This window comes from Psammomys obesus, unplaced genomic scaffold, assembly GCF_907164565.1.
Source record: "Psammomys obesus unplaced genomic scaffold, mPsaObe1.curated_primary_1811, whole genome shotgun sequence".
NCBI lineage: Eukaryota > Metazoa > Chordata > Mammalia > Rodentia > Muridae > Psammomys > Psammomys obesus.
In genome coordinates, this window is record NW_026592890.1 from 7848067 (window position 1) to 7955053 (window position 106987).

A 106987-nucleotide genomic window follows, 5' to 3' on the forward strand; every position below is an offset into this window, starting at 1 on the left:
GCTCAATTATCTTTGCTGAACACACCCACCTTTTCTTCTGACTTTTTCTTTCTTGGCAGAGGCCTATAGTTTATCCCAGGAAGTTCTGTATCCTTGCTTTACAAAGTATAGCAAGTCCTCCTGTATCATCTATGACACCCATGTCACCTAGGAGTGTACTAGCATCTGGTCCCACCCAAGCCTTAATTATTAAACTGGTCACCTGAAGTTTGCCAGGACCTCCAGGCAATCCAGGTTCAACTTCAGATTTTAAAGAACAGTGGTCTAAAAAACAAAGTCATTTTCTTTTTGAATGCTTACACTGCACATTGTTTAAATGGGAAAATGAACCACAAATCATTCCTTTCTCAAATACTCTCCAAGTGTTCTTCTAATTACCAGGATAAATTTAAGGAGAAAAGTTCTGAAGCGTATGCTCGGTGGCATATGACTGTAACCTTAGCGCAGAGGACACTAAGGCAAAATGCCTGCAAATTCAAAGCTATCCTGGGATACACAGTGAGTCCCTGACTTAAGTTAACGGCCTCAAATCCTGTTTGTTTAATTGGAACTACTTCAGTCAATTGAGGTATCAAGTTAATCATGTTAAGAAAAATCTTCTGACAGAATTATTCCTAGATGGTAGTAGTTCAAATCTGAAGGGCCCCTAGGAGGCTGGTGATGGGGCTCAGGGTGTCTTCTGGGTAGGGACCACTCAAATGTTATTTGGAAGAACAAGTGGCTTAAAGGGTGGAAGCTGAGGGCAGATGGCACTGACAAGGGCATGGACCTCCTTGTTGTTCAGTCATCTCTGTTATTCTCTGTACCCGGCTTCTATACACACATAGACACTGTTGATTGTAAGGGACCTGTGGGTAACTGAGGCACGGTAAGCTGCAGTCTCTCCGCCTCCAAAACCTATGACCTGAGTATCAGGGAGTGTGGGGGATTAAACATAAGAATCAGGAAAGACTCTAGTGTGTGGTTGCTATGTGTTGGAGATTCTTGGCTCACATGGGGTAGGCTCCCTGACAGCGTTCAGTTTTGAAAGCCATTCTCCGCCATGGCAGGATCTTGGAGCTGTGAATGGAGAACTATGGGCTTGCTGTCTTGACTTACACTGCCTGTTCTTTCAGAAGGGAGTGGAGGACTGTGGTCCGCTGCTCGCTGACTCCCCTCCTGCTGCGTTCTCACTCTAAATGGTGGAGGCCATTTCCCTTTTCTTCATTATGTTTTAACTTCACTAAATATGACCTCCTGGTCTAACTTTTAAGAAAATATTTATTTATTTGATAATTTGTGTGTATGTGTGTGTATCTGCATGAGTTTTTGTGTACCACATATACGTAGGACCCCAGGGAAGGCCGGAAGAGAGCTTTGGATCATGAAGAAGTGGAGATATAGGTTGCTGTAAGCTTTCCTGGGTGTGAGCCCAGGTCTACTATAAGAGTAGTAAGCATCCTTATACCCTTAATCACAGAGCCATTACTCTAGCCCCCTAACCTCTTTTTTTAAGTTTGCAACTTTTAATTCTATGTTTGATGATAATATAAACTCAGATTATACTTTGCACAGAGACTAATACCTGAAGCAAAGGATAGTTAGTGTTTTAGTGGACAAATAACAAAAACAAACAAATCTCCTCTCAGATAATCAATCAACAACAAACAAACACCCACAAATAACAAAAACATAAATCCAAACAAACAAAAACTGAAGAGGTTTTGTCCAACTTTCTACTATTCAGAAGTATGAGCCAGTGTTATAAAGACTGTTTAAAAAGTCAAGTAAATATATTCTACATGCACCTGAGTTTTGAGTGTTTTAGTAGCAGGTGGATACAAATGCCAACCAAGATAGAAACTGTGTGAGTATCAGTGTGTGTGCAAGGCTCAGCTTAAGTGTGAGGCTTCTCTGTCTCTCTCTGCCTCCCCTCCCCCCTTCTCTGAGTCTGGCTTTCTCTGTGAGCACAAAGTACAACTTGAATCAGCCTCCTCTACTTGGAGCAGAGAAGGTAGTCTGTACTCTTCTTGCCTTGGCAGAGCTGGGCAGAGCTGTAAGGAGCCACTGGGAATAGAGAGGACCATGGCTGCTAAGGTCTCTGAAAGGTCACACAGGAAGTTGGTTGGCAGAGCTCACAAATACCATCAGGAAGGGAGAAAGTTATTTTAAGTAAAATGCATCACCATGCTAACAAAGATGTTAAAACCTACAGCTTTGAAGTTTGCTCCTTTGAGACAGTAGGTTATTATATAGTTTGACACAAGCTTCTCTTTGAATCGCTTTGTGGCTACTATACTACTGTAGGTAGGATCCTAAGGTGCTACCATAATACCCCATGCCCCATTTCTCTCTTTGTGTGTGTGTAATATATACATCCAGACACAAAAGTCTTGACAGTTCATAAGCATGATGGCATGACATATGTCCACAAGTTTGTTAATTTTATCTGGAAAGCAGAAACATGCACACATGAATGGAACTGGTTTGTGTGTGCATCACGACTGGGCTTGAACTTACTGGAAAAAAAAAAAGATATGCACGTTATACACCTTAGCCTAAACCGGATCCTTAATAGAGTCTTAGCTTTTGCATTTAGATTTATTTTTAAGTTATGTGCATCTGTGGCTATGTACATGTGAGTGCAGGTGGTGCCTGCCAGGCTCTAGATTGGATTAACTGGAGCTCCTGTTCCAGGCATTTGCGAGCAGTCCAACAAAACTCAGGTCTTCTCCAAGAGCAGTCTGCACTCTCTACCTCCAGGCCGTCATCTCCCCAGCCCTGAATTTTAACTTTCAGAATTTAAAAAAAAGCAACAGAGGCTCTGTTTATTCAATCTGGAGACACACAGAGAAGATTTTCATAGATTTTGATGTCACTGTTTTTAAGAACAAGACTAAAGGCAGCACAATTAGTCACGTGCTGAATAGTGAAAATCTAAATGATAACAGTTATGAATGAGCAATAACATCCAACTCATTGACTGTAGCTTATCTCTTCTGTGGGCTCTTAAGGTGGATGGAGGAGTCTGGTGAATGCAAGAACTGATTTACACACACACACACACACACACACACACACACAAGCAATATTTATTAATTTTCTGGGATCGCCACAAAAGAGAAAAATTCAAAGAAATGACCACATTATGATACTCCTCTCTTAGACAAAGAATCCTAAATTTGTGAAGAAACAACAGGAGCAGTGGACGTCTGAGAGCATTGAATTCTAGGGTTGTTATTAACAAAGCAGGAGGTGGTGGTGGATGTGGCGATACAGTAAGATAAGACTCGAGTAAGTAAGATCCAGGAGGGCATCATCCAAGTACTGCTCTGTGAAACAGGTCCTTCCCCAAAGATGCTTTATGTCCTGCTGCAGGCAGGAATGTAGGCATATGGCTCCTTCTGAAGACATTTCAGAGTGCGATTAGCAAGGTAGCCGTTTGGCATGTTCTGGGGTGTCCTGTCTTCAACAACTTCATAACAGTATTTGCTAGGTTCCTGCTATGTGTCAGCACTGGGCTCCAGACACTTGGTGACTGGGTAGAACACAGGATTGAGAAAGGTGTCTGCTCTGAAGGAGCACACACTCTAGAAGTAAAGAAATGCCTCTGAGAGACTGGAGGGGTAGGGCTGGGGGGAGGAAGGATGTTGCAGGATCTGCCCTGGAACTCTGGAGGCACAGAACTATGCCTGATGGCTGCTGAGAGGGCCATCAGAGCATCTGTGAGCCTGCACATGCTGATGCAGAAAGCGCCTGCACATAAACCACGAACTTATTACCAAGTAATCTAGGTTTCTACGCACTGTGCATGGTATGATGAGTTGAATGGAAATTGTTTGGTTTCTTCTAGAATACATGGTACCTAGTAGAAAAATCAAGAATAAAAAGGCATGGCTATTCGTGAGATGGACTCAGTGTTTTATGACTGGGAGGTACAAGTGTGCCTACTTGCTCATTTCCAGGCAGTAATCAGAGACTTCATTATCAACTTTCTTCAATATATGTACACTATAAGGAGGGTTTGGATCAGCAATGTGTAGAGGAAAATGAAAGAATTGGAATTGCAGAGAAACAGGAAACACTCTGTTGAGCTCTCTTACGATGGAAATGGATGAGTCATTTTAAAATGATGTCGTTTGTATTAAGACAGATTCAGCTGGTTTCCCTTGAATGCTTGTTTTTGCTTTGTTTTCTCTCTCCCTCTTTTAGGCTACTAACTCCAGGCAGGAATGGCTCATTATTGCATCCTCAATGTCTCCTAAGTTCTAATATGTACGTTGAATACTTGTTGATGGCTTGTTGTTGAATAAATCAAAGTAATGTCAGCTCAAAAATCCAGCACTAGAAGGCCAGAGACATAATTTAGTCTATTGTAACAATGACAGCAGAATGTAGCAAGGCTTTAATTACAGAGACATTTCTGCAACATAGCTAACTTCACAGGATATCCTTTAGTCTGAGCTTGCTTAGCTCTTAAATCTTTCCTTAGAATTTTCTCTTTTGGTCAGTTTTTTCTTTTTAAAGAAAAACATTTGTTTAACATGAATATTTTTACATAGCAAAGCTAAAATAATGAATTAAAAAAATCAGAACATTCAAATGAATAGAAACATAAATATTTGTTTCTGAATGCTATTTTTGAACTGAATCTGGATTTCAGACGGCACATTAGCAACTCAAAGCTGTGAAGCTGCACAAGCTATGGATGAAGGATGCCCTGCTATTTCAAGTCTTAATAACTTTGTATCTTCAGAACCTCCTTATCCGTTCCTTTCTCTTACAGTGTAGGAACTATATAAGTTTCTGGAAAAGCGCTTTCTAACCTTGGGATCCTGGGTGAGGACGTGTCCTGTGCTCCTTGCTTGGTGTGTCACTCTGATGGTCTGAGTCTGCAGCAGGCCTGCACTTCCATGTCAGAGCTGTGGGCGTCTGGGTGACATCATCCTTATTCCGAAAGGCAGGATCCAGCTGTGCATGGACTTTGGCTGGACTTAAGTGTATGAAGCATCCCTGCTTGCCCAGACAACCCTGTCTCTCCTAGAGCCTCCTGCGCCCTTGGCCTCAGGACCTCCGGAGGCCACCCGAGGCTACCCAGTAACACCTTACGCACTAGAGGCCACTGCACTCCTCCCTCTCTCCTCGCCCCGCCCAGGCGGATTCACCCGCCCTCCGAGGCGTGTCCCTCGCTGCCCGCCGTAGCCCAGTGCTCGGCCGGCCGCCGTTCCCAAGATGGCCGCGGAGCGCACTGCTCCTGCGGCGGGCTAGAGGCGGAGGCGGAGTCGAGTCAGTCCCGCACCCCGCGGCTCCGGGTCTCCCGCACCAGGCTGCAGCTGACGACCCGCCGCGGTCATGCGGGGCTCGGTGCACGGATGAGAGACGCCATTGCCGAGCCGGTGCCCCCTCCCGCCCTCGCCGTCACCCCTGCAGCCGCCATGGAGGAGCCGCGGCCGCCGCCGGAACCCGAGCCCGAGCCCGAGTGCTGCCCGGCGGCGAGGTGGGTGCATGGCTGCAGAGGCAGCTCGGAGGGAGCTGGGTGGCTCGAAGGGGGCGTGGGGTCCTCGGCTGTTGCTCGCCGTGTGGGTGCGGAGCATCCGGACCTCCGGCGGCGGGAGGGGCGCGGTGCAGCGCGGACCCTGTGCCGTGCTTCCGCACGGTGGACCCCTTCCCCGGGCACGGAGGCCACGCTCCTGAGCGACCCCGGCCCTTGCACTAGTGCCCTCGGGGGCCCTGCTGCACACTTCCCTTGCTTGCCCTGGATATCCCCGCCGCAGCCGCTTGGACTCGGGTCTGTGATTTGACTGAAGAAAGGTGTTCCCTCTTTTTCCTCCCAGAAGAGAGGCGTAATGCCCCTCAGCTCCTTGCTCCTTCACACCCCGCCTCTCAGCCTTCTGTCCCCAGAAGAAGCTTCTCTTAACTGCAGACACGGTTCTTTACTGAGGTCCTTTTAGCAGCCTGATGCAGAGTGTTGCGCACGTATAAACTAAGGGTTAATGTGTGAAACTTTGCTACCGCAGGAAGCTCCAAGATGGAACTTCGGTGCCCGCAGTATCTGTTGCATTCTGTTCCATAGAAGCGCTGTTTAACTACTAATAAGAGTCTATAAGTTTTAGTTGGGAGAGTAAACTCACTGTCCCTGTTTTTGTGCTTAAATGCCAGTCCTTTGCATCCCAGTGTAAGAGCTTTGGCTGCCCCCTCTTCCCTATAGTGAAAACACTCCCACAGCTCCTCCTGGTTTAAGGTCTTGCTCTATAATCCCAGGAAGAAGGCTTTGCTTTTTCCTGCTTAAAGAAATAGCGAATTTATAGTTGTAGTGAGACCTGAACACAGGAGCCATTCACATCTTTCCTTGTCACCACTGGATTGCCTGAGAGGAATTTTATTTTTTCAAAGCTGTAAAAGCCACTGCTTTATGTTTCTTAATTTCATGATAGTTCTGTGACATCTTAAAGGGACATTTTCTTTAAAGAGCAGCACAGGGTGCAATGAGAATTCCTCCGACATTTTTAGAAGTTTTGTCGGAAAGTTCGTAGTTTTTTTTTTTTTTTTTTTTTTTTTAATGTATTGAGTTCTTGAGCAATTTTGACTCCTTTAAGCATTATTTTAGGAAATAATGAATGTGAGTCCTTAATGCTTAAAATGTTTTTCCACTTAACCATTACTTCTGTTAATACATTGATTGTTTACGACACTCTTGTGTGTTAATTCGGCTATTCATCTCCTTGAAGGAAGAGGAAACTGAGGCAAAAGGTAAATAGCATATATAAAGGTTAACAGCTTATAATAAACAAAGGCCTGGCTGCATAGTTTGTGCCTTAATTATCATGAGGAAGAGGCCCGACGTTGTAATTCTGTGTAACTGTCCTCTGGAGGGAAAATGGACTTGGATGTTATTAGGTAGAGGTGGAAAGGGCAGAGGGGTAAAAATCTGTTTTGAAAACGCTGCTTTTCTATTGGTAAAACAGCTTGCTTCCCAGCCAGGATTCTGTCTCTTTGTTATAATAAAAATAGGTCAGGATAATGGGCTTCATCCAACTTTAAGTGAACAGCAGTGTACAGAACAGGAAGATCTTTGAAGTATTTTTCTTAGCAACATTGCAGTTAATTTTACAATAGCAAATGTGTAAAGCAGATTCCTTGGTAAAGCTATCGCTCTGCCTGTTTGCTGCAGTAATCAACACTACCTGCTCTTCAACAGGCAGGGGTGACCTCTGGCACGATTGCTGTGGATCTGTGGGCAGTGCTATTGCAGGGGAGCTCCAGTCGTTCATATGCGGTCCGCATTCTTAACTGTTTACAAGAGGCTCACTTCCTACATTAGGAATATGCTCAGTGCCTCCTCCTAACACACTGGAGACCACTAATGTGTTACTCAGTGTCACCAGGTTAACTGGCTTTCTGGCAAACCAGAGTAAAGCTTCCGGCAGCGCTGTTCATCCGTGGTATGTGTGTGTCATTGATCAGGAAGGCTGTATGGGCGCACAGGTCTTTTGTAGGAGTCAGGCCTGTACATGTTGGACTCCAAAGCCGTATGGCAAGCGCACCACTGGCAGATGCTGTGGGTGCGCTTTGCTCCTGATGAGTGAGTTATGCAATGATGGAAGAACACAAAACAGGTTGCCGGCTGACAGTGCTCTGTCATAGTTTTAGTGTTTATTGTCCACTGATCCTTATTTTTGGTAGAGAATTCATGAAGATGGTTACAGTTGTTCTTAGTGATTAAGCTTTTGAATAAACATTCCTATTTCTTTTTCAAGCATCTGGGTTAGTTTTAAGAGGATCCTGATATTGCTTCAGAGAACTTAGAATTAATTTGAAGCAACTTAACCGTTGTGATTTTTTTTTTAAAAATTTGTACATTTAACAGATTGTATTTGATATTAAGTCTGATACAATGTTCCTGCCTATTGCAACCTCTGCTTTAAAATGTTAAATATGGCCTCATTGTTCTCATTCACTGACCTTTTAAGTACAATGTCAATAAAACTCATAACCTTTTCTAACCAGCAGCTTTATTACTTACTCTGTGTAATACGGTTCTTCTAAATTCATTTGTGAAAATGGGTTTCACTTCTTAGAAAGTATTTGAGTATCCTCACTCCTAGGCAGTCTGATCTCTCTATCATCTCGAATCCCCACCTTGAGCCTGAACCCCCACCTTGAGCTCATTTGCTTCTGTTTTGACCCAAGATGTCACCTATTACTAATAATGTAAAGCTCCAGACTGTTTCTGTATTCGATGTGTGTCTCACCTTAACCACTAGAACAGTGTGTGCCTTGCAGGGGCAGCTTTAGACAGAGGAGCAGCCAGTTGGCAGATACTACCAAGGGCTCCAGCAATGGCAGAAAGTATGTTCTGTCGTGGATATGACTTGAGTGTCCTGGGTACCTTTCATTGTCACTTCAATAGGGTGCTTTATTTCCTTCCTGTGTATCCTCTTGGTTCCTTGAAAATCGTGTTCTGAACCCTACCGAAAGATGGGGATACGAAGGTCTTGCCTACTTAATGGATAGAGTGCCTTAACAACTTCCTGCTAGTTAGTTCCTCATTCCTCGAGGATTATCTGTTCATAGCAGTCTCCTGTCTCCATCGTTCCATTAGGCCAGGTGTCATGGATTCTGCTTACGGACTTAATGTTGTTTACAAGTTGGCAGGCTATTGGAAATAGTTTTATTAAGGAGAAAATGGGAGCAATGTTGGGAATGGAGACTGGCTGACAGTTCTCCCTCTTTCTAGGGTAGTCTCTCATTCGCAACCAGTAAGTCCAAGTGGTCCATAGAAAACCCTACTATATAAAAAAAGCTTATCTCAAATTAACTCCAACAGACCTGAGAGATAGGCTTGCCCATCTGGGCACCGCCGTTGCTTTCAGTATCAGAGACTAGGGTCCTTCCTTTTTATTGACTTCACATGGCCTGCCTTCCTCACCCCTCGTCATAGATTTTCCTCAGTTCGGTTACATAGTTTGTTTTTAATCTTTAGTCTTACTTTAATTAGATTATGGCAGCCTTTGTTTTTTCTGCTTTCATTTGGGGTGTAGTATGTCCTTGCACATAATTGATAGGGAACCCTTGGTGGTAGTGTAGATATTTTTTCCTCTCTTCATAATTCCCTCATCTCGCACAAAGAGCCCTTTGGAATAGTTCTGACAAGGTGTGGTAAGGATGTCAGTACTTGGTGCCGCCGCCTTAGATGCTTTTTGAATATTGTATTCATAAAGGATCATGATGATATGTGGTTTTTCTGGATGAAGTCCACATTGTAGAAGTTAGTTAGAATTCTGTAGCCATTAAAAAGTGTGTTGTTAAAGAACATGACCTGGCAGGTTCACACAGTGCAAGTCTTCTTGGCGGGTCTTGACTGTTTTTAGAAAGTTCCCCAAATCCCTGTCCTGTCTGATGTGCCTCCTTTGAGCTCAGTGTAGGAAGTGGATTACCAATAGGATTTGTAAAGGACATGAGTCTGCCCTCCTCCCTCCCTCCCTCCCACTTGGAAGCTCCCCTGTCTCCTGCTGCAGGGACCCGTTGCACCCTTTTAGCAGAGTTCTGCCTGTAGGAATGGACCCTGTACCAAATCATGGCCTTAGGCTTATTTCTTAAGGCATGTCACATCAGATCTAGAGAAAGGAGAGTCTCATTTTGATAATTGAAATGCATCATGTGAAATCGAGCTGAGAGCTAACTCCCAAAAGCTGTGGCCAGCTCCAGAGACTTTGTTTGGTCCCAGATGGTGGTGAGAACCCCAGAGAAATGCAGAGGCTGAGAGAGGCTTTGCCGAGCTAGTTCCCTTTCTGCCCAGTTGAGCCTGCCTTTGCTCTTTGGTTTGACCTATGACTAATACATTCTCTTAGTCTCTCTCTCTCTTTCTCCTTTTTCCTTTTCTGTCCTTCCCTCCTTTTTTCCCACCCTTCCTTCCCCTTGTTTTGATATGGTGTATGTATTCATGTGTGCATCTGTGTGTCACATGTGGAGGCTGTATGGAGGTCAATGTTGAATATTTTTCATTGCTCTCTACTGTAGGTTTTTGGAACAAAGTCCCTCGCAAAACTCGAAATTCACCATTTCCCCTAGATTGGTTGGCTAATGAACTCCCTATATCTTCCTGTCTCCTCTAGCCCCACCCCAGCACTGGAGTTACTGATGTCTGTCATGCCTGATCTTTATGTGGATGCAAGGAACTGGAACTCAACTCCCTGTGAATGTATAGCAAGCACTTTACTCACTGGGCCGTCTCCTCGGCCCCTGTGTTTTCATTTCTAAAAACTGTGGGTTTGATCAGGAATCTGAAAATGCTGCTATGTAGCATAATCACATTTTAAACACCACACACACAGAAGAAACACTGAACATACTAATTTTTTCCAAAGATTTTCATAATGAGCATGTTGTAACTAGTTATTTTTAGATAACGTATAGTTATAGGACCTACATGTGTGTGCACATGTGTGTAGGTTCATGTGCCCATGCTTGCTCATGCAAGGGCTAGAGGAGAATATCAAATGCCATCACTACCTTACTTTTTCTTTCTTTTTTTTTGAGACAGAGTCTCAGCAGTTGAGCATTTTGTCCAGTGTTGCCATTTAGCAAGCCCCCAGGAACTGCCTGTTTCTGCCCCACACCCCAGATATTGTGGTTGCAGAGATGTGCAGCTGTTTAAGTCTTTTCTTAATCAGTTAAAAGAGAATCCCTTTACAAATCGGTGACCTTGTTCAGTTTTCGGGGTCAACAGCTTACAAGTCTAACCAGCAGAGCCCTATAAACCCATCAGCCTACATTTAAATATGTACCTGACTTTTACCTGGGTGCTGGTGTCTGAACTCACATTTCACAGCAAACACTGTTAATCATTGAGCCATCTCTCTAACCCCGGATTTTTAAAAAATTGTTATATTTATCTGTGCATTCGTGCATGCGTGTCTAATAGTGTCTGCTGCTTGTGTGCGGGTTCCTGTGGGGGCCAAGAGGCGGCGCTGGAGCTCCATGGTGATGGAGTTAGACTTAGTTTCCAGTTACCTGATGTGCAACCTTGAAATTTATAACTACTACAGCTATTTTAAGTCTCCTTATCTTGAATTGTTAACTAAAAATTGACATTTCTGAGTACTGTGTTCCATATGAAGAGAAATCACTACTGAATTTTAGATGAACTTAAATTTTATCTTACTAACTTTTGCTGTGTGTGAGTCACCCAAGTTGATTAAAGCAAGCTGATCTTCCTTAACCATTTAGTTCATCTTATAGTAGAGAGTCCTTCAGTGAAAACAAAAGAAAGATCTGGTGTCCTGGGGGTCTTTTGTGTGTATAGAGAGCTTTTCTAAAGCCCGTAACTACTTTTCCCAACACATGTGCCTTGCTAAATGCTTCTTCTGTTTTCAGCGGTATAGTTGAGATGGCCTCATTTGAGAGAGACAGCACTCTGCTGACAGTGGGTGTGGTCGTTCCTCAGATCTCTGCAGACCTCAGCCTCCTGTGGCAGAGCTTTTGCTTCTCAGTGTGTGTTCACTGACAGCCAAGTGGAGGCTGGCTTCTCACTTCAGGGGCATTCACTCGTCCTGTTTTGCAGACCTCAGTGGATGTGTTAATCTCCTTGATCTTACAGAAGGCACATGTCGATAAAGCTGCAGTGAGTGCTATTAAGAATATATTAGGCATTCTGTCAAAGTGTTTCATAAATGGATTTCATGTCAGTGCTATTTTAGAAAGACTAAGCCATCCGTAGAGAAATGTGAACCCTGAGCTGTGAAGCTGAACAGGTTGCCGCTTTAGGGAGCTCTTTGCTTGTGAGCTGTTTGAAGATGCTGTACTCAGATTTTTGGCAGAGGGCTGTTAGAGTACAGCCCTAGAGCTGGTTTAGAGAAATTAGGAGGCATTGTTAACTATCTTAGTCTTTTGGCAGAGGGAATTTTGAAAAGAAAAAGCCCTTTAATAATGCATTTATTTAAAATCTAAAGTCTGTTTTTTTTCTTAATGAAGTGCGTTCTCATGTAGCTCAGGATGGGTTCAAACTTCCTATGTAGCCTAGGATGGGCTTTGAAATTCTGTTCTTTTTGCCTCTTTCTGGGATTCTGGGATCGCAGGTGTATGCCACCACATGTGGTCTGTGCAGTCTGGGGACGGAACCTAGGGCTCTGCAGGCATTTCACAGTGACTGTTTGCCGTGTTCTTTGGAAATCTTCATCTCTCCCATTGCTTTCTCGTACTGCTTCTTCCTCCTGGTTCCTCCTCTTACCATGTAATTACCCTAATAAAAATATACATGATTTTCTCATGAGATTTTTGAAATAATTTGTTTACATATGTTTAGTTTTTTACTTAAATAAAGAATCACACATTGACTATGCAAGTTTTAGGGATGGTAGGCCTTTTGATGAGCATTTCACTCAACTTCCCAGTCCTGAAGAGTTTAGAGTAGGAGGAACTTGGAGAATATACGTACTGTTCCTTTCATTGTGGAGAGGAGGAAGAACCATCTGCAGAGACTGCAGTTGCACCAGGTTATAGCTTAGGACCGGGTCCGGAGACTCTTGCTTATCTCTCCCTTTATCACCTGGAGCCCAAGGTGCTCTTTAGCCATCTGACTCGCAGTGCTGGGCCTCAGCACAGCCACAGGAGCAATGCCTTAGCCCTTACTGCATGCTCTGGAATCAGTTAGGCTCTAGGATCAATTAGAGGAAAGCTTGTTTTTAGGAAAAAAAAAAAAATGCAAGGGGGAACACAAAGAGGCAGAAAAGCAAGAAATCTCTCAACGCAGTGCACACAACTTTTCCCCCACGAAAATGTTGGGCCCAGGATCTAGTCATGCTGGAGCTCAGCGTTGACATCAGTGGTTAGTCTTGTCTAGGCTGTGTTTAGAGCAAGCAAGTAGCTCAGCAGCTACAGCATGAGTGTGGCCTGCAGTAATGCATTTTGCAGAAGTTTGAAAGTGCTGCATAGTGGAAATAGATTTATGAAACGTTTAACCCTGTAACGTATAATCTATAGTAACTACTCTGTTGTACTAAACCTTGTTCATTATTACCTACTAAATTGATTTTAAGACAGTAGATTACGATTTTGGTTTTGAAGTGCATGTTGTACTAAAACTCAAAAGGATGCTGTTGTACTTTTTACATTGTCCCTTGAGACTGAGTCAGGAGAATAAATGACAGTATTCATCCATCAAGGGGCTGTAATGGTTTGCATGTGAAATGTCCTCAACTGGCATATATGTTTGAATACTTGGTCCTGATGCTGGTGGTATTGGGGAGGTGGTAGAACCTTTTGGCATTAGGCCTACCTTTGACCCCTTAAGGGCTGTGGGGTCAAGATTTGAACTAAGCTAACTGAAAGCTAGAGCTCTCTGCTTCATGGTCTGACAAGATGTAAACAAGCTGTGCCCTAAGCCCCTGCTCACCACAGATGTACTGAACCTGGATGGGCCATGTTCCCCAAACCGTGAATCAAAACCATATGTCTTCTCCCTTATATTGCTTGCCATGTATTTGTCACAGTGACAAAAAAAGCAATGGCAGAAATTGTACTCATAAGTAAGGCCATTGCTGTGACTGTGTGGTCTGTAAGGTCATCACTGTGACCATGGTGTGTAGGCTATTACTATGACTATGTGATTGGTAAGGCCGTTACTATGACCATGTGATCTGTAGGGCCATGCTAAGGCCATTTTTGTGACTGTGTGGTCTGTAAGGCCATTGCTATGACCATGCGATCTATAAGGCCATTATTGTGACTGTGTGGTCCATAAGGCCATTTCTGTAACTGTGGGATCTATAAGGCCATTGCTATGACCATGTGATTCATAAGGCCATTACTATGACTGTGTGATCTATAAGGCCGTTCCTATGACCATGTGGTTTCTAAGGCTGTTACTGTGACAGTGGTCTGTAGGCCTTTGGAACTGGTTTGTGGCAGGAGTGTAGAAAAGTTTGGAGCTGTAGGCAAGAATGCTCTAGAATGTTATAAGCAGAGCTTAATAGGATATTCTTCTTGGAGTATAGAAGACCAGAATGTAGACATAAGAGTAGGCTAGGAGTTGTCAGTGGAGGACAGGAGTCTGTTGGAAACTGGGCTAATGGCCATTCATGGAACATTCTGGAAAGAACTGGGCTGTTTTCTACACTGGAGACTCTAGTGTGTTAGAGATGTCAGGAATGTGGGGCTCCTGTGGAAGAAAACCAGAGAGACTGTAGGATAGTCATGGTCACAATGACAGTGGGTGGATTTATTTGGTGGGAAATTAGTTCAGTAGAGCATGGCATTGAGGGTTGTACACTGTTGTTGCTTGCTGCTTTTGGTAAGGTTTACAGGTTTACAGAGTAGAGCAGAAAGGTGTGAAGAGTGTTCACTCGGAGGGTAAAGGAGTGTGAGTTTAAAGTTTGGACAAAACTGCTGTTGATAGAGCAGTGATAACTGCTGAAGCAATTTCTGTAACTGAAAAGAAAGTGCACTCCAAACAGGGACCATAAACCAACCGAGTCTCCAGGGCAAAACCCCACCTTTGAAGGCTCCAGGGCGCTGTGCTTCCCGGGGTCATCTGTGACAATATTTTCAGCTTCAGCTGGTTAGGGACTTAGAGGCCACTGTAGCTGTGGTGAAGCTAACCTCAGTCTGTAGGCAGACCTTGGTGTTGTCTGCTTTTGTGCCTGTGGATCAACAAATGGAAGAGTTACAGGGTCGTGGAGGCTTACACCGAGGCCCCAGGCTGAGCTAGGTCATGTGTAGCAGGGTTGGACTCCCTGTGTGGAGTTCCTCAGTAGGCTGTCTGTGACACTGTGAAGTCTGAGTTGCCCTGGAGACTCCAGTGTGTGCAAGCTGCAGCCTGTGGGGCTCCTGTGGAAGAAAGCTGAAGGTATCAAGTGGAGATGAGTGGCTGCATGTGCTGCAGGCACCAAGGATGTAGGGGAGAGGCCCCACAACCCCCTTGGAGTGTGGGCACTGTCTCATGTTATGGACGTGGTGCTTCAGGCTTTCTGTTCGCCCTGTGTGCTCCAGTCTTGCTTTGGAGCCTTTACCTGCTGCCCTCCCATGCCTTTCCTTTGAATCAAGGGTTGAAAGTCTGTTCATCTGTGTTTTGATTACAGGGGTCAGGGTTACAAAATTGCCTCAACTCTCAGAAGACACTGGCCTTTTGAGCAGTGTAGGAACCGCAAGATTGAGGTCTTTTGAAGCATGGACTAGATTAGTTTGCATCATGGATGGTCATGTGTCTATGAGGTTATGGCAGAATGTTAGGACTTTAGTAGGAAATATCCTCACACATGTAAGCAGCTGATCCCCAGCTGGTAGCACTGTTTGGGGAGCTCATGAAAGCTTTGTAGCCTTGGGCCTAGTTGGCAGGGGTAGGCTATGGGTGCTGTGTTGGGCTTGAGGCTCTAGGCTGTCTTCAGTTGTATCTGGAGCTCTCTGAATCCTGTTGAGTAAGATGAATCCTGTTAAGTAAGATCGGAGCAAACCCCACCTCAAGCCCCTGGTGCTACATGGTGGGTGGGGGAGCACTCTGCCAAGATGTAGTATATTATTTGTATTGGGAGCCATACTAAAGTGTGTTAAATTGCTTCCTGTTGGGTGTTTGGTCACTTTGTTGAGAAAAGTTACTAGAACGTGGATGGATACATTGAGGAAAATAGGCAAGTTCCTTCTCTCATCCTTTAGTGGCATGCAGCGTTGTCATGCAAGCCAGACTGTATCTGTCCTCTGGAAGTCTATCCAGTGGAACAGGTGGTTCTCATGTTGCTGTCCCTAAAACAGAAGGACTCCAAGACTGGTTTAAAATTGAGGATTTATTTTAGAGAGTTACATTGGGTCGAGTATATGAATGTCTTAGGTGATTAATTCACTCTTTTCTAAAACACTGACCTTTGTTTTAAAGTTTTCAAATAGTGTAATCCTTAAAGATGAAAATTGGAACTTATTTTGGTGTGTGTATGTGTATATGAGAGAGAGACAGAGAGCAACAGAGAGGGAGAGAGAGGAAGAGATGGAAAAGGGAGGGAGGGAGGGAGGGAGGGAAGAGGAGACCAGGGGAGCAGGGGAATGAACACATGTGCGAGAGTTAGGATCCAGCACTGCTGCCTTCTTCCTCTCTCAAGCATTGCTTACTTCAGGGTCACCCTTGACATCTCTCGCTGCCTTGGATTGGGGTCCCTGTGTTTATGTCTTTTGAACGCTCTAGTCTTCTGTGATAGTGTTACCATTTCCACTTGTGTGCTGTACTCTCACTTGTTTATTGTTGTTTGCTGTAAAGGAACTTGAAACTCCTGGTGTGCCAGGACAGGAAGTTTCGTTGCTTCCATATCTCGTTTACTGACAGGGTGCAGACACACTACCACTGATTATTTTCTTTGAAAAGCCATAGAAATGAAAGGTGGATTTTTGAGACCCAGCTTTTCCGCATCTCCTCTTTGGCCCCAGTTGGTCACTTCTTGTGTGTACCTCCCCTGCCCTGCTTGAGGTTGTGGACAGTGCTTGGCAGGCCCTAAGTCACATTGCCAAACGCTCTGGTGTGACTACGGAGGAAATGTCTCGTTGCAGTGAGGAGGGACAGCCAGCTTTTTCTTTGGAAGTTCTTAGTTGTTCATTTTACTGGATATTTTTGTGTAGGTTAGCTTAATAGGCTTTTTGTTTTTTAAATGTTACACTCTATTTAGGAGTAATTTTTTCTTCATACTGATGTAGTTCCTTTCCAGGAAGTACATGAGGTTTGCTCACCAAACTAAAGTAATTTAACTAGTTAGAAAGGCAATGCAGGTCCATTGCAGAAAAATAGGAGAAGAAGTTTCTGCAGCCACTGCTGAGGACACCTAAGCACTTGTCCTTGGCATTGTGAAAATGATGAGTAATAATCGTGTGTGTCACTTTCTGATGTTGGGTTTAGCCTGTAAGTCTATTTGCTCCCTAGTCAGTACAGATTATAACTCATCATATCATTCTCTATGACATAACAATGGCAGGTATGTCCCTCTTATTTCTATAATATAATCATTTGATTTATAGTATAGTTATATTTTCAGTTAACATGATTACACCGTAATGAGTCAATATAAATGTTAATGTACTTTTTTTTTTTTAGTTCCTAAAATAGAACTTTGAAGCTCTTGGAACATGTTGCTGTATTTTTTCAAACAGAAAAAATGCTTTTCTTCACTGTGGTGTGAAGGACTGTGCACTAGACAGCTGAAGTTCAGGATCAGTCCCTCCTAAGTTTTTAGGAGTTGTGTAGATCGTGTACTGGTCTGTTTTTCTGGCTGTAAGTGAAATACCTGAGGGAGACCAATCTGAGGGAGACCAGACTTCTGTAAGCCAAAAGTTCAAATGCAGTGGCACAGGCTCCAGGCACAGTCCCTGCTGGCTTCATCACCTTATAGCAGATAGTAATGTCTGGGACCTGGAACAAGTGTGAGCAAGAGGTCGTGTTGCCAAACAGGAAGCCAGAGTGAAACTGGAGTCCTGAGAGAACTGCCTTAATCCCTTTGAGGGCACACCTACAGAGAGTTGACTTAGGGACTTCCCACTAGGCCTTACTGATGAGAGGTCGCAGCATGCTGCAAGAACTACTACTCTGGGGACAAGCTCCCAACACATGAACCTGTGGGGACAGACCATATCTATGGCATGGTGGAAGGGTTGAGGGAAGGTCGTTATTCAGCAGTGGTTGAAATAACCCACAGCCATCCATGCCTCTCACCCCTCATGCACCCAGGTCTTCAGTAGATCTTGCTCTACTTGATTGCAGTCAGTAGTTTTGTGGACCCATCTGGGAGTTTCAGAAATCCCGACTAAGCCCACTGGCATTTTCTCAGAGTTGTTCAAACATGCATCCAGAAACCTGTACCCAAAAGTACCTGGCATAGTCTTTATACAGGCCCCGAGACAGCCCTGGCTAGCCTTATGGAAGGCAAGTATTCTGGCCTGTGGCTGGCTACAGGGACTGTTGGGAAGCAGCAGGAAAACAGAAGTGAATCTGTGGCTACAGGAGCTTAGAGTGGCTTATAGCTTGCTGATAGTGTAAAGTGTAGAAGACCCAGTGGGGATTGCTTGTCAGAATAAGGTAGCTATGATAGATGTTTGTTTGCTCCTATCACACGCCAGCAGGATAAAGGGCACTCCAGAAAGCTCTGGACACAATATTTATGAGCATGACGATGAACTCAGTGTTCAAGAAAGCATGGCTATTGCATCTCGTTTCCCAAAGTGGACATTTGGATATTCGCAGAGGAAATATGTTTAACTGCAGTGTAAGGCAGTCTAAGCATATGTTAGATTACACTAAGACTTTGTCTAACTCACCAATACGGAGTATGTCCCAACCACTGTGAATATTGGTACAAATCCAGAGATAAGTTATGTGAGTCCTTAAAAACAGCTGGCCTAGAGGATGCTGCAGTCAAGAAAAAAAAAAAAAAAAAAAAGAGGCTGAGGCCAAGTGAGCATTTAAAAGCATATTTGAAATTATGACTAAATACCAAGCTGAGTAGTACCAGGACACTGTGTGTTACAGTCAGTGATTGGGTTGACAGTTCATTCACTGCAGACTTCTACAGCAAGCTGTTTTTGAAATATTTACATTTTACTTGAACAGATTTAAACTAACGGGGGCAGGTGTGTGTGTGTGTGTGTGTGTGTGTGTGTGTGTGTGTTGTCTCTCCTGATCGGATAATTCATGAAAAGTAGCATCAAACTTTCCCAATTATTTTAAAGTAAGGCAGCAGACCAAATCTCTGGTTTTCCAGGGGCCTTCTGGGAAATCTCAAGGACGGTTTTAGGTGCAGAAGGCTTATTTGTAATTGATTTGGAGAAGCAGATTCTGCAAGTTGCCACGTTTGAATACAGTGGGAACAAGGTTGATAAGAACTGTTGTTGGTTGTACACTTAAGCAAAGTACAGCAGAATTCTAAAACGTAAACATAAGCAAGTGACATGTAAAGGAACTGAAGAGACTTGTTTTCTCATGTAGTCAAGGACATGAGTCAGTGTGTAAGCCACAGGTGGCACACAGGACCTTTCTGTGCAGATAGGTGGTACAGAAGGTAGGGTGAACCCCACCAATCTCCATTAAGAGCAGGCCAGGAATCCATGAAACCCTTCACATGGCAGCACAACTAGATTTTAGTTTTTCATGGATGGAATTTGATTCTAAAACAACAACAAAGAAAAATTAGGAAAATCTGCTTTGATTATGAGAAGTACAATCCCTTTTCATGGACTTTCACTAACTTTGTACATTCACATATGTATACCTTTTTGTGGCATACATAAAACACAGGGGCTTATAAACCTAAATTATGTTAAATAATTAATGCATTCATAGTTTCCCTTAGGCATGGTCTAGTATATCCAGTGGGTAGCCATAAATTAAGTGTTTAGTACCAGCGAGAGATGGCTCAGTGGTTAAGAGCACTGGCTGCTCTCACATAGAGCTGGGGGCCAGGGTGCAGTTCCCAGTACATACACAGCAGCTTACAGCCGTCTGCATCTCCAGTATCAGGGGCCCCAACACCCTCTTCTGGCCTTTATAGGCACGTCATGCACATGTGCACATACACACATGAAGCAAAACACTCACATGTAAAACTGAAAAAGCTTTCGGTTATCTCAAGAGCTAACCAATGCAGTGTTATAATAGAGCTTACCAGATCGTGATCCAGCTTGAGTAAGTGTGAGTTTATAGTCTTTTTGTTGTTCCTGTTGTTTTAGACAGGGTTTCTGTGTGACATGGTGGGTTTTTTTTGAGTGGTATTTAGTTCAGTCTTTATCTTCCAGGAGAACTTGTGTGGCAGCCAAACAGCATCATCACTGTGCTTTCTCCTTTCTCTTCCAGGAAGCCGTTTGTGACGTTTTAATTGACTGGTTACTTAGTCTGAGGCAGGGCTCTTGCCGTGTGCTTAGGCAGGCCTGGGACTCATCATATTCCTGCCTCACCCTCCCAGTACAGTTTGTATCTTCTTAAGTCTTGGTGGGCTTTTCAGCTGTTTCCAGTTCTTTTGCTATTATAAACATTGTTAAGTGCATCTTTTCCAGCTCAGTCTTCATGCTCAAGTTGATTTAATAGAGTGAAGTCCTGGTGTGTGATCTGTCTTAATAAGTACAGGATTTTTCTATTGGATTGTGTGTAGTAGGGTCCTACTTTTTAAGATATTTAATTTATATGTTGCCAAATGCTCAGAATATTTGTGCTAGTTTCTACTGCAAATATCCAGAGTTTATTCTTGTGTTGTAGCCATGTTTTCAGGTACTCTTAGGCTCTGGAGATGGCTCAAGGCACTGGCTACATAAGCCTCATAACCTGAGTGTGGTTCTCAGAACCCACATAAAGGTAGGAGGAGAGAACTGGCTCTACAAAGTTGTTCTGTTCAAATGTGTGTTATGGCATCCGTGTACTGCTCTACCTACACACACACACACACCCCCACCCACGGGCTGGAGAGATGCATCCATGATGAGGAGCACAAGCTGCTTTGGCAGAGGATCTGGGTTCCTAACAGCCATGTTGGGTTGCCCACAAGTGCCTGTAACTCCAGCTCCCAGGGATATGTCAGCCTCCCTTGCCCTCTCTGGGCACTGCATTCACGCCGTATAGGCCCACAGCCAGGCCATACACATTATTCAAAATTAAAATAAAATATAAAAATAATAAAATAAGTCAACACATCCTTTATCACAATGTTTTGTGTTGATCCACTGTTTACATTTCTTTCTGTTATGTTTTGAAATGATTTGCCTGTCATGTCAGGTGCTCTCTTCCTCCTTGCAGAGCCTGTAATTGCTTCTGCTGCATGAAATTCTCAGGATATTTATAAATGAATGAGTGGACTTGTTGGTGGATGTTTTGGATGCTCATAAGAGATTCCTGCAATATTTCAGTTTATTATGACCTGTCTAAAATATTAAAAAAAATTAAGTAGAAGAGAGACTGTGAGAGGGAAGAAAGGGGTCTGAAGAGAGGAAGATGATGAAGAAAGACAAAAAATTGTGTGTTTGCTCTCATTGGTGGACTACACACACACACACACACACACACACACACGCACACTTAAAAAACCTTTTTATTGGTTCTTTGTGAATCTCACATCATGCACCCCAGTTCCATTCATCTGCCCCTTTCCTAATACCTGCCTTCTACCCTTGCACCCCCCCCCCCAAAAAAAAAAGAGAAAAAAAATCTCTCTGTGGAAGCTGTAGTGTGACAGTGTATTCCACAGTATACCCTTTTGACCACACTTCTTTGCTGCAAATGTTCATTGCAATGACTCATTGGTTTGGTACGAGGCCTCTGGCTTCTGCTACTCTATCAAAACTGGAACCTCACTGGAACTCCTCTTGGATATCCTGTTGTTGCCCTGTGTCATGGAGATCCTGTAGTTTTGGATCTGTAGGAAGGACCAGCTCCTTCATGCACTTAGCAGCTCATCAATGGGATAGATGTTGGAGTGGGCCAACTCAAAACCTTGGGTCTGGGCCTGAGAGGTATCTGAGCTGGTCAGCCTGGCTGGCTCTCCCACTCTCATCCCCTTGGGCCCAACTCACCAGCAGCCCCCACAACCAGGGCCTGCTCTCTTGAGTGCTGCAGTAGGAGGCATGGTCAATTCTCCCACTCTAATGACCTTGGGGCCAGCTCTCCTGCCACTGGAGGAGGGGAGGGGATTTCTCCCTTGTCCTCATCACCTACACAGCAGAAAAGAGCCAGAGCTGGCTCTCCCACACTCATGCCTGGGGGGCCAGCTCACCTGAAACCCCCACATCTAGGGCCAGAATCACTGTGCTGCCCAGGTAAGGTGCAGGGCCTGCGTTCTTCTCATAACCTCAGTTCTTCCTGCTTGCCGTGTTTGGCAAGGGTGAGGGTGGGGAGAACGTCTCTGCCTTGCCCATGCTATTGCATGTAGACAAGCTGTGGGGGCCAGCTCTCCAACACTCATGCTCTCAGGGCCAGTTCATCTGCACCCTCCTCCCTCCCTACCCCCAACCCGGGCTAGCTCTACTGTGCTGCTCAGGTGAGATGCAGGTCCCACTCTCCCGAGTGCTGAAGCTGGTGAGGGGCAGGTAAAGCTCTCCTGCTCTCATGACTCCAGAGCCAGGTCTCCTGCCTGCTGTAGTTGGTGAGGGGCAAAAGGGAGGAGGTGTCTCTCTTTCTTGTCCATGCTACCACGAGGGAGATGACTAATAGGGCCAACTCTCCCATGCTCATTTCCACATCGTTGGTGTCATTCTGCATCTCCCAGAAGGCCTGGACACAGAGTGAGAAGATGTTCGGTTTAGCTGAGAGTGTGGGAGAAAAGGTTTCCCCACAGAAAGTACTGTAGCTATCTTACAACAGTCTTGCTAGCAGCAGCAGGTTACAGCTCTTTTAGCTGAGCTACTGTCCCCAGGTCAGGCAGGAGTAGGGAGCTTGGAACCTCAACGCAGCCAAGCCGAGAGGTTTCAGGAGCCTTACTAGGCAAATCTAGTGGCTGTGTTAGGAACAGCCAACAACCGCAAGATTCAAGCCTACCCCCGGCAGTGGCAGGAGCTGTGCCCCAAGTAAGCCTGGCTAGGTCGGCGAATTCGAAGGTTCAGTGATGAAGCAGCAAGCCTCAGACGGTCAGGGTGGAGGAGTGGGTGAGAGTGAGCACTTAGTTGTAAATCAGGGACATTATAAACCTTGGGCACTGGGAGGGATGTTGGGGTGAATGTGTTTGATTTGATGGGGCTGGGAGTGGGATACTTCATTTACATGCAGGAACACAGTCCTATCATAAGAAAGGGAATTAATTATCGTATGGGCAGTGGGAGTTGGAGAGAGAACTCTAGGTATCGTTAGAAGAGTGGAAAAAGGTCATTGGTTGAAAGCTAAGGTACCAAGATGTCTCATTAGCATGGTGGGCATTTCTAGGAAACCCCAGGTTTCCTGTAAGCTCCCTGAGGGCAATGTGACAGTCCTTAGAGGATCTGGGGTTTCCCCAGATGAGGTGGAAAGGAAGGAACGCAGCTGAGGAAGGGAGTCTTCACTTGTCACCAAAGGGGCTTCTGGTAATGCCAGTCTTTGACCTTACCAGCAGGGTACAACACTTGGGCTGGCTTACCTGCGACTCCCGCAATGTCTGGGGCTGCTCTCCCAAGTACTGTAGTTGTCTAGGGGCCGGGGCAGCTCTCCTGCTCTCCTGCTCCCAGGGCCAGCTCTTCCATGATGCCCAAGTAGGGCCATTTCTGCACAGCTCTCAGACATTATGTCCTTAGGTGCAGCCCAGACCAAGGATGTCTGCCTGGCCTTTGGTGGTAACAGACTTCTGCTGCTGTAGGACCACGGACCAAGATCTGGGCCCCAGGGGCAGCACAGGGCTGACCCCCACCATGGTTCCAGGTGGCATCACTGGCTATTCCCATCAGGCTGTTTCTCACTACCTTCCAGTTCTGCCTCTCTTCATTGTGCCCACATCCTTTTCTTTCTACTTCTCCACCACTTACTTGCTCCTCCTAGTAGTGCCCAGGGCTCTCTGAGTGTCTGGGGTTGTCTCAGGATTGGTCTCAGGAGAGCTATATGCCAGTCATACATATATGAGCCTGGCAGGGGTCATCTCGGGCATGGTCTGCTCCCCCACCCAGGCCTGCACAGTACCACACTGGTGGTCATCTCAGGCTAACTCCCTGTCTGGGCCCCATGCCACTGGTCTGATGGTCATCTCGGGCTCATCTCCAACCCACCTTAGTGGTCCTGTGTGATAGTTGTTTGTCTGGGGCTCACTCCTGTCTGTCCAAGGTGGGGTTCTTCTAGTCTCTGGCTTGCTTCCCATCCTGGGAGCCCATCCATCTGGGCCTTTGCAGTGCTGGGCTGGCGGTCATCTCAGGCTAGCTTTCTGTCCAGGTCCCCTGGTACCAGACTGACCGTCATCTGTTAGGTTACTAATCATTCAGATGTTCATAGGTTAGAACATTGAGTGTGAACATAGCCTTTCTCCTCCCTGCCATTTACTGACACATATGTGTCACAGCAGCCACGCCTGTAGTGCCTCCAGGGGCACCACTCATGTATATTTGTATAGGACATGAAACAGGAGGAATTTTGTTTAGAGTTGGAAAGTGGTGTGGGGGCAAATGCAAGCAAAAGACAATGATAGATGAAAGAAAATGTCGTAATGACCACTTAAAAACAAGAGTAATTATAAAAATATTTTGAAAAGAATCGTATGGTATAATAGATAGGTGGACATAGTATTTGGGAGAAAGTATCTTACTTTAGTCTGGTGTGTCTCAATTATATAATCTTTATCTCACTGCAAGGCTGCCCCTAACATGAAGACTTGGGGCTTTTGCGTTGACACTTCACTAGTGAGAGGTTCTAGATTTGCTTGTAGTGAGAGAGCCACAGAAGCCAGAGTGAGGGCTTGTCTTAGGATTTGTGGTGCTGTGACAAAACAAACACTAAGGCCCAAATCGTCTTGGGGAAGAAAGGTAGAGAAGAAAGAAGGTGGATGGGCGTGGTGGGAGAGCGCTCGCTTGCTCTCGTGGAGCCTCTCTGATGTGCGTTGCTCTTGTTTTGTGCTCTGTCACCTAGTCTCATAGCAGTGGGGCACACAGTTCTCTTAGTGGGACAATAGAGTTCTGCTGAGTTATCATGGCTTGACCTCTTGTGTGGCCTCACTGATTCTTGGCACACTGCCGTCGGCTTTCTCAACATGCTCATGTTTTCTGAGAATGAAATGTAAACGAACAGGTAGAAGTAAAGAAAGACGGAGTGAGGCACACTTAGCTTTTAGGCTCCTCATGCAAGGCTTCTGTTTCTGTTTGCACAGTTCAGTTACTCACTTAGATACTTGCTTAGAGTCTCCCGCACGTGACACTTCAATGAGAGTTACTGCAGAGCCTGTCAGAAGGTCCCTGTTTCCTCTTGTCTTAATATAAATAGAATTGCCTTCTTTTCAAAAACAGCCCCCTTAAGTTAGTTTTTCAGAATTGGGATAGTGGATGATTAAAATGGGCTAGGATGGCTGGCAAAGACCCTCCCTATTCCCTGTGATTTACCAAACTGTTTTGTTTTCTCAGACGAACGGGGGGGTGCTCTTCCTATGTTGGAGTGCCAACAACTTGTGGCTCTTCTGAAGTTTGTGCTCGAGCCTCCACCACTAGAAGCCTTCCGTCCCCGGGACATCACCCCTCCAGACTGAAAAGGAGGTTAACAAGAGAACTAGAGGGCTGGAGATCTGGCCTCCATCTTTCGCTAAAAGCAGCTCTGTTGTATTGTGTACTTGGTAAGCACAGAGCTGCACAGCCATCGCTAGCTAAAGAAGTCTGTACCTTTCAGCTGCAGATCCACCTGCTTTGTCTCCATCCCGCCCAGTCCTGAGTTAGCACCCATCTGCCTCTCTCAGCATGTGTTGACTGGTTCGGGCATTTTACATGCTTCAGTCATACATGATCAGCGCTGGCTGCTTCCACTAGCACCACGTTCTCAAGTTTCAGACATGACACAGTGTGAGCTGTTCTCCACTCTTTCGTGTGGCTGAGAAATGTTCCACCTAATCACGTACTGTAGTTTATCCCTTCAGCAGTGGGCTGTTGGGAGTAATGCGGCTATGGCCATTTGTGCACTAGTTTTGTATGGGTCTGTTTTGATTTTTCTAGTGTATATTCACCTAGGAGTGGAATTGGTAATCACTTGTTCTGTGTGGCCACACTGTTGAGGGTTCTCATCAGCAGTGTGGAGGGTTCTGATTTCTCTGCATCCTTGTCAACACTTATCCAACCTTTTGGACTGTCCTCCTGGATGTTTTTGATCAACATTTCTTGTGCATCATATCGTTGTGCCTTTTGGACAGGTCTCATCAATTCTACGACTTGCAAACGTTTCTGTTTCCTGCCTTATATTTGCTTTGTTACCTTCTCATTTGTAATTTCACAGAAGCTTTTGCATTTTGAAGATGATAGTTTATCAGTTTCTTGGTCTTTGTTTCTATGGCAAGGGATTTTGTACTAGTAATATTCCATTGCTGCATCTAAGGTCTTACAGAGGCAGTCCCATTTCCTGTTAAATGTCTTAGCTCTTACACTTCATTGGTCTATTTCAAGTTCATTGCCTCTGCTCCAGTTCGTTCCTGTTCCTATGGCTGCTGTCCGTGCACTGTCTGCTGAGTACTTTCCTCTGAATGATGGCAATCATTGAAACTGAACCTAGTTGGCTGTTGGAATGGAGGTTTATCTCCATATTTCCATTCTGTTTCATTGATCATACATCTGGATTCACTGTCTAGCCATTTCTTTGTGAGTTAATACCACGCTGGTTAATCACAAAGCTTTGTGGGAAGCTGTGAAAGTAGGGAAGGAAATCCTTAGGTTTTTTGGTGGCTTTCCACGATTGCTTTGGTCTCCCTTATCCACGTGAACATGGAACATATGGCAGTCTCGTCACAGTATGTCTCAGGGCATATCTGCCTCAGTGAAGGTCCTGTGTGCACCAAGAGAGAGGACAAGATGACAGAGTGTAGAGATTAACTACCTTGGTATTAAGCTGCAAAGAGATGGTGAGATTTAGTGCATGTGTAATTACCTTCTAAGGGGTATTTATTACTATAACGGAAAGTAAAATTTCAGATAGGCGTTAGAATTACATAGTGGTTTTTGTGACAAGCACATGAACTGTTAAAGGATTATTTTTCTTTGGGAGCCATCTGTATTTGAGAAATATGACCCTTTTATAGTTGGGTATTTTAAATGATGTCAGTTTTTCCTGTTAAATTCTAAGTTTAGATATTTTGTAATCTTCCTTAAAAACTAAATCTTCAAAGAATCTCTGTGCTATCATGCATAACTGGGGCCAGGGCCAGAATGAGGTTAATCGATAACAACAAATTCGCTGAATTTGACTGTCTGTAAATATTTTCACTTCTAAAACTGGGAGATTCCCCCCCTTTTGTATCAACTTATTTATTTATTTATTTTTAATAAAATTGCCCATCTGTTTTGTTCCCTAAAGGAATCCCTATATGGTCCCTGTTATCAATGAAATATTTAGATTTGTTGTAGTTTGACTCTTTGTTCAGTATTGCTTTTTATTAAGTATAGTTAAGTAGTAAATTAAGTAGTGTTATTTTATTTTAACACATGAAAATGCATAGAACAACTTTCTGGATTATAAAGATATGGATGTACTGCTGTTTAGTGATATATAGTAAGCAGATCTAAGATAGAATAAATGTAAGCATAGAGTGCCTGCTTATGTCACTGAGAGCCAGGCAATGTAAGTCCTGAGACAGGAAGCAGACAGGGAACCTCTTTCTTCCTGGGTGCCTGTATCAGGCTGAGGTGCAGGGAAGGCAACCCCAGCCCAGGAGGGTGGAGGAGGCGCATTGCATTTTGGGGCTGGCAGTGGAGTTTGAGGGGGAAGGACTTGAGAGGAAGGGAGAATGCAGACAATGGCTCCTGGTGTCTGCAGGCCTCTGGACTCTGCAATAACAGACACACTTGTTGAGGGTAGGGACTGCTCAAGATGAGGCAGAGTCAGTCACTGAGGTGCTGGGAGTGGAATGTCCCTAGAGCCACATGAAAGAGCTGCTGCTGCATGCTGCTACATGGTGATGATGATGGAGAGTCTTTTATAATATAGACTTGGAGCCCCTGGCTTAGCAGTAGGGCCTACAACAGACTCCTACTAGAAAAAGTTTTCTCTACCACCAGCCTTAAGCAAACTTGAAAGGAAGCACGAGGAACAAAGGAAGTTAGAAATAACTTAGAACAGCCACCCTTCACCCCAAACTCTAAAGCACAGCAACAAAATCCAGATAACATTAACTTGATGACATCGCTGTCTAGTGAAGATGGCCAGTCACAGTGAGTGTGGCAGCGCATGCTGTAATCCCAGCATTAGGGAGGCTGAGGTCGGCAGCTCATCTTGGGCTATGTAGTAAGACCCAATCTTAACACAAAACCAAACAGAAACGTAAAACTAGTCTTTCCAGTAAGCAAGAAAATATGACTCACAGCCAGGGGAGAAGCTGCACTCAGTGGTGACAATCCCAGAAATGTAAAAAGTTATGGCAGTAGCTGGAAGTGCTGTCAGAATAGAGAATCATCTTTAAATAGCTAAAGAAAAGCATGAATTTTGAAACTTTAAAAAATAAAAAAGAAGGTTTTTGTAGAGCGGGCTGAGATGAAAGGGTTGTGACAGTGACAGCGACAGCCAGAGTAGGGTGGTCAGTGCATTCAGTAGACACAGCTCTGTGGCCTTGGAGCTGTAGAAACTGCGGATGTGGCACAGAGAGCGACCGGGAGGCACTGAACATGAGGCCCCGGAGGCATGTGCAGCTGAGTTCCAGAAACGGATAGCAAGGACAAACTGGGGCAGAAAAGACTAATGGCCGCCAGAAGTGTTTTCAACAAGGGCGTCACAAAGCCTAGGAGCCCCGCAAGCACAAGCCAGTTCCCATGAAGTTCCTGCATGGCCTGTGTTTTCAGTGTTTGTCAGTCTGAGGGAGGTTAGTGGCTTTCTCATTCATATCCTCATTCATGTGGCTTTCTTCCTGTATTCATGCCCCCGAGCTCCTTCACCAAATCAGCTTTTCTTCTGTTTCCTTAAAATCCTTCCTTCCGAAGACTTGTCTTTGTTATATTTAGCATGGCCTTAAAAGGATTGTAATTATCCTTAAATCAGTGGTTACTTAGGTCCCTGCTGACTTCCTTAATTTGCACCTTGAATGTGAGGAGGGCTACCCCATCTCAGACAGGGTTATAAAATATTGAAAATTATCTTATTTAGGGAAAGTCTTAACTTTCATGAGATTTTTTTTTCAAGTATAGAGTGTGTGCATGCCAGCAACTGTTGCATGAGCATCACGTTTGTGTTTGTTTTCTATCTGGCATCTATATCATCTTGTATGTTTCTAGGATGAGACCCTTTGAGAAGAGAATCTGCTCAATATTACCCACGTCAGTGCTTCTGAACTTTTTGCGCACCACAGACTGTTTCAGGATGTGATGAGAACTGTGAAGTAGAGTCAGAAAAATGACACAGGTACTGGTGAAGTGTGCATTCTGATTTAGGAGCTTCACAGACACTTCACTGATGAGCTAGGAAGCCATGCTTTATGTACCACCTTCATCTTGTTTGTGTTGATTGCACGTTGAACATCCTCTCAGAAGCCGCTTGTGGCTTTTCCGTCTGTTACACACAGGCCCTCAAGATCTGCATGGTCAGTACATTCCATGATGGCTTTGGAGGTTCAGTTGCTCATAGGGGTTGTGTTCTCTTATGTGGGGAAATCAACACAATGAAAAAGAACTGTATGTTTTTATCTGTCTTGAATTTCAGTTTAAACTTTACTGAGTTTACATAGCTTTTATTTGTAAAAAGCTGTTTCCGTGAGTGAGACCTTACACATATATCTCCATTTCTTTTGTGTTGGGTGAGTTTTATGCCTTTCGTGCCAGATTGCCTGTCTCTAAGTCTTTCACAGTTCCTTAGGGTGTCATTCTCTCAAGTTGTCAGCTCTCTCTCCTCTGCTATACCAGCAGGTAAACTGGTGCTCCTGTTGGAGCAGTGTGGACAAAGTGGCTGTTTGGACTGGCTTTAAGTGCTGCCATTCATACATAGTGATTCACTGAACCATCACGGTCCAGTGAGAGTGAAATGGAGCTACAAACCTCCAATTGCATAGTGTCATCTTCACTGCCATGTTGCTCTCGTGTTTGTGATGCATTGTTATACTGTCAATTGTTTAAAGTGTAGCACGTAGAGTTATGCATGGCATATTATACTTGAAAATAATAGTAAGCATGTTTATGGTTGGTGTGTTTACTGTGCCTTTACTGTGTGTGTGTGTGTCTGTGTGTGTGTGTTAGAACTGTGCAGCCTATGTGCTGAGATTACTGATTACATCAGGCCATGATAAGTGGCTGATGTACATGCTCTGTAACATTTGCACAGTGATAAAATAACCTAGTGATGGGCCTCCTAGAATGTACCCTCATGTTGAGGAAACCTGTAACTAGAGACGGGAGGCTCATGGGGGAGGAAGGATTGATGCAGCGGGCAACTGTGTATGTGTTTGCCTGTCTGCTACATCAGACTGATAGGCCGAGGCCTTTGGAGAAGGCCCAGGCTTCTCTCTCCTGTGCATGTCCTCATTTTGTATTGGGATAAAACACAAAATATGTGCCCCTGCGACCGCCTTAAGTGCCCTGCTTCTCTCTGCCCATCTTGCTAGAGTGTATCCTGGTCCCCTCTCAGCTTCTCAAAGGAGAAGTTGTGTTCTTTTCAGCCTCAGGTCCTTTGCACATGCTGTTCTTTGTCTCAGCACTCCCCAGCCACTCAGCCCCTTCCGGTCAGAGCTTTGAAGTCTTCATTGAAATATTCTTTGGTGGACCTTTGTTTTCTGCCCAGTTCTCCCAATCAACTCTGGCAGCAGCTTTGTCCTGGCAGTCTATTTCCTATGATCTGCCTTGGTTGCATAAGCCTCAACTACATTCTAAACTCTCTTGGGTGTGTAGTTACATGCTGAGTGGGTGGATTTTGTTGTTGTTTTTGTTTTGGAGCCAGGGTCTCACTGTGTTGCCTTGGCTGGCCTGGGACTCTCTCTAGACCAGGCTGGCCTTGAACTAACAGACATCTACCTGCGTCTTCATACATGTCTCTCTACTACCTTTGTCTTGAAGTTCAAGAAGACAGGATCAACAACTCTTCTGTTACTATCCCAGCTCAGTTCTGTCCAGCCACGTCAGTGTTGAACTCGCTGAGTCCAGTGTTGCCCCAAGGAGCTAACCTGTAATTGGACACCATGCACATAGTAGGTGTGCAAGAGTCAGTGTGTACTTTCAACTGCAGAGAAATTAGAATAAAGCCCAAGTAACAAAAACAGAAGAAAGTAACAGAAAATAACATCTCAAAAAAGGGTCTATCTTTTTTAAAATTTATTTTTATTTTTTTAATTACAGTTTATTCACTTTGTATCTTCCTTGTAGCTCCCTCCCCACTCCCCTCCTAATCCCACCCTTCCCTTTTCCCCATCTGTGCCCGTTTCCCAGTCCACTGATAGGGGTGGTCTTCCTCCTCTTCCCTCTGATCTTAGTCTGTTAGGTCTCATCAGGAGTGGCTGCATTGTCTTCCTTTGTGTCCTGGTAAGGCTGCTTCTGCCTCAGGGGGAGGTGATCAAAGAGCAGGCCAATCATTTCCTGTCAGAGACAGTCCCCGTCCCCATTACTATGGAGGCCACTTGGACACTGAATTGTCATGGGTTACTTCTGTGCAGGGGTTCCAGGCCATCTCCATGAATGGTCCTTGGCTGGAATATTGGTTTCAGAAAAGACCCCTGTGCCCAAACTTTTTGGATCTGTTCTTCTCCTTGTGGAGCTCCTGTCCTCTCCAGGTCTTACTATCTCCTACTTCTTTCATAAGATTCCCTTCACTCTGCCCAAAGTTTGGCTATGAGTCTCAACATCTGCCTAGATACCCTGCAGGGTAGAGCCTTTCAGAGGCCCTCTGTGGTAGGATCCTGTCTGTTTCCTCTTTTCTCCCTCCTCCAGTGTCCATTCTCTTTGCCTTTCTGAATGGGGATTGGGCATCTTAGTCAGGGTCCTCCTTCTTAATTAACTTCCTTAGGTGTACAGATTTTAGTATGTTTATCCTATATTATATGTCTAATATCCATTTATGAGTGAGTATGTACCCTGTGTATATACTTTCTGCTTCTGGGATACCTCACTCTGGATGATTTTTTTCCAGTTCCTACCATTTACCTGCAAATTTCATGATTTCCTTGTTTTTTATTGCTGATATCTTATCTGGTACAAAATTCTAACTTCAACAGAGAAACTATTAATGTTAATTCAGATTTTGGAGGGCTTGTTTTCCCATCCCTCTCAGGGCTAGTTGTTTTCCTCTTAGGTGTAACACAAACTTGCATGGACTGAGCTGTAACACTGTGTGTGCATTTGTGTGGGAAAGGTGAGCTCGCTTAGGGAGAGAGGCTAGAGTTAGGCCTTTGATTTGGCTTGTAGAAATAAGTCGTCAGGGAGAACCTCAGTTTTCCTCTCACTTAAGTTGTAGTCAGGTCTAAGTTTTGTCAACCTGGATTTAAGCCACTGCCTTATCCCTGTTGATGTGGGAGTTAGAACGGGGAGAAGCTTTGCCAGTGGTGTGAGCCCTAATGCTGCTCAGGCAGTTAGCTCTGTGAGCTGTGGGCAGTCCATCCTTCTCTCCCATCCTTGTGGTGTTCTTCTAGGGAGGGGCCCTCAAACCACAGTCTCTAGTGGAAGTGACCTTGCATGTCTGCCCTGGGGAGAACAGAAGCATCCTAGTGAGTTAGGCGAAGGGCAGCCATGGGAGAGGCCTTGACATTTGGCTTGGACCAGGACTCCAGTCCAGCTGAGACACTTAAAGCTAAGCAGCTAGACTATGTCAGCAGCCCATCTCTTTGGCCTGAGAATCCTTCGGAAACTGCCAGGGTCCTTGGAACAACCCAGTGGGAGTGCTTCAAGTAGGGGCTGGCAGGTTGCCTGTCAGGAAACAGTTCTGAAGTGAGCACATCAGATAATCACTGTGAACTGGCTGTCTGGGCAAAGGGTCTTTCCTTAAAGTGGCCCTGAAGCTTCTGGTAAAGATTAAACTGGAGTTATGTATGGCATTTGGCAGAGCGCCTGGCAGATGGCCAGTTCTCACTGTTTAATGACAGTAATTACACTGTCCTAATAAAAATCATTCTTTATGTGTAACCAACTACAGAGCTGATTAAAAACACAGACATAAAGTCTGTTTATTGGTTTTAACCCTGACTTAATTTTGGGCTGCCTAGATCTGCCTCTTCTACGCGTGTGAGTGGACCATGTTTCTCAGCCTCCATCCTGTGAGGACCACCCATACAGCTTTTGCTGTATCCTTATTCAGTACTATTTATTCTTTAAACATGATTTTCCTAAGGGAATTACATTTGTTTATAAGGGGAATTGAAGCTTACTGTGATAGTAAGTAGGAAGCTGTAATAGTAAGGAGCCCAGACACATTGTAGTATGCTCCCTGATGTCCTTTGCATCGTGACGGGCTGTACTCTGGTCCGTAAGACTGCCTCAGAGCTGCTGAGGATTCCAAGTTGCCTCTGCACTCAGCTTCTAGAGGAGGAGGGGTAATCCTGGGAGGATGGGGAAAAAGAGTGTGGTGTTTGGATGGGAATTCAGCACAGCCTCTGTGACAGCTGCCCAAACTCTGTGTAGAGCACTGGCCGATGGACCAGAAGCTCTGGTAAATGCTGTAATACACATTTTCAGTCATTACCCATACTTCCTAATTATAATTTTTATTGGGACACAACAGCATCAGTATTTTAACCTTAAAGTTGGGATTCTGATGCATACCTCACTTCACTTTCCTTGCCTATTTAGACATTTCTGTACAACCATAATTATCAGTTAGTTTCACTTAAATGAATTTCTTAATTTTGTAAGTAATTTTTTTCTTAGACTCTGTAGAGTTATTAGCCTTGAACTTGGAGTATGACTGATACAGGTAGAGGAGGGTGATTTTACCTTTCCCAGCAAGTATCAATTGTAAATGGTTTTATGGTTAGGGCTGGTACTGGTAGAAAGTGGTGCCCACTTCCCCTTTTCCATTCTGGGATTGTGTCTGGTTTGAACCTGTGCAGGTTCAAAGGGTTGAATGTTGCTTCAGACCCTTTAAGCTCTTATATGCACCGGTTGTGTCTGAAAGACAGTTTCCTGGGAGTCATCTACCACCTTTGCCTCCTAACACTCTTTTCAATATTATTATAATCATATATATTTCAGAAAGCTTCTACAGTAGTAGCTTTCTGTAATGGTGTTCCCTCCTCTATCCTGACCTCCCATCCCCTCTCCAAACTGTTATTTACAAACAGATGAAAAGTTCTTTAAGAAAGAAAGACAAGAGAAAAAGGACCACACCCTCCAGTTTTCTTCCATAAAAGGGATCTGTTTTGCTACTAAATCGTACATGATAGGCAAATGGCAGGTAGGGGAGAGAACTTCACACAGGTGAGCCCCTGTGGTTGCTAGTGAAGCAGTTTTAGTTTTGAAGGATTTGCTGCAGGGCTCTGAGTGAAGATAAAATTCATGGGTCTTGCAGAGCCCCAGCTGTTTTGAACTCACCCAGCTCTACTTCACTGAGGCACCACTGCGGTTTACCTCGTGTCACAGCAGAACTACTTAATCCCAAGGCCTTTGAAGCTGTGTCTTGTTTTCTTCTACACAGTTTTCACTTAAAGACTACAAATCCCTTGGACTGAGTTCAAGACATACTTTTCTTTACTAGATTCTAGTGTAAAGTGAATAGCATTTCACAGGGTTTTGTGTTAGAGAGGAGCGTTGATTTCTGTGGCTGTCGGAAGTTAGTACCAGAAAGACACCTCACATCTGTAGGTTTTAAGCACAAATAAGGCATATATTTCAGGATGACTCCTGTGGGCCTTGTACCACTCTCCAGTCCCAAATGCTTGGAATCCATGTAAACATTTGCACCAGTCAGCCAGCCGCATTAGCTCATCTCACGTGCACTTTGCAGAGCGAGGCTTGGGAGGCTTGTGGTTGCTTAACTGAAGTGATGCAAGCTCGTTTGAACTTAACACTAGTATTTATTTTCCTAGATTTTGTGTACACGTTTAAAAACAAAAACAAAAACAAGAGGTTTGCTTGATACCTTCGTCTGTTAAGTATCACTTCTAAGCAAAGGCTCCTAAAATGAGTAGTTTTTCTTAGATTGCTTTAAATTCAGTCCTGGCTTCCTGCTATTTGTTTATGATACGTATCATAAATTACATCTAATAAAATAGTTTTCTTCATAATTCTCCCTGAGGGCAGTTCTTGAAGTTTGTTGGATCTGTTTGAACATTCCAGCTCTCATTTCTTTGCAGATTTTCCTGTGCTCTGGACTCTGGCAACACGAATGACCAGACTGATGTAGACTGCTGCACCTCCTGCCATTCTCCCCTTCACTCTCATTCCGCTTGGATGGTTTTTGTTGCTGTATATAAAGTCTGCTCACCCTTTCTTTTGCCCTGTCTAGGCTGCCCTGTCTAGGCTGCTCTGTCTAGCCTACCCTGTCTAGGCTGCTCTGTCTAATCTATTATTTCCGAAGTGTTTTGGGCTCAGGTTTATTTTTCATCTTTACTTTGTGTCACTCAGTCCTGGTCTGCTCCCCTTGGCTTTCCCTTTGTGTCACTGTTTGTTTTATGAACTTTGATAGGATAGCAGAAATCATGGATTTTCTTTATTGGGTGCTAGACTTTCTTTTACTCCTTTAACTAATGTTAGACATTGTTCTGACCTGTAGTTAAGTTGCTGAGTTACTTGGGTAGAGTATAAACTGCTAGCATTTCCCACTAGGGTGAGCACTGTCTTGACCGAGATAAGTAACCTGGAAGGAGTACAGTGGTGCAGCTTCACCGTGCTGGAGTTCGGCCTCTGAACTTCGTGTTAATTATGCCTTCTGAGCAGTGGCTGGCAGCCTCACGGGATGGCTTTCCTAATACCTTTCCTGTGCTGTATAACGAGGAGAAAGGGTGTTTCATGTTACTAAGATACGCTGTTCACAACTGTTTGCCCACGCTTCAGTGTGGTTCTTCAGCGTTTGCTGTTAGACTAATTAAATACATTAAGTTCTGGGATTTTAGCAGTTGTTCATTGTGACCATGTGAAAGGGCACCAGCTAAAACCAATGGCTTTTGTTTTTAATTGATGGTAGAATAGAAAATGAGAGTATCAACTTCTATAGAATTATTTCAAGAGTTCATTGTTTATTTGGTGAATGCAAGTGAATTTTTCCATGTGTAGAGAACACTCCAGAACTAATTTGTTTTCTCAAGTTAAAGTATCCAAGAAGTTCTTCTTTTTATCGGTTTGTAGCACAAGGCTCATAGCCACGATGTATTGATTGAATGAGGGCATTTGTTTTTTTGTACAAATGGCCTCTTTTTGTCTTTTCTATCAAGACTACTGGAAGATGGAGCTTAACACGAGATTTGATATCACTTATCCCCTTCCGAAAACCGTCTTCAGCTTTCAAGTCACATACCCGAGTTTTTTGACCCCCACAGTGCTGCTGTGGAGAAATGCAGCTGTTTGTATTCGACAGAACCCTTCATTACATCAGCCTGTTTGATTATTATTACATCTTTTGTAAGCCATAGTTCAGTTTTCTGGAAGGTTTCAGAGTGAAGACCTCACACATTATAAATTATTTCCTTCCTGCTTCAGAAAGATGATCGCTGCTTCACCTGCGATCAGGTGGGGGAGGTGGGGGTGGCATTGTGATCTCATCGTGCTCTCCATCCTCCCACCACAGAGGGCATGTTCTGAAGAGGTTTTATTATTTCGATGCACTTCTCTGTTCATCCTGTTATTCCTGCCGTCTGGATTTGATAATTATTAATTGATCAAATGCCCATGCTATGACTTTCTTGTGATTTCCACCCCAGTGTGTGGAAGAAAGCATTGTGGGAAAGCCCTGGCTGTAAGCAGTGTACTCGGTAGCACTGTCGATGTGACAGTAAGTAAAATGCAGTCTTTTCTGAGTGCTCAATGAAAGCATGTCGGCAGGGAACTCAGTAGAAACAACCCTGTAATGCTGTCATGCATGTGGAAGAATTTAACAGATGTCAAAATGGCTTCTGGCCCTATACCCTGCTGTGGGATTCTCTTCTAGTGTGTGAATGTGCACCTAGAACTCACTGTCTCTGCAGTTGGTGAATGAGCACAGCAAAGCCTGAGGCCTGGAGTCATCGTAAAAGTGACCGACACCTTGGCTTGAGTCCTCAGAGGGACAGAGTCTGCAGGTTATCTTTATCTTATAAAGATACAAGGGCAAGGTTTTAAATAGTCCGTGTAAGTCCCGCATAGCTATGTAGCAGCACAGCCAGCATTTGAGCGTAAGTCCATCCACAGGTCTACAAATCCCACACTAATAGTGATTCTAGAACTAATTACAATATTTTTATTACTTCAAGAGAACATATTCATCCTTCCCCCCACTGTCTCCTCCTACATTTACCTCCCCATTTCATACCCACTCAAACTTTGTGTGCACATTTCTTAAAAGCCTACCAAGCACAGTTAGTGCAGCCTGTGTCTTTTGAGGTGTGGGACCGCCTACTGGAGTCTGGGAGACCCACCAGGGTCACACCGTTACAGAAAACTGTGGCTTCCTCTTTCAGCAGGTTTCAGTTATCAATAGCTCCTCAGCTGGAACTTGATGCCCACCTCCCCTCCTCATGCTGGGATCTCTGGTTTGAGCTTGTACAGGTCTTGTGTATGTCTCTGTCACAACTTCTGTGAGTTCATATGTGCGACTGCCCTGCTAGTCTGGAAAACACTGTTTCTTGTAGTCACCCACCACCTCTGGCTCTTTCTTTCTTTCTGTTCTCTCTTCCAATAAGATACTGAGACTTGAAAGGAGGAAGGTTGTGATATAGATGTCTCATTTAGGGCTGAGCATTCCACAGTCACTTTGTACCTTGGCTAGTTGTGGGGTCACTGTTAATCACAATCTACTGGAAAGGGTCTTCTCTGTGAGATCATTAACGATGGGTATTGATGCACCAATAGATGGGTGTAGTGAGAAATCATTACGAGTTGGCTTAATACCGTGTCCTGTTAGCAAAATAATTATAATGGATTCTTCGCTTGGGGTTATGATAGCGTCTATCCACAGGTTATTGACCTCCATAACTGTGCCAGGTGTGTGTTCCATCTTGTGGAGTAGGCCTTAAATCCAACCAGAAAGTGGTTGGTTGCTCCAGTGGCATTTGTACCACTATTGCACCAGCAGGCATATCTTGCCAGTCTTGTCGTTATTGATGGTTACTTTTCTCCAGTAACACACACACACACAGCACTAGGAATGAAGCTTCTAGGTCAATTCCAGCTTGATAATCTTTGTTCTATGACTCAAGGATATGGTGACTACAGCAGTAGGGTCTTACCATCAAGTTTTGAAAGGTAACCAAGAGTAGTGGCAATATGGGACCTCTCTGGCCAACAACTCTGATAGAAATAATCCATCCCTGACATTGGGTTTTTTATTTGCTACCTGGTAGGGGCATTGTTGCCTTATACAGGGTGTCTCCATTTAAGTTCTTTTTGTGTTGTAAATGTTTACATTTTAGGATGCTTCTGCAGTAGTAGTTTTTCATACGACTTCTCTTTAGTGGTAATTATTCCTCCTAGTACTCCCTCTTCTATCCTGCCCTCCCACTCCCCTTCCCCACTTAGCCCTCCCTGTTACATTATTCTCTTTCCTCCTTTATGTCACTGTGCTCTTTCTCCCCTTCTTAGATTCCGTCCTCTCCTTGATTGCTTACTAATTCCTGACCTCTATGGGTATTCCAGTTGATCTACACATATTTAAATATTCAAAGCTAACATCCATTGATGGGAGAAACGTGTTTTCTTTATGGGTCTGGCTTATTTCACTCAGTGATGTTTTTGTAGTTGAGATTGAACCCAGAACCTCGTGCATATTAGGCAATCTCTGTACCATTGAGCTGTGGTGCTCTCCCAGAACCACTGCTATTGACCACTGAGGTGTGGATTAAAAATTACTTTGGCATATGTAGCCATGACCTCTACCCACCCAAATCAGCTATTTTACAGTGAATACAGAAGTGGAAATAAAAGTTTTCAAGTTAATACGTAAGTTATACTACTTATTGTATTACTCTGTGAGACTTAAATGATAAATATAGTTAGCCTAATGACCAGGTAGGTGCCTTAGAAACTTATTTCTAAATTAGACTATAGCTCAGGGCATAACTGTGTGTACACATTGGGGAGTGTGTAGGTATCTTCATGAAAGACCTAGAGTGGTCTGGTAAAAGTACAGTGGCTTAAAAAAATCAGTTTTAAAGCTGAGTGGTGGTGCCCCATGCCTTTAATCTCAGCACTTGGGAGGCAGAGGCAGGTGGATCTCTGTGAGTTCAAGGCCAACCTACTCTATAGAGAGAGTTCCAGAACAGCTAGGGCTCCACAGAAAAAACCCTGACTCAAAACATAAAACAACAACAAAAGAAAAAAAAAACAGTTTTAATTTGCTGATGAAATAAATTGATTTAATTTTATCTTTTAAAAAGTTTTTAATTAATTCATACACAACGTGTTTTTGACATTTTCATGCACATATGTACTGTATTTGGATCACATTCACATTCATTCCCCAAACTCCTCCCACTCCTATTAGTTTCCCTGTTCACACAGCCCCTCTTTGGCTTTTGTGTCTTTATGTGTGTGTGTCCCAGTGAGTTTCATTAGGATTACTTATGGATTACTTCTGGGAGCATGGACACCTTACCAGCTGTTACACCACGGAAGAAAATGTCTTGTTTGGCCCCATCAACCATCCGTTGTTCAAAGCCTCGGGGAATGAAGGACCCCCATGAGCCCTACCCCTTCTATGATAGTGTGCGAGTGTCTTAAAGTGTGTGTGTACAAATGTAGGTGTTACAGGGTCAGTCACTTGACGTGGTCTCAAAAGTCAAGTAAGAGACTTAATAAGAGACTTGAGGCTCCTTCTCACTCTGTAGTCCTGGCTCACCTTCTGCCTCAGCTCCCAACACGTTAGTACTACAGGTGTTCACCTCTGCATCCGTGGCAACAGCTGGTTCCACTGAGCACTTCCTGTGTGCTGAGCACCTTGTTTGTTTCATTAGGCCCTCTGTTTGGGTGTTTATGGTTTATCTTATCCCCAGTTAGATATACAAATGGCACGAAGCATTGATTTGTTTGTTTAGTTGAACAAAAACCATTCAAAGAACACAGACAATGAGAAACAGAATAATCTTTACTAGTGAAAGCCTCGCTGTGCCTGTCCATATCACAAACACCGTGTTCCTCTCGTCACAGGCTCTCTGCTCTTGCAGGGACATGTCTTGGAATGTTGTCTGTTACAAATGATGCGACGTCTGCTACATGTCTGTAGTACATGTGCCCAGGGATGAAGGTACTGATCTATAGTAGCCTTTCTATGTCTGTAGTTTCCATAGGCAATGACAAACCAGCCTCAGGTCATACTGTGTAGGTCTGACTTGTAGAAGTCATTTACTGGGATTCTTGTTCCTTATCTTCATACATCATAATATATTTTGATTTTCATCAGTTTGGTGTTCATTATTTTTGTTGTTAGTAATAAAGTTGGGTACCACTTCTTCAGCCTTAGACATTTTTATATAGTGTGGGAGCCTTATGTGTGACTATGAGGCAAGTACTCCATCCTGAGCTATATCCTTTAGTCCACTGTTTTCTCTAACATGCTTGTACAAGTGATTCGCCAGCTTTTAAATGGGTTGTTTTGTTCTGATGTCTGGGTTTGGTCTGTAGCTTCTGTATTTTGGACTCTGTGATTTATGTGTGATAATTTTTGCTCTAGCTCAGTTTTTCACTCTCTTGTCTTAGTTGAAATTCTAGGTTTTAAAGTTGTGATGTCATCTTTAGTTGATTAATGCTTTTCTTAAGAAACTTTGTTCTACTGTGAAAGAAAGAGGATTTTCTTTGAGGTTCTGTTTTCATATTTAACATGTAGATCTTTATACCACTTGGATTAATTTCCATAGGATAGTCAGTCTCATTGTTTTTTTTTTCTTCCTTGAGGGTACCCATTTGTTCCAGTAACCTATACTTAATTCATTTCTTTCTTACCATAGATGTGTTTACTGTTTTCTCTCTTGCTTCTTCAGTTTTCTCTCTTAGATTGATCAGTGGTTACTTCCTTTAGAATCCTCAGTGAATTTAAGGGAATATGCATTAGCAATGTCTTTTCTTTCAGCTCTGTAAATTCTTTGGGTAGAAGAATGTTGTGAATATTTGGATCACATCTCAGTTGTGCTGCATTTGATGCCAACCAGAAAAGGCTTTTCCAAAACAGTGTGGTTTGTGAATCTGGAGCAGGCTACTGCTCCAGGGGCCTTGATGAGCCCTGGGTGAGGTGCACTGTGTTGGTGAGTGCTTCCTGCCAATGCAGGAGCATGGTGAACCTTTCCTGTTGCAACCGTGCTGGCAGGCAGAGGCAGATGGATAACGCCCTCACCCCTGGCCCCAAGGGCCCCGGAGGAGAGGACCTTTCCATCATCCGCGTGCCCTACTCCATGAAGGTAGTGAAAGAAAAATAAGGCATGTCACAAATGACTTCAGTACAGCATTGGAGTAGGTCTTTATGTGAAACCCAAGCTGGCCTTAAACCTAGAGATCTGCCTGGCTCTGCCTCCCAGAGCAGGGATTCAAGATGTTAACCAGCAGGGGCTGGAGAGATGGCTCAGTGGTTAGGAGCACTGTCTGCTCTTCCAAAGGATCCAGGTTCAATTCCCAGCACCCACATGGGAGCTTACAACTGTCTGTTACCCTGATTCTAAGGGATCTGACACCTTCACACTAATGTACATAAAATAATGCACACCTGGCTAATCAGTGTAATTCTGTAGTCTCTCTTCTGTCTCTCTCTCTGTGTGCTCCTGCTAGCATGTGAAGGTGTGCGTGTGCGCATGGACACCTGCTAGCATGTGAGGTTGTGTGTTCATGTGTGTATATGTGTACTTCAGCATTCGAGGGTATGTGTGCCTGTATGTCTGTGTGTACCTGCTAGCATGTGAGGGTGTTCATGTGTGTGTGTGTGTGTGTACTTCTGTTAGCATGTGAGAGTGTGTGTGCATGTTTGTGCATGTACACCTGCAAGCATGTGAGGGTGTATGTGCAGGTATGTGTCTGTGCACCTGCTAGTATGTGAAGGGGTGTGTGTGTGTTCGTGCACCTGCTAGCATGTGAACATATTTGTAGAGACAGAGTTGACACGGTATCTTCCTTGGTTGCTTTTCACTGTATTTTCTAAACTGGAGCTCGCTGAACCTGGAGCTCACTATTTCTGTAGACCACCTGGCCAGTGAGCACCCCGTGTCTCACCTGCCTCTTCCGTGCTGGGCCTGCCGGCGTATGCCACCATGCCAGGCTTTTCCCATGGTGCTGGGGCTCTGAACCTGGGTCCCCATGCTTGTGTAACACCTTATCTGCTGAGCAGCTCCTCAATCCTAAAGTCCTGGTTCTCAGACATGTCTGTTTGCACTTCGCTAGTTTAAGAATGATGATTTCACATATCTTGAGTGCCCTCTTCCTTGTGACTTTGGATTAGCGTTGATTTTATATTGTGACATAGTTACCAGGAAGAGACCATACCGGAAACAGTTTTAGGTCATGTAAAGTGTATTTTGTAAATGGTGTTCATAATGAGATGGGCTGTGGTGAGCTACATATGGGAAAGCCTTAGTTATTGTTTCTCCCATTTTTTGGTTTTAGAATTAATTTGCTCTCACCTTATGTAACTGAATTTTATTGTGCCAATTTTGCAGAAAAGGGACTTTATAAAAATAGTGATATTGTTTGAGAATTGCCTGGCTAGAAAATGATAATAGGTATCGTTTTCAGAAAGCAAGTCACAGAAGCATTGCATCTTTTAGGGAAGAGATTTGTAGTTTATCCCTTCACCCCCATCTTATTTGAGGCTTAAAGCTTTTTAAAAAACAAAAACAAAAACAACTGTATCTTTATTCTTTGAGAATTTCATTCAGCATTTTTGATGTATTGAAACATGTATAGAAAGACATACTGTCATAACCCTTTTTCGGTGGCTCAGTGGTAGGTGAATATATGGCGTTTTCTGGATGCTGCACTGTGCCAGCCCGCTGCCTTGCGTGGGTCATGGGAAACGCTGCCTGCTGCTGTTCAGCCTGTGCCCATCAGGGAGAGTTGGGCGAGGCCCTGGAATCCAGGGCGGGACTGTGCTTGCCCCCATCAGCATGCTTGCCAGAGCTGGTTGGAAGGTCTGTTTTTAGCTCTGTCTGATTTGTAGCATCTAGTCTTTTGCTGTTTTCTCTTTAATTTGTAGCTTTAGTTTGGAAGAGCTCTGAAGGCAGCAGAAACAGCTGGTTATGCTCCCATTGCACTGACAGTGTCCAGTTAGTGTGGCCACCGCCTGTGTCATTGCTCTCTTGAAGTGGAAGGTACTTGTGACCTTCCACAGGTAGAAACCGAAGGATTACGATGCTGAAGGAGGCACAGGCGAAGTTTGCAGTGTTCCCATGGAAAGCTTTGAATGTAGTTCCTGTGTCACTAACCGGCTCTTTCTTTGTGACCTTCCACAGGCAGGAGTGCATGTTGGGAGAGTCAGCTTGCAAGAGTCTGGAATCTGATCCAGAGGACTTTTCTGATGAAACAAATACAGAAAATCTCTACGGCACCTCACCTCCGAGCACACCTCGACAGATGAAACGCCTGTCAACCAAGCACCAGAGGAATAGTGTAGGGAGGCCGACCAGCCGAGCAAATTTGAAAGGTGAGCCGTGACTTGAAAGATGTACATGAAAGGGCAGGCAGGTGTGGTCCATCACCTTTGTGTGACTGTAGTAGTGACTGACAAGGCTTTGACAGTGTTAGTGACTTTTTTTGTTTAAAATTTTATCTCAGAAGGATTGAATTAGTGCCACTAGCTTTTTTAGTAGCAGAAGGGCAGGTGATTCTCCAGTGCAGGAAGCTTTGTCCTGAGCTGTGGTTGAAGTCAGTGATAGGAGCCTTTGAGGCTGTGAAAGAGGCTACAACCCTGAGGTGGCTGGGTATCATACCCATGGCCCCAGTCACTCTTTTTATTTCTTGCCTAGCATTTCTAAGTTCTTCTCTTCAGCAGTGGTATATTGGGGATTTGCGAGTAGATAGCCAAGCCACGGTTTCCTGAATTCTGGACCCAGCAGAGGCCTCTATCTTCTGCCAGTGACTTGGTGTGTAGGGAGGGCTCTTGCTTGCTAAGCCGCTGCTAGATGGTGCCCTGTATCTGAGAGCCACGAGGGCACATCTTGTTTCCCTTCCTCTTTGTGTAGGCTCTCAGAGCCCAGCTATGTCCTGTCCCTGGAAGCTGACAACACGGCTCTTTGTGCGTCTTACCACCCCAGTCAGTGAAGCCTCCGGGTTTTAGAGTTTTCTGGTAAAGCCAGCAAACCACTTCTTTTGAGTTGGACCCCACAGCTTCTTGAAACCTATCTTGTTACCTAAGATCTGAGTCCATTTTCACCTTGGCAAAGGGTTTCACCCATTGAGCTCTTGCTCATACTTCTCTCCCTTTTCTTAGCCAGCTCTTTCTTTTCCTTGGCCAGTTCTCATCTGTGCACATTTCTTCACTGCACTTTCTCTTGTGATTGTAGTTTGGCTCACTCACTCAACATTCTCGCTGCAGGGGGTTGGGGATTTAGCTCAGGGGTAGAGCGCTTGCTGAGCCCTGGGTTTGTTCCTCAGCTCTGGAAAAAAAAAAAAAAAAGACAAAACATTCTCACTGGAGTCCTTCTAAACAGGGGTGGGGTGGGGCACAAGCAAATGAGTTTTACTGCTCTCTTTGAGTGATTTTGTAATTTTTTTTTTTTTGTTTGTATGTGTATTCGTGTTTTGCTTGCATGTTTGTGTATCACGTATGTGCAGTGCCCAGGCCAAAAGAGGGTTCTGATCCCTTGGAACTAGAGTTATAGACAGGTGAGTGCTGGAATTAAATGTGGGACGCACCCCCCTTCCTAGCGCAATGATTTTTTTTTTTTTACAAATAATTTATTTAAAACTATCTTTTAAAATGTGTATTTATAGTAGAAATATTTGTTGTAGCTACAGTTTAGAAATTAAAACTTTGCATTAAAGTTTGTGACCTTGAATGTCAGTCTGTCCATTTTCTCAAAGAAGTCTCTCAAATGCCCACTGGAGTTTCTTACCTACTCAGAGGTGTCAGAAGTGGCATGAGCTGAGTCTGGTGGTCAGTCTTCTTTGCTTGGTGGTGTAAAGCGGCCCAGCATCTGGACTATGTCCTCCTTTCATTGCCTGTTGGACCCTGCTTTTCGGCACAGGAGGTTAGAGCGTCAGCGCCCCGTTTTCCCTCGTTGGGAAACTGAGGCTTGAGGATTTAGAGCAGAAGGCCAGATTTTGCCTCTGCTGCTCATGGACTGAGATTGGGCTTCATCTCCAGATGTGTGACAGAGGGCAGCCAAAGGCACCAGTTGGGTTTACAGTCTGTCCTCTCCCCCCTCTTGTCTTTCTGCTATATAGAGAGAGGATGGAAAAGGAAAACTGTCTCTTTTCCTTCTCAACACTTTATTTTATTTCGTAAACTTGTGAGGTTTTAGGATGGAAGGGATCTTAGTCATTTACATGTCTGCTGTTTTCAAATGAAGCAGCTAATCCTCTTGGGCCTTTAGTTATTTCACAGCTGAACATGGGACCCCTTAGACTTTCCCTTTTTACTGCATGGGATTACATGTTGGTTGTGAAGCTTAGAAACAGAAAAATCACTGACACCACTTAAACAATGATCTCTGTGTGCATGAGCCTGCTGTGCCCGCTCGTGTGATCTTACAGTGTGTTCATTGTTAAGAGGTGTCTTCTGTCTTAGTGTTTTATGAGCTGCTTGTGTCTCAGCGTGGCCTCTGTGTTTGCAGTGTCTTCTCTAGTTTGTCTCGGGTACTGAGTCTCTGGGTTTCTATTTCACCTATTCTTGTGTGTGTGTTAGAAAGTAGCTCCACACATGCCATCCTGTGAACTATTTGTTGTCAAAATTTTTGTTCATAAATGCCGAGAACAGATGTTCTGGGTCACCCATCTGGGCCAAATGGGCCCTCTTAAGACTGTGGTGTTTGTACTGTGACAGTAGTGTCCCCTCAGAGCTTAGCTGTATGGTGTGCTGCACAAGAGTCCAGACACAGGTACCAGATTGCACGGGTTTCAATCTGGCTCGTGGACCAGCTTCGTTAGCAGCCACTGGGTGTCATTCTATATCTGTAAAGTTTATGTTTTGCAGTGTGCTGAGGCTGTGTGATAACTGTCATTATTACTACTTCTTATTAATTGACAGTCCCAGTTTCAGGACACCAAAACTTACACTGGCTGTTTGTGGTCCCATGGCTACTTGTCCTGCATCTTTCTTCCTCGCCGTGTGTCCTCGCTGTTGATTCTGTAGTTGTTGCTATGCAGTCTTCCTTTCTCCTCCCTTCATCTTACCTTTCTCCTTTTTTCCTCCTGTTCTGTCCTTGTTTCTGCTTCACTGGTTCACTGAATCAGAATCTGAATAACTCCACAGGCACTCCCTGTTTTAGATGATGAGTAAGACACAGTCCCATCTCCTGCAGGAAGTGTACAACTCAGAGGCAGCACGTGAATGCAGGCTAGTGTGGTCGGTGCCTGGAGGCCACCAAGAGTGCACACGGGAGGGGCATTGAGAAGCCCTGGTGGGAGACTTGTGAAACAAGTGATATTTGTGCTGTGACCTAACAGCTGAGTCAGGGGACCACGATTTCAGACTAGTGTCTGATTCCTAATAATGTTTTGGTCCCTCAGTATTTTGAAGAGCTTCTTATAGTTCATCAGATTGGTCAGATTTATTTTCAGAGCTTTCCAAGGAACTGGTGCATCACTCCTGCCTTACAGTGGCTCTGTGAGTCACACTGTTAGCTTTAGAACCGCAGTCAAAGCTGGACTCACCTTTCGGACAAATAAGTCACTGATGAGGTTTCCATTATTCCGGTGTGTCTGTTGCCCTTTATAAACCGCCTCGAAACTCTGGATGACAGCATATCTCCTCATTGCTCATAATCTGTCATTCAGGTATTTAGACAAAGTAGAAGGTCATCTGCCCTTGGTATCTGAAGCCTTAGCTGGAGCAGTTCCATAGGCTTGAAATATGGCATGGCTTGGCTAGGGCCCTGACTCTGAGTCCTTAGCCCTCTCCTTGTGCTACCTGCCATGTCTCAGATGTTCTAGGTGGCTCCTTTGCTTTTATGCCTGGATTTGAGCTGAGATGGCAAGACTGCTGAGGGCCGACAGATACTGTCTTCTTTCTATGGGGTCATTTGCACGGCTAGCTTGGACATGTGTAGGGTGTCCTGGTCCCTGAGGAGCTGAACCTCTCACATGGTACCTGGTTTCTCTCAAAACAAGGGTTTCATGAGTCTTGGGTGTAGGTTCTGAGGCTTCTTGAGATTCCACTGTAGACGTCCGGCAGTGTCCTTTCCGCAGCCATATGCTTTGTGAGAGACACTGCCCAGGGCCCCAGTACCCAAAGGTTTGGTTCACTCGCTGCCTGAGGATACTAGCCCCACATGCTTCCCTGTCATGGTTTGAGGGAATTGGCATGCTGTCCTGCTGTCCTTCTGTCTTTTGTTTCCTCTGGCATCTTTTCTTCATAAATGCCAAAAATGTGGAGTGTCTGTGAAGCCCTGTGAGGTCACCTCAACCCGAGTTCACACAGGACATGTCTCCATCTTTTTGGTGGAAGCCATTGTTATGGCTGTGATGTTTGAAGTGTTATCTTGCGCTCAGAGTGAGGCAGCTCATGCTATAGGTTTGGTTTTAGGGATTCCAAGTTCACAACCTGAAGAAGATCTATAGTACTCTGGTATGTATGTGGAGTTAGAAGGTTGGCTCTCTTTGAAATTGTTTGGTGGGAGTGCGGAGTTCCTGTGCATTCAGGAGGCATCGGAGGTGAAACACTGATACTGAGACTAGTGATGTCTGCTTTGTAAAGCTGCGTTTTGACACGACCTTTGAACCTGAACCTGTGGTATGGGTGAAAACTGCTGCTGCTACTGCATACTAGGCAAGTCTGCCACTTTGTGTCAGCACATTTACACTCCCGCTTTCTTAGGATAACTGCCACCATTTTCCTAATGGGCTTTCACCCGTATTTTCAAATAAGCACTCCTGCTGTGAGAAACATCTGTCTCTGCACACTTGTTACTGTCTACAGGTAGCATGGAGGTATTTCTGGAAACTAGGTACTCAGTGGATGTGCTGTACTGGATAGCATATGTATTTACAGTTGGTAGGTGCTGCTCATGCACCTGTCTACCCTAACCCTGCTGTGTTAGGAAGGAGACAGGAATCTAAGGATGAATGTTGACAGTCACAAAAGTTTGGCTGTCTATTTCTTAAACCAGCCCTAAAGAAACAGGTACTTTCTGCAGTCCTGGTTCATATCTTACTAAAATTTTAACGGCTAACGTTTGGTCAATGTTTACTGTGGGATTCTGCTAGATAAGGTTGAAGTCTGACATTTCTGGAGAGCCTCTGCTCAGCCTAAAATGATGCGCTCCCTTTTCTCAGCAAGATTCTCTCTTTACTTGATTTGGTAATCCCAGATCTCCTAAGGAAAGTCACATAACCCTCAACAAAGATTTCAGGCTAGACCCTTTCCTGATAAGAAAATGAACCCACTCAGCAGGCACCTGAGGATTCTGGAAATACCCTACCCTATGCTAAGGAGATCTTAGTTTTTAGTAGTGACCTTCAAGTGTACTTGGAGATTTTCTCCCACCCACAGGATAATTAAGTATTGTGTTCTCCTTCTTTGGTAGGACTGTGCTACTACATGTAAATGAGGTTATGTACCACTATATGCAAATCCAGTATCCCTTGCTCCAACAAATCAAACACATTCACCCTGAAAACCTGCTCAAGGTTTGTAAACCCTTGATTTCACAGGAAATAAAGGTGCTGTCTGCTACTATCAGCTTCCCACCATGCCTGACTGAGATTCATTATTACTTCCAGGGGAAGGAGGACTCCCCTCCCCTCTGAGAGATTCACCACTGAACTCCCAGGGCTTGGCTGCCAAGCAGGCAGGCTGGAGTCTACCCTATGGCCGTGAGTTTCTTAACTGCTGGTTGGTCAGCCACGTGCTGCTGACCACAGTGAGCCGCTGCTGTTTGCCATCATGCAGAACTATCTCAGCAGCTGTTGACCTGCATCCCGCTGGGCTTGAGGCTCGCTGGACCTGCCTTGTGGTTGGTTTCAGGCGTCCACCCGCATCCTCTGCTGTGCTGAGCACAGCAGCTAACCTGGGAGCTGTAATGCTTCAGTGTCATCATAGGCTTCTGGAACTCCCAGATTTCCACTGCCTGTGATACTGGTGGAAAACTCACTCCCACCTCCCCAGGTGAGACCGGGAGCCTTGCCTTAGAGCTGTCTAGCCTGGCCTTTCCTGAGAGAACTTGAACCTCATTCCCGTCTGGAAACCTTGTCTTGTGTTTTGGGGAAAATTGTCATATCTTGCCCCTTTCCCTATTTGCTTTCTGTTACACTCTGTAGATCCAAGTGTTAAACCACTGCCCGCATAAATGCACATTTCAAACAGTTGGATAAAACACAAACTGTACTAAATAGTAAGCTCAACTGGATTTGTGTGTGTATGCAGTGTGACCTACAAACACTAGTTTTTCACGTCTGCTAAAATGAGGTTCTGTCTACAGAAAAGTAGGATCACACCCCCAAGCCCACGGGACTTTTCACTGTTGAAGTACTTGTCCACATGAAATAGGGTCAGCTTATGTTTTCCTGTTTTGCTTCTTGGTAGATACGACATAGGTCACGATGTAATGTTCACACTAGAGAAGAACATGAACAAATAAAACTACACCTTTCACTGTTTTATTATTTTTCAAATTATAAATGACAAACATTCTGTGACTATTACCAATAATACATGACACATTAGTTTTATAAAGTGTGTGTGAGAGAGAGAGGGAGAGAGAGGAGAAAGAGAAAGAGGGTCTCTTGCCGAGCCTGCCATGCACAGATTTAGCTGGGCAAGTGCTGAGGGAGCCTGGGAGATCTTCCTGTCTCTCACTCAGAGTTGGGGTTGCAGGTGCCAGCCGCTGCACCTCTCAGAATCTTACACAGACGCTGGGATCTAAACTCAGCTCCTCATGCTTGCACAGCACATGTTTTACAAGCTGAAACATATCCCCAGCTCAAGTTTTGTTTTTTTTTGTTTTTTTTTTTTTAACCTCATAAACCCTACTAACAAAATTGTTTCTGTTTCATAATTTTTATTTTCTGTAACCTAAAACTTTTTATCTGGATGCACATATGAGCTAAGGCTCATCTGGGTCCCTGGTTCCTCTTCCCTGTGCTATTCTTAGGTGCTGTAATTGACAGCCTGTTAGTAGTACTTCTGTATTCTGGGCTCTCTGGGCTCCTCTCCTCAGCCCATCAACCTCACTTTATTTATTTTTCTATAGCCGCACATAGTTGTGTTAGTTGCAGTAACAAAGTAGAGGATGAATCGATATCTTAAAAAATAAAATTTTGTGAAGAAAATCTTGGAAATACGTGTCCTTTCTGCTCTTGAAGCACCACTGAGAAACTAAACAGAAATGAATGAGGTGTGTGTTCTCTCTTAATGAAGAACACAGGAAAAAGCCAGGAAGTAAAGGTGACTTAAAAGTTGATCATATCTTGTGTTTGAATGAGGGTTGGAAAGCAGTGATAGCTAGAAAGAGTAAGGTCGAGAAGACGTTTATTTGGATGAGTTGTGTAACAAATTTTAATGTAGCTATAAGTAACATTTTCATCAATCTTAAACTGTTGCTAATTTAAGAAATAATAGAGGCTGGAGAGATGGCTCAGCAGTGAGGAGTGCTGGCTGCTCTTCCAGAGGAAGGACCCATCGTCCTTCCCAGCAAACATGCTGTGGCTCATAATCATTCCTTTGCTGGGGAATCCAAAGCTTTCTGGCCTCACTGGGCACCAGGCACAAACGTGGTGCACAGATAGACACGCAGGCAAAACACCCACACACATACTAAGCCACACATAAAACTTATTTATGTTTATTTATACTAATCGTGGTAAACCTTTGTAGACAGATTGCTAACAAGATAGCCCAACTCTACCACCCGATAGCCTGAAGACAGACCCCGAGTGACTCTCTGTGGGTCTCAGACTCACTTGAAAAGTTAAAGCAGTTAACCGTAAGTCCTCCGAGGTGGTGACACAGTTCAGAACAGGAGGCACTTTGAGTAGTATCTGTTGTAGTAACCGTAAGTCCTCCGAGGTGGTGACACAGTTCAGAACGGGAGGCCCTTTGAGTAGTGTCTGGTGTGGACCCGAGCTGCATGGGACCCACATGGAAGGAGGGAGCCTGCTCCCACTTTGCCTCCAACATCACTGCACACGCTGTAGCACATGCAAATGCACACACGTGTATGTGCTCACAGGACAAATAAACAATTCCAGAAAATAATTTGATGGATTGTAGAGTCGTGTAGGATAAATAAGGTATAAATATACTGGAAATTTGTGTAATTCTTATTTTAAAATACTTTTATTAGAAAGCAAATTGGTTTTGTTTACATTTTTCTTGGTGCACTGATTTTTAGATATATTGTTCTGTAACTCATGTGAACATACCCTGTTCCACCAAATCTTAAAACAACTATGATCAGATGCTTGCACTTGACACATGTTCCTCTACTTCGAACTTTTTACCCATGCAGAGAGCTCTGATGCTTTGCATATTTATAGATTATAAAGAAAAAAATCATTTCTTTCCCTTATGTGTGTGTAAGGAAACCTATAAATGGAGTCTATTAGTGTGCATAAACCCTCCGTGCCACTATTGATTATCTAACATTCTGATGTCAGAAATGGTCAAGCAGGGATTCTGTGTCCTAGACTCTGACGGGACGTGTGCGATGGGGTTGGTGTTACAGGTCATTGCTGAACTTGGGTGGGGTGGGAAGAAGGGAAGACAGCCCAGGAGAGACTCAGTCTCCAGATCAGAACTTTGGAGACATTAACATTCCTACAGTGAGGCAAGCGATAAAGGAGTACTTTCAGGGAGTGGCCTCAGAGGCTGCTGTGTCCAGGAGGCCCTGGGGTAAGGAGCTGAGGCACAGCTGGCTAGTGCTGTTAAAATGCAAATAAAAGGCAGATTTGTATGTGGTCAAAAGTTTGATATCAAGTCAGTAGAGTCTTCACATTGTCTTGAAGGAACGATGCAGACTTTTTGCATTGACTTTGAGTGACTTCCTATGCTACTATGGTAGACTAGGTGAATTATAATGAATCAGTCTGTGTGTCTTCAGGTGTGTTCATGTTCAGTTTCAAATGTTAATGCTCATTCATTTGTGACAGAAGAAACCAACAGATGAAATCAGCAGTTTTGCTTATCAGCTGTTTTTCTGCTTTTTATGAAAATAATCTTGAGGTATCTTTAGCATTGCTGGATTTTTGCATATGTGTGGGCACATTCGTATGTTTAGATGTGTGTTCATGTGTGTGTCAGTGCATGTGGAGGGCAGAGGTCAACACTGGATTCTTGATTGTTGTGTAGCTTCTTTTCTGTAGCTGGGTCTTTTGGTAAACCTGGAGCTCATGGATTCAGTGCACTAACTCATCTCAGAGGCCCCCTTGCCACCACCCGGCAGCACCAAGCTAACAGGTGGCCATCATACCCACCTGACTTTGCCGTGGTATTAGGAATCCACTCTGCCTGGGTGGATCTCCTCAGCCCAGTGCCTCAGCATTCTGATGTCAGGTCACCATACTTTAAGACAAAGGCAGGCATTGGCTGTTCTCTTGAGCGCAGTCTCTGTCACACTTCCCAGTGCCATTTCCCTTTCTTAAAGTTGAAGGGGGTCACATCAGATTAAGGTGTTCAGTACATTTTTGTAGTGTCAAATTTGATAGTTTGTTCAGCGGTTTTGTGTATAAAAAGAACACAAGTATACAAAAAAAAAAATGAATGCAATCATTAAGAAAATCACAAAGTGTTGTCCTTTGATTATTTTCAAGCTTCATCTTCCGGAACTTCTCTTCTTCACAGTGATAGTCCGAGTGTGAATGCATGTGAGTATCAGTTTGGTTTACAACAATGACCAGCTTTATATTTTAGAGTTTTAAACTGTTCTGTTGCTTTCTTTTTAATAGAAAAAATGAACACACTAAGTCAGTCTTCACATAAAGATTCGGGGAAGGGAGCGGAGACCGTCGAAGAATACAGCTACAAGCAGGAGAAGAAGATCCGAGCGACTCTGAGAACAACCGAGCGAGACCATAAGAAAAGTGCACAGTGCTCCTTTGTGTTGGACTCAGTGGCTGGGTCTCTGCCAAAAAAATCGATTCCAGATGTGGATCTCAATAAGCCTTACCTCAGCCTCGGCTGCAGCAACGCCAAGCTGCCGGTCTCTATGCCCATGCCTATAGCTCGAACCGCACGGCAGACTTCCCGGACTGACTGCCCAGCGGATCGGTTAAAGTTCTTTGAAACACTGCGCCTTTTGCTAAAGCTTACCTCAGTCTCAAAGAAGAAGGACAGGGAGCAGAGGGGACAGGAAAACACAGCTGCTTTCTGGTTCAACCGATCGAACGAACTGATCTGGTTAGAGCTCCAGGCCTGGCACGCAGGTCGCTCCATCAATGACCAGGACCTCTTTTTATACACGGCCCGCCAAGCCATCCCAGATATTATCAATGAAATCCTCACATTCAAAGTTAATTATGGGAGCATTGCCTTCGCTAGAAATGGAGCCGGTTTCAATGGTACTTCACTACAGGGGCAGTGCAGAACCCCTCGTGGGGCAAATGACATGGGCTGTTCAACATACCACGAGCACCTCCAGCGCCAGAGGGTCTCATTTGAGCAGGTGAAGAGGATCATGGAGCTGCTGGAGTACATGGAAGCACTTTACCCATCGTTGCAGGCCCTGCAGAAGGACTATGAGAGATACGCTGCCAAGGACTTTGAGGACAGAGTGCGGGCGCTCTGTCTGTGGCTAAACATCACAAAAGACTTAAATCAGAAGTTGAGGATCATGGGCACTGTTCTGGGCATCAAGAACTTATCAGACATTGGCTGGCCAGTGTTTGAAATCCCTTCCCCTCGGCCATCCAAAGGCTACGAGCCAGAAGATGAGGGCGAGGACACGGAGGGAGAGCTGAGAGAGCTAGAGAGCGGAACAGAGGAGAGTGATGAAGAACGAACCCCAAGTCCGAGGGTGCCTGAGATCAGCCCGTCCACACACAACATTTTGGACACCCACTCACGGGACTGCTCATCCAGGAAACTTGAGAGGCTTGAGTCCGAGGAGGATTCTGCAGGCTGGGGAGCAGTGGACTGTGGTGCCGAAGCCGGCATCAGTAGGCATTGTTTGACTTCTATTTATAGACCATTTGTGGACAAGGCCCTGAAGCAGATGGGGCTAAGGAAGTTAATCTTACGACTTCATAAGCTAATGCACGGCTCCTTGCAAAGGGCTCGTGTAGCGCTGGCGAAGAGCGACCGTCCAGTGGAGGTAGGTTTCAGCGGGTGCTGCACCATAATATCCCAGTTATATCTCCAATCTCACCTGCTGTGTGTAGGACTCACATATGGACTTGAATATTGTTAGCATTTCAAGGCATAAATGGCAGATGTAAGTTGCATATGTAATTATTGCCATAAGGTATTATGGTGGGGGGGGTGTCTATGATTAGTTCATCAACCTTAATGAATGAAGAGCAAGGTGGCATGTGGAAGGAACACACAGTCATATAACTCCCAGCTGGAGAAGGATGAAGCGGGTGTAAGGTGGGGAGATGGTCCTGGGTGACCACATGCTGCAGATGAGTCAGTAATAAGTCAGTGTCACACACAGGTATTTCAAAGTAGACATGGCGTTCAGAGTCACAGATAAGCCACTCGCTCCCTCACTCACTCACTGACCTGGTCCTGAGGCCTTCCACATGCTCGGCATGTGCTCCACTGCTAGCCACATCTCTGGCTCTGTGGATTCTTTGAAGAGGCTCGTTCTGGGCTGGGCTGCGGCTGAGTGCTCAGGTGCTTGGCTCGCATGTCAAGCCCCTGGGGTCACTTTTCACCTCTAGCATGGCAAGACAACAAAACCAAAACAGTAAAGAGCCTCAAACCAGATGTGGAAACAGCTGAGCACCCTGCTGAGTAGCAAGCCCAGCTTTGGTTACCGGATTTTAAAAAGGTGCAAGCTGTAAAAAACAAAACATTTCCAGAGGAGAATAGCATGGACTGTAGTCCCGGCTGCCATGTTTGGTGCAGACAGAAATTGGTTGTTCGTGAATGAACCTTCCACTTTAGGAGAGGTTCTGAGAGGAAGCAGGTTGTAATTTGATTTTGACAGTGTGGCGCTTTAAAAGTTCCTTACTGTTCAGGGTAGTAAAATGAGGAAGGGGCATATTGTGGGCACCGATGTAGAGAGTCCAAAACAGTGAGTAGGTTTTCTCTTTTGAGTTTTTTCTTTCATATGATTGACAGCAAATTTCTTAATCCTGTGAGATCCCAAATTCCTGGGTTAGTTGGTGATTCCAATGTTATTAGTCATGTATGTGTATATTTACCATCTTAATTCTTTTAAGCTTCAGGCTATTGTATAATGTGGCTTGGTTTTAGAGTCAGAAATGGTAGAAGCTATTCCATAGGCAGAAGATAAGTGAACCAGGTTTTGCAAGCTGCATGCCTGCATTCTCAAGGTCAGATCACGAGCCTTGGAGGATGCCAAGTACCCAGTAAACAACAAATGAAGTAGTTTTCTTTTTCACACAGGAATCACTATACTAAGATCTCATTATGCAGGTTTCGCAAATCAAAAGTGTAGATGTGGAATAAGGACTTGTTGCAGATTTCACATGGCGAATTCTGTACTTTAGGAATTTATCCAGACGATGATTTTCATCAGGACACGTGAGGCAAGACACGTGTCTTTGTCTTCGTCGTCGTCGTCTTATTATTTCATTTTTATTGTGGAGCTTTAGTTTTGAGGTGATATGATTGGCAAAGGCTGTTAATGAGAATTACCTTCAGACTGCTTTCCTTTCCAAGAGCAGAATTAGAAAAGTTTTTTTGTTGGGGTCATACTGAGTGAGAGGGCGGGTCATAGTTCAAACGGGAGCCCTGCTGCAAAGACCAGCCACACTGGCAGGTGAGGGGCCGTGAACTTACAGTTAACTTGGTGTGAAAGTAAGAGTTTGTTTTTATTCCCACTCAAGCACAAGGTCTGTAAGTGAAGGGGTGCATGCATGTGTGCTGTGTATGTGTATGCATGTGCGCAGGCTTATTTTGTCCCAGTCGTGTTACTAAGTACTTCAGGAAGAGAGCCACAGTTGTTTTTAAGGCTCAAGGGCAGTTTTATTAGAGTTTCAAAGAACAGCTTCAGGGCTGGCCAGCTGTGAGGCTCAGCAGCTGGAGAAGGAAGACGGGACAAAGAAAAGAGATGTCTACACCACGGGAGTCAAGCCGGCCTGGAGGACAGCTGCATGGTGGGGAGAGGGACCTTTAGAGAAAGAGTAAGGCTCAGAGTGTGAGGAAAGCAGGCTGGGAAGAGGGAGCAAGAGGAAAAGAAAGGTTGCGCTCTGCTGAGCAACCGGAAGTCGATGGCCTGTGGGGCTGAAGCTGTGTGAGCAGCTGCTCAGAGCCCAGTTGTAAGGTCCAGTAGCCAGGCCCCAGTGTCTAGAGTGACTGTCCTCACCATTGACTCAGCCTCTTTGATCCTCAGGCTTCTTTCTGGGAAATGCATGTAATAATGCATTTTGTTTTGATTATTATTATTTGATTATTGTTACATTATTTTTTCCATCAAAGCTAAGTGTAAATCAGTGTGTTTTTCTTTATTTTTAAAATGTTGTTTTCTCTTTAATTGCTTGCAGATAATGGTTTATTTGGAAGCATTTGAGCCTTGGGGACCAAATGGTCTTGTGGTAGTGAGGGCCGAGCCCCAGTCCCTGAGCAGTGTGCCTGCCTGTGTGCTCCTGCTTCACCGTTGAAGCCTCTGGATGGGCTCCTGCGGCAGACAGGCACAGTGCATGGCTCTGCATTCTGCCTTTGTGGTTCCTGGGCGATATCGCTTAAGGCATTTTATAGAAAAGAAATAGCATTTATTTGTAATATTTGGTTTTTTCTTATGTATGACTTTATATCTTTATTCTTTATGATTAAATTACTTGTAACTAGTGTTTGTAAGTGGCAATTAATAACCCTTTGGAAGCATGCTTTACAAACTACTTTCTTCCTAAAGCCTTATTGTATTTATTGTTTAAAAGACAATTGCAAGCTAGAAATAGAGTCTGCTTGCATTTGTTTTAGTAATTTGAGCAGCATCTGTGTTAATGGCCTGTTTGAATTCTGTGACTGTTGTGCTCTAGGGCTGCAGACTAGCCTCCCCAGGACACACGCAGACCCATAGGCATGCTCCAGTTAGAGGAGCGGACTTGTCAGACAGAGTTTACTGAAGGCACCTGTTTGTGATCTGAAAGAGTATTCTATGAGGGCCTCTCAGGTCATCACATGAAACATTGAAGCCTGTGTGATAGACTCATAATGCCAGCGGAATTTTCCCTGAAGCCAACGTAAGAGGGAAAAAAACTGAATGAAGCTCCAGAAGGTCCAGTCTCCCACCCAGTGCACCCAGAGCTGCCCCGCTTCCTGGTTTATCTGCTGGTTCTCTGCAGCTTTGTGGGCCTTACTTAGATCTCAGGGGCCCTCTGACTTCTTTCGCGTTGCTGTGATCTGAATTCCCACAGTCTGAGTGTCTGATAACGGTCTTAAACAGCAGGCCAGGCTCCCCGAATGTGCACAGCGCTGCCAGTCTCCAGAGCCTGCCCTTCTGTAGATACTGCCTGTGAGTACAGTGATCCCTGGCCCTTCCCATCAGGGACTGAGCATGGCTGCTGCGGTATCCCTGCTTCTGGGCTGTCTCCGGGATGTCTTCTGTGTATGCATGTGCCTGAAATTACCGTCCATCTACCTGTAGCAGGAGCGATGTCCTTGCTGTGTTGCTAGTGGGATACCACCTCTTGGCCCCCATTATTTTAGCTTTTTTTTCCCCTTCCCTGGTGAGAGCCTGTCTAGTGTTCCTATGCGCTTTTACCCTATGATGACTAAACCTGGAGCATGTAGAGTTCATGCATTTCCCTTTGCTATTGTCCTTGCCAAGTTAGTGCACTTTCCCAGCATTCCTCCATGAGGTTACATTTATTTTCATGTAGTATAGAAATCACTAACACTATGTGGCTGCTTTTGCCATCTTAACACAGATACTGAGAAAGTGCTGGGTTACTGCCTTACTTTTGTAGATTAGAAATTATCACATAACTTTATGCTTAGTGCCCAGTAAAATACTGCTTGCCTTGACAGTTAGGCACTATGCAGTCATCCCTGTAACGCAGGAGACCCTCAGGAGGCTGTTTCCCATGGACACAGCCTCCGAGACAAGGCTGCTGCTTAGTCTCACCAGGTGGCAGACAGTGTCATTGCTCCAGTTTACCCCTGAGGAAACTGGCTCAGAGAGGAGGTAACCCTCAAGTCACAGTGTTGTGTATTGTTCGGGGGAGTCCAAGCTATTAGACTTAAAAATAGGCCAGTGGTTTCCAGGCTTGCCTACATATCAGCATTACCCGAGGAGCCTTAAAAAAATGCACATATCTGTGCTGGGGTAGCAAGGTAGAATCTTCTGATGTGGAATGCAGGACTGACATGAAAACAGAATCTGTGGTCTTTGCAAGTGCCCAGGCTAGTGCAATGTAGGTCTGAGTCAGCCACACGAAGCACCAAGGAGGCTGTGTAAGCCTGCTGCCGCCGTGCAGTGCGCCAACATGTTACCGTGAAGCTGCCATGGGTAGCTGCCGGGGGTAACTCATCTATCTGTTCCAGTCATTGCTTTTCTGATTTCATAAGTAAAGTTACAAGAACTGTGATTGAGTGACAGCCTTGGAAGCACAGCCTTGCTCGTTTGCCTAGAGGTTTTCTGTTTTAAAACAGATTTACGCGAGGGAAGCTATGCCACATGGTTTTGACAGCTGTGAGCCAGCTGGATCAGACCTGACAGTAAGATCGGAATTGGACAGAAGTCCCAGGGAGAGCTGGATCCCATGGTGACAGCATAGCAACAGCACTGTCGGGGACAGAGCCAGTAGCAGCCACCGACTGACCGGTGGCCAATGCCTGAGGAGGGTCAAGTGACTTGGTCAGGGAGCACACACTGTAAGCAGCAGCACCAGGACATGAACCCACAAGTCTGGCTAAGCTCTGCCTGCGCTTGGCAATGCTCTGCTGCTTCTTAGAGTTAGCATTTTCTCTCACGTGTACACACAAAATACACTTTTAACTTAGTGGCTAATATTTTGATCAGGAGGAGTTGATCTAAGAGTCTGTATTGGGGGTTTCTCTTAGAACACCAGGGCTCATTCTCACCCAGGAACTGCTGGCTGAAGCTGACCAGCCACCTCAGAGCTAGTTCACCTCAGCTCTTCCCGCGTTCACCCACTTGGTGTGTCTGCTGCCCACTTGGCTCCATGGAATTTTCAGTTTATGATGGCATCCGTAAGTAGCACAGGAACAAGTGTGAGAACCAGGGAGTTAGTCTAGGTCATAGAAGGTTGGGGGTCAGACATTTCATGGTGCTGCTGTTGGGGCAGCTGGAGAAGAATCCATGGGGGCTCGTTGGGAGTGTTCACCATTAACTTCCTGGTCAAAAATTGGCTCAGCATCCCTGTAAGAAGGTAGATGCTGACCTGAATATTGTCTGATCCTAATTAACTGGAGATAGAGAGTCCTTTTCTCAGAACTGGTGCTGCCAGGGATCTCAGTGTGCGCGGTGGATGTGACTGCGTCTAAGCACAGACCAGAAAGGCATGTACATTGTGAGAAACATGCTCCCTGAGGCAGCCACAGAATCCCAGAGGTTGGCATTAATGCCTCCTCTTGAGGAAAGTGAGTCATTTGTCAGGGATTGACCGATGCAGAATCACAGAGCGTGATTGTAAGATCTTACACTGATGCCCAGGTTGATGTGGTCAAAGTCTATGTGGATACCAGACTTTGGGGCTAAGAGGGCATGGTCTCTCCAGGTCCTCTTGCTCTGAGTCCTCTGAGTGTCGGCTGGAAGGGTAAGACAAGCATGAGAACAAAGCCCCATGGGGCTGACGTGACGTCAGCGGGTAAGATGTTAGGGTCAGGAAAACTTGAAAACCAGTGTGTTTGACAGTGGCTAGGATGCATAGACGGGAGACATGCTCAGGAAGAAGAGCCCACAGAACTCAGGTATGGCAAGGTGTCTGTGGACAGGCACTGTTTGAGAGCCACCCTATGCACAAGAAACACGGGGACAGGGAGCCATCTTGAAGAGGGTAATTGACATGAATCATCCATCCAGGCAGCAGCAGTCTTTGTTCTTTGTTGTTTTTGAGCTCTTGAAGGTTGTAGCTGTGAACCTTCAACACAGATCTGCCTTAAGCTGCCTTTGCCTGCATTTGCTCCAAAGCAATGGGATGGGAGACATAGCAAATGGTTATAAGTAACTTTTCCGCAGTTTGCTCTGCTCAACCTGTGTAAGATGGACAGTGAGTGGGAGGGAGGGAAGGAAAAAGAATAGGTATCCATGTGTTTGAGTATGTGTGGGTTTACGTGTGTGTGTGTGTGTAGGGCTTCACATGGGAAAATACTTTATACTAAGCTCAAATCCTAAATCCCAGTCTGTTCTTAAAATAAGAAACAGCCTGAGGACTACTTGATGTTTCCAGAACCATATAGCTAATTAGATGACCCAAAGCCATGTTTTCTGACTTCTGAGCCTTCATTTTCCCCCCTCATTGAACTGTGATATTTCTAAGATGACAATCAAAATGAACTCAGTGGATAGTGTGCGTAGCATTCTGTAGGGTGAAAGAAATCCTTAGAAAGTCTTGGAAATTAGGCTGAGTTAGTAAAGTTCTTAGGGGAGCAAGCAGCCTGGGCCAAGGTCAGCATGATGTTCATATGTAGGAGGCCCCAAGAAATCTTGTATGGGAGCACTGGGGAGATGAGGCCCCTGGGAGGGTGGGAGCACTAAAGAGAGGTGAGGCCCGAGGAGGGTAGGAGCTAGGCCAGGGCTTTAGTTGGTAACTGGGGATGTGACCGGGTCAGGGGAGTTTGTGCCTGTAGCAAACCTTGATTTCCCCAGATGTTGGCTAAGGCTACAGTTGAGCTGTCATCATGTGAGTCCTCTGAGTGTGTGAAGATGTGAGTGAAGAACAGTAAAGAGTTCCCTAAGTGACAAGGTGGACAGGTACCAGTGATGCCACAGATACAGAACAAGCTACAGTTGGTGATGCAAAAAGTTGAGACTTTCAAACATTGATGACCTCACTTAATAAAAAGAGGCCAAGGTTTTTTAATGTTAGTAGTGGTGATGTTGTTGGTAGTGATGGTGGAGGAAGAGGTGGTGGTGATGATGGTGGTAATGGTGATGGTAATGTAGGGTTGGAGGTGGGGATGTTGTCAGAGGCTTAAGAATGATGGGAGAGAGCTGGTGATGGGGTGATGGTGGCACATGCCTGTGATCCCAGCACTAGGGGAGGCAGGGACAGGTGGATCTCTGTGAGTTCCAGATCAGCCTGGTCTACAAAGTGAGTCCACGACAGGCAAGGCTACACAGAGAAACCCTGTCTTGGAAAACCAAGCGTGCATGCATGCGGGAATGGGGGGGGGGGGGGGGGGGGGGGGGGAGAATGGTGGGAGAAAGTTCCAGGTCCCCTGCTTGTTGGAAAAGAGATGAAGAATTTGAACAGGACAGCTGAAGGAGTGGGTAGGACACTGGCACTCCCAGGCAGTGTCAGGTGACAGGTGAGAGAAGACAGTGTCCTGTGCAGCAGCAGGAAGCATGACTCCGAATGAATGCAAGGGTGGCCAAACTCTCTGGATCTTATTTTCACATAAACAGCTATTTAGGAGTTTTGTAGTCTTTTTTTTTTTTCTTGTCGTTTCAGCAATTCCTTGGTTTCTCAGTCTAGACATAGTTGTAGATGGCACTGTGTGTAGTGTATCCCACTGTTTTGTTTTTAAAAGAAACTTCATTGTTCTGCCCTTGATGAAAGTGTAACAGTTTGGTTTTCTAACCCACCGAGACTTGAGGGCTGTGTGTAAATGGTGACTTGTTGGGGATCCTTTCATTTTAGAATGAGAATTTTGTAGATAAGTCAACAGGTTGTAGCAAAACCTATAGCCACAGCTTCAGGCAGTGTTCTGCGCACAGTTTTAATCTGTCTTGAACTTTTGCTGCAGTTCTCTGACTTTCCAGGTCCCATGTGGGGCTCGGATTATGTGCAGTTGTCTGGGACACCTCCTTCCTCAGAGCAGAGTAGCAGCGCCGTGTCTTGGGAAGAGCTGAAGGCCATGGACTTGCCCTCCTTTGAGCCCGCCTTCCTCGTGCTCTGCCGGGTCCTGCTCAACGTGATCCACGAGTGTTTGAAGCTGCGGCTGGAGCAGAGGCCTGCTGGAGAGCCCTCCCTCCTGAGTATCAAACAGGTGTGTTTCCAGCACTGTGTAACGGGAAGCCATTCAGCCCTCACGTCCACCTGCTAGAGGTTGAAGGGCCACGTGGCTGTGACTCACAGGGCAGCACAGTTGAAGAAAGGCAGGCGAGTCTGCTCACACAGCAGGTCCAGAGAGGACATGTATTTGCTTGTTTGGTCAAGTGTAGACCATAGACTATAATGACTAATGAGGTCATTGGAGAATAGGCTCCTTGTCACTTGACACTTGAATAGAGTGTCCAGTTGACACTCTACACCAGAGCTTTTCCACATCCGACCCACTGCCTTCGCACTATCTCATTTTTCATTATTGTCTTGTCCACGTGGCCATAGTTCTATCTTGTTCTCTGTATTACAGCAGGCAGCTGAGCCATGCCAGTCAAATACCTATCTCCGTCTCTCATGAGATGCTTCAGATAAAACCCTGTGGGACAGAGAGGGTGGAGTCTGTGTCACTAATGGGGCTCTTGTAATGTTAAATAGCAGTTTATGATAAAGCACTTCCAACAGTGTCAGTACTAGGGTTGGTGTAGTATTTCAGAGAAAAACAAAGAGAGAATAGAAATTTTCTGTTATAAAAATTCAGGGATCATACAGCATCTAATATAGAAAAGTAGGCACAGATGCTTTTAGGAGATTTAGTTTGTACAGACTATTTGAGAAACATTTAAGGGCTTTTATCTATAAAAGCAGCCTTACTTCTTGCTTTAGACAAATTGAAAAGCATAGAAAATAACAGAAATTAAAAATAGTCCCCTGTTTTGGCACTCAAGAGATGACCACAGAACATGTGTTTCCGTCCAGTTGTCTTCCCTGCACACATACATTTCCTAGACATAGAGTCAGAGTGAGAGGGTATGTCTTTGTAATGTGTGTGTTCATGCACATACATAATTCTTCCCACTTGTCTCTAAATACGCTGTCAAACCAAGACTTTAAATGGCTGAAGTGTTTCCCAGATGCCAGTGTATGTACACACGTGTGTGGGTGAGTCCAGGTGCATCTCTGATTAATTCTTAGTTCAAATGTAGCAGCAAATAGTGGATTGCCCCCTTTCTAGAGTCTGGAAAGCCACAGCCTTTGTTTCCTAGCCACTGCCCTGGAACTCCTGGTGGCTGCTGCTCTGAAACTCAGTGTGACCGTGTGAGTCTGCCTCACCGAGGCCCTGGACTGTAGCTGGAGGGCATCGTATCCCAGCTCTGATCATGCAGGGCTTCTAGGTTGCCTCATCTCTCTATTCTCTCTCTGCACATCACCTGGTACACTGGTATGTTGCTGTCTCGAAGTCCTTTTCTCGTTTCCTTGAGTTCTGTCTAATTTCATCAGGGTAAGTTTAGAGTTGGCGTGGTTTGAAGATTTTTGGTAGCAGGTAAGCACACACTGCAGTAGGTAAACTATGCTGTGGTACTCAGAAGCCACCATTTTCTGTGGTATGTTATTTAAATCTTGGCTCTGTTTAAAATTCCTATTTCATGAGATTATTTTTCTTCTGGATCATAACTTATGGTATACATTGATAAAAGTGGCCTGATTAAGGGAGATTTGTTTTCAGTATGAATTCATTTATAAGATGGACTCAGCTGAGCACTGGCCACTGTGTGGTGTCTTACTTTGTTGTGGATGGCTCAGCTGTCACACACGACAAGCTGCTCAGGAGCCAGAAGCCATTTCAGGGTCCTCAGAGGCAAGGTCTCCTTGGGGCATTTGTGGGGGAATTTGTGAGGACCAGCAGCCTTTGTGGCAGGGTATGTGGGTGACAGCTGTGTCTTGTGTGTGCTCTTTTGCAGCTAGTGCGGGAGTGTAAAGAGGTCCTGAAGGGGGGGCTGCTGATGAAGCTGTATTACCAGTTCATGCTGCAAGAGGTTCTGGATGGCTTGGAGAAGACCGACTGCGACATGGATGCTTTTGAGGAGGACCTGCAGAAGATGCTGATGGTAAGGGAGGGATGTTTCTTGGTTCGTATGCTAGATGAATGTGGCAGTCTGACCAGCCTCTTTCTGTGTGGCAGTGGATGACTCCCTCCCCCCCCCCCAAAAAAAAAAAACATTTAAAAAATTCTCAATGTTTTTTTTAAGTTGACATTTTGGTCTAGCCTTAATGCAGTCTATTGTTGATTGTAGGGGAGTTCATCTTATATTAGAAAAAGTATTAAAATTGGTTCTTGTCATTCTGCATCTGGCAGGAGCCTGGGCTTTGTCAGGTGTTCTCCCAGGAAGCTGGAGCTGGGCTGTGGAGCATGCTCTGAGCAGAAAAGGGTGAAGCACCGGGGCCAAAGACAGAACCCCTTTTGGTTGTTCCATAACAGCCTGTAATGGAGGCAAGCTCAAAATCAAGAAAGACAGAGGTGGGAGCCTGGTTTTGTCCAGGTGGACAAAAATGGCTGCTTTGGGAATGGTTGGCCACTTGCTCTCACAGAGTGGCACTGCGGTGGGCAGAGTGTGCGAGAAAGATGGCAGCAGCAATTTGCTCTGACATGCTGGCAAACGGCAGAAGCTTGCTGCAGCCAGCATCATGTGGCAGACTGACCATCAGCCAAGTCCCAGGGGTCCAACGATGAATTCTTTGGGGAGAAGGGGAGCCTGTCCTATCCCCAGAATAAATGACAAGTCTCAGCCAGTTGTGGTAAAATAGATGATGCTGACCCCCTTTATTTTGCATGAAACAGGGATTTATAAACTTTGGGCAGTGGAAGGGGTTTTAAGGGTGAATGATTTTGAGTCAGTGGGGCTAGGGGTGCTAGGAATACGTGATTTGTATGTAAAACACAGCCCTGTCATAAGAGGGGAAAGTAGTACTTAATTATCCTATGGGTGGGGGAAGAACTGTGGGTAAAGATCATTGTTTAAAAGCCAAGACACCAAGACATCTCAGCATAGGGTAGGTGTTTCTAGGAATCCATAGGTGCTTGCTGAATGGGTTTCTTATCAGGAAAGGGTTGGGCTTATAATCTCCCTGGGGGCTATGTGATGAGCCCTCAGATCAGGCTGAGAGTGAACCCAGCTGAGGAAGGGAGTCAGTGATATTATACTAGCTCAGGGCCTATCTGGAAATGCCAGACTTGAACTTTAGTATCAGGATCCCATAGGTTCTTACTTCGGCCAATCCCCAAACAGTAGCCCCTTTTACAATTTCTGAGATGGGTGCTGGGGTCTTTGCATAGCTCTGGAAACAGTGGAGAAAAAGAGAACACTTCCGGTGGGGACTGGCTATGATAGCTGCTTCCATTCCTGCATGTCCAGGGCTGTGTTTTACCTCCTCCTTTACCCACTTAGGACCTACTTTCTGGATGTGTTTTTCTCCAGTTACAGAGAGAGTCCTTTGAGCTCTCTCAGCAGTTACAGTTAGACTTGTGCTATAGCACAACATGTAAACATGTAAACAGGCAGAAGCATCGGGAGGTGGGGGCTGGCACTTGAAAGTCTTTCGTGTCCCATGTTGTGTGTTGGAGTTCGTGCATAGGAAGAGCATCTGAGATCCTCAGGGATCCATAGGTCGGTGTCCTGCCCTGGGCAGAGTGCAGCACCCCAGGGAGCAGAAGGGAAGCACCTTGCCAGCCACGTGCAGGTCCATTCTGCCCACACTGAGCAGACTGTCCTAGATTTGAGAAGTTGTGTGAAGCAGCACTAAAGTAGTTCTCACCACTTTGCCAATTAAGCCAGTTGAAAAGATCTTCTTTGGTCTCAAACCCTCTTTGATGGGCTTCAGAGGCACTTTTAGTGCCTTTTGCCATGTAATGGTGGGGATACAGGCTGGTAAGCCATACCCCCTTTCCTGCCCTCAGGGTACCTGTGTCCCATGCTGAGGTGAGAACTTTGCAACAGTTGTAGGAAAGTGTAGAGTTCCATTTGGCTTTGCTGCCTGTGGCTTCTGTGAGTCAGACTGTAGCATCTTATAGACACCAGTGTCCTATTGTGTTCTGGAAGGCTGGGGCGAGGGTCATGCTTTGAGGACTGAGGGGGCCAGTGTCTGTCTTTCTGTTGGAGTGAAAGGATAGATTGGCTCTCGGCAGGTGCTCAGGTCATGTTTGCCCGCACACATTCTCTTGAAACTCACTACAGACAGGAAACCAGCCTGAGTATCCATCTTCTACAACAAAGCAGCCATTAATTAGACCTCCTGTGCAGACTGCATTGTAGACTCTGAAGATCCTCCCAATCCAGAGCTGCAGCCATGGACTGTCTCCCAGTCAGCCTGCCCCCTGGAGCTGGGCTGCAGTGGAGGAGCGGGAATCAGCAGGTCACAGTGTGGAAAAATTACACTTGGGCCTTATTGGGTGCCACATCATCTATGCGTAAAGAAACAGCCCATGCTCACCTCCAGCTCCAAGGATGTGACTCGGTGAGGGTTGGAGCAGCTCCTGTGCTGTTGCCACAGGACAACTTGCCAGAGTTGATTCTCTCTTTCCATCTGACAACTTGCCAGAGTTGATTCTGCAGGTACCGAGCCATCTTTCTCTTACACCTCTCTGTTTAAAGTTTCTCTAACTCACATGTGCGAGCGAGCGCGCGCGCGCGCGCGCACGTGCACACACACACACACACACACACACACACACACACACACACAGTGGATGTCATCATAGCATCTCCACCCAGACTGTGTGTTTATTGTTTTTTTATAACCCAGACCGGACTTGCTAGTTCTGGGATAATCTTGGCCTTCTGATCGTCCTGCCTCTACCTCCTGAGTGCAGGATTAAGTGCATTTGAGAGCATGTCTAGTTTTGTGTGGTTCTAGGGAGCAAGTCCAGGACCCTGAGCATAGGAGGGTATAGCTTCACCATCTTTGCTTTTATTAGGTCTCATACCTCACTCCCCGCCACTGTGCACCTGCTGCTGCCCTGTGTGAAGAACTCTCTTACACTGACCCGAAGCAGACAAGGTCTGGATTCAGTAGATGACAGGATAAAGGGCCTCATGGTGGAGGTGGTAATGTAAATCTTAAAGGGTGAGCTGAAGCCCTGCTGTGCTCTCTAAACTTAATCTCTGTTTTGTGAGTAAGAGTAGGAAAGAGTGGTTGTTTTAAAGAACAGTGGGACAGAAGGGTCCCAGCTCTTTCTTCCCTTGAGCACACTTTAGGCAGGTGCTCCCTGAACTCACCAAGGATGAAGCCACCTTACAGGGAAGCCAAGAGGAGGGGACTGAGAGAGGTGAAAGGGCCGCCTGGGGCTTGCCCTGTTACAGATTGGTAAGAAAGTTCAAGATCCATAGAGACTGGGGTCTTTCTTGTGTACAGCTCCAGCCAGAGTGAACCTGAACCTGCAGGATCCTTGGCTGCAGGCTAGCGAGTACAGGACCAGAGCATTCAAAGATACAGAAAACTGCCTGGAAATAAGTAATAGTCTCTCAGTCTGCTGGCTGAATGGTGTTCCTGAATCTCAGGAAAAAGCGCAGTGAAACTCAAGGATAAAGAATGATAAAAACGCCAGAGTACAGAGGAATTCATTCTGCTGTGGTGCGACACTTAGTGCACGGTAGCTCAGTCAGCCCTGGTGTGAACACTGGAGTGAACAGTAGTTCAGACGGCTTTGCTGTGTACACTTAGAGTGTACACAGCTCAGTGAGCTGTGGTGTGTATATTTGGAGTCATGGCAGTTAGAGGCTGAGGCAGGAGGACCACGAATTGAAGTCTAGCCTGGGCTACATAGCAGAACTGGCTCAAGAAAAGAAAGAAGTGGAGGAAACAGGGAGGAGAGGGAAGGGAGAAGGTCACCTTGGGGTGTGATGGTGTGGGGAGTGCTTGGGAGCTGGGCAGCGAGGCTAGCATCACCTTTTTCCTGGCAGTGTCACCCTGAGTGTGAGAAGGTGGGGTTGTGTCTTTACATTCCAATGCAGAGAATGCATGGCTCAGATATTTTCTGCTTGTCCAGCTCATCCATTAGATCAGAAAACGCACCAATGGCATGCGTTGTAGCAGCCTTCTTTCCAGAGCCTGGTCAGAGGAAAGTGCTTCTTTTCTTTTCTTGTCATGGCTTCTTTTCTTGTTGCTGGAATAAAATATTAGCAAAGCAGTTTAAGAGAGAAAGGGCTTTCTGTGGCTCACAGGCCAAAATACAGTCCATGACGGCTGGGATGCCAAGGTGGCAGGAGCCTGCAGATACTGGTTACAGAGTCACAATGAGAGAGTGGTTGAATGCAGCTGCTCAGCTCTCTTTCTTCGTTACATAGCTGGGTCCCAGCCAGGGAATGGTGCCTCCCACAGTGGACGGTCATCCTAGGTCAGTGACCACAAACAAGAGAATCTTCCACTTTAGGTGATGTAGTCAGGAACCCCCACAAGCATGCCAGGGGCCCATCTCACAGATGTTCCTAGATTCTGTCAAGTTGATGATCAATGCTAACCGTCACACACTCTAACTGATGGAGAAATCAAAGTGAGGATTTGGGAGTAGTAAAGCTGTGTTGGCACTTGTAGTAGATATAGTCTCAACCTTAGCTCACCGGGATATTCTTTCTCTGTAACATAATTTGTATGCAAATAAGCCTTGGAAAATTCATGTCACAAATTTGGTTGTCAGGAAGGGTTGGTGGGACATGTGCTAATAATTTACTCTCTTCAGCTAAAATAAGTAACCAAACAAACAAACAAACAAAAAACCCAGTAACTTCTCAGAGGGACCATGTCCATGTTCATGACGAATGTTTTTATGTGCTATTTTTTTTTTTTTTTTACGTTATTGCACTTTTCTGTATTTTGTTATTATTTCAGTTACTTTGCAGGACTCTGAAAGGCTGTAAATGTGTTGCAGAAGGTTCCAGAGGACTCATGAGTTGAAGAGGAGCCCTTATTTAGACATCAGCTGGCTGTGGTGTGGTCTTGTTCCCCAGCATGCCATGCCTTCCATGGTTCCTCCTCTGTCTCACTCTTCTGGTTTATATACAGGTCAAGTTCTAAGTTGCTGGATTCTCTGAAACGTGTTGTTTTATTTTGTGCTAAGGTATACTTTGATTACATGAGAAGCTGGATCCAGATGCTACAGCAGTTACCTCAGGCTTCCCATAGCTTAAAAAATCTGTTAGAAGAAGAGTGGAATTTCACCAAAGAAATAACTCATTACATCCGGGGAGGAGAGGCGCAGGCTGGAAAGCTTTTCTGGTAGGAATGTTGTGCTTGAATTCCTTCCTTTCTTGCCCCTCCCACATCCCACAACTCTCTTGTATGTATTCAAGTGTCAGTTACATGAAATCTCCCAGCCCTGCATTGTGTGTGTGTGAGAGAGAGAGAGAGAGAGAGAGAGAGAGAGAGAGCGCACTCTGCTTCTCACCTGGATGGTTCTGCTCTCCAAGGGGCCTTCACAGTGTGTGGAGACATGCTTTATCATCTTGTTGGGGAGAGTGCTGCTAGCATTGGGTAGTAGAGGGCAGAGTGTTCGGGCTCCATTGCAGGCACAGGTCAGTAACAAAATGTGGGTCTTGAGCCTGTGATACTTTATGAGTCAGCCTCTTGCTTTTGTGTTGTTGTTCATAAAAGGGAGGAGACTTGGGTCCTGTAAGGGTAGAATACACTGGTGTGTGTGAACTTAGTGGGGACACCAGACTCTTAAGTTTTTCGTTTTCATTGAGAGTAGTTTGGGAATGTCTGTATAAACTCCTTACATACATTGAAGGAATAGGAGTGGAACTTGGAAAACGTGAGGAAGGAACAGCCCCAGACTGCTTATTCTGGGGAGCTGAGCATCTCTTTGGATCAGGCCTGTTGTAGATGCTGGCAGGTTCACTGAGTTCTGACACTGACACAGGATGAGACCGTGTACTTTGTAGACCCACTCACAGCCTGCCGCTGCAGAGTTCCTCTATTTCTTCCTCCTTTTACTACTTTCGCCTCTTTCTGTGCGGTGTTTGCACTGCTCAGCCGCGTGACTCTCCCTTCAAGGCATGTGCACCGGCTCGGCTGTGTGTTACTCCCTGGGAGGCGTGTGTCTGGCTCAGCTGTGCACCCTCCCTGTTGAGGTCTTTATCTGCTGTGTGCACCGATGCTTCTGTGTAACAGGAGCCCAGTAACTTTTAAATAAGTGTATCCTGATGCGTTATATAATGTTCCTAAAATCCTTTTTTGATCAAGTCTCCTTCCCACGCAGACATTTTAAAGCCTGCCTGCTTTGATGGCCAGGTGATTAGAATAGCTGGCATGGTAGCCCTGCCCTCCAGAGCACAGCCTGACCTCTGCTTCTGGGTCTTTGCCAGCTACTGCAGCATGGGCACCTCTGCTTCCTTCAAATGGGATGGTTGCCTTTTCTGGACATGCTTTGTGCTTGACACACCTTCAAACCTTGATCAAGACTCCTGGCCCCTCCTCAGTTTTCTTCCCAAAGATCCATCAGTTCCCCTTTGGATAATCCTGCCAACATTCAGCCATTGCTTGTAGTGGGGCCTTTCTGTCCAGGAGAGGCTTCACTGCCAGCTTAATCTGGTCTTCTCATGTGATACCAGCCCTGCCCTGTTCCTTTTGCCCATCTGATGATGGTTGCATACTTACACTCTCTCTCTCACTAGCTCATCACTGCCTTTCAGCAAACACTGACAAGGTCAACAGTGATAATGGAGGCTTACCACAGCGATTTACCCTGTTCTGTGTGCTTGGGCATTCATTAATGCTAGTGTTGAAATTGTTCATTGAGACAGTTCAGCTGTAGAGTATTTGTGTTCATCAGCTGTAGGAGATAACCTCGAGAAAGTTTAAAAACATGTATTTCAGTGCTCTTTGCTTTTCCGTCCTATCATTGGTTTGTTTGAGGCATTTCATGCCATTTTGAACATTTAAGCAATAACCACGTGACTACTACATACACTTTATTGCCTGGGTTTATACTGAGTGCTGTGTCATAGAACAAAGATGGGCTGTGCTGTCTAGATTGCTGTTTTCTCATCAGTCATGTTGTGCTAAGAGAAAACTCACACTAGTTTGTAACTGTTGCGGTAACAGCTGATTTTCCTTCTGCTTTGCTGTTTGTCCCTAGTGACATCGCTGGGATGCTGCTGAAATCCACAGGGAGCTTTTTGGAATCTGGCCTGCAGGAGAGCTGTGCTGAGCTCTGGACCAGCGCTGATGACAACAGTGCTGCCGATGAGCTAAGGTTGGCGTCATGCTGGCTTTCTGGCCATTTCTTCCCTCAGGAGTTTTATTTCCCCAGTGGGAATCCGGAGAGCTTTGTTCAGACTGGAGAGTGATGGATGGGATTGTCAGTGGTCTTCTGGTTATGGCTTTCTGTGAAAACTTCTTCACAGGCAAACAGACTTTAATATGATGCAAACAGTGGCTATTAACTGAAAATGGCTGCAACAAACTCTGCTTCCATGTTTTCTGGAGTATCTTTAAATGTTAACACTTCTGTTCTTTAAACCCTGTAGCAGCCCATGCTATCTTTTAATGCCACATGCCACATCATTTCTGTTGTTTCTGCGTGGCTTATGCCTTCTGTTGCTCATTGCTCATTAGGGTAAATACATGAGCCATGGCTAATCTGTTGATTTTCCTCCAGTGTCCTGCAGTTGCTATTGAACCATTGAAACTGTCCTCCTCCCTCCCTCTCTTCCTCTTTCTCCCTTTCTCTTTCTCTCTCATTTTCTTTCTGTCTTCCTCTCTCTTTGTCTTTTTGCCTCTTTCTCTGTGAGGACCAGTGTGTGTGCCTTGTAGTTTAAGTTGTAAGTGCAAAGTCCACATGAGAATTGAAGACTGGAAGCAGTGAACTGGGCAGCAGCTGTTTGGATACTCCATTTGTGTGCCAGAGGTGGATCTCGAAGGGCCCTCTGTGCAAGAGCATTGGTGCTCCACTAGACCTGCTCTGTGGTGTCTTGCCCCTGTGGTCAGCTATGGTGGTAGCACTAGGCTACACAATTCGGCATTAGGGGCTAGTTGTCTCCACCACACTGGGTGTATATTTCTTTTCAGTTATTATGAGCTTGAAGAGCTTGTGATAATGACTAGAAAATTAAACACACTGCTTGTTACTTGAGGGGTAGTTGACGTCCCTATGCACATTGAAAGTTCTCCAGTTCTTACCACAAAGCCCTGAACATAAGGCTTCTGAGTATTTTGCCCACATTCTCAGTAACTGCTTGTTCCCACTGATGAAATCATGGGCGCTGTTTGTTGCTATGCTTTGACATTTGCTGCCTGTTTGTTACTAGCTGCTCTTGTACTCCAGTGTGAACTAACAAACTTCACTCCTGCAGGAGGTCTGTCATAGAGATCAGCCGAGCGCTCAAGGAGCTCTTCCATGAAGCCAGGGAAAGGGCCTCCAAAGCACTGGGCTTTGCTAAAATGCTGAGGAAGGTGAGTCCACCACCTGATCGCTGCTGCCCTTTCCCATGCTTTCTCAGAAAGCTGACCCTAAAGAAGTTTCTGTTCTGTGACCCTAGGACCTGGAAATAGCAGCAGAGTTTGTGCTGTCCGCCTCTGTCCGAGAGCTCCTGGATGTTCTGAAAGCAAAGCAGTATGTTAAGGTGAATCCCCAAGATGTTCTTGGAGTCCTCAGTCTCCAAGGCATTCTAAAGAAGCTACTTGTTTGTAATGTTCAGAGCTCTGGGCTTTGGAGGCTGCATATTGACCCTACAGGTTTACAGAAGAACACACTTCCTTATACATACTTTCTTAAAATGCAAAAAATCAACCACAATGTATAGTACTTGTTAACTTAGTTGTGTGTTGTAGGTTATGAATATTTACTATTGATTTATATTTTAGTTAAGCAGTGCTTATACCTAAACCAGTTGTATACTCAAATCATCCCATAGAGACTAAGATTTATTTAACCTAGAGCACAATGCTGGACAATAGTTACTCCATCCCAAACCTCCAAGCCCTCAGAGCCTCCTACCATTCAGATTTCACCCGTTATACTTGCTTTTAGTCATATCTTAGGTCCAGTTCATCTTTCCTCCTGCTTCCAAGTCCTTTCCTGCTGATCTCTGTTCTCCTTCTCCTCCCCTCCAGAATGGGATGTCCCACCCTATTCTCTCCATTGCACAGCACTGGCTGGTTGTTTAATTTACAATTACAGAGAACAAATGGTGGCATGTTTACACAAACTTGAGATAGGTGATGCTTAGGATACGAGAATCACAATAGATTGAGACCAGATAGTGGGGTAGAGAAATCAGCATTTGAATGAACGAGGGTACATTGTATACATTCCACAAGACATTACACCAACAATTGTGCATATTTCATTGTAAATACATATTTAAAATAGTGTCTATAATACTGAATATAAGCAATATTGCCAACTTTGGTAGTGGTCTTAGTGTTTGTCCCGAGGTCTTCCGCAGTCCGAGGTCTCTGTGTGAATCTTTGACAATGGTTATCCTGGTCATCATCATAAGTTATTTCTTGGGCATGACTTTACTCCTTTTTAAGTTGTTTGAGATTTGTCACTTTGGGACCTGCGTATGACGTGTCATTGGCAACTGCATGACAAGCCTGGGGTATCTTAACTAGGGTTTCTATTATTGTGATAAAACACCATGACCAAAGCAACTTGGGGAGGAAAGGGTTTAATTTGTTTATACTTCTGTATTGTTGTTCATCTGAAGGAAGTCAGGACAGGAACTCAAACAGGTCAGGAACTTGGAGGCAGGAGCTGACACAGAGGCCATGGAGGGGTGCTGCTTGCTCGCTTGCTCCTCAGGACATGATCAGCCTGCTTTCTTACAGAACCCAGAACCACCAGCCCAGGGATGACATCACCCACAATAGACTGAGCCCTCCCCCATCAATCCCTAATTAAGAAAATGCCCTATAGGCTTGCCTACAGCCTGATTCATGGAGGCATTTTCTCAGTTGAAGCTCCCTCTTCTTCACCCTGTCATGACATTACATCCCATATTAAGGTGACCCTGCCTCCTAGAACAGCTGACAGTAGCATTCACAGGTTGTTCCAGGCACGATGCTGGACATGGGACACCAGCGGTGCCCGGTGACCTGTATCTGGAGAAACTTTAGTACTGTCTCCAGTCTCCTCCCGGCCCTTCTCCCTTCTTCCTTCAGCCTCACTTAGCTGAGGCACTTGTAGTTCAGCTTGCTGTTGGCACTCATGGCTCTCCCAAACCCCATCCTCTTCCTTGAGCCTGTTTGTCTGTCCACTCCCATTCTGAAGCCCCTATATTCACTATATAGCCTTGAATTCACTGTATAGCCCAGGTTGGCCTCAGATTGATGCCTTCTGAGTGCTAGGAATACAGGCATGCACCTGTGCCCTGGCTGCTTTTGACTTCATGTTTCTTAGTTTAAGAATGGGTTATTTCCTTTCCAGGTACACATTCCTGGGCTAGAGAATTTGCACGTGTTTGTTCCCGACAGCCTTGCTGAGGAGAAGAAAATCATTTTGCAGCTGCTCAACGCTGCCACAGGAAAGGACTGCTCAAAGGATCCGGATGACGTCTTCATTGACGCCTTTCTGCTCCTGACGAAGCACGGGGACCGAACCCGGGACTCAGAAGACAGCTGGGGCACATGGGAAGCACAGGCTGTCAAAATTGTGCCTCAGGTGGAGACTGTCGACACCCTGAGAAGCATGCAGGTGGGTGGGCCTCGCCTACCATCAGCAAGGTTGGAGTGCCGAAGGGAAACAGGCTGCTTACAAACACCATCCCTTAATGACCTGAAGTCTACGCTCCCTAGAAACGAGCCTGTATGGGTCACTTCATGAATTGTTAACATGATTGTACTGAAGTATCCCGGCAAGTTTGTTACGTGTGTCAAATTGTACTGGCGTGTGTGAAAGACCTGCATATTTGATTTATACCTTTTTGTTGTGTTCAGTCAGGTAGCTTTACAAGTTATCATTTCATTGATGAATCATCCTTCCAGACCACCCAGTCCCGGAGTGCCCCTGAAGAGCAGTGCTGCCCCGAGTGCTGCTTAAGTCTCACTCGAGCAGTGACAGACACCTCGTCGGTCCTGGGCAGGTTTTGAGATTCAGTGATTGCCGCTGCCAGGAGGCCCCTCACCAGCTTAGGGACAGTGAGAGCAGGGCAGGTGTTCACACTCATCTGGAGCTCTGCTGGACCACTGCCGTGCCCCCCCCGCCCCCCACATGCCCAGCTGTTCTTTCTCTTGCACTCTCAGTCAAGCATGCCCACTCTTCAAGTCAGAATTGTGACAGTGAATTTAAGTGTGCCTCCCACTTGTAGCCAACCACCAGCTGGGCAGCCAGGCTTGTGTTCAGCAGATGCTCTGTCTGCTGTTCTCAGGACCACTGGCACAGTCAGGCATCATTGCCTTTCCTGAACAGTCAGCATCCTCTCCTCCCCCCCCCCCCCCCCCCCCAGTCTTCAGTTAGGTTTGTGGTCGGTTTCAGAGTGATGATGGCAACACACAGATCCCCTAAACAATGCAGTAACTCTCAGTCTCTGAAAGATTAACATATGCAGTCCTGACCTCTGAGGGATCAGCTTCAGGGCTCCATCTTAGCCTCGTCTTTCCCATCTTCATGGGCTGACCCAATGCACACAATCCGTGTGTGTCCCACCCTTTCCTGGTGGAGGGTTGGGTTCTTCTTCCATTTGCTGCAGAGCTGGGTCACCATTGCTTGCTGCCCTGGCCTGTGGGCTGGGCCTGCAGATGGTCCTGGCCAGAGGGCTAAGATGGTGAATGGTCATCTTGACGGTGGCACTGTTGGGGCTGGGGTTGCAATATAGTGGGAAGCACTTGCTGGTCTGTTTTTATTCCTGTGTTTGGTTTTCCTTCCAGGTGGACAATCTTCTGCTGGTTGTCATGGAGTCTGCTCATCTCATCCTTCAGAGAAAAGCCTTTCAGCAGTCCATCGAGGGGCTGATGACTCTACGCCATGAACAGACATCCAGTCAGCCAGTCATCGCCAAAGCTTTGCAGCAGCTCAAGGTACTGAGCACGCCATTCTTGCTGTGGGTGGGATGCTGTGGAAGTGTTAGGTGGTATGAGGTGGTGTCATTTGGGGGGTGTGAGTACCCCCATTCTTCCTAGTGCACACTTGGGCACATGTGTAAATGAAACGTTTCCTAGGAGTTTCCCAAAACTGTAGACCTGGGAAGGATTTCATGATCTTGTATATGCCTCAGGACTAGTTGTTTAGCAAAGTTGAGATCAAGATCTAGGTTTCTTCCTTCTGTTAAGTGTCTTTCAGCTTCAGCAGTTTTCAGTATTTGCTACAGGTCTTCTTTATGCATGGTTGAAAAGCTGCTTATCATTTTGTTTAATACAAGTTAACTATAACAGAATGGGTGTGGGCAGACATGACGAGTCCGAGTCTGGCAGCCATAGCTTTGCACCTTCTTATTCTTTTCTGTTTTACCCACTGACTGCTGTGTTTGGTGCTGCATACATGGGTCCTGCTTTCATCTGCTCTTCCCAGAAGCTGTCAGTTAAGTCTTCATAGTTGCAGAGCTGTGGCTCCTTAGAAACTCCTAGGAAGTGCAAGTCATTAAGTGAACTGGTTTTCTTCTGCCAGTCCAATTTATCTTATTTATTGATGAGTCTCTTATACTCTGTTGCCCAACTCCAGTATCAGGGCAAGGAGCTGTTATCTTTTAGTTCTAGTATACATTGTTGATTTTACTTGAGTTTGGAGAATCCTGGCTCAAGGCCACGAACTGTCACACGGAGAGGTCAGCAGCTCCTCATAGCAGCTGGGAGTTGCATTATGGTAGCATAGGTCGGGAGTTTCAAAACATGAAGACTGGGGAGCAGCTTTGTGTATTTATGTCCATGGATGAAGAATATGGGGTGTGTTGACCAAGTGTCACAATCTGGTTTGATGTACACATCAAAAAAAAAGGAAATAATATAGTAGTCAAAGCTGGCGAAATAAGGTTGGCCCTGACTGGCTTGTTGAGGAATTTTATTTACTGAGCTTTGGGAGTTTGGAAGATTTTTGAAGAATGCTTTACAATGAAATGTGAGTAAGTGGTAGATTCCCAGTGTAGAAGGGTGTGTGAGAAATGGGTGGAAGGGGGGGATGAGCATGAGCATGGAGCTGGCCTGATACAGAAGCACGGAGAGCCTAGATTAAGACACGATTCTCAACTTTTGCTCTGTCGACACTGGAGACAGTGATTCTTTGTTGTTTGGGGTGGTGGGATGTTTTTTTCTTTTCTTTGTTTTTTGTTTTTGTCTTTTGCTATATGGGCGGGTGGGGTGTCTCCTGTTGTTTGGGATGGTGTTAGGGATATGTCGTGTGTGTTATGGGATATTTGGCAGCTTCCTTGGCCTCCACCCACCAAGTAGCAGTAGGCCTAACTTCCTCCTCCATTGATGATCTCTCATTGCACAACAATGCCAGCCGCATCAGCACCTGTTGAGAGAACAAAATGCAATTAGGCACGCAACCGCCTCATGTGGTTGTCTCCACCTGGTGTTTTGCAAGGTGTGAAAAAATGCCTCACACAGAACGGTGGAAATAGGATTTCTCTGACACATTTCGGAGAAAGTGTCTTGGTGGTTTCTGCCTGTGGTGATGGAGGCGTCTTTCTGTGGTGAGCGCTGGTTTGCCTCTGTTTGGGCTCACCATGTCTTGGTACTCTTCAGAACGATGCGCTTGAGCTGTGCAACAGAATAAGCGATGCCATTGACCGCGTAGACCACATGTTCACTTTGGAGTTCGATGCTGAGGTTGATGAGTCTGAGTCGGCCACACTGCAGCAGTACTACCGAGAAGCCATGATTCAGGGCTACAACTTTGGGTTCGAGGTACGTACCAAATGTGAGGGAGCACCATTCAGTCCAGAAGTTGCTGTGTGGCATACAGGAATTCTAGACTGTAAAGGACAAATATTATAGTAATTATAATGATTGCATTGTCATGAGTATCACCTTAAACTGCTATGGAGTGTCCAAAACATCAGTGTTCTTTTAAAATTCAGATAGTTGCCCAGACTTTATTTCTACTCAAGATATCTACTATTTTTTAAACTTAAGAGATATTTAGTGCAATAAAAATATATTCCTAATTTAAATATGAATAATGTGTTTATCAAACTATATTTTGTGGCTATATTCTGTAGTCTATGGGGTATTCAAATATATGTACTAATTAGTTCATTTTTAGAAAAATAAGGCATTATTTTGTGAAGACACTGCTAGATGGCTTTATTAAATTTGATATACATGAAATCTTACAGTATCATAAAGAAGTTGTTCGTCTGATGTCTGGAGAATTCAGACAGAAGATAGGAGACAAATATATAAGTTTTGCACAGAAGTGGATGAATTATGTCTTGACCAAATGTGAGAGTGGCAGAGGCACAAGACCCAGGTAACAGCCAAGAAACACTTGCTTCTTACATGAGGCGTGTGGGACTAGCAGTATGTTGTTTCTGTGTGCCAGGTGAAGTTTATAAGCGGCTCATACAAGGAGAGCAATCAGCACTTTCTTTAAATGGCAATATTTGTATGTGAAGCTTGGAACTAATTTTAGAGAAAAGGAAATCTGTAATATGTCCTAAGTGGAATGCCTCCTAAGAGGGGTGTGTGTGTGTGTGTGTGTGTGTGTGTGTGTGTATGCGTGTATGCGTGTATGCGTGTGTTTGCGTGTGTGTGTGTGTGTGTGTGTGTGTGTGTGAATTATCCCTGTTTATAATACTCTGCAGTTGTTCCTTTGGCATAAAGTTGTCAATAAAGTGTGTGAGTAAAAACTGCCAGGCATTCTGTGATCCATATGAGCAGACATGGAACACTTGGAAATCACTTTCTGAGTCAGAACACTGCAAACTTTCTGCATGTGAAATCACAGCTGGGAGCTGCTCACAGGTGATGTGGGGTGCCCGCTGTCCTAAATGCCCTCATGCTTCTTGATGTTAAGCTTGACTATAAAAAGCCAACCTGTCCTTAAAGAAATCATTGTAAGCTCGTTCTGCTCAGGTGTTTATACAACTACCTCCCCTTCACTCAGAACAGACCAAGCATTTTACAATACGCAATTGACATATTACATGGAGAAACGTGCAACTTTGCTTATGGATGTCATTTTTATGGGGAATAATCTGCTAAGTTGCTTTTATTTATGAAAATAGAATTTATAATATATTATTTAAATTATATTTAACTTATATACAATTTATGTTGTATCTTTTGTCTTTTAAACTGATAGTAACTAAATAGTAAATGTCTGGTCTATTTTATGCTAATTTTAGTATTGTGTACTCTGTAGTGTTTCCCAAGCTCTTATGTGACTGTTGAATATTTTCATATGACAGGTGGGCCACTCAAGGATTTGACTTCCTACAAGCCATTGAACCTGCCTTTATTTCAGCTTTACCAGAAGATGACTTCTTGGTATGACACACTCTAAATACTTTTTTCTGTTAAAGAAGAGCCAAGTGGGTCACTTTCTCTCCTAGATGGTGTATTTTTATGGAGTCCTGGTTCCTCAGTGCACTTCGTGTCACTGCTGTGAGGATGACAGGCTATTAACATGCTGAGCTCTTAAACATGCGGCACGGTTGTCAGTGCTCTTCTGTTATCACAGCTGTGTGCAGCTGACGATCTGGCGGTTTCTTGGCCCTCACGCTTGTGAAATAGATGCTAGTGTCTGTGTTTTATCAACTGCCAAGCTCAGTGACTGGAGAACAAGATTTTTCCCTCAGTGTCCGTCATCAGAGTCAGTTACTGTTCTGGTCCGGTGCATCAGTTGGTGATGTTGCACAGATGTCAGTTTCCTCCTGTGCCCTCTGTTCGTGGAGACACATGCATCTTTTCCTGTGGACGACATTGTTCTATGGAGAATAGTCCACTAAGTTGCTTTTATTTTTGAAAATAGAATTTATACTACATTATAAATAGATTATAAATTATAAATACATTAACTTGTATCCAGTTTATATTTGTAGCTTTTTTTTTTGAACTAACGAAGATATTATTGTCAAGTGTTGCGTTCAGATTGACTGAATCTAGTGTGATGAGTATATAATTAAGAATTTACTTTCTTTTATCTTCTGATTTTTCTTTGGTGTTTAGAGTTTGCAAGCCTTGATGAATGAGTGCATTGGCCACGTCATAGGAAAACCACATAGCCCTGTCACAGGTCTGTACCTCGGTGAAACCAGCACACATTGGCTATGATGAGCAAATTGTCTTGGGATTGATGTCATTTTTAACAGTATTTTTAAAAATATTCAGAAGGTAACAGAGATGAGGTTTATGCAGGGAATTCCACATTTTGTAAACCCTACAGGAAGATTAAAATGACAGTGCAAGGTGCTCCCTGCAGCCATACAATTGAACTGGTTTTTGTTTTTCTAGTGTAGTACTGCAGCCTGCTCTCCTTGTTAAGTCTTTGTGTTTGGGGCATGTGGGGAGGGGTTCCTCTGGTTTTCCCTTATCGCATGAAGGAGGGCTATTTGTTTTTTCCATGCTGTTCCCACTTCCCCACTCACTTGAATAAATATTGACTTGGTTTCAATTTTTAAAAATGAAGTTCTTTGCTGGGTGGTGGTGGCACATACCTTTAATCTGGGCACTGGGGAGGCAGAAGCAGGTGGATCTATGAGTTCAAGGGCAGCCTAGTCTACAGAGTGAGTTCCAGGACAGCCAGGGCTACACAGAAAAACTCTGTCTTGGGAAAAAAGTTCTGTTTTGTTTTGTTTTGTTTTTGTTTTTTGCCAAAACATACGGTATTTTTATTTTCAAACAGTTTTACAGTGTATCCTGAGTCCTTAAAAAAGATAGTATTTATTAAGAAAGTTTATGTTGTTCTTGATATAGTCTGTGAATAAAGCAAAATCATAGTCATGCCATGAGCACGTCAAAATAGAAACTTTAAATTGTATCAAATAGTACAGAAACAGTAAATTTGCTGAACATGAGCTGTGTTGGTTAAATATACTTGCTGGCCACAGAAAAATTTAGTATAAAATAAGCCTTAATCCCTGGTTTTGATTTGGAATGTAAAATTCATTGGGTTGATTCTCACCCCTTCTCCCAAGCTGCCGTGAATGGACAGTTACTGGCGTACACCAACTCAGTGACTATAGAGAGGAGTGCTTTGCAGGTCGCTCTGTCCTCCTCAGACTCTCAGTCTGGGTCCACTAGCCTTAATAGAATTTGACATTCTGATTTCTCAGAATGTTTTCCTACATGTCATGTTACTAAGAGGAAACAAACAACCTTGAAATGAGGGTTTTCACTTAGGGTGAACTGTGTTGTTAACTGATCGAGAACAAATGCCATCACCTAAGGAATATAGGTACCGGGTGGCTGTGGAGAGCAGCCATAAGAGAAGGACATGTTAGCATAGACAGAGGAGTGGCATGTCAAGCACTGCCTCTCCCTAATAGGAGAGGGGGAACCATGTCCATTTTGTAATCAGAAAATCACTGGTTTTACGTTTCCCTTTGAGTTTCATCTAATTCTAGGACCGGGACATAGCTTACAGGTAGGGTACATTCTTAGTGTGTCCTGGGCCTGGTCCCCATCCCAGCACCGTGAAGTTTGTCAATAATAGTCATGTCTAATTTTAAATGTAATACGGTTTTTAGATTTTAGTTCTGTCTTGAATTGTATCTGTGTTAATCTCATATTAACTTATTTAAAAGGAGAAGAGGAGGAATCTTCTGTAGGGGAGAAGCCAGGTAAACTGAGTTTACCTGGGCCTGGTTTAGCGTTAGGTAGTAGAGCATAGTTGTGTGTCACAGAGACCTCCATCCCAGGACCTGCACAAAAGTGTGCATGCAGAATCTTCTTCACGTGCATGTGGCAAAAAGAGATCCTCCGTCTTGGCGAGCCTCAGTACTCTCAGCGACTCACTGGGTCTGGATGAGTGCCAGCCTCTTATTCCGCAGATGTTGAGCGCCCTTCACGCTGGGCTTCACAGAAGCATGGTTTGGGTGGAGAAAAGTCTGAATGTGTAATGTAACTTCTGGCTTTTACCAAGGTTACATATTTGGTAATGCTTATTTTTCAACCTGTGAGTGAATTTGTCTTGGTCACTGGCAGAGTCGATCGCCATTTCATCTACACTAAGTGGCCTGACCTGGCAGCTGTCTTCTGCCCCCTTTCACAAGCTTCCTTTGTCCCCATTTTGGCAGCTATCCATCGGAACAGCCCCCGTCCTGTGAAAGTGCCTCGATGCCACAGCGACCCTCCTAACCCTCACCTCATCATCCCCACTCCAGAGGGGTTCAGGTACTTGGCGTTCCTGCATTCCTGACTTGGCTCTGCTGTGCATGCTCACACTTTAGAGTTAGCTCGGTGCTTGCTCGGGGCGCAGTGGTTTTCCTTCTGATTGCCAGATGCTTCCTGAAGCTCTTCTATGTGTTATCTTGAGGACATGCCAGAGTGCCTTCGTTGCAAAGGAAAGACAGACCTGGCCTTTCGAGATAACTTAGCTCCCTGCTTCCATATGACCCCAGCTACTGAGTGCTTTCCAGCTTTGGAGTAGTTCTTTTTTCTTTTTCTTCCTTGGAAAAATAACCTTAGGAAAACAAATTCAAGCATGCAAAGCGTAGTGACGTGTAATGGCAGTTCACAGTGTCTCCTTAAAAGTGGAGAAAGCTGGAGTGACCGTACCACTGTTTGTGTCTGTGAGTGTATATAGTTGTGATTAAGTGGACAGTAGGAAACACAGCCATGTTCACACGATGCTCTAGAATTGACATTTCAATTGCATTGGGTGTCTTCTTTTCCTGCCCTTTGGCAAGCCAGTTTCATGTGGTAGGGTTTTCTAGGTCAGAACCTTTGACACTAGTGGTCCCGCATCCCTCCCAACACATAGACCAGAACTCTCATGTAGCAATGTGCATTTTAATTCTAAATTTTTTCACTTTCTACCCATGTGTTACGTGCCAGTCCCCCCTTTCTTACCTGTGTTCCTGAAGCCTTTCTTCTTGCCTTAGCACCCGGAGCGTGCCTTCCGACGCTCGGAACCATGGCAACTCTGTTGCTGCTGCTGCTGCTGTTGCCGCCGCCGCCGCCACCACTGCTGCTGGCCGCCCTGGCCCAGGTGGTGGTGACTCTGCGCCGGCCAAGCCTATCAGCACGGCCCCTGATACCAGGTAGTCGCGCTACACCAGCAGTGTGTCTCCCGCCCCTCTGCCCCTGTGCCTTTCCACGGGGCTCTTAGTGCGAGGATGTGTCACGGGGTGACAGCTCTGGGAGTGGGGTCCCCTGTGGGTTGTCACAGCCTCCAGACCCTGACAGCAGGCAGCATTAGACCATTTACTGATGGTAATGTTTCTCCTTTGGAATCAGCATTAGCTAAAATGACCCCTGGCTCTGCCAGCCTTCGCCCTAGTGCACCAGAGGAAACAACCTGGGGTGGACAAGGGGACTCGAAGCTGGGCCCCAGCAGTCTATCCCAGGTAGGAGCAAAGCAGTTCTTATTAATTTCACCCAGTATCTGAGCAGAAGGGACACTGCCAGTGCTCCTGTCTTCCAGTGAGGAAGGAGGGGAAGGTAGCCAGAAGTAGTGGTGTCGGGAGACTTGACCAGATGTAGCACCTAGGCTGATACAGTATGAAATCAGGAAAGACAACATGGCTCCGCAGCTCAGACAACTAAAATGATGTCAGACTGACTTTAACACCAGTCTAAAATTTCTACAGACATTTCTAGTATTACTACTTATTAAAATAATTAATATTCCTAATTTTTAGTCATAAATGCCTGTAACCTTAAAAATTAAAATGTGTTACAGCTTAATCCACTAACAACAAAATAAGATAAATATGAGAGCTCCCATTTTCTTCTTGTTTTCAGGACTGGAGAATTTGGTGGCATAGGTCTTCACATTCACTTCCATCTCACCATGGGGAGTTAGACTTTCATTATAGTGAAGTGTGCAGAATCAAGGGAAGTGGCGGAGAATGCTAACTGCCTTGGTGCTCAGCTGGAAGCTGCTGCATCTGCATCCCCCATGAGGCTCCATTGCTGGCCTGGAGACACCTGCCTCTGTAAGGCCAGGGAGCCAGTGCAGGACACTTGAGTGCATGGGCAGTCTTCCCGTGCCGCAGACAGCTCTTCCCTTCATCCATCTTATGCTGTCTGTTGGCAGTTTTTGATCATCTTTACACATAGCATTGTGTAGGTCTTGGTTTTAATGCAGATCCACTTGACCTCTAGTGGCTTTAGCAGCAGCATAGTTTCTTTTCTTTTCTTTTTTAATACGAAGAAAGAAAATTCGCTTTTGGGACAGTGTGTTTGTGAACATCGATAGAAAAAGCAAATCCCACAAGCATACGTTGTAGTCCCAGGCTCCTTCCTGCCTCACTGCTCCCTTTTGTGGCAATCCTAGGGTTGTCGTGAGGGGCCTGTCAGGTGGTGCATTCCCGCTCAGGCCTGCAGCGCATGCCTGAGAGCCCAAGCCATAGTGAAGCATGGGCCTGAAAAAGGGAGCCCCATGACTCCAGTGTCAGCCTACAGCCTCCTGCGCCCCCCGCCCCCACCCCCGGGGTTCAGCAGTATTTTAATGACCTTGGAAATAGCTATCCTGGGCTCAAATTCTGTCACCAGTATTTACCTGAAAACAAAACCTTTTTTTTTTTAACTGCTGGTCTTGCCCAGAGCCAGCTTCCACTGATGCTCAAGAACTGCCTGTTCGTTTCAATACTGTTTCAAGCTGACTGTTATTCCACAGAAATTAGCAAACTTTTAATTCACACCAGACCCTTACATCCCATCCACAATAGACCCCTACATCCCATCCACAGATAGACCCCTACATCCCATTTACAAATTCAAGGATCCTTCTTGCCACTTACCCTTACAAAAAAAATCTCTGATAGTCAAAAATTGACTTATTTCACTTTCAGGAAAGTAAGAAGGTAGAGACACTGAGTGACCCCTGTGGACACAGCCCATTCCTTTTTCAGTGGCCTGACCCTCAACTGCCATCAAAACTATTCCAAGGAACAATAGGCAGCAGAAATGGGGCCGACATCAGATGTGCACAGACTAGCCCAGGCTGAGGGCACTTGGAAGAGGAGCCACACTGTCCTGGCTCTGCTTGCCTGTACCACACACTTCCAGACACTTGAGCTGTGTAGACAGCAGCAGCTTCTTAAGCAGGATCGCATCTCCATGTGGTCTTTGGTTATGTGAACTGTAGTTTAACGCTTCCTGTTCAGTCACAGCTTTACTTCTCTGAGCTCGTCCTAGTACAAGCAGTTCACTTCATCGCAGAAGAGCAGCTGACTAACTCTGTCTCTAACATGCCCAGTCTCTTGCTCTCCAGGTGCTTGGCTACTGCTTGAGCAACTGTCAGGTGCTCCTTTCTTACTGCTAGAGACTTGCAGTCTTTTAAACCATGTAATGATTTTAACACTCTTGTTATAACTAAGTATTTGAATGTAATTTGTTGGCAATCTTAAATATCACATAATTTGGTTAATACACCCTTATCCGCATTAGGCTTAGACCGTGGAGCTTTCCACACACTGCCGCTTAAGTAGGTGGGCTTTATTCTTGTTTCTGTTGTTAATACAAAATGAACAAATTTGGGGGCCAAGTGTCCTCCTGTCAGTCCCCAGGGGAGATCCTATCTTAGTGGTAGCTCTGTTTCTTTGGGTGATAGATTTTGCGGGGCTTGCCCATGTGTTGTCCTCTGCCCACTAGATGCCAATTATACCCTGCCAGTCATTAGTCATAAGTGTCTACAGACACCACCATCGTCCCTCAGGCAGTCCTGTCCTGCTGGGAATCGGGACTCTAGAAGAACCTCCCAGACCTTTGCTTTACGCTCTGGCCACTTGAAAGCTTAGTTGGGTTTGCTTTTTGTTTTGTTTTGTTGATGTTAAAACAGGGGTTCCAGCGTCCCTGAAAACGATCGTTTGGCATCCATAGCTGCGGAACTGCAGTTCAGGTCTCTGAGTCGCCATTCAAGCCCCACAGAGGAGAGAGACGGTGAGTGTCATAGTGTGGACCACATTTCCCACCAGCATGCCTATTTATCTCAGTCCACCAGTTCTGATGTCCTTGAACACACAGCAGTGTTGGAGCCAGCAAGCTTAAGGAGCAGACTTAGCCTTGCTCACCTTGGCTGGTCAATGTAGCTTCATGTATTCTGAATCTTCTTCCTTGTGTCTTACTTTTAATTGTTGAGTACTCTTACTCACTTTAGAATACAGAACTGTTATTATGTTTGTTGTAATATGATGACAGTCCCCCAAAACTGCCTCTTAAATAGGGTCTCCCAGAAAGCTTTTTTTGTGCAGTTTTGTTGTCTATTACTTGTGGAAGGTTTAAGAGTCCAGTAACAGTTTCTTCATTAGGTGCCATTTTCTAGAAGTGAATACAGACATCAGACTCACTAGGAATGAGCCAGCAGTAAGAGGCAATTGGCAGCGACTGTTGCCATCCGTACCACCACACCTCAGCATAGGGTAGTTTTTCATAAGCCTTAATTTGTGTGGAAACCACTCCCTGCAGAGCCAGCGTATCCTCGAAGTGACATGAGTGGATCGGCACGGAGAAGTTGGGAACTCCGCACGCTCATCAGCCAGACCAAAGGTATGACAGCAGAGTTGCACTGATAGTGTTCGGGCTCTGACTCTGACTAGTTAGATCTGACCCGTGACCATCTGTGATCTCACTGGTATCTCTGACCTCACCGTCCCTGCCATGGCCTTTCTGGACACCTTCTGTTCTGTACAGTATACTACAAGTGCCTTTGGGTGTGCCCATTCTTTAGTAGTTGGCATGATCCCTCAATGTTGTCAGTATTTGTGGATGTAAGCATTCATCTTCTTGCTAAGAAACTGGAGGAAGAACTCTGCTGCTGAGAGGTGGCCATTAAGGAGTTACTGTGAGAAGATCGTCCTGTCAGCTGACCTGGGAAGAAATGGGGGCAAGGCTAGAGTTCCAGTACAGTGAATTAGGCGGATGGAAGTATTAGGTTAACATGGGGTTTCAGAGCGGGCCGCAGCAAGAAACAGCTTTGGTGCAACAGTTGGCTGGCCCTGTGCAGATTTGTGTGCACTGAGGGAGAGACTTCTGGACCTGAGCCCAGAAACTGGGAACCAGTGTCTGCCTTAGCCCACCTGTAACTATGGTTACCCTGTTTGTAACCATGGTTACCCTGGACACAATGGTGGGCCTGACTCCGCCATGCTTTTGAAAATAAATACCTGGTGGTTATGTAAAATTGGGAACCACTAGGATTATGTCCCTCTCAGAACAGTTTTGATTCCCAGTGACATCTTAAAGTCCAAGTCTTCTGCAGAAAGGCCAATTAGTGTGTAATTACAAGATTGTTTCACAGATAATCTGACAGGGAGGCCCACAGCCTCATAGCTGAAAACTTGTCCAGGTAAACCTGGTGTGTTATATATTTACGTAAAAAACAAATTAGATTTCCAGGTTTTAAAAATTTTATTGTAGTAGATAGATAGATGAGCGAGCTAATTTTGGTAATGTCACTTAACCTTACAGTCACATATCTTCAAAGATCCCTTTGTCTGCTCAACAAAGCTGAAGCATTCAGATAGCTAAGTCATGGGTTGTAAGCATGGTCAGTATGAATGTGATCAGCTTTTAGTGTCCATCAGCAGAGGATATGATGAGTGTCACACACATGCATGTGCATTCAAACACATATAACATGGAATAAAACATGCTCTGGCTAAGGAGAAGGAAATGATGTCATGTGACAGAAATGCATGGAGTTACATATCATGTGCTGATGTTTTCTTTGTTTCCTCTTGGAAACCAACTTTCCTACTTTCTGGGTCTGATGATCTCACATCTTTCCACAGACTCTGCCTCTAAGCAGGGGCCTATAGAAGCTATCCAGAAGTCAGTCCGACTGTTTGAAGAGAGGAGGTATCGAGAAATGAGGAGAAAGAATATCATTGGCCAAGTTTGCGATACCCCTAAATCCTATGATAACATCATGCATGTTGGATTGAGGAAGGTGACATTTAAGTGGCAAAGAGGAAACAAAATCGGTGAGGAAGCCAAAGGATTGTCTTGCTAGAAATGACAATCTTCCTAGGGTTTTTCATGTGATTCCTTTTGGTGCTCCATTTCTAAAATGTGTTTAGAAAACAATTCCAAATGAAAACTGAGAAAAAACTTTTAGGTAGTCCAATAAATTGATTAGTTTTTGCTCTCAGTAATTCCAGAAGTTTCCATTTGAGAACTACTGAAATTTTGCCCTCTTGTTCATCTGTGTCTTTTATTCCTACAAGAATATTTGAAAAGAGACGAGATATAAATCAGGACAGGACAGTCGTGTTCCTGTTCAGTCCCGTGTCCTGTTCCCCTCACCCCAGCACATGCAAAGAAAAAAAATATAATATTGCTCAGTTAATTGATTTCTAATTGGAATTAACTTCTCACAAAATGCCTAGTGGTGGAGTGTGATGTCCAGACTCTTTCCTGAAACACGATTATCTGTCAAGCATTAAGTCTGAGAGGCAAACGCAGTTTTAAGAACTTTGTGGACCCCAGGAAACTAGGGATTCTTCCCACTATCTAGGACCAAACAGTCAGATGCTTTATAAAATTGTATTAAATTTTATAATTGATCTCGTTCAGTCATGTGTCCCTTGGTTTAGTGTCCCAGAAGCAGTGTGGAAAGGCCCCCTCGAACTTAAGGTCTTATAGCAGTGTGTCCAGAGGGGGTTCAGACATGCTGCTGGCCTTTCCCGTCTTCCCGAGTCCCCATGAGCTAACCAAGGGCTTAGAAATGTTCTGGAACAGTGCACCACTTGTTTATCTTCCTAGCTCTCCTGGGGTTTCCTAAAGCACGTGTTCTCTGCGGTGACATTTACAGATAGGATGTGGCAGTGATATGTTGCCCACCACCTTGGATCTCAGGGAACACTAAGAACTCCTTTAGTCTTAAGTAGCAAACTAGAGTGAGTGTCTGATAGCTCTGTAAACACATTCTGGAGTTAGAGTTTATTGTGAGCTGCATTCACAGCTGTCTGTAGTGACCGGGAGAGTGGCCTCTTCGTGTCGTTCGCAGGAGAAGGACAGTATGGAAAGGTGTATACCTGCATCAGCGTTGACACAGGGGAGCTGATGGCCATGAAGGAGGTGAGTCACGGTTCTCTGGGCCGTGGTGTCAGGTAAACCTGAGTGATTTAGGTTCAGGGAAGTCATGTTTGTGGTCCTTGTGCATACAGCTGTCCCCAGGACTCCTGAGTGGTGAGTTACCTGGCCTGGGCCCTGTGTTTTAACATGGCAGTTAGGACCAGCTGGCAGCTACCTGAGATAAACTTAGTGGAAGATTGATGACTCTAGAGACCAGGGTCCCAGTTAATTCCAATGCAAAGCAGGTGGGCATGCCCCATGGAGGCAGCTTGGGAAAGCTGTGGAAAGCTTAGGGAATGGAGCCACCACTAGTACCCTCTGGGCACGTGTGAAGAGAAGGCAGTGAGCTGCAGAAGCGAGGATGGGCAAGTGCAGGGAAGCGGGGGGCCTGCCAGGCGTGTGGGGACTAAGGGTGACGGGGAATATTGGCTCTAGCTGGCCTTGCTCCAGATTCCCATACATCATCACCTACTTTTGTTATAACCTTTACAGTTTTAATTGACAAAATACAAAATTTTAGTTGACAATGTAATTGTCCATACTTACGGTTCATAAAATGTGTTGAAAATATGGAGTGATTGGATCAGACATGCCCCCTGCCTCACATTTGGTTATCTCAAGATTTACTCTTTAGGGTATCTTTAAGTGAGTGCCATAGTGTTACCTGTAGTCACCCTTTTAACAGTTGGGATCAATTTGGAGGACTTGGCTGAGTGAAGCAGGAAGCCAAGCATAAATGTTGTCCGGCCTTGCTCACATGTGGAGTCCAGCAGTAGCCCTGGATGTGCTAAGGACAGAGTCAGTCAGACCCTCTTATGTTGCCAGCGCTCTGGGGCTAGCTGTGAGTCAGCAGGTAGCCAAAAGGCCACAGAGGGCACGTAGCCCAGGATAGCCCTGGACATGCTGCCCTGGTCCTAGATGCCTCTGACTGACAGGTCAGACCTGAAGTAACCATAACCTTCCTTTTCCAGATTCGATTTCAGCCTAACGACCATAAAACTATCAAGGAGACGGCAGACGAGCTGAAAATATTTGAAGGCATCAAGCACCCCAACCTGGTCCGGTACTTTGGCGTGGAGCTTCACAGAGTAAGCAGCTTTCACCAACCGTGAGACCCAGCGGGGCACGGTGCAGCGTGGTCCTGAGTCATGGGTCTCCCACTGCTGAGCCCAGAAACTGCGTCCTCTCTGAACGCCAGAGGCCTTCTTCCCGAAATTGAGCCGCAGATTGTAGTTGTCAGCCCCACGTCACGAGCGCTGACAGCTCTCCTGGCAGGCAGACCTTCTCAAGTGCCCTTCCTGCCGCTGTGCCGCTTGACACAGCTGTCAGAGGCTCCTTCTTCCCTCTGTTTTTAATAAGCGTACATGGACTAGGAAGAACCTAAGATCTAAGGCTGATGAGACAGAGGGAATGGGGGCAGCTGGAGCATGCTGGTGAGGAGCCAGAGGTTGATCATCGTGTTTTCACTGACGATTTGTGACTGACAGGGCTGTGTTTCAGTACTTGACAATACCTGGAGGCAGGCTGTCACTTCCTGTCTAAGGCTGCATGTCATAGATATGTCTTCAAGTCCTAGGATGAGCACAAGTTACCCTGTGATTCGCAGATGTCTTACAGTCCCAGACAGTAGGCAGGCAGCCCGCCTTCCGGAGAGTCAGGAACAGCTCTACCTCTCCCTCAGCACTCAGGGTGGAGTCCTCACCTCAGCAGGAGGAAGACAGATTCCTGAGTGGGCCCTGAGGTTCCTGGTGTTCCTCATGTTCAGGTCAAGAGTTCACAGTGTACGTGTTGTGTTGCTTCCCCAGGAAGAGATGTACATCTTCATGGAGTACTGTGATGAGGGCACGCTCGAGGAGGTGTCCAGGCTGGGCCTTCAGGAGCACGTCATCAGGCTGTATTCCAAGCAGATCACTGTCGCAATCAATGTCCTCCATGAGCATGGTATCGTGCACCGAGACATCAAAGGTACACCTGGCTTCATCACCTGGCTTCCACAGTAGACTCTGGGTGTCTGCCATAGTGGGTTCAGCTGTGGTTGCTCCTACACCAGCCATTACTTCTTCAGCTTCAAGCACTTCTAATGCGGGCTTTGTGCTGAGAAACAACAGAGAAGCCAGGTGTCTATGCATGAGGGTTCGCTGTTGCCGGTGCAGTGCAGCCCGCTTTAGGGAAGTCGGTAGTTTCCTGGAGATGGAGAGCGCTGTTCTGTTATAAGTACTTGAGTGTGAAACAGAGCATGCAGCTGTGTCTTCCAAGGTGACCCTTGTGTAGGTCATGCTTTTCTGTGACGGGAGTAGCTGAGCTCCTGCCTCAGAACTGTCGCACATCCAGTGCCTGAGCCCCACCATGACAGTGACCTTCTCGAGGAGCCTGAGATAATTAAAGCAGGAGACTGCTTTCACCCCTAACTGGCTCAGAGTTCCATCCTGTCTTGTACTCTGAGCTTAGCCCAGACAGTTACTCCAGAGCGACCTGCCTCCTCACCGAGGACTAGATGCCATTTCTGGGCAGCCTTGGTAACACTGGAAGCTGCTTTGGCCTGGGTCTGAGGAATGTTCCTGCTCTGCTGGGTGCCTCACCCTGAGCCCCTCAGCCTGTGACAGCTTGATGGCTGTCTGTCTGCCACATAGTTTTGCTGGGTCAGTCTGGGTGTTTGCTTAGCTGTCATTGCCCGTGTCCAGTTGTCCTGCCTCCCACAGCACACTCAGCCTCTGTTGTCCCCATGGCAGACTCTCTGAGCCCCTAACTCAGTTTGGCTCATCGGTGACCTCGTCAAAAGCTTTGTAGCTAAGAATTACTAAGAATGGCCAGAAAGAGAACAGTTTCAAATGGCCACTGTCAGTCATTGTAGAAACCAACTCTGGGAGGCTCCTCTTGGTAAGGATGGGCTATCAGCATTTCATTGCCGAGCTAAGTTTCCAGTGTGTGCACTGAGTTACTTTTTTTTTTTTTTTCCATTTTATGTGCATTGGTGTTTTTGCCTACATGTGTGTCTGTGTAAGGGTGTCCGATCCCCTGAAACTGGAGTAACAGACTGAGTTGCCGTGTGGGTGGGTGCTGTGAATTGAACCCCGGTCCTTTGGAAGAGCAGACAGTACTCTTAACCACTTTGCTTTCTCTCCAACCCCTGCTGTGTTACTTTTAAGGTATATTGTACAACTTAATTTCAGCACTCCTGTCTTGCCTGTAATAATCTAGGCCGCCCTGAGAGATGAGCAGTAAACCTCCGTTGCCAGCGGTAGTGAGTGTGATAGGTGTGTGTATGGCTTGTAGGAACATTGGAATGGAAACATACACAGCACTATTTTCAGTTACAGTTAAAATGCATTCAGAGGTGGCCTTAGTGTGTGACTCTAAAGTCCCCAGTGTGTGCAGGTTCTCTTGTGTGAGTCCTTGTTGGAGAAACTGCCCTTGGCATATAGTCACAGTGGTCAGGGACTGCCACACACATCTGGATTTTGTATAAAACTACCCTGTAAGGATGTCTCAGTTTGTGATGAATTGTGTCTCTCAAGTCAGAATGTGTGTGCTCTGATGTTAGTTTGTGTTTGTGGTCCATACATTTCCCTGTGGTTGCCTAAGGTAAGTGGACTTTCACCACACTTGATTTTGTTTAGATTATGAATGACACTTTTAGAAGGTTGGGTTACCATGAAACGTGTTGAGATACCCACATTGTGTCCTAGAGCCAGCTCAGCAGCTGCTTATTTCTGTTCAGGTGCCAATATCTTCCTTACGTCGTCTGGACTAATCAAACTGGGAGATTTTGGATGTTCAGTAAAGCTTAAAAACAATGCCCAGACCATGCCTGGTGAGGTGAATAGCACCCTCGGAACAGCAGGTAAGGGTGAGCCAACCAGCCTCTGAGCTCTGACTTGAGGAAGCCCGATGCTTGGTGGTTTGCATTGGTGGGATTGAAACTGAGCTGATTAAATCTCCAGTTATATGGCAACTGGTGTGGTTGGTTGCTGTTAGGCAAAATTTCCTGTTTCCATTGATAATACAATTTATAGGAAATTTTCACATTCAAAGTTCCTTTTTAAAAGAGACTTCTGTCTCTAAAATGTCCATCAAGTTGACTTGAAAATGAAAGCTTTTAACATTTGCTGCCTGTAACTTGGGGAAGGACATTGCTGAGGGTTATTAATGTATTGCCTGGGTGCTGTTGATATGTAGTGCTGTGTTGCTAACCCTTGCTATCACCATATCTGACTGTAAAGCTTACATGGCACCTGAAGTTATTACCCGAGCCAAAGGAGAAGGCCATGGCCGTGCGGCAGATATCTGGAGTCTGGGCTGTGTCGTCATAGAGATGGTAACCGGCAAGGTAAGCTCCCTGTGCACGTGAAGGAAGATTCCGTGCAGGCCAGCCACAGAACTGAGGCTTTATCATAAGTGCCATGGACACCTGCCTTCTTGAGCTCATGACCAGAGAGTAAACAAGGTCAATCAAAAGGTGCAGTGAGGCTCAGGGAAATAAGCTGAGAACCACTGTCTATAGGGTACACATTGCAGAGAGCTCTTAGGAGTGAATTTATATGTTTCAGCTCTGAAGTAAAACAGAGAAACATAAACCCATGCAGCCATAGCCGCCTGATTTTTGACAAAGGAGAAAAGACAGTCTGACTGATGCCGATGTGTGGGAGATGCTTACCTGTCACTCTGGACAGCTCCAAGAGGATCAGATTCCTTCATGTAAGATCGTAAATTCTGAATCTTCAAGATCTGACAAAATTGGGGACTACTTAGGACCTGGGCATGGGTAAGGACTTTGTAGTTAGGACTCTGGTTGTTCAGAAAATAAGGCCGACAGTTAACAGATGGGCACTCATGATATTAGAGCATTCTGTGCAGGTTCTGGGTAGACAGGGAAGTGGGAAAGGTGCTTCTTATGCAAGCATCTGGTCCCTAGTGTGCATGTAAAATAAAAGCTGATCACGAAAGCATGTGTCTGTAAGCCAGCACCTGCAGAGGCAGACACAGGAGGCAGTCTGCAGCTCATTGGCCAGCATAGTCAGATTGACGAGCTCCAGGCTCAGGGAGAAAGCCTGGCACAGAAAAGGAGGTGGAAAGCAATGACAGCTGACACAAGGTGCCAGTCTCTGACCTGCATGCACACTTAGCTTGTGTATGTGAACTCACAAACATACATATACACATGCATGCTCACACATAGACACACACACACAGCATGTATATGCACACAAGCGCTTCTGCACTGCAAAGGAAATAGTTAGCCAAGTAAAGAGGTAGCATGTAGAATTGGACAACAGTCTACCAGCTGTACATCTGAGAGGATAATACAAGAATATACAAAGAACTAGAAAACTAAACAAGCAAACAAACCGAAAAAGAGGAGAGGTGCTGAGCAGAATTCTCAAAAGGAGAAATACAAGCGCCAATACATATTTCAATAAGTGTTCAACACCCTTGGCCATCAAGGGAATGCAAGTTAAAGCTACTCTGAAGCCCCCTCTCACCTGTCAGAATATCTGTTGTTAACAAACAAACAAAAGGTAACAAATACAGATGAGAATGTAAAGAAAAAGGAGGTTTTATTCACTATTGCTGGGAGTTAGAACCTGTGTAGCCACTGTGGAAATCTGTATGGAAGCATCTCAGAGAGCTAGACCATCATATGACTGAACTATGCCATTCCTAAGAATGTGTCCAAAGGACTGCAGTGTCCTGCTAGAAAGACTCTTGCTCCATTTATTATAGCTTTAATCGCAATATCAACCTAAATGAACCTAAATGACCACTAACAAATGAGTAGGATCATGAAAATGGAAAATATTATTCAGATGTATGGAAAAATTAAGTCATGCAGCTTACAAGAAAATGAACAGAACTAGAAAATAGTAACTGAGGTAACAGACTCAGAATGACAAATAGCACACGTTCTTTCTCATATGCAAATCCTAGCTTCTTAATTTTAATATATACATATTTATGTGGGAGTGACTGGATAGAGGTGCCAGGAAACTAGAAAAAATCCCAAGAGAGGAGTCAAACAATGTTGTAAGGATAAGCAGTAGGGAAGGCACTAGACACATTCAGTAGGAAAATGAAAGAGAAATACTGGGCCTGGGGGTTCAGTATGGAAATAGGGGCGATGACAGGATGGGGGGAATGTGTAGCTGCAACAGGAAACATGAAGTCCAAAGTTTGCATCTGCACGAAACCTGCACGCGAATGCTTAACGGTAGCCCAGCCTGGGAAGCGGTAAAGGCGCCCTTCAGTAGATACGTGGCTCAGCAAACTGCACCTCCCTGCCATGCCACGTCCGTGCAAGTGACCGTTACTTGCTCCCATGAAGAAATGGGCTTTGTATCCTCTGAAAGTTGGGGGAGGGGTAAGCGATGAAAGGTGGTAACATTTGACAAGGGGGCCTGCTGTGAGAGGTCTTCACTACACTGTGAGAGGCAGAACTGCAGGGACAGTCAAAAGGACTTGTGATTGCAGGCTTAGTGGACACGCTCTGTAACTGCTCTACGTGGGAGGCTAAGCTGGGTGGGTCATCGAGCCAGCCTGGGCTGCGTGGCAAGGCCCTATTTCAGAAAAGACAAAAGATAGTGTTGCAAGGGTAGGAAGCAAAGGAATAAACAGAGGAAAGGGGTTTTTGTGATGGTGAACCTTTTCCCAGTTGTATCAGTTCTCTCTATGCCTTCAAAATACAATATAAAGGAGAAAGCGTTTATTTTGAATCACAGTTTAAAGCCCATCCTGGCTTTAAGGCATCCTGGATGAGCAAGAATGTGAGGCAACTAGTAATACCGTGCGGATAGTCAGGAAGGAAAAGGAGGCCAGAAGTGGAGCCAGGCTATGAAACCTCAAGACCTATCCTCAGTGGCCACTTCCGCCACGAATGCCCCACCTCCTAAAGAGTCCACAGCCTTCCAAAACAGTGCCACCTGCTGGGGACCAAATGATCAAAAGTATTTGCCTACGGGACAGTTCACATTCCAATCACAACAGATAAGGGATTCCCATCACACTTGCCTCTGAACCCACAGAACTTACAAGACAGAAAGTGAAGGGTGAGAGTGGATGCTAATTTGCAACAGTGTAGACAGACATTGATTCACCAGTTGTAAAAACTGTGACTCATAGGAGAAAGTGAGATGAAGGCAAGTGAGGGGGTGTGGGGACCCACCACTTTCCAGGCAAGATTTCTGTTACCTTAAAGTGCAATAAAAAAGGCAAGGCTGCCCCTCCCCCCCAGGGGGAGGTGATCAAAGAGCCAGCCACTGAGTTCTTGTCAGAGACAGACTCTGTTCCCATTAGTAGGGAACCCACTTGAATACTGAGCTGCCATGGGCTGCATCTGTGCAGGGATTCTAGGTTATCTCCATGCATGGTCCTTGTTTGGGGTATCAGTCTCAGAAAAGATCCCCAGGCCTAGATTTTTTGGTTCTGTTGCTCTCCTTGTGGAGCAACTGTCCCCTCCAGGTCTTTCAATTGCTCCCTTCTTTCATAAGATTCCCTGCACTCTGCCCAAAGTTTGCTTATTAGTCTCAGCATGTGCTTTGATACCCTGCTGGGTAGAGTCTTTCAAATGCCTTCTATGAGTTCAGTCCTGTTCCCTGTTTTCTCCTTCTTCCTATGTCCATCCCATTTGCCATTCTGAATGAGGATTAAGCATCTCACCCAGGGTTCTCCTTATTGCTTAGCTTCTCAAAGAGGAAGACAACGCAGCCAGTCCTTTGGAGACCTGATAGGCTAGGATCAGATGGAAGGGGAGGAGGACCTCCCCATCAGTGGACTAGGGGAGGGGCATGGGGCATGGGAGAAGAGGGAGGGAGAGCAGGATTGGGAGAGAGTGAGGGAGGGGCCTACAGTTTGTATACAGAGTGAATAAATTGTAAAAAAAAGAAAAATGAAAAAATAAATTAAAAAATTACCACAAATACTTAGGGTTTGGATATTAAAACACGAAGTTCTACAATCACAAATTAAAAAGTAACTGTTAAAGCAGTAACTTGCCACCTAGACTGACAGCCTACATTATATCGTTGACACATACATGGTCGAAGGAAAGAACAATGTCCCACAAATTGTCCAATGACCTCCAAATACGTGTGCTCTATCACAGCACACAGAATAAACAAATGTAGTAAACAATTTAAAAGGAAAAAAAAAACACCCCAGATGGCCATCCTCATTATCTCCATTTAAAAGTGAAATTAATTTTTCCTTAGCACATGAATAACATTTATAAGATTTATGATATTCACTCTAAGAGAGGTATGAAAAAACAAACAGTTCTACTTTAGCCAAAATTCAAAATGGAAGAGTGCTCTGGGGAACTGTTTTCCATGTGGTGAAACTTAAATGAATCTCACCCTAAACCAAGAAAACTTCCTCATAATGAAAATCCTGCTGAGGAGTAATTACATAGATGTGTGATGCACTTCATAGTAATTACACGGAAGTGCGCGTGTGCAGTATGTGGCTGCTGTCTGGTGGTGTTCGTGCAGCACGAGGCTGGAGCCTGCGCTATCAGGAGGTGATGGAAGCTGCCGCCCCCCTCAGCATGGAGGGGGAGGATCGGTGATACCCACTTTATTGTAGTCAAGCACCTGAGAACAGGTGGGCGGAGGAGCGCGTGTTGGCAGTAACTGAAGAATAATATGTAAATTATTATGTACTTCCTTCTCTCTTAATGGCCTATAAAACCTTTCCTATAGTCACACTAAAATAAGGTCTGTGCTGATGGGAGTTCCATGTTCAACAAAGTGGCCACGAAATTGTTACTATCTTTCAGTTGTTTGGTGGCCTCTAGATGACACTGAACTAATGACACATCCCAGTGCACCAGGCAAGCTGTAGCTGCATGCCTTTGTTTAGACACACAGCCTCACGGGAGCACAGGCGTACCTGTTGTGGGTGGAGGGTGGGGAGCAGCTCTGACCGGTAGCTGGCTGGCCAGCTGTGTTTAGACGTACAGTCTCACTGGAGCATGGCCACACTTGATAATATGTGTTGACTGAAGCTCTGACAGACACTACATGGCCTCTAAACCTCAGGTGTTTCCTGTTGCTGTCTGGGACACATGTATTCTTCAGATCCTAGAGAGGGAGTGGGCATTTGTGGCTGTGATGGTGTAATGCTAGAGCCTGGTTCTTTCTTGTCTTTACAGCGGCCTTGGCATGAGTATGAACACAACTTTCAGATTATGTACAAGGTGGGAATGGGACACAAGCCACCGATCCCTGAAAGGTTAAGCCCTGAAGGAAAAGACTTTCTCTCGCACTGCCTGGAAAGTGACCCAAAGATGAGATGGACGGCCAGCCAGCTCCTCGACCATGCTTTTGTCAAGGTTTGACCAGTTGCTGAAATCACCCTCTTCGGGGTTAAACACTTAACATTCATTTTTGCATCTGGCACAAGAAATTTGGACAATTAAATATGAAATGCTTACACCTAAAAGGACAGGAACTAAATGTCCAAAAATGGACAGGAATTAAATGTCTTAATATATCAGAGATTTGTTTTCCATTAGTAAGTGTTCCCTGAGGCCCTTCTGTGTGATCTGTTTGACAAAAGAGCATAGTTCTTGCCCTTGAGAATGTGTGGTCATCTTGGCCCTGTCATTGTGATAAGAGCTGTGATGATGGCCTATGTGACTTGCAGGGTAGCTGAGGATTTAGTGCCCTCTGGTAATCCTGGGTAGTTCTGGAGTCTCTGAGAGGTTGTGGCCAGGCAGGAAGGTCAGGCGTGGAGAGGCTGATGGGTCAGAGCCACTGAGGAGCTTTGTGTGAATGAGGTATGAAGGAGCTCAAGGTGTTGGGAGTGGGAGGAGACAAGGCTGGCAAAGGTGCAGGAGCAGTATGGGCATCTCCATTAATATAGCGTGCTGATGGCCCTGCAGAACAAGCTCTTCAGGGAGGGTGCGCTGCAGGCCGCCAAGCGTGGCTCTCCGCCGTGCCGAGGAGTTGGAATGGCCCTGGCTGTGGAGCCGGTTAGAGGTGTCTAGGGTGGTCCCACCTCATGGCCCGATGAGTCATGACAGTTCTATCCACCACAGCAGAGCTAGAGGGCAGCAGGCGGGGGCAGTCTAGGCATTGACAGGCTCTTTGGTAAGATCAATTCAACATTTGTTTGAAACATTGGCTTGGGATTTTAGGTGGGTGTTTGCTTGCTTGGGGCTGGCAGTCAAGAGATCGACACAGTACAAGGGGCTTTAGTAGTGAGTGGGCTGGGGTAGTGTCGCTGGGGTAGAGTTAGGAGTGTCCCTGACACAAGGCAGGAGGGCGGAGCGTGGGCTCATGTGTATGGACTGGCTACAGAGACACTGGGAACTGGTATAAAGGAGCAGTGTTTCGTAGGTGTAAAGTAGATGAAATACATTGCCCTGAAGAAGCTGTCCAGTGCTTAGCCCAGCCCTCCCTGAGAGCAGGCGTGCCGTATGTCTGTTTCCTGAGGCTTGCCTCACAAGCTGGGGCTGGTGCCAAGGGGGCCACTAGGTTTTGCCTGTAGGCCACAGGCCAAGCATACTCACACTGGCACACACGAACATGCTTGCCCCAGCAAGCTCTCAGCTTTCTCTTGCTTCCTCACAGGTCTGCACAGATGAAGAGTGAAGCTAACCAGTCCGTGGCCTAGTAGTGAGTGGACAGAATCCCCTGACCACTACTGTATGTAATATTTACAAAAAGACTGCAGAGCGCAGTGCAGCCCTTTTAGCCCTCCGACACTGAAGACCGCGCAGGGGACAAGCCTCACGTCTCCTGCTGCTCCTGTTGTTGTCCTGAGTGACAGTGCTGCCGAGGTTGAAGAAGCTGCATGCTAAGTGCCATTACTACTGTACACGGACCATCACCTCTGTCTCCTCCGTTCCTCGTGTGACTGAGAACCGTGACATCAGTGTAGTGTTTTTGAGCTTCTGGGGTTCAGAAGAAACTAGTGTTGTCGGGTGCCCAGGACCGTCCTTTATCCTCCCGTTTGTTGAGTGCTCTGACTGTGAAACCTCCTTGTTGGCAAGCTGCAGGTTTGTTACTCAAAGGCTCGTAAGTGAAACTGAAGAAAAAGCTCTTTTTCAATAAATGGTTTATTTTAGGAAAGCTAAGTCAGTGTCTTTTTCTGGCTCGCAGTTGAAGAGCTATCAGGGCAGGATGCGGAGGTCTGCCGCCTCCCTCCGCTTGCTGCTCCTCAGAAACAGCCAAGCTTGCTCGGTGGGACACTGAGCTTGGTATGACCAACCGGCAGCCTTGGGGCCATTCGCATCTTAGGATAGCCCAACGCCTTTGTAGGTGACAGCATATCACAGTGTTTAAGAGTGGGTACCCCTGATCTAGGCCCAGCTTGCTGACAAGCCAAGGGCATGACGTAGATGAAGGAGCGCTAATGATATAAGGTGGTCGTGCTTGGCTGCAGACCGCAGTCACCACGTCCATAGTGGAGGCCTGGGCCTTGTCCTGTGCTGGAGCCCTGGTTGGTGCTAGGTATGTAGAAGCCAGTGGGGCAGGGGGAAGAGTGCTGGATGATCTCTTGATAGGCAGATGTCTGTTCAGAGTATAACCCCACTCTCAGAAGCTAGGACTCTGAAATAGCCAGATTTTGCAATTGGTGGGGTTTCTCTTTACTGTTTTTTGTTTGTTTGTTTGTTGTTTTTAATGTTTGACCTTAAAGCCTCAATGGATCATGTACTTATTCCTTACACAGCAGCCAACCCAAGCTGGGTTATTTTTCAAATGTTCTTGGTTCCGTCTGCTAAGATGAATTCCCAGAGAACGTCGATTAGGATTTATACAGATGTTGGGATTTCATTTAAAATGGTCTTGTATAGTCCTTAAGTTATATTATGTAAAGGGTTCACACCAGTGGTTTTTATTGAAGCTGCAGAGCTGTAGAGCTGTCTCACAGCCTAATTCTAGAACCTGTCCGTTGCCCACAGAATAAATGTGCATCCAGTTTGTCATTCCTCTCTGCACCTGTTTTTGTGCGACCATTCAGCTACCTCCTGCCTAGGATTTTGTGCACAACTAGGGTGCGCAGCATAATTAGGATGTTGCGGTATGGTGGTCTCTGTCCTCTCTTGCTTGGTGTTTCCTGAGGTTGTCACAACAGAGCATGCGCTAGAGCATCTTTTTCCACAGCAGAGTCCTGTTCCACTGGACACTTGTTCCCCTTGCTGTGTTTGTCCCTGGACTTCTTGGTGGGCACTAGACTGCCCCCTGTTGGCCTATTTGCTCTGCACACACAGCTGTTTGTGTGGACATTTTCACATCTGTCAGCAGTTAGGAGCGCTGTGCTGCGGTGTCAGTCTGTGTTGAAGTTTTCAGGAGCTCTTGAGGATTTTTCTGCAGCGACTGCCATCTCGTGCTCCTCCAGTGGCTTTGAGGCGTGCGGGTCTCCTGCCCTCGTGCTGCCACGTCTGTTGGCAGTAGCGTTGCTCGTGATAGGGCGTCCTCTAATGCTCCATTTGTTACTTGGGTGTGCACGCACACACAAGTGCATCTCTGCGTTTGCATAGTGCAGCACATGGTCATGAGTGGTTAAGTTGCTGCAGTCAGTTCTCCTTCCACCGTTTGGGTCCTGGGATACTGAACTCTAGTCCTAAGACTTGGTGGCCAGCTCCTTTACCTGCTGTCTCCTTGGTGAGGGAGATGCCTGTTGAGATATTTTTCCAATTTTAAAATTAGGCTATTTGTCATCTTGCTTAGTTGAAAGAGCTGTTTTTTTAATGCATTCTTGAGTATACCTTCTTTTCCTACTGTGTAGTGTGAAGATATGTCTTTCCCTAGTTTGTGGTTTATCCTGTCTTTTATTTTCTTTGTCATATCGATGAGAAAAAAGTTTATTTTCTTAGAAGCACATTCACGATCTTGTCTCTCCCGCCTCCCCCCCCACCTTTTTTTTTTTTTCTGAGACAGGGTTTCTCTATGTAGCCTTGGCTGTCCTGGAACTCACTGTGTAGACCAGGCTGGCCTCGAACTCAGAGAGATCTGCCTGCCTCTGCCTCCCCGGTTGTTGGGATCACAGGTGTGCCCCACTGCACCCATCATGTTCTTTATGGATTTTGCTTGTGGTTTTATGTTCAAGAAACCATGGCCTGACCTAACAGTTCATCTTACATCTTAAGTTAGGCCACTCTGGATGCATAAATTCACATCCAGCCATTCATTGCGCAGGGACACGGACGTAGTGAATTACTGTGAGGCCTTGCTCAACTCATTTAAAAGTTGTAGTAGATGCTTTTGTAGACTCCATCCACATACAGAGACATGTCGCCCAGGAACAAGGGCAGTTTCCCTCCTTCTGGGGTAAAGTCTAATTGGCAGTCTCTTTTGTACACCACTGCGTTCATTTATGATCCTTTCGGAGGAGTTTTCCCCTCTGTGTTTTCAGGGTGTTTACTCTGTAGATTTAATTTCTGGGGATGCCTTGGCTCCCTGCCAGAGTGGTATAGCCTTCCTACAGTGTATTGGATGTCTCTTCCTCCTCTGTTTCTACAGAGACAGGGCATGTTGGTGTTTTATTTATTTATTCATTTATTTATTTATTTATTTATTTATTTATTTATTTATTTCTCATCTTTTATGTCTTGAGTAGAACTTGCTCGCAAAACCCATGAGGACTGCCCTTCCTCTGTGGAGGTCATTTATAGGTTACTCTGTAATCGCTGCAGGTCTGTTTTAACTTTTATTTTAATGGATTTTAGGGTTTCCACTCAGACTCACCAAGTGTTCTGGTTTCTTGGCAGAAGGTTGTTCACTCATGTCTGGATGGCTGCTGTCTGCTCACCCTCCTGAGTTTACCCACCTGTCTTCTCTTTTTCTTTGCTGTATAAAAGTCTGTCCATCTTGTCAACTTCCGGTTTCATTAATATTTGCTCTTATTTTTCTGATTTCTGTTTCTACTTCTGAACTGATCTTTATGATTTCTTTTCTTCAATATGCTTTGGGTTTAATTCACCTATCTTTCAGAAATTTGTAAGTATACGAGACACTGAAGACCAAAATGGTGATAAGAACAATCTACCAAACTAACTACGTTGGTTAGTACTTTACTTTTCAGTAAGAAAAAATATTATACCACAGACACCAAGCCTATTAAAATGGCAGCTTCCATCTGCTGGCATTAGCCTCCCCAGAACCCACATGGCAGGTGCTGTCCGTGGAGGTCCAGAGGGGCCAATGTTTGGTTTATGGGTCCCATGGTCTTGGTGGCAGCTACTCAGCTCAGCAGTATGGCAAGAGGGCAGCTGTAAAGCAGTGGACAGTGCAAACGGCGACTGTGTGGACATGCAGTGTGCCTGCACACATGCACAGCAATGCGCGGGTAAGGGGACAACTCGTGGGAACTGTTTTTTTCCTTCCAGCACGGGAGTCCCAGGGAATGAATGCATGGCTCTTGGTGGCAGATGCCTTTACCTGCTGTCTTCAGCCCATTTTTCCCAGTAAAGAATGAGAGGGGTTGCTCTGGCCATTCCATTCTCTGTCTGTGCTGGGACTCTGTTCCGCACACTCTGAAAGCTGGACTTGCTGGTTTGATAATGTGCTTGAGAAGCGCATCTGTTCATCTCAGCGCTGGCACCACTGCGTCCGCATACTGAGTGACCTTGTTTGACCTCCCAGAGTGCTGCGACACAGGGATCTTCAAGGCTTGTTCATCCTCTTCACACTTCTGCTGCAGGTCTTTCCTCCCCTAAAGACCATCCCCATAGTGAGTGTCAGTAACCCCCAAGCTGGACAATGACTGAGACTCTGGACTGTATCCTCAGCCTCTCTCTCATCACCTGCAAAGCCTTGGGTAGAATGGCCCCTCAGATAGCACTGGGGACTACCAGGTGTCTCGAGGGTCTGATAAATACCTGGCTGAAATCAGCTCCAGGGAATATAGAAAAGGAAAACAGTGTGAATACAATTTGGTTCATTTTAGAAGTCAGAGGAATTACCACTTAATGGCTCTCACTGTATCTATCCACTCCCCTTATGAATCTTGAGCGTAGCAAGGATGCCAGAAATTTCAAAACTGTCTACTGTGGCTTGAGGGGTATGACCATCTTAAAACTAACTCGTGTAAGCCTTTCCTCACATAGTCCTAGATGACTAAATGCATACCCACAGCCTCAATGCTAACCAGGACCAGGCTGCAGCAGGTGGGGAACCTGGTTAGTCATTGTTTATTCTCCTCTGCACGACAGCTAGGTATCTTGTACTCTGAGCTTAATTATTTTAACCTAGTTGCTTTAAGAAGGAGAATGCTAAGATGTGGGCATTCTGTGGCTGAGTTTTAAAGCTTGTGTCCCTCTTTTTGTAGCTAGTATTCGGAGGATCACCCAGCAAAGCCTTAGGCCCGGGAGGCTATCTCAGCCTCAGATGATTTCTTAAAAAGATGAACACTGCTTAGGTGGCATTTTTTTTTTTATATGCTGTGTTCTTGACCAAAGTAATAATTTTGAACAGTTTGATGTCACGAAACAGGTAATTTTCTGGCTAGCAACTGATGCCATGAGTGACACTGAGTGTCTGGGGCCCAGCAATTCAACGATGCCCTCAGGCCTTTATTCTCCTCTATCATGTGTCTGGTGCAGCATAGGTCAAAACCCCAAAAGCATGGTTTGACTTTTGTTTAAATTGTAGGTCAGGAAACACTTGAGCAGGAGCCCAGGTGTGCACGGTGCTGAGGATGTGATTTAGGCAGGGCTTGTGTGCTTGCTCACCGCACAGGACATGTTGGTGGGCATCAGGAAGGCCTGAGGTTCTGTGCTGGTGGAGCCCCTTCTGTGCCTGCCTTGTCTGACTCTGGACAGAGGGGTTATGTCTGCAGAGCTAGCTTAACCCTTCTGCTCAGCAAGCGTCCTTCAGATCTGTTTGGAGCCTCATTTATTGTAATAAAAAAGGAAACCATTACCAATGAAGTCTGGGAAAGCAGATTTAGAAAGTTGCCGCATTATGGGCAACAACTTCTGCTATCTTCACAGACACTCGATGTTTATGTATGTGAGGAGGAACCCCGACAACAGATGTGCCAGCAACTAATCTGAAGTTCATACATGATTTCTTGGAAGAGGCAAAAATATAATAATAATAAATAAAATAAAATAAAGGCCGAAGTCCGAGGCTCCAAGTTGCCACTGCTGAACATCCTCATTGATCCCAGCAGGCATCTGGAAGGACAGCAAGCTGTATGCAGACCTTGGAAGGGGCGCCAGCTCACTTCAGCATAGACTTTGGAACCCCTGAGAGCCTGAACTGTCTCTGGGTCCTGATGCCCTGATGGGCAGCAGCTGTCATCACAGCTCAGTCTCTTCTGTGACTGAGCCTGAGGTGGCAGGAAGGGAGCCAGTGCCAACTTGTCACCAAGCTCCAACTGTTTTCCTCTCCAGCCTTCAACTTCATGAGATGCTGAACTTAGAAAGTGTTTACCTCAGTGCTCTGTGGCCTCACACGTAACCTCAGACACAGAGCAGTACATCTTTTACCCTTTCAAACATCGAGTCTGATTGATACAAGTCAGGCCAGTACTCGGCACTCATCCAGACCGCCCTGGTCCTACAGGTGGCTTTCCAAGCCTGGGGTCCAATTTCTTTAACCTTCTGGCAGGTGTTAAATGCACAGTGCTTTGGTGAAGACTGGACCCTCCCAAAGGACCCAGCAGCCACCTACATCCATGCTGTCATCTTTATGGACAAGCTCAGAAGCCAGTGTTGAGCCTACTCTGCTGTGCTCTACCTTGGACTGGCCACACCAGTTAGCTGCCTGCAGCCAGTTTGGGCTGAACAATTACCACTGCAGTTTATATTGTGATGACTCTTTTCAGACCCCCGTGAGCATAAAGAAAGATGCACATGCTGTAATATTTGCAACATCCTGGTTCCTTCCCAAGGTTTGCTCAGTTTAGAAATTATGGAGTCGAGATGAAGTCCAGGCCTGTGTTAGCACATGGAGAGAGATCAAAATTCTGAAAAGCTAATGGGGTAGACTCCAGTGAGCCTTGGCTCTCCTGTGCTCATCATGCCTGGTCAGCAAGGGATTGGGCTTCGAACAGAGCCAGGCCATGCCAGTCAAGTGGCTGAGGCGCAGGCTGCTGGGGTCCCTCTCGCACTCCTTGTCCACGTTTGTATTCTGGGGACATTCCAGAACACCATCCATCACCCACTTAGTCTTTCTTAAAAAGGCCAGGTCAAAACTAAAGAGATGTGGGAGTTGCTAGCACCATCTGGTTCTTTCTGAGTACTTTGAGAAGCTGTAGCTTAGGCGCAGCCTCAAGTTCCTTTGCCTGATTTGTTCTCAAGGCGAGCCTCTTTCTACTCTTCAGCAGTCTGTAAGATGAGCATCAGTCCCATTTTACAGCTGGGCAGCTGGGCGCATGGAGGTCATTAGGCTGGACTGCCAGGTTGAATTCTTAAATGACCAAGCTACACAGTTGAGGGCAAGCTGTGCTAGCTCAGGTCCCAGCTAAAGTGGCCTTTGGATCCTGGAGAGGCTTGCAGGGATATTCACAAACAGGGCCTCTGCAACCCCAAGGTCCTCTGAACAGCAGTGTCTAGTCTTCTCTCTGTGCATCTCTGGGCCTCACAGCAGGACAGATGTACCCTGTGGGACCTCAGGCTCTCCATGCTCTATTCTGCCCCACAAAAAGCCAGAGAGTGGTGTCTGATTTCTGCAAATGGAGGTTCATTTGTGTTGACAATACGTTGCTGTTCCTTAAACAGAGAGGGCTCTAGAACTCTGCTCAGCCCTTGGCTCTTCAAGGTCAGTCATGTGTGGCTGCCATTTACTGACTCGCACATAGACATCTGAGGCTGCAGTGAGTCTGGACGGGATGTGCCTTTGTGGACCCCCTGGCCAGCTTTTCCAGTGGGGGAGGTGTGCCAGGTGGCATGTAACTGCCCACCTGGTTATCGGTCCAAACAGTGCTGGCTTCTCTTGTCTAACAGGACACATTGTCCAGTGTTAATAACTGATCCCTTTCAGAACATCACCGCCCCTTTCCTCCTCTTGCTTTGGTTGCATCTGGCCTCTGTTGACTACACTCAGTCTGCAGATGTCTATGCATGAGCTATGCT

General features: G+C 45.5%; 1 protein-coding gene and 1 non-coding gene across 3 annotated transcripts; one reads left to right on the forward strand and one right to left on the reverse strand.

Annotated features, from left to right (window-relative positions):
* Positions 1–5211: 5211 nt before the first annotated feature.
* Map3k4 (mitogen-activated protein kinase kinase kinase 4) lies at positions 5212–100039 on the forward strand. 2 transcript variants are annotated; one of them, XM_055616008.1, is made up of 27 exons: positions 5212–5476; positions 43071–43261; positions 52660–54023; positions 61775–62017; positions 63813–63959; positions 68963–69120; positions 70982–71098; positions 72198–72297; positions 72384–72467; positions 74276–74542; positions 75715–75864; positions 77527–77688; positions 78120–78253; positions 79194–79272; positions 79954–80020; positions 82023–82119; positions 82830–82988; positions 85733–85833; positions 86359–86439; positions 87684–87875; positions 88901–88971; positions 89940–90056; positions 90774–90933; positions 92687–92809; positions 93189–93295; positions 98111–98290; positions 99534–100039. In XM_055616008.1, exons 1-27 carry the CDS (start codon positions 5352–5354, stop codon positions 99552–99554), a joined length of 4797 nt encoding a protein of 1598 aa, XP_055471983.1. In that variant the 5' UTR covers positions 5212–5351; the 3' UTR covers positions 99555–100039. The 2 variants fall into 2 exon arrangements, with proteins under 2 accessions (XP_055471983.1, XP_055471985.1); XM_055616010.1 differs by lacking the exon at positions 82830–82988.
* On the reverse strand, positions 23836–23967 carry LOC129683484 (small nucleolar RNA SNORA17). The gene has a single exon (XR_008721164.1). It is a non-coding gene; the product is annotated as a small nucleolar RNA SNORA17 (small nucleolar RNA).
* Positions 100040–106987: the final 6948 nt, after the last annotated feature.

Coding starts and splice junctions, on each gene's coding strand:
- Map3k4 (XM_055616008.1), top strand. CDS start 5,352: ATGAGAGACGCCATTGCCGAGCCGGTGCCCCCTCCCGCCCTCGCCGTC. Junction 80,021..82,022: donor ACCACATAGCCCTGTCACAG/GTCTGTACCTCG, acceptor CCATTTTGGCAG/CTATCCATCGGAACAGCCCC. Junction 87,876..88,900: donor GCAAAGAGGAAACAAAATCG/GTGAGGAAGCCA, acceptor TGTCGTTCGCAG/GAGAAGGACAGTATGGAAAG.